This window comes from Labrus mixtus, chromosome 24, assembly GCF_963584025.1.
Source record: "Labrus mixtus chromosome 24, fLabMix1.1, whole genome shotgun sequence".
Classification (NCBI taxonomy): Eukaryota; Metazoa; Chordata; class Actinopteri; order Labriformes; family Labridae; genus Labrus; species Labrus mixtus.
Window position 1 is genome coordinate 9,226,551 of NC_083635.1, and position 142,724 is coordinate 9,369,274.

Here is a 142,724-nt window from a genome sequence, read left to right on the forward strand (position 1 = left end):
ATTAAAGTTTTACGTAGAGTAGGTAGGGTAATATATCTCTGACTTTAGCATTATCTAAAGGTTAAAATATGAAGCCTATGGGATGGTCTGACAGTACTCTCTTATCAAGACACTTAACCACATTTGTACTGTTAATGTAATTTCTCCCTGTGAGTTTTATATAAATGTCTTGAACTTAAGCCATCTGAGTCTCCTGAATCTTTCTTGTGAAGTCATTTCTACACAATTCCTCAACAAATGACATTTTGGAAATCACAGTGGGGTTACCAGTTTACATTTTTTGTCATGCCACCCAACAGTCAGCAGGGGTTGCCATTCTCCGTAATAAGTTTAAAGGAAACATTGTTGAGTCATGTACTTCAGATAAAGGCAGATGGATAACACTGTTTTTTTAATTGGATAACACCTTTCTTATAATTTGTAATTTATACAGCTATAATAACCCAGCCCAGGCAAGAAATGTGTTTACCCAACTTTGTTCAAAGCTAAAGACACCTATAAACTAATTTAAGGAAGCACATTTAATGATTAGGGGAAATTTAATGATGCTCCAGATGACTGTGTTGACAGGTTTCCTGCAAGAACAGTACAATACTCAAGATTTAAAAGCACTGCATATATTCTTATTTATATGTATTTATCCTGCCTGAAACCCAGAATGTGGTAGGCTGCAACCAGGTTTTGATCACCTAACCTCTTGGGTGGGAGTAACCTGTCTTAACCACTGCACCACCATGACATCTGTCTTTGATAGCTTTTCTAGGTGCTTTATCCTTTTTATTTCAGGACAGCAGGATAGACCAAAATAATTTCCTTTGGGAGAATCCCAGAATGAGGTACGGCACAACCAGGTTTCGATCACTTGACCACTTGGATGGGAGTCACCTGTCTTCACCTCTGCGCCACCATCACATCTGTCTGGCTGTTTGCTTTTTTAGGAGGTTTGTCCTTTCCATTGAAGTACAAGAGCCCAGTTTAAAATCATCTCAAAGGGGGAACACAAAGATTTGAACAATCAACCTATTGGCTGTGAGACAGCTGTCTTATCCACTACGCCACTGATGCTAAATGTCTATTACGGGGGTTTTATTGCTAAATACATTTGCCCATCCTGGAAATTGACTTGGTGTTTTGTGCAAAAGAGTTAACAAAGAGAAAATTCCCGACTGTCTCCTTGCTTTTATAGGGGGTTTGTCCTTTCCATTCCCTGGAATGAGGGTAGTTTAAAATATTTTCCAATGTGAGAAACTGAGATCAATCTGACTCTGACATCTGACTCTGCTTGTTTTTTTAGGGGCTTTGTCCTTTTTATTTCAGGACAGAAGGGTAGATAAAAATCCTCTACAATGGGAAAATCCAAGATCAAGTCTGAATTGGGACACGTGGGATTTGATGACTCAATCTCTTGGATAGGAATCACCTCTCTTACCCACTACGCCACCATGAAGTGTGTCTCTGCTTCCTTTTTTATGGGCTTTATCCTTTTTATTTCAGGACAGCAGGATAGACCAAAATCATCTCCTTTGGGAGAAACCCAGAACCAGGTTTCAATCACTTGACCTCTTGGATGGCAGTCACCTGTCTTAACCTCTACGCCACCATCACATCCACCTGTCTGTTTGCTTTTTTAGGGGGTTTGTCCTTTCCATTGCAATACATTAGACTTGTTTAAAATCACCTTAAACGGGAGACACAAAGATTTGAACAATCTACCTCCTGGCTGTGTGGCATACTTCTTAACCACTACCCCACCGTGCGTCCTGGTGCTGTTTGTCTTTTTAGGGTATTTGAACGTTTCATTTCAGTACATTAGGATAGTTTAAAATCAGAATCCGTGATAAGAATAGTTTTTTATTGCCAAGTACATTTGCACATACTGAAAATTTACTTGGAGTTTTGTGGGAAGCAGTATCAAAAAAAAACTCCTTGGAAAGAAACCAAGGTTACTTGAGTTCTGTCTCAACCACGGTTCAATTACACAACATCCTGGCTCTGAAAAAGCAGTCTTATCCACTTCGCCACCGTGCAGCCTGGCAGTGTATGCCCCTTTCGCAGGTTTGTACTTTTCATTTCAGGACATTAGGGAAATTGAACATCAACCCCAAAGGAAAAACTAAGGTTCCATTTCTTGCTTACCCAAGATACAAACACTCAACCTGTTGGATGGGAGTCACTGCTCTCAACCACTACCCTTCTGTCCTGAAATAAAAAGGACAAAGCCCCTAAAAAAGCAAGCAGAGTCAGATGTCAGAGTCAGATTGATCTCAGTTTCTCACATTGGAAAATATTTTCAACTACCCTCATTCCAGGGAATGGAAAGGACAAACCCCGTATAAAAGCAAACAGCCAGACAGATGTGATGGTGGCGCAGAGGTGAAGACAGGTGACTCCCATCCAAGTGGTCAAGTGATCGAAACCTGGTTGTCGCGTGCCACATTCTGGGATTCTCCCGAAGGAGATTATTATGGTCTGTCATGCTGTCCTGAAACAAAAAGGGTAAAGCCCCTAAAAAAGCAATCAAGGACAGACTTCATGGTGGAAGAGTGGATAAGGGAGGAGATTCACATGCAAGAGGTTGAATGATCAAATCCAAGATGTCCCAATCCAGACTTGATCTGGGACTCTCCCATTGTAGAGGATTTTGATCTACCCTTCTTTCCTGAAATAAAAAGGATAAAGCCCCTAGAAAAGCAAACAAGACAGACTTCATGGTGGCGTAGTGGTTAAGAGCAGTTACTCCCATCCAAGAGGTTGAATGAGCCAAACCTGGTTGTGACCTACCACATTCTGGGTTTCTCCCAAAGGAGGTGATTTTTGGCTATCATGCTGTCCTGAAATAAAAAGGATAAAGCCCCTAAAAAAGCAAGCAGAGACAGATGTCATGGTGGTGCAGTGGTTAAAAGCAGTGACTCCCATCCAAGAGGTTGCCTGATTGAATCCCAGTCCTCCCATCAAGACTTGATCTGGATTTCTCTCATTGGAAAATATTTTAAATTATCCTACTGTCCTGAATCTAAAAGAGGAAGCATCTGAAAGAGGGCATGGTGGAGAAGTGGATAAGGGAGGAGATTCACATGCAAGAGGTTTAATGATCAAATCCTTATTGTGCCTGTCCATTGATCTCAGTGTCTCACATTGGAAAACATTTTAAACTACCCTCATGTCCTGGAATGGAAAGGACAAACCCCCTATAAAAGCAAGCAGACAGTCGGGAATTTTCTTTCTGTTAACTTTTTTGCACAAAACACCAAGTCAATTTCCAGTATGGGCAAATGTGTATGGCAATAAAAGCCCTTAAATAGACAATAAGCATCAGTGGCGTAGTGGATAAGACAGCCGCCTCACAGCAAAGAGGTTGATTGTTCAAATATTTGTGTCTTCCCTTTGAGATGATTTTAAACTGGGCTCATGTTCTTCAATGGAAAGGACAAACCCTCTAAAAAAGCAAATGGACAGCCAGATGTGATGGTGGCATACAGGTTAAGACAGGTGACTGCCATCCAAGAGGTCAAGTGATCAGAACCTGGTTCTGGGTTTCTCCCAAAGGAATTTTTTTTGGTCTAGCCTGCTGTCCTGAAATAAAAAGGATAAAGCCCATAAAAAAGGAAGCAGAGACTCACTTCATGGTGGCGTAGTGGGTAAGAGAGGTGATTCCTATCCAAGAGATTGAGTCATCAAATCCCACGTGTCCCAATTCAGACTTGATCTGGGGTTTTCCCATTGTAGAGGATTTTTAGCTACCCTTCTGTCCTGAAATAAAAAGGACAAAGAACCTAAGAAAGCAAGCAGACACAGATGTAGTGGTGGTGCAGTGGTTTGCAGCAGTGACTCCCATCCAAGAGGTTGATTGATTGAATCCCATTCCACCCATAAAGATTTGATCTTGATGTCTCCCATTAGAAACTATTTTAAACTATCCTCATGTCCTGGAATGGAAAGGTCAAACCCTCTATAAAAGCAAGCAGACCGTAAGGAATTGTGTTTTTGTTAACTGTTTTGCACAAAATACCAAGTCAATTTCCAGTATGGGCAAATGTATTTGGCAATAAAAAAATCCAGACCGGACATTTAGCATCAGTGGCGTAGTGGATAAGACCGCTGCCTCACAGCCAGGAGGTTCTTTGTTCAAATCTTCATGTTTCCACTTGGAGATCATTTTAAACTGGCCAAATGTACTGCAATGGAAAGGACAAACCACCTAAAAAGCAAATAGACAGCCAGATGTCATGGTGGCATGGAGGTTAAGACAGGTGACTCCCATCCAAGAGGTTAAGTGATCAAAACCGGCTTGTGGCCTACCTCCTTCTGGGATTCTCCAATTGGTGAGCATTTTGGTCTATTCTGCTGTCCTGAAATAAAAAGGATAAAGTACCTAGAAAAGCTATCAAAGGCTGATGTCATGGTGGTGCAGTGGTTAAGACAGGTTACTCCCACCCAAGTGGTTAGGTGATCAAAACCTGGTTGCAGCCTACCACATTCAGCATTTCTCACAAAGGAGATGATTTTGGGCTATCATGCTGTCCTGAAATAAAAAGGATAAAGCCCCTAAAAAAGCAATCAAAGCCAGACTTCATGGTGGCGTAGTGGTAAAGACAGGTGATTCCCATCCAAGAGATTGAGTCATCAAATCCCAGTTGTCCCAATCCATTCTTGATCTGGGAGTCTCCCATTGGAGAACATTTTGATCTACCCTTCTGTCCTGAAATAAAAAGGACAAAGTCCCTAAAAAAGCACACAAAGACAGAATTCATTGTGGTACAGTGGTTAATAGACGTGACTCCCATCCAAGAGTTTGAATTATCTCGTCCCGTTTGTCCCCATCCATACTTGATATGGGATTCTCCCATTGGAGAGGATTTTGATCTACCCTTCTGTCCTGAAATAAAAAGGACAAAGCCCCTAAAAAAGCAAGCAGACACAGATGTAGTGGTGGTGCAGTGGTGAAGAGCAGTGACTCCCATCGAAGAGGTTGACTGATTGAATCCCATTCCACCCATCAAGATTTGATCTGAATTTCTCCCATTACAAAATATTTAAAACTATCCTCAAGGAATGGAATGGAAAGGATCAGAAAGCACAAACCCCCTATAAAAGCAAGGAGACAGTCGGGAATTTTCTTTTTGTTAACTCTTTTGCACAAAACACAAAGTCAATTTCCAGGATGGGCAAATGTATTTGGCAATAAAAGGCCTTACATAGACAATAAGCATCAGTGGCGTAGTGGATAAGACAGCTTCCTCACACCCAGGAGGTTGAGTGTTCAAATCTTTGTGTCTCCCCTTCGAGATGATTTTAAACTGGCCTAATGTACTCTAATGGAAAGGACAAACCCCCTAAAAAAGCAAACAGGCAGGCAGATGTGATGGTGGAATAGAGGTTAAGACAGGTGACTCCCATCCAAGGGCTTAAGTGATTGAAACCTGGTTGTGGCCAACCAAGTTCTAGGTTTCTCCCATTGGAGAGTATTTTGATGTATCCTACTGTCCTGGAATAAAAAGTATAAAGCCCCTAAAAAAATAAGCAAAAACAGAATTCATGGTGGACTAGTGGTTAAGATAGGTGACTCCCATCCATGTGTTTTAATGATCAAGTCCCAGTTGTCCCCATCCAGACTTGATTTTCGAATTCTCCTGTTGGAGAGGATTTTGAGCTACCCTTCTGTCCTAAAATGAAAAGGACAAAGCCCCTAAAAATGCCAGCAGCATCAGATGTAGTGGTGGTGCAGTGGTTAAGAGCAGTGACTCCCAACCAAGAGGTTCACTGATTGAATCCCATTCCACCCATCAAGATATTTTAAACTATCCTCAAGTCCTGGAATGGAAAAGACAAACCCCCTATAAAAGCAAGCAGACCGTGAGGAATTCTTTTTTTGTTAACTCTTTTGCACAAAACACCAAGTCAATTTCCAGTATGAGCAAATGTATTTGGCAATAAAACCCCCTAAATATACATTTAGCATCAGTGGCCTAGTGGATAAGACTGCTGCTTCACAGCCGGGAGGTTGATTGTTCAAATCTTCATGTCTCCCATTGGAAATCATTTTAAACTGGCCATTGTACTGCAATGGAAAGGACAAACCCCCTAAAAAAGCAAGAAAACAAACCGATGTGATGGTTGCATGGAGGTTAAGACAGGTGACTCCCATCCGAGAAGTTCAGTGATCAAAACCTGGTTGTGGCCTACAGCATTCTGGGATTCTCCCGTTGGAGAGGATTTTGATCTACCCTTCTGTCCTGAAATAAAAAGGACAAAGCCCCTGAAAAAGCAAGCAGAGACAGATGTCATGCTGGTGCAGTGGTTAAGACAGGTTACTCCCATGCAAGCAGTTAATTGATCAAGACCTGTTTGCAGCCTAAGGCATTCTAGGATTCTCCCATTGGATATGATTTTGGTCTATCCTACTGTCCTGAAATCAAAAGGACAAAGCCCCTAAAAAAGCACACAACAACAGAATTCATAGTGGTGCAGTGGTTAATAGAGGTGACTCCCATCCAAGAGTTTGAATGATCAAGTCCCAGTTGTCCCCATCCAGACTTGATATGGGACTCTCCTGTTGGAGATAATTTTGATCTACCCTTCTGTCCTGAAATAAAAAGGACAAAGCCCATAAAAAAGCAAGCAAAAACAGATGTCATGGTGGCGTAGTGGTTAACACAGGTAAATCCCATCCAATAGGTTTAATGATCAAATCTCATTCCACCCATTCAGACTTGATCTGAATGGTATGGAAAACATTTTAAACTGTCCTAATGCTGAAATGGAAAGGACAAACCTATAAAAGAGCAATCACAAAAAGACAGCATGGTGGTGTAATGGTTAGTAGAGGTGACTCCTAACCAAGAGGTTGAGTGTTCATGTCTTGGTTGAGGCAGACCTAGGTTATTTACATAAAAGATTATTTTCAACAATCCTAATGTCTTGAAATAATAATGATAAAGCCCCTAAGCTAAGAAGACTGTGAACATAGCCTTGGTGAGGCTCATGCTGGCCCTCTACTGGCATACTCAGACACCCATACAAAAAAGACCACTCGTTAACCATCATTGATTACAGCTGTGTTGTTCCTCTCCACAAGTCAGTTGTCTGCAGGGAAGCAGTTGAGAACAGTCACACATTGAGTCTCAAGGCAATTAAGGGAAATACAGTAAAATAAAGTGATATTTTCAAGCTAAAGACGACAATGAACCGAATTATGAAGCTTGTCAAACTTCTTCATCACTACAAACAACAATAAGTGAGCAAATCAACAAAATATGCTAGATACTTCAGCTAGCTTCCTGCTGTTGCTAGTAGCAGCTAAGAGTTGAATATGGAAGGAAAAGCTGAGTTTTAAGACACGGACACGTCAACACCGTTATAGAAAAGAAAGTGAAACTTGATCTGCGATTCTTCAATTGTAGTGGATTTTGATCTACCCTTCTGTCCTGAAATAAAAAGGACAAAGCCCCTAAAAAAGCAAGCAGAGTCAGATGTCATGGTGGTGCAGTGGTTAAGAGCAGTGACTTCCATCCAAGAGGTTGCCTGATTGAATCCCAGTCCTCCCATCAAGACTTTTGCACAAAACTCCAAGTCAATTTCCAGTATGGGCAAATGTATATGGCAATAAAAGCCCTTAAATAGACATTTAGCATCAAGGCACACAGTGGCATACTGGATAAGACAGCTGCCTCACAGCAAGGATGTTGATTGTTCAAATCTTTGTGTCTCCCCTTTGAGATGATTTTAAACTGGGCTCATGTTCTTCAATGGAAAGGACAAATCCTCTAAAAAAGCAAAGAGACAGCCAGATGTGATGGTGGCATAGAGGTTAAGACAGGTGACTGCCATCCAAGAGGTCAAGTGATCAAAACCTGTTTCTGGTTTTCTCCCAAAGGAAATTATTTTGGTCTATCCTGCTGTCCTGAAATAAAAAGGATAAAGCACCTTGAAAAGCTATCAAAGACAGATGTCATGGTGGTGCAGTGGTTAAGACAGGTTACTCCCACCCAAGAGGTTAGGTGATCAAAACCTGGTTGCAGCATACCACATTCTGGGTTTCTCCCAAAGGAGATGATTTTGGTCTATCATGCTGTCCTGAAATAAAAAGGATAAAGCCCCTAAAAAAGCAGTCAAGACCAGACTTCATGGTGGTGTAGTGGTTAAGACAGGTGATTCCCATCTGAGAAATTCAGTCATCAAATCCCAGTTGTCCCAATCGAGACTTAATCTGGGATTCTCCCATTGTAGAGGATTTTGATCTACCCTTCTGTCCTGAAATAAAAAGGACAACACCCTTAAAAAAGCAAGCAGAGACAGATGTCATGGTGGTGCAGTGACTCCCATCAAAGAGGCTGACTGATTGAATCCCATTGTAAAATATTTTAAACTATGCTACTGTCCTGAATCGAAAATGACAAACATCTAAAAGAGGATGCAAAGAAAAGAGGGCATGGTGGGGAAGTAGATAAGGCAGGAGACTCACACAAAAGAGGTTGAATGATCAAATCCCTGTTGTCCCTGTCCATTGATCTGTTTCTCACATTGGAAAATGTTTTAAACTACCCTCATTCCAGGGAATGGAAAGGACAAACCCCCTATAAAAGCAAGGAGACAGTCAGGAATTTTCTTTTTGTTAACTCTTTTGCACAAAACACAAAGTCAATTTCCAGGATGGGCAAATGTATTTGGCAATAAAAGCCCTTAGATAGGCAATAAGCATCAGTGGCGTAGTGGATAAGACAGCTGCCTCACAGCCAGAAGGCTTTGTGTTCAAATCTTTGTGTCTCCCCTTTGAGATGATTTTAAACTGGCCTAATGTACTCTAATGGAAAGGACAAACCCCCTAAAAAAGCAAACAGACAAGCAGATGTGATGGTGGCATGGAGGTTAAGACAGGTGACTCCCATCCTCGAGCTTAAGTGATCAAAACCTTGTTGTGGCCAACCAAGTTCTGTGTTTCTCCCAGAGGCGGAGATTTTGTTCTGTCCTACTGTCCTGAAATAAAAAGTATAAAGCCCCTAAAAAAGTAAGCAAAAACAGAATTCATGGTGGACTAGTGGTTAAGTGAAATGATTCACATCCAAAGGTTTGTAAGATCAAGTCCCGGTTGTACCCATCCAGAATTGATCTGGGATTCTCCCATTGGAGAGTATTTTGATGTATCCTACTGTCCTGGAATAAAAAGTATAAAGCCCCTAAAAAAATAAGCAAAAACAGAATTCATGGTGGACTAGTGGTTAAGATAGGTGACTCCCATCCAAGTGTTTGAATGATCAAGACCCGGTTGTCCCCATCCAGACTTGATTTGGAATTCTCCTGTTGGAGAGGATTTTGAGCTACCCTTCTGTCCTAAAATAAAAAGGACAAAGCCCCTAAAAATGCCAGCACAGTCAGATGTAGTGGTGGTGCAGTGGTTAAGAGCAGTGACTCCCAACCAAGAGGTTCACTGATTGAATCCCATTCCTCCCATCAAGATATTTTAAACTATCCTCTAGTCCTGGAATGGAAAGGACAACCCCCCTATAAAAGCAAGCAGACCGTGAGGAATTGTTTTTTTGTTAACTCTTTTGCACAAAACACCAAGTCAATTTCCAGTATGGGCAAATGTATTTGGCAATAAAACCCCCTCAATATGCATTTAGCATCAGTGGCCTAGTGGATAAGCCTGCTGCTTCACAGCCGTGAGGTTGATTGTTCAAATCTTCATGTCTCCCATTGGAAATCATTTTAAACTGGCCAAATGTACTGCAATGGAAAGGACAAACCTCCTAAAAAAGCAAGAGAACAAACCGATGTGATGGTTGCATGGAGGTTAAGACCGGTGACTCCCATCCGAGACGTTCAGTGATCAAAACCTGGTTGTGGCCTACAGCATTCTGGGATTCTCCCGTTGGAGAGGATTTTGATCTACCCTTCTGTCCTGAAATAAAAAGGACAAAGCCCCTGAAAAAGCAAGCAGAGACAGATGTCATGGTGGTGCAGTGGTTAAGACAGGTTACTCCCATGCAAGCGGTTAATTGATCAAGACCTGTTTGCAGCCTAAGGCATTCTAGGATTCTCCCATTGGATATGATTTTGGTCTATCCTACTGTCCTGAAATCAAAAGGACAAAGCCCCTAAAAAAGCACAGAACAACAGAATTCATAGTGGTGCAGTGGTTAATAGAGGTGACTCCCATCCAAGAGTTTGAATGATCAAGTCCCAGTTGTCCCCATCCAGACTTGATATGGGATTCTCCTGTTGGAGATAATTTTGATCTACCCTTCTGTCCTGAAATAAAAAGGACAAAGCCCATAAAAAAGCAAGCAAAGACAGATGTCATGGTGGTGTAGTGGTTAACACAGGTAAATCCCATCCAAGAGGTTTAATGATCAAATCTCATTCCACTCATTCAGACTTGATCTGAATGGTATGGAAAACATTTTAAACTGTCCTAATGCTGAAATGGAAAGGACAAACCTCTAAAAGAGCAGTCACAGAAAGACAGCATGGTGGTGTAATGGTTAGGAGAGGTGACTCCTAACCAAGAGGTTGAGTGTTCATGTCTTGGTTGAGGCAGACCTAGGTTATTTACATAAAAGATTATTTTCAACAATCCTAATGTCTTGAAATAATAATGATAAAGCCCCTAAGCTAAGAAGACTGTGAACATAGCCTTGGTGAGGCTCATGCTGGCCCTCTACTGGCATACTCAGACACCCATACAAAAAAGACCACTCGTTAACCATCATTGATTACAGCTGTGTTGTTCCTCTCCACAAGTCAGTTGTCTGCAGGGAAGCAGTTGAGAACAGTCACACATTGAGTCTCAAGGCAATTAAGGGAAATACAGTAAAATAAAGTGATATTTTCAAGCTAAAGACGACAATGAACCGAATTATGAAGCTTGTCAAACTTCATCATCACTACAAACAACAATAAGTGAGCAAATCAACAAAATATGCTAGATACTTCAGCTAGCTTCCTGCTGTTGCTAGTAGCAGCTAAGAGTTGAGTATGGAAGGAAAAGCTGAGTTTTAAGACACGGACACGTCGACACGTGAATAGAAAAGAGAAAACTTTCGATAAGTAAGTCAGATACTTTTTCCTTTTTACATTTTATGTCTCTCTAGGTAGCCTATCTGTCTGTCTACTTGCTAGCTTGTTTGCTTCCTGATGGCTAACTTTCTGAAAACTGTTTTCAAAGGCACGATTGAAGCGGCTACAGGACATGATATGAAAACTTTGTTGCAATGGAAGGAAATCACTTTAAAATGTGAGTCAAATCATTCAAGTGTTGCACTTTCTGTCTCAGTACTAGCTTTCTTCTTGATGACTAACATTCTTAAACTGGTCTTAACAGGAACAGACACCATTTTGCCATGAAAAAAACTTCCAAATGTGAGTCAATTTTCTATTATTTATTTTTCTGTCTCTATCTTCTCTGTCCAATTTTCTTTGCTAAACCTGATTGCTGCTGTGTTTGTTTGTGTATGTAACTGCTGGCTGTGTTCTGTTGATGATTTGGAGGTTTTGCTATGTGATGTGTCTTGTTCTTTATTTCTGTCTGCTGTGTTTTTTTCTGCTGCCTGGGTAGACACTATGAGTAAGAAAGTCCGCCGAGGCTTTTCAAGTTTTAGAAACTTATTGAACTTTGCATTCAATGATTGTTTAGAAACCTGTTTGCTGTTTGTGTGGAGGTCTGCTTGCTGTTGGTATGCAACTTCTTCTTGACTTGTTGGTTTAAATGCAACTCTTTATAAACAAAGCTTCTGAATTAAAGTTTACTATTCATGCTTTTGATATGGTGGTCTATATTGATAATTTTTGCTTTTGTTTTTACATTGCATGAGTTGCTTGTGAGCTTTTGAACAGCTTGTTCACCACCTTTTGAATGTTTGTGTGGTTGTTTGTAGCCTGGGCACAAAGCCTGCTAGCTGCTGTAAAATCTCCTCTTGCTTGGTTTGCTAAACTTGGCAGGCCCTGGGTGCTTTTATTCTGAATACTACGCTATTAAATAACAGTTTTGAAGTCGTGTTCTTGATACCTTGATACTTATTTTGTTGTTTTCTTTAAGACTTGATATGTGTATGTTTGCTTGAAATTCCACTTTGAAATTCTCCTAAAAAGTCTAGATGCAATTCATGCTGTAATTGATGTAACAATACCTCGCTATAGTGTTTTTTTATTTTTTAAACTCTTGGCTGCTTTTAGCTTCTGTTATGGTCAGTGTCACCATTTATAAAGAAGTCTTACATAAAAAACAGGACATTTTCTATTTTCACAACACAACTGAAATAGAAAGAAATATATATTTAACAATTTGTATTTATTAATTTACTTCAATTTTAATTTTAGTAAAAAAGATTTTTTGAAAATAACAATCAATTATAAATGGAGGTAATCTTTACATCCCTCCTACCTACTTTGTATTATTTTTTTCCCATCTTTTGCTACCTTTTTCTCTTTCTGCTTTGAATCTCTCTTTATGCTTGATTGCTGATTTGCTTCCTCATTACTACCTGCTGTTTTAAATAGGGGATAATAGTAGTTAAGAGGAATGTGGAAAATATGCGACTGTTGCCTCCACTTGTCTATATGGAGTTACATTAGTATGCAAATATTAATAACAAATGTACATATTTCACAATATCAGTAACAGGCTCAATTTCAGGACCACGGGTACAGTTACAACTATCTTCTTTGGTGAGCAGTGTTTCTACTTTGCACTTCTACTCTAGTACCAAAAGTGCTGGAAGTGGTATAGCTGCACAGTATATCCATGGCACCCTATAGTTTGTATGTTGTTGCAGTGTTTTCAGATTGTAACAGGTAGGTATACCAAGTCTATCATATGTGAAAACCTTAGGTAGTCTGTGTTGTCATCTCAGCCACATTACCTCATCATTGCTGGAAACACTTGGAAAAGGTGAGGGGACAGCATCCTCCACAGGTGGATCATCAATGTAGTTGTCTTGTTGATTTGTAGGGTATTGTGCTTCCTCCAACTCAGGTATGTTTTCCCCAGACTGAATACATTCAAGCCCTGGCTGTGTGGTAGTGGACACAGGATCCACTGTCTTAAGTGAGCATGTTTCGTACTGCTGAAGTGGCACAGGATAATAATCATCCTCACCGTCCTCTACTTCTCATTGTTCTGCTTCCTGAACTGTTGCTGTCTTGAACTGCTGTAGTTTTTCTTCTGAAATCAGTGTTCTGTTAGGAGGTTAACTTGTAGTTCCTCTTCCAGTACTTCTTCATTCTGTCCATACCAGAATGTCGTCCATAACATTCACAACTCCTTCCAGGTCCTCCAGTCTCTGAGCAATGCATTTCTGGAAAACCTCCGGAGCAGATGACACACCAAAGGGAAGCCGCTTGAAACGGTACCTACAAAAAGGCATGTTAAAGGTGCACAACTTTGAACTGTCTTTATCAAGTTGTATTTGCCAAAACCCATGGTTTGTGTCCAACACTGAGAAGACTCTAGCATTTGGCATCTCTGCCACAACCTCCTCTACTGTCCTCAGGGGGTAATGTTCTCTTTTTATGGCCTTGATTAGGTCATGGGGATCGATGCAAATTCTTATTTTCTTGTTAGGCTTTTGGACAGTGACCATACTATTTATCCAATCAGTGGGTTCTGTCTGCTTATCAACTACACCAAGTTCCTCCATCCTTTCCAGTTCAGTTTTGATTGTGTCTTTTAGTGCGAACGACACTTTTCTTGGAGGGTGAATAACTGGAGTTACTGTTGGATCAATCTGAATGTGATGATGTCCAGGTACACATCCCAAACCTGTGAACACATCTTTATAGTCGTTCAGGATGTCTGCTTCAACTTGTTTTTCCACTTTATAGATTATTTTCATCAGCCCCATTTCTGCACAAGAATCTCCTCCTAAGATAGCTGGTAAGTTGGCTTTAATTATCTGAAATTCCAACTCATGCACTGCAGTTTTGTACTGACACATCAACTTTGCCATACCTAACGGCACCACCCTGTGGCGGGAATATGTCACCAAGTTGAAGCTGGACTCCAACAACGTTGCATCCTTCCCAGCCACTTGTTTAAAAATGGTTAGGGGTAAGACATTGCAATCTACACCAGTATCTAACCTGAATTTGAGTTTTTGGCTATTTACTTTGAGTACTTCAGTCCATTTTTTCTGTTTTTCTGTTTTATTTCCTTTTTTAAAACGTGTTGTTTCTTTCTTTGCACTCCTTTTTGTCTCAAGTGCTCCAATAAACATTTCACTTTCTTCTCGTTGAACTTCATTCACGCTTCTCTCCATTTTCCGGAAGCCTTCTCTTGGTTTCTTATTATCATGTTTATATCCACATTTTCTGCATTGGCTTTTATCATTCATACTGCTGTCTTTGGGCTTTTTTGTAAACGTCATTTTACTTAGCTTGGTCACCGCCACTTCAGTTTCGTAATGCAATGCTTTTCAGGTGGCTTTGTGTAGTTCATTACCGTCAGACTTTTACAACATAATATAATCAGGCATAAAAAGAGTTTTGGTTTAGTGCCAATTCCTAAGAATGGGTGATAAATACAAATTAATGATAATAATAAAATTTATTTTAATTACATACACTGTGTAACATAAGTGTAAAGCAGAGCGGCACCTCAAGCGAAACTGTCAGCGACAGTACAGTTTTGACACCGCTGTTTTAGGTGAGCACTCCCGCCCATACCCGAAAGGTAAACCGGATGCTCATGAGTTTGTGTCGCTGCTGGACTTTTCTTCGCTTTTCTTGAATTTTGCAGTTTAGTTTCCTATTAGTAAAAAAAAAACTACACAAACTACGTGTCTTTGAGATACTTAGTATTGTGTACTGACTTTCTGTGAAGTTTTTGTAGTTTTGAACACGTACGTCGCAAGTGTTCCGCCGCTAGAGGTCGCGCTTTGTGTACCCGAGTGTTGTCTTGCAGGCAGGACGTTATTATTATAGTTACCATAAACACCTGTGCATCGGTGAATGTGGACTTTTTAGTCAAACTTAACCAAGAGCACTTAATTTTGAGATGTTAACTGAATGGATTTATATTTTCCTGTAAAAACTGGGGAAGAAAAGATGAATAATATTGCACTTTCTTGTATTTTTGGAGGAGTCACGTTTGTTGCTGCGGTTCCAGTCCTGCCAGGGATCCCGTGAGATGTTCAATAAGAGTCGACAGCAGAGTAAACCTATGTCGAAGGACACACATGAATGTTTGCTTCAAAGCCAGTTTGACTCAGCTGTATCAGTGACCATTTCTTCAGTCCGTTCTTCTCTCTTTCAAACTTCAATGCTGCAGTATTCAGCAGAGAAATATTGTATTCTTCCTTTTAACTGGTGAACATATAACTCTCTGCAGAACTTTGCAGTGATGTAAGCTAAGGGTCTTCTGTGTTAAACTGTTGTGGGGGATAGCCATGACAAAATAGGAATCTGCTGGATTTTTCTGAGTTAACCAGTTCCTCAAAATCCAAACAGAGGCTCTCATTTAGACTGTTTATTGTAAAACCGTTTTATTTGCTGCTGTTTTTATAACCGTGTTTTAGCAAATCTTACAGGACTCATGTCCAACTCCAGACTGCCTGCTCTTTGTGAAAATACAAAATGTTTCTTTGGTCTTCGTTTTCAGTTTTGCTCACGGTGTTTCTTAACCATGCTTCTTTGTTTTGCTATGCAATGTGCTTTGCATAATGTCGTTTTGCTTCTACTACCCCCTATTGGCTTTTTTGGGAACTGCATCCTGGGCCAAGTGTCCTTCTGAACTGCCATGACAGCTTGTTGGGTCTTTTTTTCACACGTGCACACATCAGGAAAGAGTCAAGAGGCAGGTTACTTTAAACACGTAAAAGGAAATATATTTTTTTGAAAAATGAAATAACAAAAAAAGAACAACATTTCATACAGAAGAGCTGCTTGAGTCATTTGCAGAGGTAATTTACACAGGACTTGAAATGAAAAAACACTTCACCTGAAGTGGAACAGCAGCAGCAGCAGCCGCACCGTACAGCTTATTATTCACGTCGACGTCATTTTTTTAACACCTCTGAACCGGCGTACCTTTTTTCTACTGAGGTTATGCAGGTGTGGCGGCTTCGGTGCCACTTCAGCTGAAGCGTGAAGAGAGGTTATGTCACATAGCGAGCTTCTTTTGAAGGATTAATATACACTGGCTCGTGGTAATTCACTCGTATGACGTACGCACCATTGAAACATTTACACACAAAATTTAGAGTTATTTTTCTCCTCCCTCAAAAACAAGAATACTCCTTTTTAATATTTTTAAAGACAACAGTTAACAGTTCCAAAACGGTGGCTCTAAGATTGGATGTATCCCACCTACATGAGGCCCTCCCCTCCCACACACACATTCCTATGAACACGGCTCACTTTAGTTTTTTTTTCTAGGAAAGAAGAAAGTGGTTGTCGTGGCGACCCGCCTGGCCAGAGACCAGGGGTCGTGCATAGGTGTTACTGACTTCATCCCCCGAGGCTCTGATGGGGCGTGTCTCTCTTCTTTCTGTTGAGTTTTTTTTCCCCCCAGCTCAGGAGCCATGTTTAGTGGTCAATGCAGGTGCTTTTTCATATCTCATCATGCCCACAAGAACGATAGTCCAGGTCCACTCATTAGCATGTCGTGTACGGAGGGACAGGGGGGTGAACATAGCAAGAGAAAGTAAAAAAAAAAAAAACGGTGAGGTGAGGTGACGAGATGCCGTACACGTCTTCTTCATTGTCCATTTTGTGCAAACAGAGATGTAAACATCCGAGGTCGGGGAAGGGAAGCATGGTACAACGGGCTACAGCAACACATGGAAGGACAGCGCAGAGGGATGCAGTGTGCTCCTTCAACAGACTGACAGGCACAGAGGGCCAGAGAAATAAATAGAGGGGGGGGGGGGGGGGGGGGCGGGAGAAACTGCCAAGTTTCCTGTGCTTTTTTTGCTTCTCTCAAACTTGCATTTGTCGCTGAGGGAGTCACTTGTCGCCACTGTAGCAGCTTCTTATGTGCTTCAAAGCTCGGCCTGTTTGTCACAGAGGCCCGAGGAGATTAGAGGGGGATGTCGGAGAGGAGGACACAGTACCACAAGAAGTGCCTTTTAAAGGTCGACACACACACACACACACACACAGGCACCCACATAAGACTGCTTTATGGTCATGCTCGCTATTGCCTTTCCAGTATTACCACCCATCCATCGATTAGAAAAGAAAAGTACAAAATATCTACCACACTGCCCCTCCACTCCCCAGCTGTCGACTATGTAAGGACAGAACCATATTCACGTAGTTTGTAATCATTTATATATATATGTATATATGTACACATCAATATGCCTTTGAGAGTGTTGAGAAAAAGGGGGCGGGGCAGGAAGAAGTCTCTGTAGTGAGGCGTCAGAGTCTTTAGCTTCTTCTCTTCCCTTCTTTTTCAGCAACAGATTATCTACACAGATGATTCTGATGACAGAGACGTGACTCGTGTGGGGGAGGGGGGAGGGGGGGGGGGTGACCAAAGTTTAGCCTCCGTGTCAGATCAGAGATGGCGATGGCTGTTCAGGGTGACGAGCTCGTTGTCGTTGAGCGCGTGTCAGTAGACCCAGGAGACGGGCACCCACTGGGAGGTGGTGGACACCAGGTCGACGGCCTCCTCCAGCATGCGGATGGTGTCGTCGATCTCGTTGTTGATGACCGTCTGGTCGAAGTAGTGGGCGTAGGTCCGCTGCAGCATCTCGGATTCCTTCTGCAGCCGCTGGAGAGAGTCGTCCTGAGGGGAGCGACAAGAGGGAAGACAGTTCAGTGATGTTTTCTGTTTGTTTTAGTGATGTGCTTCAAGGCTCCGTTTGTGGTCTGGCGTAGGATCCTCAAGATCTCAGAACTTTTGTTTTTAAAGCCCGACCGATAATCCCAGCATATCACCTGACTATCGGGATTGGCCAATTATATCTGATATACCCCGATTCTAGTACATTTATTCACCGGTCACATTTTAATTTCCAATGAGTTTCATTGTATTACACTAGCAGTTCTCTTTCACCAGCAGAGGGCGCTGATGATCACTCTGCAGAGAGTCAAGCTGTGATGCACGTTCATGCTCAGTTACTTTCCAGTTGTCATCCTTATAAATCTTTTCTACAAGTGTTTAACTGAGGGATCATGTGTGTATCGCTGTCGATCTACAGATCACAGAGATATATCGGTTATCAGTTATCAAATGTACATCACCAACAGCTGGTAGATAGTTTATAATACTGGTTTCTTCCCGGGTTTATCTTTGAGTCATGGTACTGATAATGATTGTGACGAGTTCTCTTGACATGACCATCTCTCTATTTTTCCTTGGCATGTAATGAGTACATTGTAACTGCAAAAGTGATTTAAACTGTTTGATTGGGGCCTTTAATAAGTGAATGACTTGTTGCACAGACCACCAACGCAGGCTTAAAACAAAAGTTCTAATCTATTTGGTAAAAATCGACCTAAATAATTTCCCTTCTCCAAATTCACTCCGGGGGAAAAACAGAAGTAGAGATGAAGTTACACCAAAAAATGAAGATGCACCAAAGAGCCAGCACACAATTAAGAGGATTATTTGGAGGGATTAGAGGATTTAGAGGAAATCACGGGGAATGAGAGTGGACAAAGCTAGACAAACCACTAGAGCTACACACGCACGACGAGGCCACACACGCCTCCTCCTACAATACTTCACACTGAACATTGAACCGAGTACTCACAGGCAGTTTTCTGCACCACTTTGGAACCTTTGGGTGAAAATGAAAAAAAAAAAAAAACAGGCATGCCAAAGAAAAGACAGACACACTTGAAACGTGCAGTTAGAGAAACTTTGAGCGAAGCAAAAAACAAAAAAAAAAAGGTGACGGGAAGAGATAAGATGTTCACACTGTTGTTTGAATTCATCTGAATTCAGACTTAAATGCCAGCATGGCGGCATTTGAAATGAGTTAGTATGTGCAAATAGATAGATAAAAAATATCTAGCATGAGAGAGAGAGAGTCTGTGATGGTACCTCGGTCATTCCTGGGGTGATGGTGGGCGCTGCGATGAAGACGACGTAGGGAGCAAACTCGGCCGTCCTGAGGATCTTTAGTGCCTGATGAGAGAGAGAGAGGTGTAACATATCCATAACTAGTGTGAGGGTTGTTCTGAGATGCATCGACAGAAGTTAGCGTTTAGGATTCTAGCAGCTGTAAATAATCCTTGTTGTTGGGCCTCAACTGAAGACCCTTCTGGGGGTTCATACTCCTGCCTTCCTTTCCTCACTATACCCGGTGGTGTTGTTATAGTTGAATCTAGCCTTTTCTCACCTGTGGTTCCACATCCAGGATGGAGATCATGCCCTGCGTATGGATCTGCCTGATGGTTTCCAGCCTGGTGCCGTACATGGCGTCCTCGTGGCTGCCGTACTCCAGGTAGTCGTTGTTGCTGATGTCCTGCATCATCTGGTCGTGGGAGACAAAGTAGTAGTTCTTCCCGTTCTCCTCGTCCTTCTTGGGAGGCCGTGTTGTGTCTGAGTGGAGACATGGGTTCACGGACAAGTCAGCTGAAAGAACAGATGAAGTGATTGTGGTGTTTGAAGGAGTGTGTGTCTTCTTACGAGGGATGGGGTAGGCGAAGCGGTCGGGATGTTTGGTGATGAGTGTGTTCTTGATGTGCCTCCTGCCAACTCCATGAGCACCTGAATGAAAGGAGACAGTTGAATTGAACTCATTATACGTTCACATATTGCCGCTCAGTTTATAGAGTACGGCTCTTTTTTGTGACGTGTCAGACTATGAAGCGCTCAGACAAAACTAAGAGATGTACTTTTGTCATTTCCCACATTGTAGGTGACATGCTCGACAGGACATCCAACAGAGAAGAACATCATCACGTCAGAAAAGGAGGAAGGTGCTGACAATGCGAGTATCCCACAGGGTTAAAGTGTCCACACTCAGATCCTCATTAAAACAGTCCAATGACCTCCACCAGTCTGATGTCCCTGTTTCACCATCAGTACAGTAATGTTAGACTGATCTGGTCTATAATCACTCTTACCTGTTACTGCTAATACTACACACACATTGAACATTATTACTGACTGTAGCAGGGTTGGACATCAACTGTTTTGGCCTACCTGCCTCTGTGACCGGTAATTTGAGTCACCCACCAGTATTTGGTGGACAACAGGAGCTAATTTCCAACCCTGCAATTTAGCCATAAATCTATCTTATTCATTGTTGTTGTTGCTCTGTTTGTCTTTATTCCAGGTTCAGCGGATGGCTGTTCTACACGAGTCGGGTTTTGCTCGAGGTTTCTGCCTCAAGAAATGAAAACACAGGGATTTCTTGGCTTTGCAGTTTGCCCCAAGTGGACACTTGAGGAACTTCATGGTAGGCATTTCTTTTTTTGAAGACTTGAATTATTTAATATTTGACCTCAAAGATGCCCTGCATGAACAAACACAACTTTTTCTGTCTCCTCACCAAGCAGCACCAGCGTTTTCCTCTTGAACGACGGCAGTTTGACCACTTCCTCGTACGTCACCAGATCTAGTTGGTCAAACACTGCGGGAGAGAGAGAGAGACGTTAGGTAAGCACGCAGGGACTGGATTGTACTCCATGTGAAAGAATGTGTGATACATTTAAATGTTGTTGCACACTTGATAAAGACCAGGACTTTGTATGTGTATGTCTTGTTAAATAACTCACACCTGGTGGACTTCAGCCGTGTCAGTGCAAATGAGATTTATTATTTCCAATGTTTTATAACAGCCTGATGAGAGAGCTTTAAAACGTGCTCATCTGCACTGACCTTTGTAAGCTGAGTGATTTAAAGCTGACTAGCATCCCGTCAAATTAGTATTATCTAACTGATCAGAAACCAAACAAACGGCTATCGCTCAGAAGTCAAGGAGACATAAGGAGGAGGGAGAAAAAAAACACAGAGGCTTGACGCCAGCTGTCTGCAGTTACTTACATGCAGCCATGTCATTGGGTAAGAGACAGCATGAAATATGGACAAAGGACGGAGGAGCGGAGGGTTAATAAACAGACACCAGAGAAGACAAAAAAAATCAACACAAACTCAAATTGTCAAAAGCTGTTAATTACAACGCTGTTAGTGACTGAAACCAAAAAGCAAACTGAGACAGCAGTAGGAAAGGTCTGTCGGAGGGAGACAGGCGTGCAGCAGTTACACAAACCTGACATTCAAAGGGGATTTGTTAAAAAAGATTCTCACATTGTATGTATAGTTAGCTTAGCTGTGTTACTCTGTTGTTAGGCTGTTTTTTCAGTTGGCTTACCTGCGTTGTGCTTGGCCAGGTACTTGTCTTTGTACTGTTTCTTCTTCTTGCCAAACCAGGTGCAGCTGGCCTGTTGTTCCTGTTTGGTCTTCTCCATCGCTATGCACGCCACACGCCTGTTAAATCCAGACAGGAGTTGTTTTGCTTTAGTGCCTGGGTGAATGCATGCAGGAATCCTGCACAGGTTAAAAGTTCTTTGGTTTTGTCTTTTGTTCTTCTCACCACTCTTGCAGCTCAGGCGAGGGGATGAGGCCCGCCGTGCCGTTCTTTGTGTTCTCCAGCTTCCCCTGCCACCAGTTGTGATCGTCCTTGGAGATGATCTGGATGATGTCGCCCACCCGGAAACGGATCCCGGCCTCCTTACACGGGATGAGGTCGTCTTTGGATGGGTCATACTCGAACTGAGCACGTACGTAAATCTGCAGGAGCGGGACAGGGAGACAAAAAAAAAAAGAAAACGCTTGACAACAGAAGGAAAGAGTAGCTCAACAGGACAGAAATGTGATGGGCCAGGCTGCCCATAAGACTGCAACATCCGCATCAAATGCAGTGCTGATGCTTCTAATTGTGCGCTAAAAGACAGCAGAGGGAGCATTAAAGCTGAAGCAGGAAAGGGCACGGACACAGCACGACAACAATGATCAGAAAAGCACTGCACCACAACTCTGCCTGTGGCCATATCCACTTTTATATCCACTACCAAAGTCAGCCTTGAGAGCTAGCATGGGATCTATACACGACTACGATGGGGAACCACACTTTGCGATGGGGGCGGGACGAGCTGGGATCTACGTCTACTGAGGGTCCACTTAGAGACATCTTACCTTGATGGACAATTTGTCCTTGATAGCCGGTCTGGAGATCTATGGGGTTGAGAGCATCACACACACACACACTTACACGTATATATCATGCAGTAGAAAAATGTTGGGGGTATAAACAAAGAGGATGTCATGAGGGATCCACAAGGGGGTGCTGACGATTAAATATTTCACTGCAGTGTGTGCGTCTGTGTGATCTCGGGGCGTGATTGAGACGACATGAGAGGGACACAAATGATCCAAATCAATAAATGAGAAGAGGGAGCTGAGACTAATAATGTGAACTTCCTATTTTTTTTTTTTTACAGCAGTGCAGGAATCCTCTCACATTGGTGAGTATTATGATAAAAATAGAAAGAGGAGTAATGGAAGTAAAAGAGTATACGAGTGTACATGCAGTGTGAGTGTGTCGTTAAGTATTGGAGCAGAAATCTAGTTTGGGAGTGTCTTTGTGAAGTGCAGGAGAAGGAAATCTTACCACACGCCCTTTAGGCTGGATCGTCGATGGCAGGTCCTAGAGGGGGGCGAGAGATAAATGACAGGGGTTCATACCATCCCATAACTACCATGTGAACTGTTTTCTTTGTGTTTGTGTTATAGGCTGACACACACCAGGATGGAGCTTGTAACGCTGGCGTGACCGTTTGCCGGCGACTGTCGGGACACATCTGGTGATTCTTTCTGCAACAGAAAATGCAAAAATCACTTTATCCCTCGTGGTCTGTGCAGGAATGTGTTCAAATGTGCGTTTTTGATTCCTTACCTCACAGGACATGGACTGGGATCGGTAACTGGGAACGATCTTGAAGGTGATGCTCCCCCTCATCTCCCTCTGTGAAAATGCATGTTAGACCTTTGACTCCTCCCACTTTGTAAGAACCAGTACATTCATACTGATTATGAATACTGGATGTGCAAAGTCTAAATGTCTGATCTGTGTCTTACCAGCATCTTCTGGAGCTGTTCCACCGTCTGATTGGCGACGCTGATGCCGTTAATCTCCCGGATCTCGTCTCCTACATGCAGAGTCCCTGAAGTGAGGAAAGAATGAAGGAATAAATGCTACAAATGAGGCTGTTGACACGGCAACGCCAGGAGGGCTTATTTCAGATGGCTCCAGGGTGAGTTACACTACAATGTTCAATGAGCATACCTTGTCGATGAATCATTCCGCCGTGCATGATGCGAGCCACAATGCAGTGGTTAAGTTCATTCATTTTCAGAGTAATGCCCTGGAAAGATCAGACACACACAGGGTCAGAGGGTTTTCATGAAGAGAGCATTTCAATCCACACACATCTAAAAGCTTGTTTCTGCGTACACACCATCGGCTCATCAGTGTTCTTCTGGAACTGGACGAGGCGGACCCTGGTGACGTTCTCCAGGTCCATGTCTCCGTTGGTGCTGTCTGGAGAGTCTCCGTTCAGGTAGGGGGAAGTGGGCGGGGGCGTCACCCTCAGTGCCTCGTCGCTGTACACCTCATGGGCGACGACATCGTGGGTCTGCAGCAACGCCTGGACAGTGAACACATGGTAGCGAACCGTGAATACTCATGGATCCAAGTCATTCCTTTTTTAATGTCAAGACAGTCTTAAGTACCGAAGAAAAAAACACTAATGACTCATAAATCAAACAACACAAGTGCTAGTACACAGTATCAGTGAGTGTGTGTGTTGGGCTCCAACATCAGAGAGTGTGGCTTACACTAATCCTCTTTGGCTACTAATCATGTTAGTGGCACACAGTATTTTTTTTTTTTTTCAAACACAGTTTGCAGAATAATCGCATGTGCCGCAGGGCAACCGTAAAGAGATGTACCCTCTGAGTGGAAATACAGCCATGAAGCTTTGCAGCCTTTCTACCAGTTCTGGGGTAAAATATCTACCTCTATAAAAAGGTCCAGGTTCTTTGGAGAACAGGGCATGCATCCCTGAATGTATCTGATTGGTCAGGCACTGCAAGGTTTAAGATCACCCACTGTGTTAAGACTGCAGCTGAAAGCCCCCCAACCTTTATCTATAATCAAAGTCTGGCTATTATAATAATGTACAAAACATTTTTTTAGACTAGGCATGACTTAGCAACTCCAGAGCAACATAGACAGGTGCTTGACTATGTTACTAAAACCTCTTGAGTCTTTCCTTTGGACAGAGACCTTTAAAATTCAATGTGTCCTAATAAGGTTCAAACCCACGATCTGTGGACTCCAAGTCCTCCCTCTATCTCCTGAGCCACAGAGACAGGTGCCTGACTATGACAAAACTATACCTATGTCGAAGAAATTAACGAAAATGACACATGAAAGTACATACATGTTATGTTTGTGTGTGTGTGTGTGAGATTCTCCTCTGTTGCCCCCTGGTGGAGGAACGAACTACCAAACTCAATATTATTGATGATGATGATGGTTGTGACGATGGTTTTTGTTTGATAATGACGACTTATAAGATGGTTTCTATACTGATTAGAGCTCTCAAGAACTGCAGTCAATGTTGTGCTTTGCCTCTGGTCACTTCCTGTCAGCACCTGCGTGTCCAATCAGACTCAAAGCTGATCGTTTGCTCTTACTGACATTGTTCCCTTTTTTTCTAGATCCTTGTTTGTGTTGTACTTACTCTCTGATGTACGTCGCTTTGGATAAAAGCATCTGCTAAGTGAATTGTAGAAGTGGTGGATTGAAGTTTTTTGATATTCAAATGTATTAGACTGTTTCAATTTGGAGAGTGAAAAGAAAAAAGTGCCCCCTCACTCTACATGTGGAGTGTCTGAGGCAGCCAGTCAGGTCAGAAAGTGAGATGGGCTAATTGGATTTGAACCAAACTTGAGGCATGACAGCCCCATTAAGCGACACTGACTGAATCATGAGCACAGAAAAAAACTAAAGAAACACCTCCGCCTGCTGTGCTCTAACCCTAACCCATCACGGTGCATTGAACAATGAGTATACAAAACCACTTACCTTGAGTGAAAGGCTCAAATGAGACTTTCTTTCTATTCTACTGTTCTCATAAAGGCCCCCAGAAAAGAAGCTACACACGTGTTTTACCTTGACATGATGATCTGATGACACCTCAAAACACTAATCCTGATTTTCCTTCGGGTCTCCGGTCAATGTGAGCAAAACAACAACAACAAAAAAAACAGCTGATAGACACAGTGGTGCTGTAAGTAGTGCATCTTCTCTTCCTGCAGTTCTAATGCTTTGTGCCCCTCTTCTCTGCATGCCCGAGTGCTCGCCAAGCTCAGGTGCTAAGCAGCTTTGTAGCCGAGGGACTTATGCGGTTTGTCAAAGAGGAAGCATGCTCCGTGTGTGTGTGTGTGTGTTTAAGTTATGATATCCTACCATGAAATGTGGCTGTGTGAGAATCCTCCTGAGCTCCTTGGCCTCCATGTTCTCTGGATAACATGAGATGGTCTCCAGTACCTGGTGGGGAAAAGAAGTGGTGAATCCACTGAATAATATAATTTGTTTTCCAGGTGGTATAACGTCAGGGTTTAAACTGTTCCATAGCTTAACCAGTAACCCAGACTTTACACCAGATATGTGTGCCCTGCTACCTGTCTGAGCTCTAAACCGGCACATTCGCTCCTGCCCCCTCAACCATTGGTCCTGAGGGGGACAGGACCGCTCCCAGAGCCGCTTCCACCCTCTGGACCTCACTCCCCCTCAGTCACTACCTTCAAGAAATCCCTAAAAACTCTTTGTAAACAATTATAAAACATCAAATAAACGGTGCCAAAGTCACATGAAGGAGGGCGAAAAATTAGTTTGTGTGCGTGTGTGTGTGTGTACCTCTTTGGCTCTCTGCACTCCATCACTTGGAGGGTTCCGGATCTGAGGGGAAGACCTGGTGTTGATTTTATCATAAAGCTGAAAGGAAAAAAACTTAGAAGGTAAGAGACAAATTTAAAAAACAGTTCACAACAGGCTGTACAAGGTCCGATTATTGACCTGCAGTGCCACCTACTGGTCACTTAGTGGTATTACAGTGTACTCACATCCAACAGGGTGTGGAGGTGCTGATCCTGGAAGACGCTGTGCAGGAAGTCCATGTCTTTCTCGCTGCAGTCCGTCAAGGCGTGAATCTCCTCTAGACTGTCCAAAACCTGTGACACTGCCCCTGTACACACACACACACACACACACACACACACACACACACACACACACACACAGAAGAAGAGGTTATACTTTAAATACTGGCTTCTTCAAACACAGACAAACTGACAACACCAAGCAGTCCCTGCAGACATCCAATGACACGACACTGAATGCAAACACTGACCACGAGAGACATGAACACACCACCTGATACACAAACAGGCAACAGACAAACAACAACAAGTCAACAACAACACACACAAACACTCAGAACTATTTAGACCCCTCCCCCCCAAGTACCTGCTGCATCGCCCACACATGCAGCAAAAACCAGAGAAACAGCGGTGACATGGCGTCAATAGAACATCAGGAAAAAGTCAGTTCAGAAAGTTACAGTGAGGGTCAAAGGTCAAGAAGCAGTAAAAGCAGAGAGAGAGAAATCAAATGTGCTGTGAAGGAAAGGGAGCAAAGTGAGAATAGATATGCAGATCAAAATACGTAGAAAGAATTGGAGATGTGATGAATGATGTCAGACGTGTCGATTCAAGAGTTGTCGAGACACAACGTGTTTACTGTTGCCGTGGAAACACCAGATTTTACGTCAAAGACCGCTACATAAGGAAGCGTGAGCTGCTTCTGAAAGCTGCTGTACTGTTACTGTAAATTACACTCGGATACATTAGCTCGTCTGTAAAGATATTCTCTTCCTTAGGTCGGTTTCGCCCGGTCGTCTTGACTACGGTCAACTTGGGGTTCCTTTTTCATTGGGGTGGTGGCGGTGGAGTACGGGAGAGAATCACTCCCATGATTACCCCGTCAGCCTCTAAGTCATCGATTGTTATTGTTTTGATTAAGAGCTCCCTGGTGGCCGAATCTACTTAACGTGCCTTTAAACTTGAATGATGTTTTGTGTTTTATTAAAAATGAAAGCGTTTTTGTGCAGAATCCTGATATAATTCGGCTGTAGCTCATTTCCTTCTGAACCTTTTGTTTCACAAGGTCGGCGTCTGAACATGATGAGAGTGTGTTTACGGCAGCTCATGATGCAGACGCATGAACAGAGCGTCATCTTTAGGCGCTCTGGATTAGAATCACATGCAGACAGGATTAGGACCTAACATCATCCAGCACTAAGAGAAAGATGCTCATGATGGTGATGATGATGATGGGGGTCATGATGGGTGGGGAGGGGAGGGGGATACGTACTTTCGGCGGCTAGCAGTCCTAGAGACAGCACGCGGGCGTAAAGAAACAACACCAAAGAAAGAGAGAAATTAGAGGAGGGTCACAGCAGCTACGGGTGCACAGTTTAACAGCTCACAACAAGAGAGAGAGGCAGACAGAGTCAGAGAGGTAGCAGGAGCGCAGGGAGGGAGTAACAGGAGGTTTAAGGAGCAGCAGAGAGAAAATCAACAAAAGCAGCCAAGTCTGAATAATCTGCCAAAACTGCTGCAAGCAATCCACTCCACTGCATACATCTAGAAGCAGGCGCACGTCTGGGTGGTGAGGAGAGGGGGCGAGGGGGGACGAGAAAGTCTATAAAAATAAACCAGTCACCGGGAAGCATGACTGTGCCAGACTGCCAGCCTCAGCAGAAAGAACATACGTGTTTGTATAAGTGCGTCTGGGTGCAGCGGCTCCTTCTTAAACCGAGCAGAAAAATATGCAGAGCTTAGCTCATTGCACTGATTCATGAGGTGGGTGATGTAACTCTCTGCTCATTTTTAGGCTCTGTTTTTTTTTTTTTTTTGTCATTGCAGAGATGTAAAAAAAAAAGAAAAGGGGTTCCAATGTGCTGATAACTACTGGCAGCTTTTTGTTTTTTCCTATCGAGGGAAGTGAAAGCCGGGCGCTGAGACAGGGAAGTGAGGCTTCTTTGGCAACATCTGTCGTCGTTCCCAAAACGGACGTTTGACACAAAAAAGACTCGAGTTGCCTTTTAGAATAGAAACCACAGAAAGTGAATGTACGGAGGTCTGCGCTGCACATGTATGTTTCAGTTTTGACCTTAGACAAGGTTACCGCAGCTTTTTATGAGAGTTCAATTTAAACATTTTCCATGCACATACTGGGCGACTGAAACAGACTCTACTTGATGAACGCAGCTGATGACGAAGTAAAATAATCCGCTAGAAACACCGACTGTGACAGTTCTGCACAACCATTTTTTAGGACGTCAGGTTACAATCGTGGTGCGTGTTCGATCTTAGCTAGGAGTCCTTCCTAGATGAGAACTGTGTTCCTTTCGAGTGAGTTACCTGAGGAGGTGGGGTCGTCCGAGAAGTCGTGCATCTCCTCCGGGGGGTCGCCGTAGTACGAATTGAACTTGTGGCTGGAGACAGCAGCCAACACTGCACCCTGGGATATGGAGACGGGAGAACATGTTTGTTATATAAAAGCCTCAACGGAGGAATGGATATTTGATTTCAAACCACGCGGAATTCATTCATTCAGACACATCGACTGAAAATAGAGCCCAACCGATTTATCAGCCGGCCGATATTAGCATATCAAGTCATCAGTATCGGCTAATTTTTATAGCAGATTTGCAACGATATTACTAGATTTATTTACCAGTAAAACAGCATTTAATTTGAGTTTCATTGTATTACACTAGCAGTCCTCTTTCACCAGCAGAGGGCGCTATTTGGATTTCAACACTCTTCAAGCAGTGATGCACGGACATGTGCAGTTACTTTCCAGTTGAGTGACCATCTAGTCTTATATATCTTTTCCACAAGTGTTTCACAACTGCATTTGAGGGATCAAACATGTGTGTATATCAATATCTCGGGCTTCAGTTAGTCGGGCCTCGATCAGATCATATTTGAACATAGACGTGGTGAGGAAACAGGCACTCCAAGCATGCAAAAACAAAATGAGGAAGGAAATAGTTTATTGGACCTTTTTGGCCTTTTGAGAGGATTTCACCATCATAATGAAAGCCTTGTGAGTTTTCTCTTCCTCATTCTGGGGTGCTTTGTGGTGTGTAGAATGTTTTCCCCTGTTTGCATTTTTTCATATTTTCACATAATTTGTGGTTTGCACTAATGACACAAATCGCTCTTTAAACAACCAGTGTCCTCTGAAACTGATTTGACGTGACTGTGCCCTGATCAGTTAGCTTGTTTGTGTTGTTGTGTGACCTCGCTGTTTTAAGGTTCAGCTCATACGCGACTAAATGACACTAACTAACTAACAAGTCCAGGCCGACTAGGTAGGCGAGCACAGTCTGTACTCTTGAGTGTTTCTGTCAGTGGAGTTTGGTGGCTTTTGTGCTTTTTAGCGTGCAGAACATCAAATAAAGAACACACAAATAGGTGGGCTAAGGTGCAGGAAATCCTCTTTAAAAGGATCTTAGAAAACATATTCAAAGAATATAACTAGGTCATCCAAAGCAGCTGCACGTTGCGGTGGGAGGTGGGAGATGGGGTGGGGTGGGTGATGGGGGGCGCGGCGCTTTCTCTCATCGGTAAAATCTTGTAACTCCATCACAGTGCTAACCTTCAGCTTCCTCCTGGCGTTGAACTTCCTCAGCTGCTCCACTGTCTCGGGCAGGTGGATCTTGTAGGCGTACCTGTCCCTCTCCTGCACGCACACAAAATTCCACGTTAGTAAGAGAAGAGATGACACACGTGGTGGACGTGAGACACGTACTTTCACAGAAACGGATGTAGATAGCTGAGCTGTGGTTTAAAAAAAGAGGAAGCTCTGCAAGTCAGAATTCAAAGGGCCGAAAATGACTTTTAAGGTGCAAAAAGTGTTTCCAGCAGCTGTGTGCATTTGTGTGCTCTTGCCTTCAGCCAGGGGTGGTTGAGGGCCTCGTAGACGGTGATCCTCTCAGCGGGGTCCAGCATCAGCATGCGTCTCACCAGGTCCTTGGCGCTCTCCGAAATGTGGGCCCACTGGCGAGGGTTCATCTGCACGAACAAAAGAACACAAACACAGGGACACGGGGGGGAAAAGGGGCCATTTTATTCTAAATATTTCACCAGGCAGGAAATGCAGAGTGAGCAGAAATGTATTAGTGTGTGTTTGTGGTTCAAATGGATGAGCGTTAGCAGCAGCTTGACGCACGACACCACAGCGTCGTCCATCAAGCTGCCTGCAGCGGCTGCATCTGCTACATGTTAGTGCAGCGAGCAGGAAGCTCAGCGCTCTGTCTGTCTCAGCCCTTTTTTTTTCTGCTCACTGACACGTTTAATCTTCACCTTTCACACTCTTTCTAAAGGCGAGACATGAGCGGCATTTACCGTGACGATGCACTGCCTCGCCTTCGGATGGCGTGGGTTGTGGTAGAAGAAGAAATGGCTTAGAACAGGTATTGATAGGTATTCTAGTTTTGGTGGCATATATCCATTACTGATGTGAAACATAGAGGTGATGAGGGATGACCGACTGGAACACTCTGGTGATTCAGCTCCTACCTTGTATTTCCCTTTAATGATGGCCTCAAACAGACGCTCCTTGGTGCCGTAGAAAGGAAGGCAGCCAGACAGGAGGATGAAGAGGATGACTCCGCACCCCCACACGTCCACCGGTTTGCCATACGGCTCCCGTTTGACCACCTCCGGCGCCATGAAGTGTGGGGTACCCACCCGGCCTGATGAGAGAACGCAGAGGGGCGCGAGTTAAAGAGCGATTGGCTGCATATTTTGAATGATCCTCCCTGCACAGATTCACCTTTTATGATTTCTTTTTGAATTAAAAATAACCATGACGACGCTCCATCAGAAAGCCCAACTCATCGAGTTGAGCTAATCTACGTGTCATTGGAGCGTGGGAACATCTGGAGCTGCTGTGGGGGAACACGCATGATTCAGGTCTGAAATATTGCTGATCTTGCAACCACAGTCACATTTTCTCTGACCGTTGCTTACGAACTCTGATCCACAGCCAGAGTCCGCTCTTTGGACATTTAAATGAGCAACTGATCTTCACCAGAGACAAGATTCTTTTTCCATCCTCTGATTAACGGTCTAACAATTCTGTCTATTAGAGGAAAAATCTGACTTTACCTCCAGCTACTAATCCGGACTCTCCCAGCTGTATAGCCACTCCGAAGCCTCCCAGCTTGACGGGGGCAGAGTTCTCCTTGGAGGCCAGCAGCACACAGTGAGGCTGCAGAGAGGATACAAGAGGCGGGTTAGATTGATGGAAACAAGTCAAACTGTAACAGTTAACGCTCCATTAAGAGTGCAAGCAACTCAAACTATTCAATCTGTATCACACCCACAGCATGTCTGACCCCAAAGTCCAGTTTGTTTTTTCTAGTGTGAGTGAGCACGGTGCACTTCCTTAGCAAAGAGGTGGGCATCGGCATTGGTACTGTTACTAATGCATGAGCAGAGAGCATGGGCATGCAACGTTGACATGAGTATAATCCATCCACGCTCAGGCCCGGTTAGTCCTGGAGCAGTGTGAGTGCAGACCATCAATGGGGAGGGGGGGACAATAACTAGAACAGAGAGTGAGAGCGCCTTCCAACAGGTGTCATGTGTGCATCAAAAAGACAAAGTGGGATGATGTGCACTCATCAAAGTGCAACTTCTATCAACCGATAACGTGATTATGAATTATTCTTTGAACCCACAGACAGAGGAAACATTTCACAGCAGAGCTTTGCTTTCCCTCTGTGCAGAAGTGCAAGATCCCTTGTTTTGATTAGCTGGTGAAGCTTTAGTTTCACATAACGAGAATACATGCTCATCGGTAAACCACGGCTTTCATCGTGGTGCTGCTGAAGACAGGAAACAGAAGTAGAAGTGCCGATGTGAAGAGTTAAGTGTTGAGTTGCATCCTACTTTATTTAAAGACATTCAGTGTAGTTACAGAGTCAGCGGGTTAGCCGTCATTGACACCTCAACCTTGGGTTAGCTGGTGCTTCTGATCTCAGTTGAGCTAGCAAACGCACCCCGCCCACTCAGCTGAGCAACAAAAATGAAAAGTCCTAAGCACCCAATATAGGGGAAATGTCTTGTTTTGTATTCTCAAAAAATTGGACAGAAACTTCTGGACAATGTGTAAATTGCACATTGGCGCACATTGTAACATTGGCGACATCTCAACACCAAAACCTTGACAATGTTTCCCTGAGATTAATTGGCCGATATTATGATATCCAGTGGTAATCGGTATCGGCTACTTTTGTTGTAGATATGTACGGATATCAGTAGATTGATTCACCAGTCAAAAAGCATTTCATTTGAGTTTCATTTTATTAAATTAGCAGTTCTCTTTCACCAGCAGAGGACGCTCTATGGATTGCAACAAGCAGTATAACTTTCCAGTTGAGTGGCCAAGTCTTGTCTTCATTATAAATCTTTTTCACAAGTGTTTGATAACTGCATTTAACTAAATCTACAGATCCAACACAGAACGATATCGGCTGGTATATCGATATCAAAAAATGTTGCTTCCTAAAATCAGTATCGGGATCAGCACCATATCGGTCTGGCCCTATTAAGTAGCCACAACTGATGGGCTAAAATAATGATCAGTCAGGTAAACCCTAGCTTGGTTTCACACCAGAGTTATTTTGTCAAAGGGACGGATTCCAACGTGTTTGGTTTCAGATTCTTTCCCTCCCCAATATTGATATCTGTATCGGCGGCCAAATATCCAAATCGGTCTAATTTTTCCTTTTCCAATATGTATTTAAACTTCATTGAGACGTCTGCAGCACAGATTTCCCACTCGAGCCCTATTTGTACAGGATTAATATTGCAGGGGAGGGTTAGGCTATAAAATATCTGCTGCGCCCCACAGTCAGTAAACCCACAGGGCGGCATTAGCCGACGCTAATTTACAACAGGTGGTTCATAAAACACAATCAATTCACAGGGAAATCTTTGTGAGCTTCATTGTCCGGTAGGCTTGTGAAATAACTCGCTTGATATTGTAGTTAATTTAACGCTCAAGGCTTTAGCCTCCTATGACTCACTAGAGAGCTGCTGTGACCTGACGTTACTTCAAAGCATTTCAGTACTTTATTTCAGAGGGACAGTGCAGGATTGTGCAGTGTGTGACAGATGCGGGGAAACGGGGAGTGTGTGAGTGTGAAGTGAGCAGCGGTGGTGGTTGTGGGCTTGCTTCCTGTCCACATTTTTGTACTTCTTGGAGGGGTGGAGCACGAAAGATCACAGCAGAGTGCAGACTGAGACAAAAAAAACAAGAGGCAGAGGCGAGAAGACGGGCAGACTGGTGAGTAAGCAGCAGTGAGAGAGTGGAGAGAGCTTTTTTCGATACAGACGTTGAAGAATAGTGGAGAACAGAGAGCTGAGAGGAGGAGGAGGAGGAGGAGCAGAGCACTGTGGAGAGGTGTCAGCGGGATTTATGACTCATTCAGACACAGAAGAGAAAGGTGAAGACGGCGATAGAAGAAGAAGTGTAAAGATAACATCTTATAACCACAGTTTTTTAATCCTTAAATGGTATTTCTTTGCTGTAAATTGCAGTTTAATGGAGGACAATAACACACTGGGCTGCTCTGCTGTCATACCCTCCTGCTCATTTAAACTGCAGCCGTGCTGAAGGGAAGACGAGACATTGATGGTGAGTGTTTTCTGCCTGAATTCCAAACATCTGTGTGTAGCCCTCGCTTTGATGTGAGAGGGATGAAGGGGTGAAAATCCAGCTCGCACACTTTAAACAAAAACGACATCTTTCAGAATCTTCCCGTGTTTTTTCACATGGCATCAACAAAACTTGCAATATTTTCCATTTCACACTGAGCTCCACACCTGTGACCTTTACTTCACTACAACCCACAGATTACCCACAGCTCTGTGCATTGCTGAATGCATGAAAAAAAGTTTACTCTAGTTTCCCAGAGTGGGCACTCAACCTTTTCTTGACTTTAACCCTTTAAAGAACTCTGTCAAAGAAATGGTCCGTCACTGCCTACATGTGAACTTCTGCATCAGGATGACATTTCTTGGGCCGTACAACCTAAAGCTTTGTTGTTGTTTTCAGTGAACATTCATTTTTTAACAACACACGGCAGTATTAAAGCATTCTTAACATTTCTGTAATTGCTTGTTTTTGTCTTTTTTTTTTTGTGTGACAATTAACCTACAATTGTGTTTTTTTTTTTTAATCTTCTTTTCACAGACACAATGACAACATCCTCTGCCTCTTCAACCCCCTTCGCTTTATCAGCCAACTCCTCTCTTCCTGTCCCCATGTCATCCTTCTCCTCTGCCCTTCCCTCCATCTTCACCTCCTCGACGGTCACCCCAAACCAGGGGTGCTCATTTAATGACTCGGTCCTCCGCCTCCCGCTGGCGGTCTTGTACTCGCTCTTCTTCATTTTTGGGCTGGTTGGGAACCTCTTCGCCCTGTGGGTCTTCCTCTTCCTACACTCAAGCCGCAACTCAGTGCGAGTGTTTCTCATCAACTGTGCTGTGGCTGATCTGGTACTGCTGACGTGTCTGCCCTTCAGGGTCTTCTACCACCTAAATGGCAACAAGTGGGTGCTGGGCCCGGTTGCCTGTAAGGTGGTGGGGAACCTGTTTTACATGAACATGTACATCAGCATCACGTTACTGGGGCTCATCAGCCTGGACAGATTCTTGAGGTTGAAGGGGAAAAGCAGAACGCGCAGAGGTTTGAGGGTGACACTGTGGGGGTACAGCTGGCCCTGGAGCTGGGTAGCTTGTGGGGCTCTTTGGGGTTTTTCCCTGATGGCACTGGTGCCCATGGTCGCCACAGCAGAGGACAAAAACGACGATGACAAACAATGCTTCCAGTACAGACAGCGCAAGGACGAAGCCAAAGGGAAGGCCTACTTCAACGCAGTGCTGGTGGTGCTGTTCTGGCTCGTCTTCGTCATGCTGGTGGTCTCCTACGCAAAGATCGCCTCCCAGTTGCTGAGAGTGTCACGGGACAAGCCGGACCTCCCCAACGCTCAGAGATATGAACGAACAGCCAAGAAGTCCTTCTTCGTCCTCTTCCTGTTCACAGTCTGCTTCGGACCGTATCACGCCTTCCGCCCTTTCTACATCTTCTCACAGCTCAGTGGATCAGAATCCTGCGACTACTTGCAGCTGGTGGACCGCACCAATGAGGTGATGCTGTTACTGTCAGCATTCAACAGCTGTCTGGATCCCGTCATGTACTTCCTGTTGTCTGGCTCAGTGCGCAAAACCGCCATGCAAGCACTCGGAAAACGGCTGACCTTCCTAACCGACGCAACATCAAACAGCTCAACGACAGAGTTCAGACGATCATCCGTGCCCATCGCTTTACCAAACACTGGACTAAATAACCCCTTACTCACCCCAAGAACAAGTATCTGTGTCATCAACTCCAACCTCCACCGCATAGCACTGCCACCTACTGGCCAAAAGTGATCACAAGTTTGTCTAAAGTAAGCCTGAAAACTGCAGAAATATATCTCTGACTTTCCTTCTTCTACATATATGTACTTCAATTCTTAGTGAAAGTGTTGAATAAATGATATTTTAATACTGAGCTGTTCTTGTGTGTTAGCCTTTGAACATCTGTAGAAGTCTCTGTAGACCCTGAGGAGATGCACTTCAGTGAACCGTGTCAGAGAAAGAGTTTTCCATCAGGGAGAGTTCTTGAACATATCAAGGGGCATATATAAACGTGCAGTGAGAATGCAAGAGAATTTAGTGGGTCCTATTTTTTACACTTTGTAGTGGTAAATTACTCTCCAAGTGTTGTGGAGTTGGTCAGAAAAGCAGCTCAATCAGAAGCCTAAAAATGTTTGTTTTTGTGACTGGCAGGTTCAGATTGTCGGTCTGTTAATAATACTGAAAGGATAAACAGATCAACTTTTGACTTGTAGCGTAAAAATTCCTTTTTCAAAACAGAAACAGCCGACTCTAAGGTCTCTTCAAAGCTACCCCCCTCACCCTTAAACCGTACCCCCTCGCAAAACCCCATACATGCATGTGTACCTCTGCATTGATTGCTTGGGTTTTTTCATCTTTGTTTCATTGTGATTTGATTTGAACAAATATCGAGCTGGGTCTGAACTCACCTTTTTAAACAGCAGCAGACAAATATTAAACAGCGTGTAGTCTAGACCTGTACCTGTTATGAGATAGATTTTTTTTTGGCTACAGAACCAAAAACATATTGATAGCCACGTTAAGACGCTCGTTGTTGTCAGTGGAATTCGGGTGTTTTGAACTGAGTGATGCAAAGGATCATTTCCTCCATTATATTTTTACACACTGAAAATAACAATCTAGAAATAAAAAAGCACTTTTTTTTTTTTTTTTTTTTTTAACTTTCTTTGAATGCGGCACATTCGCCCCCAAGCGTAATGTTGCAATCATTACACTGTGAAGCAGCTGACGGCGATCTCTTACAGCAATTCTTAGCCTCTGGTTAGGAGAAACGGGATGAAGATGCCTTCTATGTTTATAAGTAGAGTAATTCAAATCTCTGAAACCAGGGCCCATATTGAAGCAGACATAGCCCTGTCTGTTTAAACACCCGTCATGTTGGACACAACAGTGGCAGATGTAGTAAACTACAGATTAACCGTCAATTTGACATAGACCTAAAACCTTCCAGACTCTTTCTAAATTAGCTTGATTGTGTTGGACGTCACCCGTCTTGCACATTCAAAACAAACGAGTGTGTCCCACCAGCACACAGAGCCATTCGTTTACACTGAAAACAAGGCTGTGTTTATCCCTTTTGGGGGTGGGAGGTGGGAAGTGTTGGTAAATGGCTGGTGTGTGGATCAAGGGCCTGCTTCAGGACTGCTCCATCTGGTGCGGTGGTGTTTGTCGCCTGCGTTAGATTGCTAATCCCGCTGAATCACCGGTTGATGCTAATCTACGGCGACCAGACTGTCACTGTTTGTCCAGGATTGTCCCGGTTACACGCTGGGAGTCCTGACAAATACCACACTTAAACACTTAAATATCCCTGTTTGACACACTCAGGGCCAAACTGACCTACTTTTCAATACATCAACATCTCTTAGATATGTGTGTGTCTTCGTAAAAGGCTGTTGGATGACTCACAGGTGAGCAACATAGCCTACAGTGTTTGAGGCTATTCATGCTAACAGTTAGCCGTGATTGGAAGGAGAAGGATGGTTTTACTAAAGAGCTCCAGGAGGCTTTATTACTTTGTTTAGATGTGTACACCTCCAGGGCATTTAAATGAAACATGCTCCTCTACACAGATGATTAATAACCTCATGTTAAAAATGTATGAGTCATGTTTTAATCTTCTACGCTCTTAAAAAGAATTGTTGTGCTTTAACTAACAATCTTTTGACATCTTTTATCCCTCGTGAGTTCATAATCATGCATTTTTAAGAAAACAGTTGTTTAGTAAATAAACTCTGTGGAGTGCTCTTTGATAAAGAATCATATATTAACATTGACTCGTGGACTGTCGGTCTGTACTTTACAACTTTCACTGCAGGCTGAGAGCTTAACTATTTGTACATTTGGTGGTTCCAGAGGGAGAGAGCTTACCTTCACATCCCGATGGATCACATTGTTGTCATGGCAGTACCGAAGCGCCTCCAGAATCTGCCGCATGTAGTGGCTGGAGGATCAAAGAGAGTCGGGGAGATTGTTACGGGCATCGACAGATCTTTTTCAAGCGTTGTTAATATTGAGAAATGTTCAACAAGCTGTTTAGCAGACTGTTAAGGCCTTACCTTGCTACTGCTTCGCTGTACACAAACCCAGCATCAGCTCTCTTCACGATCTCGAAACACAGGTCGGCGCCATCCATACTGAGAAGAGAGAGAAGATCAGGGTAAGGGGTTTCTAATGACTTATAGAAAACAGTTTTACACAAAAGCAGACGGACAACTTTCAGAATAGTGTACCGAACAGAGTGCGTCAATCTACATACGCCTGAGGAGCGTTTTTTCTACGACCTGCAGTCCCTGGCATAAACACAGAGACGCTATATTTTCCTCATAGCACCTTTGAGCTGCGACGCTTCCCAGGGAGGCTTTGAGGGAAGATATGGGATACAGATTTACACCATAAAATCCACACAGAGGAAACTAATGAGGTGGGCGAGTTGATTAAAAAATGATGTTTACTGCACTATCTTAGGAGGGGGGGCAGAGAGCGTGTTTTCATCATTCTCTGCCATCTCCTGTGGATTTTTATATTGAACAGCTTTAGATCACGACATGTTATAATCCTCATTACCGGGCAATTAGGCAAGGCTGCAACACAACACAATCTCTTATCTCTCTTATATATATCTCTCTTAAATGTAGAGTGAAAAGTATTTGTGATAAATACATATTTTGTTTCAGTCGAGGCCCTTAATATGTCTGTAAACACTTATACAGGAGGGGGCTGGTCATGTTGGTGACAAGAGTGTGAAGGAAGCGGTAGAGCAGCCTTCTGCTATGTGCTGTTAAATTTAATCTGTGGCTGTGAAGTTGGTCTACGTTTCAAGACACTGAGGCAACTCACCACAAAGCATCTATATACTCTTTCACATCCTTTGAACTAAATAGTGATCAGGCCTAGGTAAGACGGCAACATAAGATCCTAATTCAAACCCAGACATGTAAAAGACACATCCATATATATATATACATTATAGCTGAAAGAGTGCACAGCTTGGACTCACAATTCAAAGACCATGTAAAGCATGCCATCAGAGCTGTATGTCTCCAGCAGCTCCACGATGTGGGGGTGTTTCAGCATGTGGCAGATGCTGGCCTCTCGCTTCAGATCTGCAGGAAGGAAATTAGACAGGGCATGGTGAGACATTGTTCACATCCCACAAAAAAAAAAAAAAGGAATTCACTCCACAGTGAAGTTCAGGGACGGTGTTTCTAGAGAGAGGTGTTAATAGTTGTTTCTGTCAATGAGAAAGCACCAAGAAAATCAATGTAATGTGTTTTCTACAGCATTCAGCTTTGAACGCTCCCATATGTTGATCTGAGAAAAGGAAGGCTGCTCTGCTGAGTTGCTCACTTGTTGCTTTGTGAAATCATTTTGTGCCCCTCGGTGATGTAAAGCAGAGAGGACACATCCAACATGCCCCCATCCTCCCTTCACACCTCAACATGCCACTTCACAACTCCACCACCAGAGGGAGTTACAGAGCATGAACGCACAAGAGAGTAGAGACACTGAGGCTTTGTTTCCCCAAGATGTAGCACCACGAGAATAGGATTTTAATTGCACACATAAATGCACATCTGGCTCCCACTCATCAACATAATCCCCTCTAATTATCACCGTATGCAGATGACACTGCGAATACAATTACGACATGACTCTGGCATTCCTTGTGCTTTGATTGCCTCATTAAAGGGAACGGCACCGAAGGGGGTGTACAGGAGTTTTTTCTTCTCTTTAAAAACACAATATTGAATATAATGACCGACAAGTGATAAGACAGGGAGCGCTGAGGAAGGCAGACAGACATAATGTGCAGTTGTTGAGCTCCTGACTCCATAAAAACCTCATTTACACACTCCACTCCCCATCTGCAAGTCTACTGATCTCTGTGTGTGTGTGTGTGTGTGTGTGTGTGTGTGTGTGTGTGTGTGTGCGCGCTCATCGTGTCGTGACAGACCACTATCATTATGCAACACAGAGAAACGACGCTGTGTCCCTACTACAGAGCCCCCATTCTACTGTTCCCTTGCTTTCATTATTTGCTCTGCTCTTTACGCTCGTCCTCGGCCCGTCTCGTCGAGTATCTATTCTCGAGTGTAACAATGCTGCCCTGTGTCGGCGCCGCAACGAAGACACCGCTCAGACAGAGGGAGCGAGAGAGAGGGAGGACGGCAACAGTCTGAATGAAACCAGTGCCACTCGCTGGGCCAATTTCAGATCAATTCTTACACTGGAGGTCAAGGCAAGACTCTGCTTTTGTGATGCAATGTTGAATCAATTCCCTGAATTTGTTGTATGATCATTTTGGGGAAAGGGTTTTTTGACATTCATATCGGACCTACTCCTCCAGACTTTGGGGTAAAAGCAGCTCATAGATTGACTGTTTGGCATTTATCACTGGGGTGCTACGGTTTTACAGAAGATATTTATATGATTTTCTGATGTGCTATTCTGAAGACTTCTCTTACAGAACACATGCTCGAGTTGATGAGGACTGCCGATGAATCGCCTTTTCATCATAATCGTGATAAGAGCGTTTGCTGCAACAGAGATATTGCCAAAACTCTCAATTTATCCCACTAAATAAGGGAAAAATATTTTATGTTCACAATCAGTGCTTTTTCACTCAGCATGAGTACTAGGGCCTGACTGATATGAGATTCTTAGCGCCGATACCGATATCAATAGTGGGGAGAGAAAAAAAAAATCTGATACTTTATATATATAATATATATAATATATTAGCCGATATCTTTCTACGCTCTGTAGAGATAGATAGACATAGATTTACACATGTATTGCATTAATTCCTCAAATGTAGTTATCTAAAAATTTAATGCTTTTTGACCGGTGAGTAAATCTACTGATATCGCTGCATATCTACAACAAAATTAGCCGATACCGACTGCCACTGGATATGCTAATATCGGCCATTATCGACTGGCCGATAAATCGGTCAGGCTCTAATGAGTTAATTTGAACTATTAGATGGAGGCCTGGGTAGAGTGGCCATGCTTCACAATAATTAATCTTTAATTCAGTCGTCACAAAGCTTGCATGTTGATTGAGAGCGCTCACTAGTTTATATAGTCTATATTTATGTGTCTACAAATCCAGACACTCAGTCAGTCTGCTTTTGTTCAATACTCGACCCTTAATTACACCATTAATCATTTGCACGTCCAACGACTCCCTCACCGAGTCAAACACACACACAAATATATTCATATTTAACTGCAGTGGTTTGTTACTCAGCTTGTAGCACTTCAGTCTCCTTTTCACTTACATTTGTGCTGATGTATGTTCTTTTTAATAAGGTATGTGGTCTCAGGAAACCACTCTCCACGTCTGGCTGCTCTCCAGTCCTCTACTCTGACGGATTTTCTGAAATGTCAGAAATGTGGGAGTTTTTTTTTTTTTTTTCTCCCTTTCGGTGTAACTGTAGGTTAGGTGAATCTTTAGGGTTCATTGAGATGCACATATTTTCATCTATAACAGACGAGCTCCAGTTGAAGGCAGGATGCATCTGAGTACCATTTCTATTTGTTTTACTCTACCTTATTCACCGGCCATGTTTGTTGTGTGATGTTTCACTTGACTTGTGCATCGAGAAATCAAGATGCTACCCTTTCTTTCAGCACTGAGCGACAATTTGTAGAATATTTATATCAGACAAATATTTGATGAGCCAGTTAGTCTGCAAACTGTGAATTAATCAGCAACATTTCAGTCTTTACAGAAGCTCTATGTAACATACTAAATCTATTTGCTTACAGTGATCACTCTGATTGCTTGGTGTACAAACAAGCAACCTCTGCCTTCCCCTTGGTGCTGGAGACATATGATGAGCCTTTTTCAAAGTTCTTGTATTTTTTTCATGGGTGTTCATGATGTCAAAGTTTGCTGCTGTGATTGGTGTCTCTCTGTGACTCTGTGGAGCTCGGTGGTTGTTCCATTTGATCAATTAGCTTACATATATTGTTGAGGACAAGGTGTAGGATATTAGTATCAGTAAATAAGTAAAGAGGAGGTTGTTCCCAAAAAAATTCTCAGTCATGTGGAAGCGTTCTGAATTTGCAGCATTTGACCTCAAGCAAACCCATGTGGTCTGGAGCTTGACCGATTAATTGGCCAGCTGATAATATCTGCCGATATTAGCATATGTAATGACTATCGGTATCTGCTAATTTTAGCGCAGATATGTGCCGGTATTACTCGATTTATTCACCCAGTCTAATATCATTTTGTTTGAGTTTCATTGTCTCACACTAGCAGTTCTCTTTCACCGGACATGTGCAGTTACAGATTTCTTTCTCTTCCCAATATCGGTATCAGCCCCAAAAGTCCCATATCGGTCGGGCCCTAATGTTGGCTGTAAAATGTATTTAACGTCTGTGGCACCAGTCAGTACCTCGTGTTTATTTCAGGATCTAAAACAGAGGCACACAGCTCAGCGGGAGAAGTGTGTGGAAGTTGAGAAGTTGCACACAGAGACCACGCAAAATGTTCAGCTTAGGTCCAAACAACATTAGTGGCATAAAATATATCGAAGTCATGAATCAGACGGGGTGTTAATGATGTAATTTACGTTTTTTTTCCATACGCCCCTGCTCTCTATAACAGCCCTTTTTCCATAACTAAAACACTTGCATGGATTACCTTTACATAAGAAAACGTGATAAAAACTCTTGTACATTTTGACAAAGCTCACAGTGAGTTCAGTAATATTTTCCATCTCTGATTATTTTTTCAATTTTAGGAATACTTCCATTATTTATTTTAAGACTTTCATGACCATCTGGTCGCCACATATTCTTCTGCAGGGTGAAGCAGAAAGGTAAACCAGGAAAGCAACTTCCTGTTTTAAATATACAATGTAAGAGAACGTATTCAGGGTTATTCAGCCCGTTTAGAAGAATACCTTAAGTATAAGAGGATCATGATTTTATGCTAACACTCCAAATTATTTAGGACATACATCGGGTAAATCTCTTCTTCACCTGTTTCTCCTCCATTGGGTCATTTCCTCCTCTTGCTGTTATTGGCTACCAGGCTAATCTCTGACTGGGGCATCACAGATGGCACAGAGTGCACGCCAACATTGGCACCAACACACTCAAACACACACCTATGAGCTGTCTCCGTTGCTCCATGGCACACACGGGTAGACCGCAGCATGACAAAGCACTAAACCACACGGTGAGACATGCTTTAAAACACGCGAGCTCACCACCACCATCACCGACACAAACGGGCAAGCAAAGGTAGTTTCAGTGTATTGCTCATCTCTCTGAGTTGTACGGCTTTAAGCCTCTTTAAATTGTGCATGAGTCTGACCTTTGTCGCTGGGCGGGCTTGTAGAATAATCTTTACTTTTTATGTATTAATCTGAGATTTGGGTGAGGCGAAAGATATTTGCTTTAAAGCACAGGAAGCAACTCCCGAGTAAGTCCAACTTTCCAGAGAAGTAATTAAGTCTGCAGGAGTAATTCTCTGTGATTGACAACATCCCTGACTGGTATCCTCTCTCTCCTCCTGACTCTGTTGACACCACCCATCTGGCGCTGCGAGTGCACAACAACAACAACAAACGCTGAAAAGATTCAATCGCGGGCAACCGTTCCAAGCGGGGGGTCCGTTTGGCGTCTCCCACCTTCTGTGCTGAGTCCGGGGCTGGAGGTGAAGCTGGCCACGTCCACGATCTTCACGGCAAACTGCTGGCCCGTGTCCCTGTTGATGCAGCGCCTCACCACACTGAAGGGACCCCTGAAACACACACACAGGCAGAGGAATCAGAAACATGACGCGTCAGGAGTCAAACACAGGAATGCCCTTACATTCAGTGAGTTAGTGATGTGTGCAAACATGATGCCGTTCTTGGGTATATTTTTCCCAACGTGCAGTGGTCGGGTTAGCTACGCGTCTTAGCCTCTTAACGTTTGTGCCAGTGAGAATTACAGAGCGGTGGTGTGCAGCACAGCTATAAAAGCTAAAAGGAAAGCTTTATTATAGAGACCTGAGCGAGGGAGACCTAAGCTTGGAGGTTTATTTTCGGGGAAATGAGGTGGCATGTTTATAACGAGGATGTAACCGCTGTTGGGCTGACATATGGAAGCTGTAACGCATGTTTCAGGTCCTGTGGTCAATAGGATGCAAGGACTTTGGATATAAGAGGTGAAAGAAGCATTTGCTCAAGTCTTTTGGAATTCACAGAGCGAGGGATAGAATAACACGTTTGATCCTACACATTCTTTGCCCATGTAGAAATGACGCCAAGAATAAGACGACGACTACAAAACAAAAATGTATCAGGAACAAAGTTGTGGGAGCAGACCCTGACCATTTTCTCTCCTCTGGCCCCATAAAGGATTATCACACACACACACACACCCACACACCCCGCCGTGTTCCAGCTGTCCCCACATCTCCAACGTCTTACAACCGTCAGTCGCAGAACCAATGCTACTGGAGAGCCACTCAATAACACCCACTTTGCTTAAGAATGGGAGGGGACTGTTAGCCGCTGTTGGTTTAGGTGTCTTAGCAAAATGAACCAGCTGACAATGTTGGTTTGAAACAAACACTTTAAGCTTGTGTGTGTGTGTGTGTGTGTGTGTGTGTGTGTGTGTGTGTGTGTGTGTGTGTGTGTGTGTGTGTGTGTGTGTGTGTGTGTGTGTGTGTGTGTGTGTGTGTGTGTGTGTGTGTGTGTGTGTGTGTGTGTGTGTTGCGAGTGCAGGCGTAGCAGCTGATTCGCTCTCACATTTGTCTCTCCACATCTGCTGTAATGGTTAACCCCGCTCAAACAAATGCAGCCAGCATGTGTGCGGACAGAGGCGTAAAACACAACACTCTTCCTCTTCAGGGTCCATGAGACTCCTGCTGATGATCTGACACCCCCCCCCCCCGACCTCTGACCCTCCCTGGTGATGAGCTGCAGCAGCTGTGTTTCTTATTAAAAACAATAAATAAAAATCCCCACATCCTAACCAAAAAAAAATCAGCGCCAGGTCCTTGCATTCTTCTGCTCTGAGCCAAACATTAACTTAGTTTGTTTAAAGGTTAAGATTCCTGCAGCGGTCCATCCATCCTGAGGCCCAGACTAATCCCAAACAAACGCCTCCAGAAATGAAACCACTAAATTACGGAGAACGAGAACGATAAATCGGTGTCACTCAGACATCCTGCAACAGACACAGGAAATCGAGAGAGGCTGAGGAGTGTGTTGCAGCCAACAATAGTTCAGCTTGTGTCTTAAAGGAATAATGCGCGACTTTCAGAGAAGATGTCCTGTAGATGTTGCACTTTAGCTCCCGCCACTAACCAAAACAAAGCTGTCCCTTCAGCGTCCCCTCCTCGCTGACCCCTCCCTCACTGTTCCGACTGAATGCAAGCCGTTTATGCGACTGATCTGCATTCAGATATTCAGCCCAAAGTTCATTCACTTCAAGTATTTTATACCCCCAAAAAAAGTCAGTTGGATCTCCTTGAATTGTACTCTGGCGACGAAGCTCCGACATTATGCCTCTACTAACATCGTCCCTGAGTTGGCGGGGCCGTCGCTCTAACCCCACGTGGTGGCGGGGGCCATCAGTTGGACAGCGAGGGGTTTACATGTTTGAGCTTCTGGGCGACACATAAACAAGCTGAAGGACAAAAACTGCCGACTAACTTCAGACGGTTAGATCCATCCCTGGCGAGCAAAAATGTCCAAACTGAACGTTTAGTATACAAAGGCAGCGACCCCCGGCTATACAAATGATGCAGTGAGTGTTCGGCCATCTTGGCACTGAGCTAATGTGTGTCAATAAAACTCATTACCGCCATTAAGCAATAAGGTGAGGTTGGGTGAACCTGCCAGATTTTATGCATCAGCCCCATTTGTAATCTTGGCTGTCAGTTCAAGGGAGCTGCAGAGAATCAATTCCCGAATAGGCGTCTCTCTAGAACAGTTGTGTGTTGGTAGTGAAAGTGGGGGGGGGGGAGTTTGGGCGGCTATTTAATATAATAAATTAGTATGCAATTCATCTCATCATCTGGAATATAAAAAACTAAACGACCATTCAGGCATGTACAGTAGCTATTATAGAGGCATTATGAGGGAGCAAGTAAGTGTTACACACAAAGACAGTGTGTGTGTGTGTGTGTGTGTGTGTGTGTGTGTGTGTGTGTGTGTGTGTGTGTGTGTGTGTGTGCAAGGAAGTGGAAAGGCCGCTCGCCGCTCTGACATCACCGCAGCTGTGCTGAGTGGGCTCCTACAAAACGCCCACACATGGCTCACATCCGACAGCGGCAGTCATCAAACATTAGCCCAAAGTGCCGATCTTTACAGACGGCTCCTTGGCTCATTTCAGCGCCCCGCTCTATGTAAATCAAAGGCTGGACGGATGGATGTTAGGAGCATTTTTTTTTTATTTTTTTTTAAAGATCCGTGCTGGACGGGCGCCATATTTCTGCTCAAATTGTCACAGGGACGGGACACATCTGTGGCTTCAGACTCAACATCACCAGGACGGTTCTCCTGAGAGAAACCATCCCTGCCTCGAGCAGCATTCTGCTCTTTAGCTATGGCAAGCATATTTCACTTGATTAGTCTGGGTAAAGTTTGGGGGGGGGGGAATGTTCAGTTTTAAATTATACACCAACAAAGACAGGAAGTACTTTCAGATAGGCAAACTTTGGCTAGCTTCCACACTGGACCTTCATCTAGACCTCATAACACATTTGGTTTTGCATCTTTACATTGCCAGTTCATCAAGAATGCTACTCCCACATGGCTGCATCGCTTGAGGAAACAGTAGCCACGCCCCTTTTGCTAGATCGTATAGTACCGAGACGAGATCGAATTAAAGTGCTTTCGATTCTGATGCCAGACCGCGACTTATTTCGAGAACTACAACACGATGTGCACTAATGTAGAAAGATAAGGACGCAATCCATCGTGATATCGAGTCTAATGGAATGAATCGTGGGACCAGTGAAGACGCACGTCCCTTCTAGACACCCAATTATTGTTTCATTCCTTATGACACATTCGTGGAGTTTGCTCGCGATTGTTGATGGAATCAGTCCTCTCCTAAACACCGGTGTTATGAAATAGACGTGATTTCTTCTGAATCCTTGGGTGCTTTAAAAAAAATAAAAAATAAAAAGTAATAGAGATTGTGTTGTTTAAAAGACATGTGGCAGGGCGCCAGTGGACTAGTGGTTAGTTCGCTCGCCCCATGCATCTGTTTGTCCAAATCCAGAAGAAACACTGAAATACTCACATGAAAAACAACACAGTTGAAATCAATATGTCTGGAAACATTTGGCTTCCACATATAGGTTTTGGGACGTATATCGTCTTTGGAATGAATGAGTTTTATGTGATGCTTGTGAATACAGAGAGCCAACTCGTCTCTCCATTCATTTGAAAAGAGGCCGCTGCTTTCACAGAGAAAGGGAAAAAAAACAAAAACGATTCCAACAGGAGGCGTTTCGGCTAAGTGCCGTCTGCCCTACTGCCCAAAACCGAGCTCAAGAGCAAAACTGTTAATTTAACAAGTTCAACAAAGTTCAGGGCTGTTCAACTGCAGTCTGTGAGAGTCTGAGCAACAATACACCAAAGTCTTCCTTTATGCAAACTAGAGACACACACAACCCTTTGATTATTAGGGAGGGAAAATTAGCATTCTGTCTGCAGCCTTAAATTTAGAGCAGAGATACCCCTCAGGAGGTTCAGAAGCTTTGAGAGAAAATCCTCTCCTCGGCATGAGCGGAGGGAGAGGAATCCAGGTTTGTTTAAACTCCACTCGGTGGAGTTGTGGCTTATATTCGACAAGAAAGCTTCAACTTTACACCATCCGTTCACGGCTATTGATCTGGTGTGTGTGGGCAACTCAAAGGGAGAATACAGTGTGAATGGATTTAGAGTTCACAGCACAGACGAGGTGTGCGCCCGTGAAAGAAAAAACGATCAAGTCTGCCATCCTAAAAATCTCTGACGGAGCTCAAAGAAAACAGAACTCCAACCTGCCACATAAAGACATATTTTACTGTTAAAGCAAAAACAACGACCTGAAAAGACACAGACGAACATCCCCGCCCCCTGATGGCTCCCTCTATGAAACAGATGGGAAGATGACACGTTCAATAATTTGACACGGTATTGATCCCAGCAGGGATTCAGTGTCTTGCTTCGGGACACTTTAGCTGAGCGGATGTGTGCAAATCAATGTACACCTTGATTTACTGCCCGTGCGTACTTAAACTGTACACGATAACTAGTTAAAACTGCAAAAAACAGGACTATTAAAAGTGCATCCTACACATCCAATTTGATGGTCATTATCTTTGATTTTAGACAATCTAAATTTCCCTCGGGATCAATAAAGTATCTATCTATCTATCTATCTGAAGCAAATGTTACGAGTGGCTTCCTGCAGCAAAAGCATTTTTTGTGTCACGTTTGTGCGCTAAAGATTGCATCTGTGAGGGGAGAAACTTGCATCATCAGTCCATTAACAGCGATAAAGCCATGAATGAAAATGTAAATGTCGTCCAAGCAATTTAATTATCCAACTCGGAATAAGCCAGAGGACTGATCACTTCATTGGGTTTTTTCGAGTGAGTCGCACATCCCAATATTCTTGGCTCTAATGAGCGCCGCGGGGCTGAAATAAAGAGCACTGTGACTCGGATAGAGCTCCTCAACAACCTAAGTCCTATTCAAACAGAATCATTACACACACAAATGGAGTAAATTGCCTCAGCGCTTTGCCAACACTTCAACTAGAGCTGAAATCCCAAAAACAGGCCTGTGGTCGGGGCGCTGTAATCACATCACATCATCGTCACATATTTACTGAGTAAACTTCAGACAATGGGCAAATAATGAGAAGGGCCTGCGCCGCCGACGGCTCCACGGAGGCTTGTGTAATCTTCCAGTGGAGCTAATCCAATGAGAAGTTGAATTGACACCTGACCTGCCTGATCTCCCTCTATTTAAACAAGACTACTAAAAACCACAGAGGAGTCGAGTGAACATTTACATGCACGCTCGACGTCCACGTGTCGCTTTGCTGCAAACCTACATGGACGTTTGCATTGCTCTGTTGCCATGCCAACCGTAAGCCCGGCTGAATCAGAGGCCCGACTTGCAGAGAAGTTCAAATATGTCTCACTTTTTCTTCTTTGGCTCTTGGCTCTGAAACCTTGCTAAAAATCTAAGTGCTGCCAGCAACACAAAAAGCACATCTTACTGCAGAAAATAATGAGGAGAAGAAGAAGACGGCAGCGCTGAAGGAGAGGATCCCAGCGGACAATGGGCCTTGTCTTAGTCCTTTTGTGTTCTTTCACACAATCAGAAACCAAAGTGCTATGCTATCAAAAAGACCAGGAAAAAGCGAATCCTTCAGGAAGGCATGACCAAAGAGGGAAATGTCCTGAAATCACACACAAAAAAGGTACTTACTGACCGTCTCTCAGTAGAAATCACCCTAAACATGGCTCCTGTCACAATCCTCACAGGCGATGATGTCCCCAGGGCTCCCAATCCCACCCAGCCAGAACGCTCCTCTTTGAGACAAGCCGATCAGGGGACAATAATAGAAGACTTCACTGAGCAACAATGGGAGCCTGAAGGTGGGACGGACCCGGATAATAGGGTTTATGTGCGAGTTTGAAAGGAGCCGGAGTCAAAGGTTACGACGAGACACGCGAGCGCACAATAACAACAACGTCGTCAAACGCTGTGACAGCTCGTACACTACACGGCCGGGGCTTAAGGAACAAACTAATTAAATCAAACTTAGTAGGGATTACGTCTTCTCACCCACTCTCCATTACTGTATTTTTCAATCGGATTGACCTGATTACATAATGCTGATGACACTTTTTGTCTCAGTGCCAGGTTTCTTTTTTAAACAACACCAAAAACATGTTATCTGGAGATTTCTGATGAAACATTTGGGCTGGGTAAAAAAACAAAATGTTGATGGGATTGCAAGGGGGACATGTTTGAGTGTGTATGGGTCGAAATAAACCTTTAGGTCTTCACTTTGAAGTGTGCATACGGTGTGTTAAAAACATCTCAACCAGATGAAGGATTTAGTCGTTGGATATCTGGAAGTTTAATGATTAACAATTAGAGATCATGATGGCTGCAGCTCAGCAGTCCAAGAAGTGCACCAAAGAGTGTGTGTGTGTGTGGGGGGGGTGATTGGCTCCTGGTAGAAAACCTAATTTCTAACCGCCCAAAAAATGGGTCGATGGTGCGTTCCATTTATCTTGGAATTCAGATGTCAAGGCAGGGAATGGCATTCCAGTAACAAGTTGCGCAACATGGACGCCTCCAGGATAACTTTTGGTTTGTTAGCTAATTCCAGGTGATAACAACACACTAGGCGTGCAAAGGCAACAACACGACCAGTCCACAGACAGGACAGTGGATAGAGTAGGAAGTCAGAGAGAGGGAGAGCGGGAAAGGAGCCACAGGTTGGACTTGAATCTGGTCCTCCCGTTTGGAGGACTATAGCCTCTGTACATTGGACGCAAACCCAATGGCTTGACCATCTGCGCATATGCATTACATGTTGTTTGTGTTTTTTTGTAGACCATTTTAAAGAAAACACAGTCCTAGATTTAGCAAATGTCAAATTCACCATAGTCTCAGCATCGACTTGTTTCTCTAGGCTTTGATCATTATCAGAATACTCTTCAAGCTGGCAGCGTTTTTTTTAAATAATATATTGCGATAAATATTTATTGCTATCGAGTTAGAAAGTCATGATGATCATAACTTCTTCTTCTTTTTGCCATATCATCCAGTGTTCAATGAACAGATCCAGTCAGGAAGTCTAACAAAAGACAGAGTAATGAAAGCCTGGAGGAGGTCTTCATGATCAGAACACTATTGTCAGCCAGTTTAACCCGATGGAAAGGACAATTATCATCTTGCCTTTGATCCACTTTGTGAGATAAATCTGCCTCTCCCCTTCGGTGACAACATGGTGCCAGGAAAGACACCATGGAAGGTTTGAGGATGCTTTCCTGTAGCTGTATTTCAAATTTGACTGAGTAAACACCATGATGTTTCAGCTGTTGGCCATGTTGTCCACTTCCTACAGGAACACACGAGGGTGAAGACAAAGTGGGAGATGGCAGAGTGCTGCAGTCAACGTCTGCTGGCATTATTTATACCCTCAGCCACAGGGCCATCCCATTCCCAACTCCACTTGTCTCCATTGATCTGCCTCAGCATCAACCCCCCCCCCCCCCCCCCCCCCCCCCCCCCCCCCCCCCCACACACACACACACACACAGACACCCACCCTGGGGCCTGAGGAAAAATGATCCCCCCCCCACTACACTACCCTACCCCCCTTCTTCCTGTTACACATCCCAAGACACCAGGACTCAACACACTTGATCCACCAAATGCAGTTTCACAAAGGAAGTGGCAGGATGAGAGGGATTTTCTGGTCTTTTCTGTGACATAAATGTGACATCTTCGCTTCTTTGCTAAAGCCTAAGATATGCTCCAGACTGTCGTTTGCTCGTGGATTACTCTATCTATACTGACCCAACTGGACTTCATGAACAAACCCTGCCCAGTGTAATAGAGTGGCTCTGCTCATCCTGTGTATGTCAGTGTTTGCTTATGGCTGCAGTGGGTCAAAAACGTGCACTATGAAGGCCATAGATGTCTAAAACCAAACTATTCTTCACACTAGTAGAGGCCGATATTGCAAAAAAAAAACATGATCTTGGCTGTTTTTTAACACATATATTTGGATTCCACTCTCAGTTTGAAGAGTGTCCTGACAATGTCAGAGACTTGAAGAAACCAGACAGTTCAGAGTTTATTAGCATGCACTAGAGTTGCACATTCTTTTATTCTCAAATGGATAGTGAATCAAACAATTTCAGGTTTTAAAAAAATCATTCGTTCGTCCACACTCTTCAGAGGAAACAGGGTGTCCAGGCGGCTCCAAGAGAAGCTTCAGTTACTGATGGGTGTTCCTCATTCACATGACTGTAATGTAAACGAGTTAAACCGCAAAATTAAGGAGTTCGGTATTGAATCAGAGTCTCTCTGAGGCTCTTCAACAGACACACGTCATCAGCATCCACCTCTAAAATTAACTGTTTCCAAGAGCTCAGTCAGCTTGACTTTTGGGGGGAAAAAAGTGTTAAGTGTTGTTTTTTCATTATTCGCAGAGGTCTCCTCTTCTTTAGAACAAACAGAGCACCTGCAAAAATAAAACTTTAGAGTTGCTTTGGGTTAAAAGTTAGCTTAAGTTCAAGGGGCAGGACAACGCTTCAATCACCTGACAAGCCTACTTATACCGAGCCATTCCACTCCACCACGTTTGTCTCACTTCTTCAACCCTCCCTCCCTTCCTCTCATCAATTCACCCTCCTTCCTCATCCCTTCATCTGGACTCATCCTGAGTCTCCCTCTGCCCTGCAGTCAGTCCATCCTCCCAGACCAGCAGACACACAGCATCCTCTTCCATCATAATCATTATCTTAACATGCATTCATCTGTCTCATCATTCATACGATCATTAAATATCTAAAAAGCATATTGTTGTGGTGCGGTCCTCGCTAGTGAAGTGTTTCTTGGTGGACACAGGCTGTCTTCTTGGGGGGGCGGCTAGCCTTGCTGCCACAAGCATCCACATAATTCATGTCATTTTACTATTTTGGTCAAAAATGTCCTTCATTTGTGGAGGAAAATGGGAGCTCACTCTCACTGATGCTTTCATGGCTCTTGTTTCCCCCTCTCTAGAACACACCCACTTTCCTCATCAGCTGCTCAAACAATGCTTTCTAGTGAGGAGTGGGTGTGTGTGCTTCAACTGGAAGCAAAACATCTGCTTGTGACCGTCTCTGCCGTGTGATCCACATTCAACACAAAATGTCAGCGTTAATCTTTTCCATCAACTTAAATGTAATCAGAACCCAAACCCTAACCCCACTTTATCAAATTGTTTTATCACCTAGGACCTTGTTCAAACCGTTTCCACGTCAACTCCTAAAGTGGTTCATTGTGTCAGTTACTGGAACTCTTAGGTAGCCGTCCCGGTCAAACCATCAATTAGTAACCAAGCAACAGGAAGATTGTGAAGAAAAGGACAGAGCCTGAGGGTCTGCAGAGAGTGTGCCTCTTTCCCCTAGCTCAAACTTAATGGACCCTCAGACCTCCAGTGAGTTAGGCTTACAGGGCAGAAGGGGGGGGGGGAGGGGACTGACTGGAAACCGAGGACTGTTATGGGCCTATCAGTCTTCCAGTAGGAGTGGAGCAGCCATGTCTAACCTCTGTCATAAACTAGTATAAATAAGAGACATAAAAACATGAAATGAGGCTTACAGGAAGTTAATAAGAAAGTGAAAACTTTATTATTATGATGCACAAAACCAACCCAGCTGGTGGAGGCCTGGGAGGAAGAGAGGAGAGAGTGATGCTTGAGTGGAGGCTTCTTAAATGAGCTGAGGCCTGCTGGTTGACTACAGCCCCGTTTCCACCAAGAGGTCAGCTATGGTTCAGTACATTTTGGTACGGATCTTGCTTGTGTTCCACAGGAAACCGTACCCTTTACACATCCCTAAATCACAGCAGCGTGACATTAGACAGCAAATAAATGAAGAAGAAGAAGAAGAAGAAGAAGAAGAAGAACGTGACACAGTAAAGAAAGATAAATGATTCCTTGGAACGTCTGCATGCCGGAGGTTCTCCATGGGGCGGTGCTATGCGCTGACAATAGCAAAAAAAAAAAAACAGACTTGAAATTACTCTCCAAATCCACAGGGTATTGAAACATAAAGCTTTTTATGTTTGTCTTTTATTGCCCGGGAAGTGAAGACTTCTTTCGACCAATCAATGGACTGCAGTGTGTCTAGCAGCGACCTTTAGGGTCATATCGGTACACTTGGCACCCCAACAAGTAGGACGGGTCAGTTAATTTTGGTACCCTTCCTAACTTTTGACAGTGAAAACGCCAACAAATGTGTAACGAACCAAACAGAACCGGACCGCTTGGTGAAAACGGGACTTAATGGTTACACCTATTACTGATGTTCTTCTTGACTCTGTTTATTGGCTGCTGATTACCTAATTATAATTATATTATAATTATGTTATAATTAACATAGAAAGTAACATGCATACGAATGCATGACAGCATCTTATATTGGTCTATCTCCAGGGTTTACACAAAGACAAAGTCAACTCCTTAATCTGCTGCAACACAAAAAAGCTGTGACACCTTGAAGAGTGCTTGACCAGCTTGCTCCTGTGAGCAGGGAGAGCTTCTGTCAAACAGGGGGATTAGGAGAGGGAAAATCCGGTTTTCCGACACTCTAGATGTGCAGCCAGATGATTCTCGCACATGTCCTGTGTTGCAAGCAGATTGCCAGTCTGTCGGCTATCAAAACAGCGCTAATTCATTCACCCGCTGCAATTAAAAAGGCATTAGACCAGAGGTACAGTCAAATCCTGAAGCCTTTCAACAATACAGTACATTTTAAAGATAACAACAAGACTCCACTCCAACTTCTCAGCCTGTATGAGAAAGGTTTGTGTCTGATTCACTAAGGCTGCCAACATTTTGGACACCAAGTTCTTCAAAACAATACAACATGTGTTATTGTAATGCAAGATCAAAAAGACCCCAGTGTATTTCCATTGACAGGTGTGCAGAAGAGGAGTGAATCCATCAAAAAAAAAAAACTCACACCGGCAGCATTTCAGTACTGAAACATTGCCAATAGTTGTGTGCAATTTAGTCAGTGTGAAGGAGTTTGTCTGCAATTCTTCTAACACTAAAAACAAAACAAAAAAATACCCAATATCGGGTCTCCAGGAGTTCTGTTTTTGTTGCCTTGGTAACGAAGCAGTTGTAGACATCATGTCATTTCGACTAGAAGCATATCAAAGTTTAAAATTCTGCTTTCGTGACGACCTTTAGTGTGGACAATTCTAGTCAATCGTGCAAATAGAGTGGAAGGGATGTGTGTGTGTTGTTGTTGATGAGGACCAGTGAACTTTCCCCCTTTTTGGAAGAAAAAAAACTGCAGGCCTTTAACATCAAAGCGACACCCAGTCACCAAAATTAAGCATGGCGCTTGCAGCTGTGTGGCAAAAAAAATGAGTGAGGGGAGGGAGTGAGGGGAGGGAGGAACACCCAAAATAGTCAAAAGACAGCCAAACAAGGAAAATGGTTCATTACTTACTTGCCAATAACCTCACACAGCTCGTACACATCCTCGAACAGCACGTCGTCGTCCGCCATGGTCATTCGGGTAAGCGAGGATGCTCTCCTCGAGGTGTCCCACCCACACTTGCTTATGAAGAAATCAATAAAACCGTATTTTCTTACTACAGTGCCAGCAAGCACACTCTAGGAAACAGAAACCCCACAATGTCAGTGGCAGGGAAAAACCAGTGGCCCACTCAAGTAGTCCCCAAGTTAGCCACGTTAGCTGGCGTCCGAGGCTGTCACTCCGCGGCCCCACCTTCACTTTGAGCGGCTCTCTCTCCCGGTAGGCAAAGGCTAGCCCAGCGAGCTAGCAGCTACACAGTGACCACAGAGCAGCGGACCCCGGGGCGTGGAGATTTCCTGCAGAAAAACACCCCCCCACCCCCCTTTTTTTGCATGCCCCGGGTTTGAATCTCACTGCAGGGTACAGCCGGATGCAAGTCTCCCTCGGCAGCATCCACAAACTCGCCCCGCATCAACCGAGATGCTCGCTGCACCGCAAGCTATAAGAGCTAGCTGACGATGGAATAACCGGTTTGCTTGCGCCGTTATTGCGCCGTGCACACCCAGCAGTGTATCACAGATGGCTTATCCCACTGGAAAACGTAATGACACCGGGGCTGCGGTATGCTTCAGCTTCCCGAGCCCAAATGGAAGACCGTTACGTGCATACCGACGTCTATATGTTGCATACACCGTGTGCGCTTGCGATTATTGAAATTATATCCAACACAGCCGAACCCCCCCCCTCTCTCTCTCTCTCGACCACCGTTGCTCCAGTTCCTCCGCTGGCTCAGATGCTGCCTGGCTGGCTTTGACTGGCTGTTCCTCCGACTTCCAGAAACGCCAGGCTCCTCCCTTTTAACGTCCAGGAAACTGGGCCGGACGGACCCGAAATGGCCCGCGAGAATGGGCCCGGGTTCTTGTTTCAGGCTTGTTTCTCGAGCCAAGATGGCGGACGATGAGGGTCCGATTTAAGGCGCAGTTTCCTAATCTCCTCCAACGGTTGAATCCAGTGTTCGTCTGCGCAGGCGTCGAGCATCCCAAACCCCCATCACCTTACGTCAGTCTTTCCCCTTCTTATCTCCATCCTTTTAACATCCAGTTTATGGCTTTGTAAATGATGTCATGTGATAGGAATCCCGTATTTCCCAGATATGTACTATCAGCTGTATTAACATTATAATACCCACGGAGGACATAAAAAAAGGTGACACTACAATTTCCAGTGATTCTCACAGATTCCCAGGGGTCCTCAGAAAGATATAGGATGTTATAACATCTCTTATTTTATTCAATTCTCCATGATTTTATAATCTGCAGCTCTTATCCCCTAGGTATTACTAAGATTATCTAGGAAATCTCAAGCTTTTTTCTCTTATCTAAAAGGCAACTTTTTTTTTTGGCCAATGGCCCGAGAGAGAGCCGATTAGTGTGTAATAATGCGAGGATTAAGTCGATTTGCTTTCATGTAATCTTTGTGCAGGTGCAGGAGTTCCTCGGGAGCAGGTGGCAGGTGCAGGGAGGGCCGCAGGTGCAATTTTCTCAGGTGTGGGGAGGACAGGCCCTGAGATGTGTCAGTGGCGCCCCCTGGAGGTGATGGAGAGAATCAAATGAAACCCAAATGCATGATTTAGAAGATCAATTCTGTCATTTAGACAAATTATGAGGGAATTAAATATGTGCAGTTTTTATTCAGAATTCGACCAAATAATAATAGATTTTAAAAATTAATAAAATTAGTTAGGATGTACTTCATTGTCCCTGAGTGTATGTTTGTCTCGAGACTCTGTCCTGCAGTGACAAAAAAAGTAAAAATCAGACAACTTACCAAACAACCTGTGGTGTAGTGTTGCCTGAAGAAGTGTGGGTATGGCCTGTCCAAAAGGGTAAACGGCCCATGTTATAAACCATGACTTGTAAGACTGCTCTCGCATATTAAGTCAGTGCATACTCAAAGACAGAGCAGGGTTATGGGAGGGCCATCCCTTCACCGTCCTAGGACATAAAAATGACTACACCACAGCACCAAGTCCACAATTGTACACAAACACTGTCTGACAGTATAGCGTCATAAATGAATACATACTGTACAAAATATTGCTTTATTTTCATTTCCTCTAAGCCTTATTCCACATGAGTCAGCAGGACGCCTCGTGTCTTTTCATATCATTTCTTTAAATGGGAAAGAACGGCCTGTTTTTGAGAAGTTGAGGAGAATTCTCCTCCTGTAAACAAAAAATATCTCACAAAAGTGCAAAAAATATATATATTTTTTACCTGGCAAAATGTTCTTTAAATTAAAACTTTATACTTTTAGTATCCCAGGTTTAAACAGACAACAGATTTGTTTTTTTAAAGAGTCAATTTTGGACTAATTTCTCTCTCTCTCTCTCTCTCTCTCTCTCTCTCTCTCTCTCTCTCTCTCTCTCTCTCTCTCGCCCATAAGAGAGCTAACCAAAACTGAGCTGGAAGAACTGTAGATGAAGTGCCTCAAGGCAATGAAAGTACCCCAGATCCGAAAGGTGAACTCCTCCATGCAGACAGGAATAAACAGAGACATCTGGTGCCACTAGAGTGCGCTGTGCTCGTATGGCTCACCTCCGCAGTTTCCATGGTGCAGCATCCCTTCTGCTCACACATCATCTGCAAGCTTCACCCATTGGTTGAAGCCCCACCAGCAGCTACCCACAAGCTGATTGGCTGTCGATGTGGTCATCATACTGTATATGCATGGCAGTGTATGTGCCATTGAGCAGCCCCTCCATTCAATTCACAGGTGTGTGCGAAACACACACTCGTATGCACAAATGTGTACCTCAGGGTTTAGAACAATGACAAGTAAGAGGGGGAAAAGGAAGATTAGAGATGAGAAATAAGGGATGATTTACTCTTTAAAAAGGACAGAAAGAATAGAGGGGAAAAAAACGGGGAAGCACCATACGTGGGGGACAAAAAGAAAAGAGCACAGTTTCCATGGTAACAGGGAGGGGATGGTGTTGGTGAATCTAGCAGCTCATGAAACATGCGCATGCCTCGACACAAATACACAAGTTTTTTTTGGCCACTTGACAAACCCATACTTTAGCCTTCACACCAAAACACTGCACAATGCCTCTGATGTGGGCAGCAGTATCTGCTCATTTAATCAAGTACATTCAATTTTAGCATTGTTATTGAACCTCATGGTTGGTTTAAGGGGTGTGTATAAATGAACAATTCATGCAGCTTGAATTATCCTCTTTTCAATAAATGATTGAATAGTGGTAGGAAATATAGTAGATAGGCAATACGTGCAGTCTATTTAATAGTGATTTAATGTTTTTTTTTTCAGCATATAATTTACATTACTTTCTCTCCGTGTTTAGTTTATTTCATTATGTACAGGTTAAAGATTCGTAGTAATTGTTTTTCGGTGAACAAAAAAAAAATCGTTAAAAACATCTCAGAGTCCACTTCCTGTTTGGGTCGCTCTGATTGGCTGTTTCTAAGCGCGCAGACCGCTGGGAAAGCGCGATGTTCAAATTTGTTTCCGGTTTTGTGCTGCTCCGGCCGACACGCCAAACATGGAGCGACATTGTACCAGGTAAAGCTTAAAACCCTCGGCTATTTCGATTTCGTAACTGTATTTTCTTGAGTTAATGGTTTCATTCACGACAGCAACAACGGGACAATTTAGCAAAAAGTATGTTATGGCTGCACTGCCTCCAAAAGTACGCTTTCAAGCCAGTACGAAGAGGCTATCGGACGAAATGTCGTTTGAAAATCGTGAAATTTAAAGTTGTTCTTCTTCTCTTCTAATAACCGTACTTTGAGAAATGTTTGTAAAGACATTTTAGGTATCTTTGGCTTTCGATGTTTAATTCGGCAATCATCCATTAACAAAAAAAATACCATGTACCATACGAAATGTCCCAGTTTATGCATTTAAATGTCTTAACCTTTCACAATAAAACAGCTGAAGGGAAGACACATCTTTGTTATTGGTTTTGTAATTACAGGCTATATTTATAACTATATTTCATGTCATATCATAAGAGTAAACATGCAGAATTATGAAGGTTTTATGCGGTGTATGCTCACTTTAACATTTTCCTTATTGACTCTGTTACAAGGTTGTGAAAGTTTGGGAATTTCCATTAGATTTAATTTATAATCTGTTGTTTTTATTTAGTAAAATGCTTAGTTTTAGTTAGTTTTGTAATCTGAGATATGTTATTTATTATTTAAAATAGTGACAGTGCACATTAATGCTCATAAAACATGTAAATATGCCAGATTGTGGCTCATTTCCCTCTGTAGTCCCTTCACATGTATACAAAATGACATAAAACCACAACAGCACAGCAAGGTAATGTGATGGATTCTGTTTGTTTGTCAGTGTCACGAGGACTCCCCTCAATAGCGTTCGAGTTCAGAGGAGGAGCAAAAGCAAGAGCTACAGGCAGTCAATCCGCAGCTGCTTAGGTGCGGCGTCACGGCTCGTTTTGACTCCAGCTTTGACAGCGCGGAGACTCAACACCAGCAGAAAGGCTCCGAAGTCACATAATATCACTGTGAGTCGAAATCGGGAACGTCATTTTCTCTTCTGCTAAGCAGATCGCAAATAGCTCATGTTCTGTCTCATCTTCTTTCCCCTGTCCTAGGAGAAGGTGAACCCGGAGCAGCTGAACTTACTGATGAAGAAAGAGTGGCAGCTGTCCTACGTCACCCCGCTCTATCAGTTCAGACACACGCAGCTCAAGAGCTACTCCCGGCAGCTCTCGGCGTTTATCGCCGCGGAGAAGCAGCAAGGTCTGGCGGTGGAGGTGGAGGGAACACATGGAGGTTTCAGAGTCTCCTTCAGTGTGGTGCAGGGGATGTCAGAGGCGGACGATGACGCTGAGACTGTGCTCGTACAGGTAAACACAGCATCTTCCTGGTGTCAGTATCGGCACCAACAGTCCCATATCGGTAGGTGTTCATGAAAGAGCTGGGTCTTTAGCTTTTTCTTAAAGGTGCAAAGGGACCGGGGGGGGGGGGGGGGGGAGGAGAGGAGAAGAGTCTAGTTAGAGACTTAGGGTCCTTAATCTTAAGTCTGCCTTGTTTCCTCTCCCTCCTCAGATCTACTCGAAGCCTCCGTTCGCCGTAAAGGACGAGCCCCCGAGGGCCGTATGGAGCGGCTGGCTGACCTGCATCAACGGCAGCCCCGACTACCTGCGCTCGCTTCCTAAAGACTTCACATGCATGCCGCTCTTCTGCAGCAGCGGGGCCGACGGCCTCACCTCTTTGGTTAAATCTTGGTTCCAGCTGACCTTCGACTGCTGTTTCGGCCCATTGGAAATCAGCCACACGAGCCTCCAGTGGCTGGTAGCTTTGTGGACTAACTGCCACACAGAGTCCGCCATCAAGCACCTGAAAATGATGTGGACTGTCCCCACCGCTTTTCCGCTGAAGGTCATGTACACGGTAAACGGGCCGGACGCCTGGCAGCTGTGGCGCAGCGTGAGGAAGGAGCGACACGACGAGAGCAACAAAGAAGAGGAAGAAGAAGAGGAGGACAGTATCGATATAGAGGAGGTGATGAGGTTCATGCAGGACCTGAAGAGCCACTTTTACAGACACTTCAGGATGGATCTGTCGGCGGGGAGCCTGGATCAGGTCTCCACCGCTCTGGGATCGGCGAAATCCAGCGGCAGGATCAAGGTGCGACGTCTGACACAAACAGCTCTTTCTTAGGCGAAAGTAAGGAAAAGTATAAAAGTTTGACTAACGCTTGTTTCCTTTTGTTTCAGATCTCCGACAGCAAGTACATGATCACCACGCTGACGCTGCTGACGGAGTGCGCCCTCCTTAAAATGCCCATTTAAAGGCACGGAAAGACAATTTTTAGGCAGATTAATTTTTTTTTCAACGTTTCTTTTTTCATGACATGGCTTGGAAGTTATATTTCCTTTGATCAAGTGTAGTAGAGTCACATCTTCCAGCATTTCTACTTTAGTAATCCTGCAACCATGATGCTCATTATTCTGCCGCACATGCTCAGGATTCCCCCTCTTTGTAAATATTCTTCTCCAGCTGTTCTATTCTATTTTATTCTCATTTATAGTTGTAAATAAAAGCACAATTTCACAAAGAATTCAGGGTTGTGATTGGTGCATATCTTGTGATTCGTTGGGTTACCTACTTACTAATCCAACGATCAACGAGAGAGAGAAACTAAATGAAGGTATTCAGGAGCTGTGAATATTTGAATGTTTTAAATCTGGCATGATGGAGAAATAAGTGAGTGGATCAGTTTGTAGAGTCGGGTGAACAACTTGTTTGGCCTTTAGCTTCCTCGTGTTAACCTGAATGTATTTTGGTGCTGGGCGAACCTGAGGCAGCTTCATGCCAAACATGTTGTCCATTCACGATAATATACAGGAGAAGTTATTTTCAGTGTGCCACAGAGTTTTTATTTATTATATAGTTAAAGGCTTTAACAATGAGTATGAATCTTTTTCCAGGTGTAATTATTGGCTGTCAAACGATTATCATTTTTAATCGCGGTTAATTGCAAAATTTCAAAAGTTAATTGTGATCAATCGCATGTTTGAAATTCCATTATTTTGCATTTAAAAATACAACTGTTTGGTTTTTATTCTGACTACGGAAGAGGATGAGGGCCATTGAGAAACATTTTTTTTGGATTCTGACTTTAATCTCAGAAAAAAAAGTCGGAAAAACACAACCTTTCATTTTTCCAGTTGCCCTCGTCCTCTTCCGTACTGACTTTTGCTCCGTCTTAAACAGATTTTTGTACTTGCTGTTTGAATTCAACCATGCTTTTATTTTGAAATGAAGTAAGGACCTTCTGGTAGTTTGAAGTAACCACAGGAAAAGGAACTCAAACAGCTCAAAGTGAACGGTAACAAAGGTCAGTGTGTGATGTCATGAGGTGGGTATTACTTTGTACTCGTCAGCTGAGCGGTCTGAGAGTTTGTTTAAGAGAAATGAGATGTTCAAAGACGCAGCAGTGTCGGTTTTTTTTAATCATTGTGACACTGAGGAGGGCTATCTACGGCGTGTCTAAAGGGACAAAATAGATTTGTTTCACATTAGTAACCAGTAGCCCCAGAAAAAGAAAAACATGACAAAATAACTCAAAACATATCACGCAGCTTTATTTTGAAAGAGACGCTGAACTGCTTCATACAGCTCTAATAACAACATTACAATGAGGGAATATGAGCACACAATCTGCCAGTTAAAGACATAACAAGCACTTTAAACCCTGAATAAAAACGTACACCTGTAACATATTGCATCGGTAACAAAAGGCAACAAAAAAAAAAAAAAGCAACTTGTGATCAACTCCAGTGGACACTACATGGTTAATATGAGGACATAACTCGGCAGCGTCGCCCTTTTATGGCGTCTCTTGGTGTCCAGCTCTCGATGGGGGTAATTAAGGTGCAGCAGATGCTCCCCGGAGCAAGGGATTATGGGAATAAAGGATCTGCGTTTAATATTTTGTCAGTGTAAAATAGAGGTTATTCACAGATGGAACATTTAGATTAAAGCTCATGATATGTATTTTATAAACGAGGGCCCGACCAATTCGGGGTCCCACTCTGGTGCCCTCCCTCTTCTTTATGTTAGATTGTTTTTTTTAATGTGTGGGTATTTACAGCTATATTTACAACAGCAGCGCCCACACATGCCAACATCCAGAAAGTCTTCACAGTTTAATCCAAGCACCCAAAACATATCTCACCTCGGGAACCCTTTAGCATGTATTGATTGACACCAGGGAGTAGATGGAACACAGTAAATGCCACTGTCACAACAGATCATGCGATAATGTTCAAAGTAACCCCCCCCACACTCCCTGGTAATGTGCAGAAAAAAAGTGGAGCTGAGAGGTCCCATGTAGAGGGAAGTGACCCATGTAGTTCACAGTAAGTGAGTGGAGTGTGTGCCGCGGCTTTAGGAGGCCAAACCCAGGAAGAAGCCGCCGACGAAGCCGCTGGAGAGGACGATGTTTCTTTTAATGAAGTCTGTAGCCTGCACGGGAGGGAAGAGAAAGTGGATGAGATCTTCAAAACACAACTCTCTGTTTACTAGTTTGAAGAGTAGCAAGAAAAACTGTGACAAGGCGCTCTTAAAGCAGAATTCTTGAATTTGACGCCTGGACTTAATTTCACATATTTTGAAGTTTAAATGATGAATATTAACCAGCTGTTCTCTCTACCCCGCCTGAAACAGGACCTCCGGGTGACGCAAAACAAACACAGCATCTTCTGCCGTCCTCAAGGTAACACAAAGGATTTTGTCAGAGGGGTTTGGGTGAGTGTGAATTTATTTATTTACTGCCCCTAGGGGGAATTCATTTTGCACCGAGCGCATGAAAACACATTTTTGTATTTTTTTGTATTTATTTGTTTATTTGACAGGGACAGTGTACAGCCAATTAGCTGTACCAGAGTTAGCTATAAGCTAATTTACATCTGTAGTCCCTGGGCAGGAGACAGAGACAATGTCTCTCTGAAGAAACAAAACATACACTGAAAAAACATCTTGTTCTTCCTCCATCTGTACGCGGTGATATAAACTCTTTTAGTGGGAAGGAGCCAAACCATTAATAACTTTATACACTAGACAAGCATCAGCAAGACCCACAACATTGTCAAAGGTTAGGAGGTTATACCTCTGAATGATGTTACAGTAGTGGTAACTTGTTGGCTTTTTGTCCAGTGCCTTGAGTATTTGCTTGTACAGGGTTTGGAGAGGGTCGAGTGTTGTTTTACCTGCTAGCAACCAGCTTGTGATACAATATGACATGTGAGAAAATCATTGGGTGCACATGTAGCTTTGCTGCATGAATGGGTAACTGGTTTCGGATAAACCTGAAGTTTCTTAGGTTAAATTTTATAGTGTTACATAGTTGTTTCACGTGTTTCTTAAAAGACAGTTGCGAGTCTATTAGGATTCCTCGGTGAGACTGTCTGTATCCTTTCACCGTTTACACTGATATCTGGTTGAAATCCATTTTTCCTTATATAAAAATACATGCAAGCTGTTTTGCTCACATTAAGTATGAGTCAAGATTCTGTGAGCCAATCTGTACCTTCGCCCTGAAGTTAAGAGCTCATACTCAGACTGAAGGGGGTCCAGAGGGTCTGCTGTAATCTTGTTGGCAAAGTGATCTATGAGAGCATTCTTCATCTTGTAGTACCAATCAGTGGTGTAGTACTCAAAAATCAGTCTTGGTCTCTCAAGACCGATCTCATTACTGAGTTTAGAAGGAACACGCCCCTTTCTAAAAGAACAAATCACTTCAATTCTGGATCCTGGAGAAAGTGGTAGCTAATCAGCTGTGTGACTTTCTCCATGACAACAATTTATTTGAAGAGTTTCATGTTATGCAGATGATACTCAGCTTTATGTATCAATGAAGCCTGATGGCACCAGTCAGTTATGTAAGCTAGAAACTTACAAAGCTCTAAATGGCCAGGCACCATCTTATCTTAAGGTGCTACTAGTGCCGTACTGTCCCTCGAGAGCGTTGCGGTCCCGGAGTGCAGGCCTGCTGGTGGTACCTACAGTCTCTAAGTGTACTATGGGAGGTAAAGCCTTCAGTTATCGGGCTCCTCTCCTCTGGAATCGTCTTCCAGCCGGGGTCCGGGAGGCAGACACAGTCTGTATTTTTAAGAATAGACTTAAAACTTTCCTTTTTGATAAATCTTATAGTTAGGGCTGGTGCTGGTGTAGACCAGCTCCTAGTTATGTTGCTATAGGCTTAGACTACCGGGGGAACTGGCACCTTGAGCTCCCCTCTCTCTCTCTCTGCATATACAGTACATCATATTACTGCATGTATCTATCTGTAAATCTCAGTCACTAACCACCTACTTTCCTGGGAGCTCTCTTAGGCTCCTCGAGATCGTTGTTTGACGGCCTGCCAGAACAACAACAACAACCCCCCCCCCCCACCCCCCCCCCCCCCCCCCCCCACCCCCCACCGGATTGTTGATGGACGGCACTCTGGTCTTGGGTATGTCTTGGTCTCGGTTAGTTTGAGTAGTATCAACGAACAAATCCAGAATTCTCCTTTAAACTTGCTGTGTCACAGTGAGCAGCTGTAGTATTGCTTACAGAACACTAGAGGGCGTTGCAGGTTCGCAGATGACAGACTAAAACCTCAACCAAAACAAGCAAGTTGATGAAAAGTCTGTCGAGTGCAAGGTGCTTATTAACTAGAGTGCATTGAAGGAAGGCAAAAAAAGCAAAGAGCAAGCTTTGTTACAGGTACCTTTACCTCCTCAATGAATGTGTTTATTTCAGGGGCTGCTTTGTTTGCTTTCTTCTTCAGGTGCTTCTTGGCTTTGTTCACATCTTTCTCCACCTTCTTCCAATCCACCTGCACGTAGCCGCTGTGATTGGCGATCTGAGGGAGAAGAAAAAAATGCACGATGATTAGAAGGTAGCTGCTCTCTGACATAATATGTTCACAACCTCATTGCTCTCCTCCTGTGCTCATGACCTCTCGTTTGGTCTTATCAGCCGAGTTGCTCTGTGCTATATCGCACCGTCTGGCGGTTTACGACACGTCCGACTGACACACAATCTGTGCTTTATTGACATCATATAGAGCGGTGTGCAAAACAAAAAACAAACTTCTGCACATAAAATCAAAACGCTATGTCTGTCTTCTGTTGGCAAGGAGGGCTTCTCAAAAAATGAAGATGTCGTTCAAGTGTGAGTACAGAGGGTTTATGAAGCTCAAAAGGTGCACTTGCCTGTAAAAGAAGAAAACCTCCTCCAACAGCGGTAGCAGCTATCTTCCCAACTCGCTGGAAAAGGTAACCAGCACACCTAGAGAGAACACAGGGAGATTATAAAGCATGTTGGAGACAAAAAAGACGAAATAGTACAATCACATGTGTTTGTGGTTTCCACAGTGCTTGTCCGGATCCTTTTTTATGATCCATGAGCAGTGGTGATACTAGAGTCTAATGGGGCCCTCGGGAAAACTTAATTGTGATTCAGAGGGTCACCTATAAGATCTGTCTTTGAAGTCTCTTCAAACATTACTGTTGTCTTGATTCAGATGTCAGTGCCTTACCATCCAGTCACCCCTCCCATCATGATCTGCGTGGCCACGGAATACTTCTCAGCAATCGGCCCGGAGTTGTTCCCAAACACCCGGCACCACCACTGGTGTCTCCGGGCATATTCTGTCAGGTCCACGACCTCATACACCTCCTCTTCACTCTCGGGGTCATCCTGACCCGCTGTTCACATCAAAGATGGAGAAAAAATCAAAAGGCTTTCAATTCAGTAACAAAAAAGGTATATGTATACACCGGCCTTATGCTGAGAACTGCATCCCTGAAGTGTTAGAAAACGGGGTTTTTATATATAAAACCGTTATATTCTGGGGTATTTGTGAAGAAGCATTTATCATAAGCTTGCGTAAATGTCACCTGTAAACAGTGTTTGACTCTGACGTGCATACGGCAGTGTAGAAATTGTGTCTGCCGTATACATTGTTTTCGGCAGGTATGCATAACTCGACATAACACCGGTATACATTGTCTCCCCCCAAATATCGATGTGCATGTAGGCCTACTACAACTTAAATTTAAATAACTTAAATAAACCAAACCAGAAGGTGACCTGTCAAAGCTATTAAGCCTATTTTAAAGTCGGCAACTAGAAGCTGCTTTATCCCATATAAATTAATTGAGACGCTAACATTAGCTGCCTAGCATCTAATGGCTACCAATCCATAATAATAGAATTCATTCAAGATTTTAATAAGCGTAGAGGTAAAAACGCTTCACAAACACTAAGCCGGTGTGAAAAAAATGTCAAAAAGTCGATATTCTTTATGGTTATTACGGCGTTGTTGTTGTGCCTAACATAATAACGAACCTTCTCTGTTATCCACCGTCGCCATTTTGGAGAGACTGATTATGTCACCGGGATGTTGACAATGTGAAGTCACGCCCACTTTGTGACGTCAGTTCAAACCATAGACTTAAAATAAGATTTGTATTATAAAGATATATATAAAATATTATTATTATTATTAATATTAGTATTATAAAGATATATATAAAATATTATTATTATTAATATTAGTATTATAAAGATATATATAAAATATATTTTTCTTTATATTCATCTGAGTATTACCGTTGTTATAATATCATTATAGATTATTATGATTGATTATTACTTATACTAAGTTTTACTATTTAATTCTTTATCACTCTCTCTTTATATATATGCTTTTGCAATGTTGTAACAAACAAGTAAGGTCAATACAAATAACCGAATGTGAGATTGTATTTCATGTGGGAATTTTCCAGAGAACGAACTTCATTTACTAATGTTTGTATTTTATAAAATGCTACAAATGGAGTGAAGTTATTTGTTGTTGTTGTTTTTTTTTTTTTTTACAAACACCCACGTAGGTGATGTAGGTTTGTTTGTCTTTTAATCTGAAACATTTTCTCTAAACTCGGTGTCAGTCTTTTTCTATCTGTGAATCTGTAGCTCTGGATTTATCAACAGGAAGTTGAGGATGTTTCCAACAGGAAGTTGAGGGCCTTGTTATATTTTGTTACGTATTGCATCTGACGTAGCGTAGCATGTGGCTTAGCATTAGCATGTAGCCGTCGTATCTGTCGTCTATCTGCAGCTGTACTGAATGAGGTATTTTAATCGTCTGCAAAAGGTAAATAAAATAACAGCTAACAAGTCAAGCATAAAAGCTAACAGGTAAACTAAGACAACAAGCTCTTAATCCAGCCTTCTGTGTTTAATTTACTCAAAGAAACAGAAACAGCAGTCTGATTCATTTCTTATTTAAGTGCAGTAACCAACAACTAACCACCAGAGGGCGCCCTTTCTATATAAAGTGATTTATAAACGATAAAATGCATTGATTTTCAACCTATAACTTTTAATTAATTAGAGTCTTACATCATTGTTTGCTAAATTATTTATATTAAAGCTGCATTTTTACCTTAGACCTTTTACTAGTAGCAGAAATTAAAAGGAAACATTTACAAGTTAAAAGGGTTCTTTTAAAATTCTTCTTCCTTGCCTTGATTTTATTAACTTTCATATGCTCATAACTCTGATAATGTGTGCATCTATGGGCCATTTACTGCACTAACTTTGTCTGTTTGGTGAGTGTGAATCATGAGCTGCAGGAGCTGCACCAAAGAGATGGTCCGCTCGAAGATTAAAGAACCCTCAACCTAACTTAATTTCCACATAAATTCTTTCTTGGTGTTAACATATCATGTATACAGTGTCTCTAGTTCATTTAAGTAAGTCATTAGAATGGTTATAAGTAGTAAGGCAGTAAGCCAACACACTCAACTAACTTCCATCCAACACTCTTAAACATCCACTGAGTCTTGAGTCTTTCCTTTGGACCAACACCTTTAAGATAATGGGGTGTGTGTGTGGTCGTCTGAGAAACACTGTCTTTGAGTCTTTCCTGTGGATCCATACTGGCAGGTGCTTCACTATGTTTCTCCTCTTGAGTCTTTCATTTAGGACCGACACCTTTAAAATTCACTGAGTCCTGATAAGATTCGAACCCACGACCTCCAGACTCCAAGTCCTCCATCTATCTCCTGAGCCACAGAGACAGATGCAGACCATGTTTCTCATGCTGGATCTGAGTGGTGTTTTGTCTAACATTTCAATTCAAGTCTAACATTTATTTTATTTTTTTTAAATAAATGATTTATATTTATGGCCTGCAGTGTCCAGACAAGAATAAACAGCAGCAGCTCACGGCTTGCTTATGCAGCGGTCTTGGACGTAACATCCCGTGTTACAAAGATAAACATAGTAGTGTCTGTCATGGCGCTGTGACGCCCTCTGTCTGCATTTGTTTGTCTTCCTGGCTTGGCAGACAGCAGGCAGAGTCAGGAAGGCCGTTAGTCCAACTGGGTACACCTGAGTCCATCAGGACTCTGCTTATAAGTGGCTTCCAGTCTAATGTGTCTCCCCTCCCTTTCTCCCAGGCCTCCACCAACTGGTTTGCTTTTGTTCCCACTTTACAACACTACACTCATCCACACATTGCATTCATGACTGACTTACATAATTATGATGATTTGATAATAAATTGACTTCCTTTTAAACCTTGTTTCACGTGTGATACTCTGCCTTTGTCACTTACTTTGAGCCAGTTTGACACGTCCTGCAACAACTCTAAAATAAAGGATGTTATGATGTTACAATTCTCTTAGCAGAATATACATATATTATTTAAATTATCATATACACTCACTTTTTAATGTAAAAACTACCTCATGTTTACTTCAGCATCTTTGCACCATTATCCTATTTAGCCTTGTACATATTAGTCTTTGCTTATATTTAATATTATACCTTTGTACAAAGAGAGCACAGTTTACAAAAGTCTTTACGTGGGCTCATACTAATGTAGTCGCTACAAATGTATGTTAAGCAGATATGTCACCGGGATGTTGACAATGTGAAGCCACGCCCACTTAGTGACGCTTGCCACGTCAGTTCAAACCAAACGCTGTGATCGCACTTGATTGGGCAGCAGTTTGGCGACGTTATTGCCAAAACGCAGCAACTTATTCTCAGTAAAATATCTATTATTTAGATGAAAAAATATTTGAATAGATTTGTGTTATATACGAGTTATTTTTCTTTATATTCATCTGAGTATTACCGTTGTTATAATATTATTATTGTTGTGACAATGGAATAATTGATTATTACTTATACTAAGTTTTACTATTTAATTCTTTGTCACTCTCTCTATATATATTTGCTTTTGCAATGTTGTAACAAACAGTTTAGAAATAGAAAAGGAAGTAACTTCATGAGTAATAGCAGATTAACATGATGTTATAGGCTCCATGATACCCATGTGTCAAATACAAATACAAATACAAATAACCGAATATGAGATTGTATTTTATGTGGGAATTTTCCAGAGAACGAACTTCCTTTACTTTAATTCAAATTGGACTGAGATACCAGATACATTTAAATTGATATCCCATGGGCTTTTCTTTATTCTTTATTGTTTTGGGACAGGCATCACTACGAGACAGGCCTTACATTTTAAACAAAACTCGTTTACAGCATAAGCATAGATGGGAAAGACTATGCAACTGTTAATTTATGTGTGCAAAATAAGGAAATGTGTGTTACTTTTTAACACAGTTTGCCAACCTATCTTGGATGATCTATGTTTGAGTCCTGCTGCTTTTTCTCACATATTCGGAGGCATCTAAAAGCAGGATAGTAAATATTTACAAAATTGGATAGGCTTTCAAAATAAGTTTAAAGGTGTTTTTTTTTTTCAATTTGCTTTCAGAATAATCATGGGATAATTAAGAAAGTAAAGTACAAAAAAATAAAGTACAAGTGGTTTGCAAGGGAGAAAATGAATATTTGAGATAAAGAATGATATAGCAGGGAAGTCATACGGTGAGTTTAGGGGACTCCTATTGGCTGCAGAGAGGGGGAGAGGGCGTGGCTAGAGCGGCGCGTGGGTTCGCTTGGGTGACACAATTATAACAACTTTTATCTCCGCGGCCGAAACGCGTTTTATTGTGAAATACTCACATCTCGGGATTAATGTACTCAGTTACGCGCATTCAAAACAGCGGCACGGTTTCACTTTTATGAAGAAAAATGTGACGCTTTAGGAGCTACCCGGAGAGCGCTTCTGTAACCCCCCCCCTCTCCCCCCTCCCCCCCCTCCCGAAAGGATTTACTACATCGAATCGCATCTTTTCATCCTGGAAAAAAAGTTTTTGATCATTTTATTTACTTCGGTTTTTCCTTTTTTTGATTCGGCGGAGAACCCCGCTTGGTCCCCCGCGTCGCGATTTTTCCATGCAATCGTGCGGCGTGTCTGTCGCCGCTGCTGCCTGCGCTGCTGCTCGGAGTCTCGGCTCGGCTTCTTCTGGTGGTGATGAGGGAAAGAAAATGGCGGCGGGAAAAGCGAGTGAAACAGAGGAGGACTTTCCGACACTGACAGCCCAGGAGAGGGACAGTTTGGTCGGGATCGACAGGTCGGAACGGCAACCCCCGTGCACTCACACTCACGCACGGATTGAAAATGAATTGTTTTCTTCCCTTACACGTCGAAAATGTCGCAAAAAAATTCAACCCTGCGAGTGATTCTGAGCCGCCTGTGTTGTCTTCTTGCTTGCAGCTCACTGTTTGGATTTCAGAAGCTTCATGAAGATGGCGCCAGAACGAAGGCCCTGTTAATGAAGGTATCGCATCTAAACTGGGTGTATTTTTTAACTCTCTTTACACTCTGCTCCACAGGACTCAACAACAACCTCTCACTTATTATGCACGTCTGTGAATTCGCTCTCAAAAGCGAGTCAGAAAGCCAGTGGCCCACTCGCCAAGAAGGCCAGCTAGCCCCCTCTTTTAGCCACTCAGCTAGCCTCCTATTTAAGCAACTCTCATCCGATGAACAGCGACCCTGCACCTGCGACTATTCCCCCTCACTAATCGTTACAAACTAGTCGTCTATCTGCTCATTTAACCAGCTTGTTAACATCCACTTTTGTTGGCTTGGCAACCGCCCTTCCCCGTGCTAGCTCAAAACGCTAACCAATGCAAGTGTACCACCAACAACATTACGTCGTCACCGTTTTGTGCGAGACATTAATGGGAATATCAACTTTTTATGGGAGTTAATGTGGCACATTATGTGTTTTATTACCACCCTCACCCTCTCTTATAACCGTACAACCACATAAAGAGCATTATGAGGCCACGACTTGTTTAATAATCGTGAGTGGAAGTAACGTTGCAGCCTTCGGGGTGCACCAAAATATTCGGCGTACCCGGTTATCTTGTGCCAGTAGCCGCTGGGTAATGTAGGGGCCCTTTGCAGTGCTATGTTAAGGTTTCTTTGCATTTTTTTTTTGTGTTGGTGTTGAGATGAATGAAAACACACTCCCGGACGTGCTCTGGTCGTGCATCGTTGAGGAGTGAACGACTTGACAAAACGTTACAAGTAACGTTAATGGCTGGCTTGCTCGTCCAAGATGGCGGGACATGGCGGAGTGACATCGAATAGCCGTGAAAGCAGCTTGATTAGGAATACATCGCCACTTTGCTGAAGTGTGTGTGAAGTTTTCTACGTGCTCCGGGCTCGTTGTGAAGATGTGTTCCTCGTGGTGTTGTCAGCGTCCTTTTTGTTTACAGTTTCACCCCCCCCCCCCTGCATGTGCATGTGCAAGAAACCCCATGTTCACCTGTGACAAAAGAGCAAAGCCTTTTATTGTGTGTTTATCTTGAACTGGGCACGAGAGAGAGAGAGAGAATATGAGGGTGACAGCTCGTGGTGTCAGGGCCCATCCACGATTCTGCTCGCTAGGTGGTGTGGGATACCTAGGAAGGAAGTGTGGCTGCACATCTAGCACTAGCTGCAGACTTTCACTGATGCACTATTTTTTCTTCTTCTTCTTCTTCTGGAGAATATGCACTGTGTGTGTGCAATGCAGTGGACGTACTGGGGCTTGAATGGGACTGTGCAGGTCTCATCTTAAAGCCGGACTCGCTCATTAACATGTGTTACCTGGTCTCATTACATTTTTTTTTATAAATGATGCATTTGAAAGTCTTTTGTATTCTATTTTTGCCCTGCAAATGCTTAATTGCTCTCTTGTTGTAAAAAAAAAGTTCAGTTTTGACACATAATCTGTGAAAATGGTTTACTATCAGACTAGTCAGAAACACAGTTTTGCATGAGACATTTTCTGTGCCGTACGTCTTGTCAGTTTGTCCATATGGTGGCATAGCCAGCTCTTGCGTCATCGTTTGTGTCTGTTGGTAGACTGTCCTGTTATAGTCCTACTCTTGTGTACTCTCCTGTAAAAAAAAAAAAAAAAAAACCTACAGATGGTTGTCCAGTCCAGCCAATTCATGGCCTCAGCTGGCTTCATGTGTAGTGTGTTTTTGCGGTCAGACAGGGGCCAAAAGTCGGTTACATCAGGAAGCTAGCCCGGCTTATATCATGCCAGGTGAATACAATTGAGAAGTAGTTTCTTGATGATGCAGAACTGGGCCTCACTAACTATTTAACTCGCATCTCAGATGGTCTTTATTGAAAAGAATCCATTAAAAACCACCCGGTCCCCGGAAAGAGTCTTATTTTTTTGTTACCACATTCTTAATGTCTTCTTAATATCTCACATTGTTTTCTATGTCTCGATTCATCCTGTCCTCTATCTTCATGCCGATAACCGTTGGTTCAACATCTCTGACACATCTAGGTCACTGTATCACCACCAGTAACGAGGTAGAAGTGACGTCAAACTTGGAATAACTAGACGGAAGATCACACTTTGGAGTTGAATTCCCTCCTGTTGTTCCTGGCGATTATTTTCATTTCGTCCCGTTTGCATTATACGCTGGCTTGTTTTGAATGCAGGAAGGGGGTCTCTGGGTTTAATCCTGGGGGCTGTTTTGGGTGAAGTTTGCATATTCTTCTCGTGTATGCGTGGACTTCCTTCAGTTCAGGGGGGCCTGCATGTGACGTATTAAGACTGCTCTACAGTGCCCTTGATTAAGTAATTAGCCGGACCTCGAGCTGTGGTTGACTTGTGCTCTGGAAAAGTTCAGCAAGGTCATACGCAGAGGACAGTTATTCCCACAGGGATTAAGAATTTGAATAATAATAGAGGCATACAACCATTACGCATGCTGTTTTTACCGGGATTCACACGGGATAGAAATCTATTCATCGTGGACAGTAGGATGCTTTTGGTGACGGTGATGCGTGGAAGTAAATCATTTCATTCAGACCTGTCCGGGCTCAGGGTTACCAAACATGTAGGAAGTACAGCGATGACATCACACAGGGCAGAAATGATGCAAAGACTTCCTTGAAAGCTAACCGCACAAACAGTCCAGTTACATAGCTACCGTTAGAGCTGTCTTGTTTTACACAGCTGCATTCGTTTGGACCCTTTTAAAGTTCCCGTGAGGAATAATATCCCAACATGCATTGCAATAGTCCTGACCTTATCACATTAGATTGGAAAAATGATTGCATGAAAACAAGCCATACCATTTAACCCATTAGGATGGAGGCCCGGGTGTAATGGTCATGCTATCACACCATTATGATCTCGTATCAGAAGAAGCTCAAGCGCTATCAGCTCCCCTCAGAGTAATCAGTGCAGGTTTAGAATTAATTTAGGCTTCAGGAGTGACATGCACGTATTGATGTTTGAAGTCTAGGTGGTGAGGTTTTATCTCGCGATGTCTGCAGAAGGTCAAAAGTTGAACCACACCAAACACACTTTCAGCAGAGATAATGTGAAAGAAGAGACAATGTAGTCTGTGTGTAGCGATGGGCAATAAAGATAACCCCTGTTATCTCAAACATTGTCGTAAAAAATGTTGCTTCCACCTCGAAGGGGTCCCTTTCTTCTACTGCTTATTGTTCGTCAGGTGGTATCTTCAGCGTTTGGCCCCAAACACGTGAAAGGTTATGGTCTCCGTTGATATATTTTAAAGCCATACTTTTGCAGCGGTGGAATCGGCCTCAATGGAAACCAAAACATTTTCAGAATCTTGCGTAATGACACCTGCCGAGCCAATAAATTCAACCCAGTTTTCAACTCATGCATAGACATGTAATGCCTGATAACGCCATTTGTCTTTGTGGGTAATAGGGTGTCACATTTTTCCAAGTAAATCCGGATATTCTTGCCTAACAGTGAGGAGAACGATTGGGAAAGCTACTGTATTGTTCGTGCATTTACCTGGAATCTATTTTTCAACCAGTCATCCATGGAGAATGAGTTTTCATACATTAGTCTTGAATTCATCATTGTGTTGGTGACTGGACCAAATTATTGGTGGGGACATTTCAGCACTTGTGGGGGAGGCAGAAAGAGGCGAGTGCCGGGTAACGGTCCTCGTTTATCCAGCAGTGTGTCGATGCTTCTTCACCTCTGCTGCTGGTCGCATCACGTCAACACTGCTGACTTGTTTAGCTTGTGTGTGTTTTGTTTTTTTTCGCGTTAGTGTTTGCGTCGCTGTGCGTGTCGGCATGAACTCAGAGGCTCTTGTGTGTAAATCAGAGAAGGCAAGGTATCGGCATATATATATATCGGATGTACCTGAGATGACCGGCTGAACACGCTGAAAATCAACCAGCGAGTCGACTCTTTGGCGAGGTCGAGCTAACTTTGCTTCAGTTATAACTGTTTCTAGTATTAGGTGTGACATTGACAAAGCTTGTAAGCTACATTTGTGCAGAATCACTGCAGTCATGGAGCAGCTGAGGACACTTGTATTTGCACATGTTGCAAAAGAGTTTCCATTGTCAGACTACAGATTACAATCTAAAATGAATGTGTCATGTTTGTTTTGTTTGTGGGCTATTGGGTAACAACAACCCTTCCCACCAAAGGCCAGGGCTATTTTATGTATTTAGGGTTAAAGGTGACTAATAGGACCTCTATAAAAGCTGACATGAGAGATGGAATATTCCTTGGTTCCTCAGTTTCTCGTTCCCACATGCAGCTTGCCTGTCTTTGGCTGTGAATGGCAGAGCAGCACTCGGCTCTGCAGACCAGCCGAGCTATCTTAGATGTGACGTCAGTGTGGCACCGGAGGGGGGGGGGGGGGGGGGGGAGCACCAGCACCAGCACCAGCGTAGGTCACTCTCGGGTTTATTTGCCTTCCTGTGGAAAGTGGCATGGACGATATGTGCTCGGTTTCTTTTTACAAGTTGGACGACGTTAGCGGGCTCGGCGTGTTGACGGCTCCTGACTTAAGCTGGTAAAGAGAGACCAGCATTTGCACCATGCTTTCTGACGTCGGTGCTGAATATATCTGTGCTTTTTTGGATTTATTTGATCTTTAAGATGTGGATCTAACAAGTGTGTGGTTCAGTGTTCCCCCCCCGCCTGAGACTTTGGGGTTTAAATTTACAACTGATATCATTTCAGCATCATCCATACACTGATCAAACACCGCTGAACTCACCGTGGTAGTTAAAGTCCCTGGCGCTACTTAATCTGCACACAAAGTCTTCACCAGTATCCAGCTGAGGTTGCACCTCCCGCTCCTTCAGGCAGAGTGCATTAAATTAGGGATGTCCTCAAGTGACCCTTCAGTGAACTCTGCTGTGTTTTTGTTCCCCTCAGCATGCGAGTGTCTCTGCTCTTCATGAGGATAAACTATCTTTACCTGCCATTGCAAGCGTCTGTCTGCAGTGTGGATGAAAGTGCAGTTTCAGGTTGTGATACCAGATTTGATAAAAATCCAACGATATGCATTAGGGCCCGACCGATATTGGGATTTTTGTTCAAAAGTAGCGCAGCTAGCCTGGTCTGTGTCGCTATGTATCCCAGCACAGCGTGTAATACACAATAACTGGGAAGTAATTTACAATCGCGCCAGGTCGCGTGCAGTGGGTGATGGTGTGCGGCTGCACTCATGGTAATGACGGCACGTGTGTCAGAATTGTATTCTGGTAAATTGGTCGCACCGGTGTATAAGACGCAGCCGACTTTTTGTAGATGAAAAATATGTATTATATGTCTTATTCACCAGATTTCACGGTGACCACCACCGCTCCGCTTCAAATGCCCCCAGAAACCCAAGTGGTGACATCACTGGCACTTCATCGGTGTTGTCTCTGATTTGACCTCAGATATGCTCGACCAGAGGTCACAAACTTCTTTTTCAATTATGACCCTGAAATTTCTGAATCCAGTTCTGTCGAGGTTAAAGCTTTACTAAACCAGTGAAACACTTTCATTGCCCCTTTAACTTACCTACATCCTGTAGTGTGAATCCAGCAGCCGTGTTTGTATCAATCAGAGAAATCTATATTGAAAGCCCAAAGCTAACGTCCTTATCTGCAAACTTCATTCTAGCAAGTAAGACGAGCGCTGATGTTTATCTGCTGAGAGAACGGGAGTCAACTTGGCCCGAATTTTTGGCGCTGACGTCAACTGCGCTGTGACTTTCAAAAGTTAAAGTGACTTTCTCTCACTTTTTCCCCCCTCCCTCGCTCGATTCCCCTCCTCTGCATAATACAGATAGGGACATTTTTTTTCTTTTCTTTCTCAAACACAAAGCCTGATTGCAGATTTAACACACACACACACACACACACACACACACACACACACACAGCTGAGCCAATTTGTTTTTGTCTTCTCCCCCAGGCTGTCCGCTGCTACGACTCGCTCATCCTTAAGGCCGAGGGCAAAGTGGAGCCTGAGGTATTCTGCCAGCTCGGCCACTTCAACCTCCTCTTGGAGGATTACCCAAAAGGTGAGTGACCTCTCCTCTTCACCTACACTCAAGAAGTGCTTTGTAGAGTCATTGTGGGTTTCTGTTGTCGTCACATGTTCAGGGTTAGGGTTGGCAGCCAAAAGACGGGCTGTGGTGTTTTATATGTAACTTTTCAGTGTGTGCGCCTGATCAGAGATTGACTAAAAGTGTCTGTTCTTATCAACAACAGGCTCTGAAATGTGCTTAAAGTACCAGACACTATCACTTAAAGCACTGCAGTAAAAAAGACAGCCCTAATTTATCCAGATAAGGTCCTTATCTGTTGGTTAAGCCGCCAGACTCCATTGACAAAAACGCTGAATGTGCCTTGCAGAAGTTGCCGGTTTATCAATCAATCAATCAATCAACTTTTATTTGTATAGCGTCAACTCATAACAAGTGTTATCTCGAGACACTTTACAAGAAGCAGGTAAAAAGACCTTACTCATTGTTTATCTTTGGTTTATCTTTGCTTTGACTGCTTGGTTTGTATGCGTTGCTGTGTCACGTGGTCTGGAAGCTAACTTTTTAATCACCATAGCAACACAAGAAAACAAAGCAGGGTCACAGGCGGATGCCGCGGTAGAGAGGCAACTCCCGCGTTCTGCAAGGTAAAATCGATCTTTTCGTGAATGCAGTTCTGTGGCTTTGAGGAGCGTTACGAGGCGGCCCCAAGTTTGATCTAGATGTTCACTTGCCGTCTATCCAGCGTAGACAAGCTAACGGCTAACGAACTGTTTCTCACCGCTACCGTCGTATTGACAAAAATAAACTCAGCTTCCCTCTCCTTTCATTGACAGCATTATCGGCATACCAGAGGTACTACAGTTTACAGTCAGACTACTGGAAGGTAAGACAAACACTCTCACACACACACACACACGTGATGCTCTTTCACACACATTCACCCGCTCATACAGGAAGTCTGTATGACTTCATTGGGGTCAGATTCTGTAGTGAAATGTGGTTTCCCTTTTGTTGTTGGAGTCATTTCTAGTGTCTCACATGATCAGCTGGTAACATGCAATGTTTTTTTTAAAGGTTTTTCTGATGCCCAAACTGCACCGATGTAGAGTACACAGTTTAATGATACATGTAACAGGAGTCGTTAACAACGTGTCATAACGCCCTTTCTCCCCCCCCTTCAGAATGCTGCCTTTCTGTACGGCCTGGGAATGGTCTACTTCCACTATAATGCCTTTCAGTGGTGAGTACAAACTGTCATCTGTCAGCTTCTCCTCTCTTGAACGACAAGTCTTTAACCTTCTTTGAACACATAGTCAAAAAGGGGGCGTTCTTGTTTTGAAGGTTTTTGGACGTTTTGGATGAATATGTTGTCCTGACATCATCTGTGTACGGGAGTCACCAGCTGACCTAGCAAGCATGACTTCAGAGTGTGAGACTGGCAAGCTGTGATTCAAACCACGAACCTTCTTGCTGTGCGGCTACAACAATGCAGCCATGTTTTCCCAAAATGTCCTGCTGTTTAGCAAGTCTTTAAAATATGAGTTATGAAAATCTATTTACTAGACTTTAACCACACTGTCCTAGCTAAGGGGTTTGTAGGCTGGACTATTTCTTGGCTGAGGGCGGCTGCCTTTCAAACAGACAGAGACTTGACGAGTCAGAGTTGTTTGCAAACACTTCAAAAGATGGAGAAGTTGTAGCTGAACAAGAACAGAAGTACGCACTCTCAGAATCCACGTTTTATTTATGTCAGGGAGAACCTGCATACTTAAGAAATAGCTGAACTAATTGCTCCAGTGTTTTCAGTTTGATTGCGATCAAAGCGAACGCAGATCACAGAAAGAATCAAAAGATTGCTCAACCGTTCTCAGACCTTCTGTGGCTGTCGAGTCAGACCGGCATCACACGGCTCATCTGTAGTCTGTGTATGTTTTTCTGTTTGTTGATAACAGCTGGAGAGAGGGGGAAAAAAAGTGCTCGTGAGTGATGCTGTCTCATGACGTTTCCATGGTAACAACACAGCCGAAGAGTACTTAGTTCTGACTGAATTACCAAGAGGAGTGGGCTAGCTGAAACCTCCTGAAGGCAAAAAATAAATAAAAGCATCAGCAAAAAAAAAAAAAAACACGGCTTTTTGTTCTCCGGAGCTGCAGGAAAACTCGAGTCAGGAGGAAAGTCGATCAGCTCGCTTGACTGCTGTTAAACACAAGACAACAAAGGAGCTATAAGTAAATAGAAATAGCGTCTGCTGCAGACTTGAGGGCCGTTCAGATAGGACGCGGCGTGTGCTGCGCTCGCTGCGGAGTAGGGCGCAGAGCGGCAACCGAGCAAAATGCAACAGCGCACGTTACTAGGTTACCGAAGCGATAGTTGGCTATCAAATAGCTACTTTTTTGGATTCACGGTATGTTTTAATACCGAAAGAAAGGTCAGATTCTTCTTCTGCTGAGGAGGCGAGCAGCACAGAGGGAGAGGGTGTGTGGTCATGACATCCTCAGGGATGTAAGGGAGTTTAGGCTCGTCCAGTAAGTGCAGCTCGATACCGAGAACTTCACAAGCGCCACACATCTCTGCTGCCGTTTTAAACACACCTGGTACCCCCAAACTGTTGGACCTTTTATTACAAACCAGAGATTTCTCTCCGATGTCCCGCTCGGGCGGTAAACTCGAGCTCAGGCTTTGTTGTGATCCCTCCTATCACAGAGCCCAGCGCCCTGAGTGTGAAGTGTTTAAACTGACACGAAGCGCAAGAACAACAAGCGAGACCCTGAGATGCGCTCTGCTCATTAACGTATACGTCCTATCTGATAGGCCGTTGCGTTTAGCTGCAGCTTGACAACAAGGAGTCGATGACAAACGAGGTGCTTCCTCAGCTGCTGTGGAGGGAGCGTCTTTTAGTATTCAGTGCAAGACGGCACCGAGCGGCAATGTCTCACCAACAGAGTGTACAGCACCTGAGATGATGCTTCTGCTAAATCAGTGTTTTTTAAAATTCCGCCTCGTGCCTCCGTGCTTTATCTTAATCTACTTTTGTCTCCGCAGGGCGATCAAAGCATTCCAGGAGGTGCTGTACATTGACCCGGGCTTCTCCCGCGCCAAGGAGATCCACTTACGTCTGGGTCTCATGTTCAAAGTCAACACAGACTACGAGTCAAGCCTAAAGGTAGGTCCAACTCGAGACTGAACACACAGTAACAGCCATGAAGTCTGAGGGGTTTTTAAGGGGTCAGTTATTGAAGCCCCGACGATGGTGATGTGTTGTTTTTAATCTTGGGCTTCAACTACAAAAAACATGCACCAAGGAGGTCGTCAGCCATCAGTCCGCCCTGGTTTTTGAGGTGTGTCCAGCTCCGTCGCTGCCCTTTTTTTCATCCGACTCGACATGTTTAATCGGTGTCGGTCAGCGCCGGGGCGGTTGGTGAGAGGAATCACTCTGATTGGCTGTTTAGCTTAGTGAATCGGAAGAAGAAAAAACGGAAGTGACAAAAGCAATGAAACGACTTTTTACAAGATTATTCTCGATGAGAAGTACAAGTGGTGAGAGGCAGCTTCTCGTATCATAGCAACGGTTTATACATCAGCGTTCTTCTCCGTCCTCTTCCTCTTCACCCTTTTTTATGTCGATTACAGACTACCGCTGCCTGCTGGCATGGAGAGTTATTTCCTCTCAATTATGCGCAGAATGTGCGTGGTGGTTGGCCGTCGGCTGTAGTCTTTGCGGTGTGTTCAAGTGTAACTTTTTGCCTTGGTGTGTTGGGGCAGACCCCCCCCCCCCCCCCCCCCCCCCCCCCGTGTCTTACATACCAGATTTAACGTTAGGGAGAAGACTAGAGAAGTGCTGTACAAACATTAAAAAAATGTATTCATGTTTGTGCCATTTACTGATTTTCACTTTTTTTTTTTTCTTGCAGCATTTTCAGCTGGCTTTGATTGACTCCAACCCCTGCACTTTGTCCAAAGCTGAAAGTAAGCCCCCCCCCTCATTGTGTATATCACTCACTCATTCACCTGTAATCCTGTTACCTTGATTTATTGACTGATTAGAAACCTGAGTGGTTTTCTTAATTTCTTTTTATCCTGCACTGTCACAACATTTGATCCCCGAGACGTAAAAGTCTCCTGCATCTCCTCAGCCTGTAAAAAAAAAAAAAGAATCAGGGGAGTAGTGTTCTCTCTCTCCTGTGCAGCGTGTTAGATTATGTTCTTCTGCCTGGGTTCAGCTTGGATAGAGCACCAGCATTATTTGATATGCCGCTGCCATCTCATCTCTCCCGCCCCGGCACCTGTTACCTTGACGACAGTAATATCCATTTTTTAAGCTCGGGCGCCTCGCTGTTTGCCTTTTCCTCATTGTGTCCCCCCATCCACCCCCCCTTTCGTTCCTGCTCTCACTCTCTCACACACACATAGCAAGGGCAGCCCCCGTCTTTCTTCCCCTCCTCTCCTCTCTCTCTCTCCCTCCATCTGCTGAGAGTCACTCAGGCAGCTTAGATCAGACACTGCAGCGCTCCAGACAAAGGAAGGTGCCGCCAGGAGCACAGCTACCTATCTGTTCTGTTCCACTCAGTGTGGACGGGCAACCTTGGGCTCTCTGACGCCCATTTATTGACACGGCAGCACTACTTTTGGAAAGACTTATGAGGACGACTAACTCTCAGGAAGGGTAGGAAACCTTTCTGAAACACTCCTAATTATGCATCTCTTTTTTTGTTTCTCTCCACAGTTCAGTTCCACATTGCTCATTTGTATGAGATTCAGGTAAGTGCTGGCTCTTTGATTTAACTAGTTTTCAAGGACACATTGGTTAGCTTTTTGTCATTCGTCTGCGTGATGAAGAAGTGTTTCATGTGGATTCGATGTGGAAAATCGAGGGCTGTCATTGTCAAAATCAGTGCGTCTAAATATGGGGGACAGCCGGATTTATTTGTATTTCCAACCAGGTGCTGACAAATTGAGGAGGGAGCCCGAGTGGGTGGCACGCAGGGAGGGGTAGGAGATTACTCTGAGTCGATGGACGGGGTTGCCACGGAAACAAGAAAAGTCTTGCCTCTGTCTCCCCCGCCTTCCTCTTTTGTATGCTGGTGGTTTCTCTCTCTTTATGCCGGCTTCAGTGGGGAAGTACAGTAGCTCCGGGAGCGCTTCACGACTGATGTGTTTTTGTGCCTCGTCAGAGCACGACGCACACAGCGGCAGTCGAGCTTAGGAGGCCATTAAGCAGCAAATCTTTGGAAGTGTGACTAAATATGGAGGAGGGAGGGAGGGAGGGAGGGAGGGAGGGAGGGAGGGATAGGAAACGTACGTCTCTGGAATTCCTGTTTGGGTTTTTGAAAACACCAGACATGCTGCTTTAACATCTGAACATGTTCACCCCCCCTCCTATCTACTTTCATTTCGCTTCCTTTGTACACTCCTTCTCCCTCTCTCTGACCTTCTTACGCCCCTTCCTCTTTTCATATCCAGAAGAGATACCGGGCTGCCAAGGAGGCATACGAGACCCTCCTGCAGACGGAGGATCTTCCTGCACAGGTGAAGGCCACTACCCTGCAGCAGCTAGGTAAGAGTGTGCACGTTTGATGGGCTTTGCTGTAGATTTCAGATACAGTTGTATTCAGCTGACATTTATGTGAAGATGATGTAACACCTATTTGTTCCCAATGCATTTTGCACCATTTCTTATGCAATCATAGGAACACTAGTCTTTGTAGAACTGTGGAGATGGAAGTTCATTTTATGCAAAAGCAATGCCTAATGGATGTGTCTGATGTTTTTTTTTTCCCCCTCCCAGGCTGGATGCATCACACAGTGGAGCAGCTCGGGGACAGAGCCAGCAGGGACAGCTATGCCATCCAGTGTCTGCAGAAATCTCTGGAGGCCGACCCAAACTCTGGACAGTCCTGGTACTTCCTTGGCAGGTACGTCCCACAGCGTCAGTTGAAGGCGTTCTTCAGGCGTTCTGTCATCGTACACCACGTGGAATATGATCGGATTACTGTCTGAATTTCCAGAATGATGCAACTACATCATCTTGAAAACTAAAAAAAAAAAAAGAGTGGACGACATGCTCACAAGAAATGTGTGATGTGTTAACTCAGAAGTAATTTGTGTAGAGAATGAAGTCAATACTGGAGTTCCCTCTGTGCGATGAAGTAATTGGGGGAAGTTTACAGAATTTGTTCAACAAGTTTGGAAAGCCTTCAGGAGCGCCCTCTGTGGGCAAGGCCTAATGAAAGTGAAGAGTGTTTTCTGTGTCTGTCTCCCACCTTCAGGTGCTACTCTAGTATTGGGAAGGTCCAGGACGCCTTCATCTCCTATCGGCAATCCATAGACAAATCAGAGGCCAGTGCAGATACCTGGTGCTCTATAGGGTAAGGCGGTTGTATTCCCTTTTTAATAGTGTGAGTAAGATGGACATTTCACTTAATCCCACCCCTCTTTTTTTCAGGGTGCTGTACCAGCAGCAGAACCAGCCCATGGACGCCCTGCAGGCCTACATCTGCGCCGTGCAGCTGGACCACAGCCACGCCGCCGCCTGGATGGACCTGGGCACGCTGTACGAGTCGTGCAACCAGCCGCACGACGCCATCAAGTGCTACATAAACGCCACACGCAGCAAGGGCTGCACCAACACGCCGGCGCTGACCCACCGCATCAAATGCCTGCAGGTGGGTGCAGCGAGGAACTTACCGAGTCTAATGTTTGGATGCATTCATCCTTTTTTTTTTTTTCTTATGGAGAGCAGTGCACAGAACTTTAAATACAGTTCTTCAACAACAGCAGTGTTTCACAGGTGTGGTGCACCTGCAGAGTTGGGCTCAAATAGAAGAAGAGTGAAGCTTAAAGATTGATGAGAAGTGGGGCTGTTTAGTAGATAAGTGTTTAGAGATGATGGGTGAAACAAGTCGTCATTTCTTGAATCTGCTGGCGGCCGTTTATTCATTTTACGGGCTCCACAGGTCACTATTTGGCTAATCTGTTGACTTGTACTATTTTAACAGAGCTCAGTGTGACGCCTGGGAAACCCAGACGAACAAACAAACAAACAGGCTCAGAAATGTAACAGGATTTAAAAAGCACATCGGGATCAGTTTGGGACATCCCTAATTGAAGCTCCTGGCTGCCTTTTTTTTTTTTGGGGGGGTATTGTTTATGCTGCTCTGCGGTTCACTCCAAAGCCGTTTGGTGCAGCTGGTGTACGCTGAGGACAAAGAGGAGGAAATAGTAACAGCGCTACCGCTATCTCAGGACACTCCCACTCTGTCGGGACCTTAACTGGGAATTTCATTATTTTCAAACCTGGGACCTTTTGAATACATTTAGCCACTAATATGCACACCAAAAAAAAAACCACAAGACATGCACCGTGTGAAAGTTAGGGCCATTTCACGCTTCGTTGCAAAAGGCACACCACACACACCACTGTTACACCTCGTCAGCTCTCACGTTACACGTTCCCCACATCACGCCTCTGTTCCTACCTCTGATGTGGGATGCCAACATTTCCTGTCACGTTTGAGGGTTTTTCAGAGAGATGAATGGAGCTCAGCTGTTAAGTAAAGCATTAGATTGATGCGACAAGAGACAAACATCGGCTTCTCCTATTGGTTCGTACCACATGATTTGCAGCGGGGCCGATATTGGCCAACAGAGACGATAACGCCAGATGCCGACGTTGACCAATACATCACAACAACAGTACAGCTTTTGCAGCCAGAAAACATAAGGGCCCAGGTTGAAATTAATCCGAGTTTCCTCTTTAACAATACGGAACAGGAAAGGATAAATATGGAAGATCAGAGAGAGAGATCAGGCTCAGTATTGCCCTTTATCTCGCATGTTATTTTAATTCATCTCAAGCAAATGTTGTTGTTTTTTCCCCCTTTACATATGCATGAAGGAACGTCACCTGTCCACTGGTTCTGTTAGCGTCAAGTCCTGGCATTAAGACAAGCTCAGCTGCTTGTTTTAATGGAACTGTGTTTTACTGTTGCTGCTGAATGTCAATCAGAAAAAGTGATATCCTCCTTGTGTGTGTGGTTGGTTCTGCACATGACGATAGCCAGCCCAAAGACACAAGTGGTGTTATATGCTCTTTACCATTGCTGATCATTTCCTTGTTTTGAGATCATCGTTTTTTTTTTTTACCTTCCAAAAAAGAAAAAAAAACCTTGTCTTTATTATTTTTGTTTTTTTGTTTTTTCACGTCGTTTTCCATTCCCCTATAGGCTCAGTTGAGTAATCCCCAGCTCAGTAGCCTTCAGGGTAAAAGTAAAATGCTCCCTCTTATTGAGGAGGCATGGAGTCTGCCAATCCCAGCTGAGCTAACCTCCAGGCAGGGAGGCCTGAGCAGTGCACCACAGCAGGTGAGACACCAGATAGATACACCTCCCGCCTCCCTCCCCTCCCCCTCCCCCCCCCCCCCCCCCCCCCCCCCCCGAGTGCTCACTCAGACACACAAACACTGTAATCGTAACACGCAGACACACCTGCAGACCGACGCATACGCATGCACTGTTGTACGTACTGACTGATGGGTAACACTTGAGCTTAACTCCGCCCCCCACGCCATGTGCAGAGTTCACAAAAAGTAGTCCCTGTGAAAAGTTGAACACGGTCGCACTCCCATTGGAGGCCCTTTTTTTTATTTATTTTTTTTATATTAAAACATGAATCAGTTATTCTCCATTTGCCTCATGTCATGGCCGCTTTCTCTATTCCTGCTCTTTCGGATGAGGAGGGGTCCAGCCAAGTGTTACCCACTCCTTCACTCCCTTTTCTTTCTCCACAGCACAGTCGTCACTCGGCTTCACCCATCATGCTCCCTTCACCAAAACAAAACAACAACAAAGCACTTGTGCTGGCTTTTTTGGTTAATTCCCATTCAATTTCTCCTACTTTTAATCCTCATTTTAATCTAATGTGGTATTCAGGATTACCCCCCCCTCCCACACACACACATGCTTGACAGGCCTGGATTGTTATTAAAACTGTCTGACAACATTATGTAAAGGATCCCTGCAGTGACTGTGACCTTTTTTGTTAAGGTAGCACTTCTATTGATCCTTCCATGAAGGTGATATCCTCCAACCACAAACAGCTGTCACATCTGGTATAACTACTACCAGACCACCATTGATAAAAAAAAACTGTATTTTTATCTCAGAACATGTCAGCTGCTTTTGAAAATTGAGGCAGCAGATGAGGAGCAACGTGGATGTTCTAAAAAGGTTAAATCACAGTTTTTGTCATTGGAGTCTGGGGGAGGATTGGAGCTGAATTTTCTGTTTAAAAATGCATCTTACTCTTTTAGAAAATGCCACATGTCTGCAGGGATGCTTTGAGTTCTGGTGTTTGGAATGGTAGAAATACAAATCTGAGCCTGTCCAGAGCAGCACTAAACAGTGAATTAAAAAAAAACAGTTTCAGGTGGCAAACTTGTTGAACCTGCACCCCGCCTCTGTTTGCTCTTAATCTGCTTTGACTGGGAGAGCTCGCCCTCTCCGATAGAGATTAAAGTGCTTTAATTCTTAAAAAATCAAGCGGCTGTGTTTTATAATCCTCACGCTTATTCAGTCTCTTTTGGGGGGGGGCTCCTGACCCCCCTTCAACCCCCCTCCCTCAGTGTGATCGGTGAGGCCGTGCTGCCGTAGAGAGTGAACACCCAGGTTTCCCATTGGCTCTGTCCATCATCCTCCACCCACCCCTTCCTCTCCTCTCCCCCCTCTTCCTCCCCCCTTCAGTAGTTGACCTTAGATGTCCTGCAGCTGTTTTCAGAGCCTCAGCAACGCCCCCTAGTGTTCCATCACCACCACCACCACCACCACCTCTCTCACTCATGCCCTCATCAGTCAGTAGATGCAGGTAGCTCCGCCATGTCCATGTGTGTGTGGGAACTTTGTCGTGTTGCTTCTGATGATTAATTGGCTTCATGGAACGTCGATATCAATCAGTCAGACGTGTCTCCATACCTCTCCATGATGGGGAAATTAAACGAAATGCAATGAAAGAGAATAATCAAGAGTAGAGTTGATATCCTGTGCAGCTTCAGGCAGATAGTACAAACAGAACGAAGCTTCAAGGGGGGTCACTTCCAAGGCAGAGAACGCCCGTCCCCCCGGGGTCCACACATAGAAACATGAGTTCTTGTGCTAATGTCCCCCCCACCCCCGTCGTAAGTGCTTATTCAAGCCTGTAGTCCAGAGCAGAGCGCCCCCTACTGGGCTGTTGGTAAAGTGACCCCCTCGTATACACCGGGGTCTATTGCTCTGTATGTCCTTCTTGTTTGTTCCAACATCCAATCACAATATCCGCTCTCCATGTTTCTCTTCTCCTTGTTCTCCATCCCTCGCTTTGCTTTTACATTTGACCTCTTTCCCTTTTTGACTTATTTTAATTTTCCTGCTTTAAAAAAATATATAATCGTGCTTGATTGCTTCTGTTTGATTATTTTTTTCTTCCCTTCCTTATTTTTATGTCCTCTCATTTACGTCTCTGTTCTTTTTTTTCCCCTCCTTACGTTTCTTTTGCTGCCCCCCCCTCCCTTTTTCATTTTATTTTTCTCTCGCCTGCACCCCGCAAACCTCCCCGCTCCCCTCCCTGCCCCTCCTTCTCCAGGCTTGCAAGCCCAATCACAGTGCAGAGGGCGGGGGCTCGGGTCCGTCTCTGCCCCCTCACGTTGGGTCCCTAGGCTCGCCGGAGGACCAGTCCTGCCCGGCCAAGAGGAGGAGAGCCTCCAGCCCCGGAAAGGTAAAAGTGTGGCGCTGTTTAAAAACCATGCATTGGGATTTGTTCTGCGTTCTTATTGGATGTAACACCTTCTTATATTACACCTGTGTGTGTTTTTTCTTCAGGCTGATTCTTGGGCCAGTAACTCAGCACAGCAGCCAGTCCCCAGCTGGTACCTCTCCCCACAGAAGCTACAGGTTCATAACATGTCTCATGTTTTTTTTCCCTCTGTATTTATTGTTTCTGTGTGGATTCAGCTCTGATTTATTTTGCTGCATTTCTGTGCTCAGGTGCTGGAACAGTTGCGGAGTAACCGGGCCAGCCTGAAGCCCCCACAGCTGCAGATGTTGGGGCAGCTGGAGGCTCAGCTCACCATGATGCAGCAGCACCAGCACCAGGTAAAAAAAAAAAAAAACCCTAATCCCTTTTTGCTCTGGTCAGGCGTGCTCCTACAGCTCCTGTTAATCCTTCTATACTACTGAATTTGAGTGAGTTGTGCTCCTAGCAGCTAATGTGGCTAAAGTAGAGACTAATGCACACCTATAGCATTAAATATATAGGCAAGCGGTTATGTCGCACACCCATTCAAGGAGGCTATAGTTAGAATCCGACCTCGGCCCTCTGCTGCATGTCATCCCCTGCTCTCTCTCCTCCCAACACTTCCTGTTTCTCTTCAGCTGTCCCCTCTAATAAAGGTGAAAATGCAAAAAAAACAATAAAAGGTAAAGAGTTAAAAAACAAAATTAGTTAAACAATTAACTAAACAGGAACTGTGCAGAATGAAATACAGGAGAATATTTGAAAGAAGATGATGACATTGAAGGGTTAACGCCTAACCCACTCTGTAAACACTTTGAGACTCATCATCCGCCCGTAGTATTCAAATCTGACCCGTGCGAGTCCCTTCATGCTGCGTTTAGGTGTGTGTGTGGAGGCGTCAACCCGCTGTGGTTTGGCACGTTTTCTTTTTTCAACAATATAAGCGAGTACAGGAAAGTGTAAACAGAGCGAGTTAAGAGTGTGAATGTGTTAGCGACCTTTGTAGCGCTCTCTCCAACCCTTCAAAACTCTCACCTTTAAATGCTCTTTATCCTCCAAACACAAAGCGATATGATGACCTCTGTCAGAGAGAGAGTGGAGTGACATGCGGCAAAGGAGCTACAGGTCGGATTAGAACCCAGTGCGGCCTCCATACATGGGGTGCACGCACTAACCACTAGGCTACCACTTTGAGCTAATCTAACACTCCTTTGCTTTTCAGTCTGTTTCCAAACCAGAAAAAAACTCCTTTCTCCTTCCTCTCTGATTGACGGCTTCTTCCTCTCCTTTCACAGATGAGACAGAACGCCTCAGGAGGTCAGGTGCGCCCCTCCCTCCCCAACGGCCCCACCACCAACTCCCTCCCTTCCCCCAACCCCAGCCTCCACGCCATCCGCCCCCACCTGGGACCCCACCGGCCCCTGTGCCCGCCGCAGCCGCTGGCCAACGGTCCGGTGGGCCCCGGGCCACACGGACACTCAGACTCCCTCCCCGGGAGCAGTAACAGTAGTAATAATCAGTCAGGACCCACGGCCACAGGACCCAACGGAGACGTGCCTTACCTGCAAGCTGCCGGCGGCGGCGGCGACGCAGCACTGCTACCTCACACCTGCACAAGCACGCAAACACAGGACGCCGCGCCGCGCCAGGCCCTGCACCTAAACTCCTCTCAGGTCAGGACGCCACACACACTGATACGATGTGCGCCAACACTCGAGCTGAAATGAGATTTTAAATAAAAGTCCCTCGGGCTGTGTTCGGCTACTCAGCTCAGAAATGAGGATATAATTCGGTTTTATCCCACTGACCTACTTGGCTGTGTAGTAAAAACTGTCAGAAAGCGTTGAGAAAAGCCGTCAAGTGGTTTCGGGAAATCAAGCTGTGAAATCCCTCCCATGAGACTCCGGAGAATTAAAGCAATTCTTGAGCATGTCATAAATATATCTGGTAGTGAGCTACAAGATGGACGTAGAGATTCACCTTGCAGGCCAGGTCCCCCCCCCCCCCCATGTGGAATCATCCAAACATGTTTACTGTAAAGAACATAGTAGAGGAGAAATACATGTTAGCATACCTCACTGTTTCAAAGACATCGGCTGTATAACGTTTTTTTCCTTTTCTTCCCTCAGGGGCTTCAGAAGGGGTCTGCTCCACATGCGGCGAGCTCCAGTACCGAGGGGACCCCCTCTCACCCCCAGATCCCCAACTCCACCACCTCCCTGCTCCCCAACAATCAGGTTGGACATTCCATTAACGCCCCGTCGCCACGGCAGCAGCAGCAGCAGCAGCAGCAGCAGGCCCACAACCACCTCCCCTCCCCTCCCTCCCTGCCCCCCTCCTCTACCTCAGGTGGAGCAGCACCCGGTGCGCCCGCTACCAAAGATAGCAACACAGCCCTCGCCGCGTCGCTCGGAAACGGCGGCTCCGAGGGCAAGACGCCGTCGCCGCCACCTTCGGCTGACGGCAAGGCAGAGCAGGCGGACGGCTTAGCCAATCACGTGCACTCGGAGGAGGACGGCGGCGGCAAGGCGGCCGAGGGCGGCGAGAAGCTGAGCCTTAGCGCAGACAATCCTAGACTATCCGCCCTGCTGGGGGGGAAGAACCCCGAGGAGGGCGAGAGGCCGTCAGAAGGGACCGCGTCCGCGGCGTCAAGCACGCACGAGTCCCACAAGAAAATCAACAACATCCACCCGGCAGTCCTGCCCTCCACCCCCCACGCGCAGGGCAGCTCAGCCGCTTCCTCGCCCATCTCAGCCATGTCCACCGCCACGCCATCGCCCAAATCTACAGAACACACCCAAACAGGTGCCCAAAGCCCCGCCACCACCTCCACCTCCACATGCGCCGCCGCCGCCGCCACCGCCACCACCACCACCACCGCCACCACCACCACGTCCACTGTTCCTGCAGTGAACGGTAACGGCAAAGGAGGAATATCCGAGGACTCTCAAAGCCCGCTGAAGGCCGAGCCGCCCGCAGTCACCAGCCTCAAAGCCACGCCTCCACACGGACACAGCTCTTCCTCGTCATCGTCATCGTCGATATCCATCTACCCCAGCTCCACAGACGTGCTGAAGGCCTGCAGGTAAGACTTTTGAATCTGTGTGCGTTCTCTCCAGAGGGTTAGAACCATTTTAGCGCTCTCTCTTTTTTTTTTTCTGTGTGAATTTTGAGAGAACATCCAGATTGTTGGAGAGCTCGTTCTTGACACTGTCCGTATCTCATTGTCTTCTTGGTATTCCCGCCGTTCTGTTGTTCAAAACCTCCCTCCGCACTCGCATAGTTTGACTCCATTTAAGAAGAAATCTGATGTTTCTCTCGCCAAGCTTGTTACATTATTAAACATGAAAAGGTTGAAAGGCTTTTTGGCTGCATTCAAAAACTCTGCAGATGAAGAGAAGGCATGTTTTGTGTTTGATGATGTCTCCCCCTAGTGGATTTGCAGAGCACCTACAGAAGCAGAGGCATATAGTTATGTAACTGTAAACAACACCCGAGGCTACTGGGCAGCCTTGTTGCCATGCAGATATTATTCAGCACCGCTTCAGTTGGTTGGACTTTGACTTTTCATCGGACGGGTTTACATCGAGTACTTGTTAGATTTTAATTTTTTTGCATGACGCTTGTGCAGGAATCTCGGGAGGAACGGTCTCTCCAACAGCAGCATCCTCCTTGACAAGTGCCCCCCGCCCCGGCTGCCCCCTCCACCCTCACCAGTCCTGCCCAAAGACAAGCTCAACCCCCCGACACCCAGCATCTATGTGAGTATGAGCCTCTGAAACATCAGTATTTAACCAGATCAGCAGGTCCTTATATCCTTTAAACTTCCCGTTTCTTGTCTGCAAACCAGCTGGAGAACAAGAGGGACGCTTTCTTCCCCCCTCTGCACCAGTTCTGCACAAACCCCTCCAACCCTGTCACAGTCATCAGAGGACTGGCTGGAGCTTTAAAACTGGGTAAGTGTTTTTGCTTACACTACCTGTTGTACGTGATTTTTTTTTTTTTTTTAGTGTTTCAGTCACTCAAGTATTCCTTTGGCGTCCGTTTCTCCGCAGACTTGGGTCTGTTCTCCACAAAAACGTTGGTGGAGGCCAACCCGGAGCACCTTGTCGAGGTCTGGACTCAGCTCTCTCAGCCCGCAGACGAGAACTGGGACCCGAGTGGGGTCAAGAAAATGTGGCGCTGCGAGAGCGCCCGCGCCCACACCACCATCGCCAAATACGCCCAGTACCAGGCTGCGTCCTTCCAGGAGTCCCTACGGGTCAGTCCTGTGTCCTTTCGCTTCAGGCATGAGTTTTGACATGGAAAAAAAAACAAAACAAAGAAGACGAGTTGGTTGCAAACTTTCCTGTTTCTTTTCAGGAGGAAAATGAGAAGAAGGCGCTGAAGGAGCCGTCGGACGCGGAGCCAGCATCTGCAGAGAGGTAGCGCTTTGTTTTTAACTTCTTTAGCTTGATTGTTTTGGGCTCATTAGAAGGCTCCAGACTCTGAGATTTCATTCGGCCCAGCAGAGAATTTGGTTTAGCTGAATTGTTTTACGGCTTGAGTAATGGTTTCAGAAGCCAGACGATATCCAGTCTCAGTTTGGGGGTTTTGGGAGTCACTGCCCACATAATTAGCTTTGAGACACTATGTCATAATCTTTGGCAGACGTTCCCATCATTTCTGCTAACCCCCCGCCTCCCATTTCTTAACTCGACTTGAATTCACTTTGTGCGACTGATGATTCTGTTTTTGTTTCTTTTCAGTGTTGCACGCAAAAGAAGGGGACCGTTAAAGCACATCAAGTTTGGAACAAACGTTGATGTGTCAGATGAAAGAAAGTGAGAGCACTTCTCATCTCTGCATTTTGTCTGATCGTTATTTGCTGTTGTTTTTTTTTAAAGCTTCAAATCGCTCGATTAGGATGTTGTAAAGGCCGCTTGTCTCGTCTGATCTCCACCAGGTGGAAGCAGCAGCTGCAGGAGCTCAGTAAACTCCCGGCTTTCGCTCGAGTCGTATCCGCCGGCAACCTGCTCAGCCACGTAGGCCACACAATCCTGGGCATGAACACGGTTCAGCTCTACATGAAGGTGCCCGGCAGCAGGATAGCAGGTACACACACACACACACACACACACACACACACACACACACACACACTGTATTTCTGGATTAGTCAGGGATGTGATTTTCCAAATTGATCCTCAAAAGCACAGATACTACAGCGGCAGGCTCAAGGCGGTCATGTGGAAAAAATGGCCGACGGGTAGCGATGGTGTGTGGGTAACAACATGCAGCAAAGGGGCCACAGGTCGGACCCCTCCCCGGGCCGCCTGCCCTGAGGACTGTAGCCGTTGTAGGACTCCTGAGCTGCCCTTCATATATTTCCCTGTCTTTCATTTTGTCGCTCGTCAACAACTAAACGCCTTTGCGTGCCGTCTTTTCCAGGTCACCAGGAACACAACAACTTCTGTGCGGTCAACATCAACATCGGCCCGGGGGACTGTGAGTGGTTCGCGGTTCCCGAGCCGTACTGGGGAGTGATGAGCAACTTCTGTGAAAAGTAAGACCGGAGGAGAGTGTAAGCGCAGAACGTGGAGGAAAACCGAAAAAAAAGGGGGGCAAATCAACAACTTCTGTTCCCTCCCTCACATTCAGGAACAACATCAACTTCCTGATGGGTTCGTGGTGGCCCAACCTGGAGGACCTGTACGAGGCCGACGTGCCCGTCTATCGGTTCATCCAGCGTCCTGGAGACCTGGTCTGGCTCAACACGGGCACCGTGCACTGGGTGCAGGCCATCGGCTGGTGCAACAACATCGCTTGGAACGTGGGACCTCTCACCGGTACGTGCTGGAATGTTTGGACATGTGGTTTAATGTGAATGGCGGTCGAGCAGCTCGCTGTCTTCTCATGTTGAAGTGTTGAGATGCGGCATGGTGCAGAGCAATGTGCTCCTGATACAGGAGGGAAAAATAGTCCTGGACTGAAGGGGACCACGAGTTGTGTTACCTAGAGATAGGACAGAGACAGAGAGAGTGGGGAACGACGCGCAGGAAAAGGGGTCACAGGTCAGACTCAAACCCGGGTCACCCAGCCTCTCGCGCACCCAACCACCAGGCGACCGGAGCCCCCACAGTCGTGTGAATCAAAAAAAAAAAATCCACACGACGTATTAAAAGCATTTTTAGAAGATTGCTTGTTGTCATGGTAACGGGCATGAACGGAGACTTTGAACAAATCAGTTCACGATGCAGACGCTTCTGAATGCTCTCAATCTGTGCATTCAAATGAAAATCACTGCGGATCTGTCGTCAGCCGGCTGTGTGCGGCGTCGTGTTTCGTCACAAACACAGACATGGCGGCGTGTAGCTTCGCGACCTATCCGGAGGGGCTGATAACTTTACGTTTTTTTACAAACAATAATGAGTAAAAAAAAAGTTCCCCTGCTAGATCGTGCCCGACAGGAATGATGATATCTGATAGGCTGACCTTTCCCTGTGTTTGTGTGAAACGCTCTTTTAGCTGATTGGTGACCTTTTTAAGCTGAAAACGGAGCTGATTACAGCAGGTCTCATTTCCTGTCTGCAGCAGGTGCACACCTTTCAGTCGTCTGTATGCTGATGGCATCAACACACTTTCACATTAACAAAGCGTTTTCCAAATACCTCGCCCTCCACCCCTCAAAAACATCCTCACAGAACGCCCCAAAGACAACTTTCTGGTGCGTCTTGTCAAGTCAAATGTGTCGTTTGTGTTCTCAGCCTACCAGTACAAGCTAGCCGTGGAGCGCTACGAGTGGAACAAGCTCCAGAGCGTCAAGTCAGTGGTTCCCATGGTGCACCTCTCCTGGAACATGGCTCGCAACATCAAAGTGTCCGACCACAAGCTGTTCGAGATGATCAAGTGAGTCGCGCGGCCCTTCACTGTCGACACTTCGTCCGCACCACCTGTGAAGGTGTTCTTTTGATCTGACCCGCCCGCCGTTCTTTTTGGTGTCGCAGGTATTGCTTGCTGCGGACGTTGAAGCAGTGCCAGTGGGTGAAGGAGGCTTTGACGTCCGCCGGGAAGGAGACGCTGCTGAGGCCGAGGACGAGGGACGAGCCGGCCCACTACTGCACCATCTGTGAGGTCAGTAACACACACACACACACACACACACACACACACTCACTCTCGGGGAACATTTCAGCGTCAGGAGTGTGAAATTTAACACGATTTCAGTGTAAGCAGCTCACACTTTTTTTCTTCTTAGTATATTTAAAAAAAACGGCTTAACGTGTGATTAACCGCTCACATGCTGAGCGACACTTCCACTCTCAGAGCGATGCGTCTCCTCGTTGTGGACGCCGTCAACACTTGTGATCAGTCGGTCGATAGAGAATGGATTAAAAGCCGTCTCCGTCTTTGTCCAGAGTAATTAGCGGCTATGCTAATTGGTTTATGTGAATGCAGGGCTTTTATTCAATGTGTCCATATCCCATTAAATGTCTGCTCAGTAATGGTTCTGTTATTCTCCGTCTGTGCAGCAGCTGCAGGAAGCGTCTCCCTCCATGACGTCATCACTCTTCTGCAGCTTTGATGAAAAGCTCAGGGTTCAAACTGTCCTCTCACATGTGCCGTGTTTTGTGTGTGCGCAGGTGGAGGTGTTCAACCTGCTCTTTGTGCGCCGCGAGCTCCTGTCCAAGAAGCAGCACGTGGTCCACTGTCAGGACTGCGCCCGGAAAGGCAGCGCCACGCTGGACGACTTCGTGGTGCTGGAGCAGCACAGGATGGACGACCTGATGCAGGTCTACGACCAGTTCACATTAGTAAGTCGACACGCGGAGGGGGACGAACACTCGTGAGCATTTCTGAGAGTTCACTAAAGGAACAACCTGAACATGTCACATCAACGTCTGTGTTAAAGATGCTGCACGTTCTAATTAAACGTTTCCAACCAATCAGAAACAAGGGACTGACTTTGTGATGAAACGCGTCTTTATTGTCAGTGCACGAGAAGTGAACGATGACGTGCTTCTAGCCAGATGTGCAGACAGGCTGTAAGGTGCAGAGTGATGATGAAATAGATTTCTTTAAGGCACGGGTCAACGCAGTAAAGACAGATCATTCCTCTGCCTGGAGCGCTTCAAATGAGCTGCTGGGATGTCAGATATTGGAGGGGCTGTGATACATGCAGCCGCTTTAATATCAAGTACCGGGTGTGTCCACATGGTGGTGTCTTCCTGCTAAACGGGGCTGTTTGTGGACGGACTAGGGACACATTAGTGAAACACGGTAAGGTGTGTTTTGCAGGATATGTGACCTCTTTAAGGGCGCATTCACACGAGTCAAACCAACGGGACTTTAGGGGGGAAGCGTGCGTAGACGAGGCCTTTTTGTGAATGCATTTTAACCCCAAGATGAAGCCCCTAATTTCCCGTGTCCTGGATGATTGCGGACCTTCATCGAGTAATTCTACGTCAAAGGGAGGTGTTTGAATCAAAGAACCCTTCTGTCATGGCACATGGACCTCAAAGTGATGACTTACTGGGTGTGTTTTCTTCTCTCCCCAGGCCCCTCCTCTTCACTCATCTTCATCTTGACATTAGGCGTCACCTCCTCCTCCTCCTCCTCCTCCTCCTCCTTCTTCTTCTTCTTCTTCTTCTCCTCCGGCTGTGGAGCCATGACGCCCATGTTACAGGAACTTGTATTAAGATTTTCAAACAAAGAACAAAACAAACATCCACATACGCGGACCATTTCTGATATTCAGGAAAGCCGAGGCCGTCTCTCTAACCCCTCCACTCCCCCCCCCCCCCCCATCCCCCGCGTCCCACCCCCATCTTCTCACCGACGGCCGGAGGCTGAGGCGGCCGAGTGTGTCTGTCTATGCAACCTGTTGTGGAGCGAAGCATCCGGAGCCTCACCCCCTTTTGTCCAGAGGGGGGCGCCGGGCGAGCTCGCTAACAGGACTTATTTTTCTCTCTTCTCCCTTCCCTTACCCGGCCCCCCCTCTAGTGACAATGGTTCCGCCCTGTTTTAATGGAGGACTTAATCAAAAACCGGTTGGGAACAGAGGGGGGAGGAGCTTCTTAATGCGTGATAAAGAATTGTTTTGTAGATACTTGTTAACTGTCACAACTGGCAACACCACCCCGTAAAAGACTACTGACTTGACCACCTTTTTCTCCCTCTCTTCTTCTTCTTCTTTTCTTTCGATTCTGGTAACAGGATGAAAAGTCGACTTTGTTTTCTAGAAATGTCACCTACATGTTTTTTTTCCCCCCCTTCCAAGGAGCACTAGCCGGAACTTTTTCTACGGTAGATCGTCGTTTTCAGACCGCAAAATTCTCCCCCCCCGAAAAAATTTGTAATGTGAAGAGTTTAGGTGATTTTCTTCTTATTATTTTTTCTTTCTTTTTTTTTTTTCTTTTTTTTTTTTTACAGCTTTTATGTTTTATCTTTGTCTCGTTCTTTTCAAAACTATGTTTGTTTCTTAGGTAAAAAAAATAAAAAATAAAAAAAAGAGGAAAACCTTAGGAAAAAAAGCGTACTAGCCAAGTCACAAAGAGAATGGGTTGCACATAGACTTATGGAATAAAAGTTTAATTTGTGATTTTTTTTTTTTGTTTCTGTTGTTTCTAATCTTGATGTAAATTTACACTATTTATAAATACATATTTATTGCTTGAAAATATTTGTTGATGGAATGCTGTTATTTTTTCCAGAGTACCTGCCATTCAAAATTTGAAGGAGTTTTGTCATTTTAACACGACTCCTCTTACATTTTCTATATATAAATACAAATTGCTTAGCAAGCATTGTACAGAAACGGACATTTAAAATTGTTTTATTGTTTGAAGAATGTTTTATGAGTCAATAAACACAAAGTTGTCAAATTAAACACGCGTCGATTGCTTCCTCAGATACAGCATAAAACACTTCAAAAAAAAAAGAAAAAAAGATGTGTTTGAGTACAGGCCTGAAACCCAGCAGACAATGTAGCTGTAGACTGACACACACAGAATCCTACACTGTATGCCAGGTCCAGGACTTCCCCAGCATCTCCAAATGTCATCATTTCAACTTACAATTCCTGCGGTCACCCAGACTACCCACAAAGCCTCGCATTGACCCTCCTCCTGACGGCGTTTCAACTTTACAAATCAGAAAACATCACAAGAAAAGCGCTCCAGCTTAAAGGAAGTATGTGATGTCATCATGGCCGCCAGCGGAGACCCAGTAGCCAGATGTAGCTGCTGCCAGCCCCACAGGATCTACACTGACTACTGAGCAACTGCTACGCAACCCTGTGGCTCTTCGAAGCTCCATTCTGAGCCAAAATGGCCGCCTCAGGAGCTACGTTTCAGCCAAGGCGGGAAAATGAGGAGGAGAATTGGATTGACACAGAGGGAGAAGCTCCAACAAGCTGGGTCCCTGGTGTAATAATGCAGGTGTAAATAATAAAACCCATAATATAGTTACAGTTAAAGAAAACAATAATACAATTTAAAATACAAAGAACGTAATGCTAAGAAAAAACACTCAAGTCATCGTAGTTTTATACAGACAGAAAAGAGAAATGTTGCAAACAATACAGCAATTTTCCCATTTCACCTTCACCTTTTAAATGCTCCGTCAATATCCTCTACATTGTGGTTTTTAATTAACAGGGAGATGATTCATTGAAAGCATCTCGTATTTAAAATTAGAAACAGATTCGATGTTTTTTGTCTCTATGAATTGTATGTTACGCCTGAGAGGTGGCACAGAAGTTAACATGATGCATTTCTGCTACGTTTTCCGAGCTTCACTCTGATATTACTTTGTCACAGAGGGGCCAGGCATGAGAAACAAATAACGAGGAGAGGAAGATGTTTCGGCTGTGTGCACTTCGAGAATAAAGTCAAAGAGTGGATATACAATTTCTAAAATAAAGTCGACATGTCAGGAATAATATTCTACGGTGCCCCTGAAGTCCTAAAAAGTAAAAAAAAAAACTTTTGTTTTTTTACTTTTTGGGGCTAAAGTGGCTTTGCAGTATTTCAACCTTATTCTACTTTTTTCTTAAAAAACATTTTGACTTTCTTCACAACATTTTGAATTCTTCTTGACATTTAGACTTTTTTTTAACTCAAAATTGTATTTTTTTATCTCAAATGCATACCCTACTGGAAACAAATCTTCCTCCTATCATTATTTACTTCTCATGTCTGGTCTTAAATCCTGGGATGGATTAAAGTAACCTGAACTCTCTCTAAAACTCTACAGCTGAACCTCTATGGAGGTAAAAGTTAGCTGACATAAAAAATAAACATTTAAAAAAATAAAGGTCATTTTGAGCCCAAAAAAAAGAGGCAAGTGTATTTTAAGTCACCATTACTTTTTTTGGCTTCATTTGGACTGTTAGCTCTCCATGTTTTGCATGTTACCTAAGATAACTACATTTCCCATGAGCCTCTGCTGGGGTTTTTTTAGAGGTTCAGGACATGTTAGCATGATGGTCCACAGAGAGGTATGTTTCCAGACTGTCCTCTAATTGTTACCTCTTGAGTCAAATGTTTCAGGGCATTTTGGGCTAAAACACGTTTTAAAAGACTGATATTCATAAAACATGAAATGTTTTCTGCATTAAAATGATTCCTAATGACTTCAGCTGGTCTGCTAACACACCAAACCTCTGTAAAAAGGTATTTCAGCCATGCTAGCAGTGTTCTTATGTAGTGCTAGCATTACTTTATTTGTGTTTATTAGCTTGATAGTAACCAACATTTACTAAAAAAACACCACAAAACTGTTAGCACTCATCTGTAGTTTATGGCTAACTGTCAAAATGTTAGTATGCTAACACCTCAAACTAAGCTGGTGAACAGGTGAGTGTCTGCTAAACAGGAGCTGGATGGCACTTTCACAGGTATCAGGTTAGCATGCTTATGTTAGCAATTAGCTCAAAGCAGCCTCACAGAGGTGCTAGCAGAGTTTTTGACATTAACACTTTAGCTTTAAAGGCTTTATATGCAATTTTTTTGATGAATGCTATTGATGAATGCTCTTTATTATGCTTGTGTCTTCACACTGCATGTAAATTTACCTGAAATGAGCGTGATCTAGAAACACAGTTAAGCAGTGAGTACAGTATGTTATTCTTCTTTTCTCTAGTCCCTCAATTAAACAACTTTTATACACGAGGGGAGGAGTCAGCCGGCCGTCCAGGCGACGTAAACAAACTGAAGATAGGACTCTAAAAACTCTGAAAACATCACAGACAGTGGGACTCGGGTGTTACACCCATTGTAGACAGTCATGACTCACAGAGTTATTTTCAGAGGATATACTTGATTTATATTTAAGTGTGAAAAATCACATATAAAGACTTTAACCCTAAAATGGTTTCTGTATCCGGGGGGGGGGGGGTTAAAGACATTTGACATGGGTGGAGTTGAGGGGCGTTAAGGGGGCTGCACTTCATATCCTGAGGTACACTAAAGGGAGGGTTGGAAGTACTCAGGTCATGTGACTTTAAGCCAACATTTAGATAGATACAAATCATCTGCATCATAATCCAGACTGAGTGAACTTAGTGCTGTTAGTTTTTCATGTTTGTTAGCGTTTGGTGGGTGAGAAATATCAATTATTCTTAATTTGACTCATGTCTGCCCATTTTGGCTTTAAGGTTTTTTTCTTCCATCTTCTGTTTCCTAGCAGAGCAGCATGGGGAAGATTACCTGAGATCTTAAGGGGGGTGGGGGGGGGTTTAAGCAGATGTAAACAGTACGGAGCATTTAAAGGTTAAGGTGCATGTGAAAAAGAAGATAAGCTGTCATTTCCCCCCACCCCATCATCTTCTTCTTCTTCTGCTCCTCTCAGTCTTTCTGCTCCCACGCCGAAACCAAGATGGCCGTCAGAGCCAGATTGACGCCCAACGCACACACGCACGTACGTCCATATTGACGGTCACAGATGGACGCAGGAGGACTTTCCATCGCCTTTCCTGGAGGGTCCATCTGCTGTTTCGACGTCTGACAGGAGCCCTGGAACGACAAAGATGTCACAGTACGTTTATTATTTCAATATATTTCAAGACTTTCACTGTGGGAAAAAAAAGACAACAAGATGGCCCATGGGAAATCAAGAGTCAAACATTTAATATGCAGTGTTTGAAAGCAGCGATTAGAGCTTCATTCTCTGCTGTGCTGCGGCGTCTTTCTAACATTTTGACTCTCCGCCTACTCCTCTTTGACAATTTGTTTGTGTGGGCAGAAAAACTTGCGATTCTAGGAAACAAAATGTTCCTGTTTCAACACAGGAAGTCTTCATCAGTTAAGACGACGAAGACTTCCTGTGACGACAAAAGGCAGGAAACTTAAGTTTGGTGATACATTGACAATAATGTGTTTTAAAAAAAAAACAAAGAGGGTGCACAGGGGGATGCAGGTGGGAGCGATGTTACACAATAAGCCCTGAGGGCCCTGAGGGCTGACAAACTTAAACCAAAGCAGTGCCTCAAAATGTGCAAATTTTTGCAACGGCAGTAGGAAACCTCCCTAAGAGGGCCCCATCTGACAGCACTCATTCTCGTCGCCCCGTGGCTGCTGTGAAAACCAAAGTTTGTCAATGAAAGTCAACAAATGAAGATAAAGAGGAATCATCCAAGAGAAAATTGAAACGTGAGGAGTAATCGTCGGGACACTGGCAGATATGATGGTGATGGACGCTGGTTGGAGGGCGCCCCAATTGAGGGCCCCACCAGACTCTAGAATCGCCCCTGCCAATAAGTAGATCTGTTATACTGAATATCAGCACGGCTGGGATTCCTAATGAACATGATACGAAGCAGGAAAGTAGTGTCCTTCCAGTTGTGTTTTTACAATCGTGATTAAGTTTGGAGGGTTTATTTGCCCTCTTTTGTCCATTATTTGTCACTATCACTCCTGGGTGGTGGGGGGGGGGGGGGGGGGGGGGGGGACTGTTATTCTGAACATTGCCACTGCGTTTGTACAAAAACAGGGTGAAAATCTACGGCTATTTCTCGCTCGCACATTAAACATGCTAACAGAGAAAAAAAAAAGTTGAAACACTCCTCTAGCTTTTCTGCTCCACCTTATATATCCTCTGTGCAATCTGGCAATGATCCAGCAGAGAGGTATGTGAACTCTGCCTGCACCGCGCCACAACCGCCCCCCCCCCCCCCCCCTCGACTCCCTCCATCCCACCTCCCCTCTCCCCTCCCTCGACAAATCCACAGCGCCTAACAATGTCTCCCTGTGTCGCGGTGAGGGGGGGGGGGGGGGGAATGAGAGAAGGAGCAAGCGAGAAGGAGTTAAACCAGCAGTGTGATCGTTGCCCTCCTCCTCCACGCCGCTCCCCCCTCCTCCTTCCTTCCTGTCCCCCTGTCCCCCCCCCCCCCCCGCCCCCGCCCGCCGTCTCAGCCCGGTCTGCGTTTTGCATTTCCGCTTTTTTGTGAGAGACAGGCAGGTGCCCCTGACTGCTAATTTTACTCGTTCCAACTGTCTGCCTGCGTTTCCCACAGCTATCTATAGACGATAGACGCCTGCAATAAACCAAGTAGGTCAGTGTGTGAGATGCAAACACACACACACACACACACATCAGGCCCTGACCTCTAAAAATGTCTGACTCGTCCATTCATCCCACCCCTGTTGCAAAATGATCCTCCCTGATTTGCTGTTGGTCTCAGCCAATGGGAGAGCTTCCTGCTGCCCATTCATAAAACCAGGGTCATTGATAATAATGTAGCAGGGCTATACCGTCTTTACATTTCATTATAGTGAACTGCACTTCTTAAGAAGTTGTAATATCCTGAATGAAGAATGTATTTTCTCTCTCTTTGTACCGTGTGAGAAAGTTCTCTTTAGAAGAATATCTGACTTTTATCAAGATTTTTGCCTGGAGCTTCTTTCCGTTTTGGGCATTTTGATAGTTTGCTAAATTAATCTCGGAGTCGAGTCCATTACATTTAAATAAATTATTTTCTTCATTTCTCCTCACACACAGACGCGCGACATTCCTGTGCGTTTAATGAGTAATGAAGAGAGGGCCACTCAGGACTCTGATAATCTCCTTTTTTTTTGTCGGCCTATCGCTCGGTTTCTCCATCTCTCTCAGGTTTGACGACACGCTCGCTCCCTGAATCCACCGCTGTGTTTTTTCTGCCCCCCACCCCATCCCCTTAATTACAGCCCCTTCTGACCTGTTTCAGTGTTGAGTTTCACGTTTAAATATAGGAACATGTGACCGTGTCAGAGTGGCTCACTCATATGGAGCCTAATGTGTGACATCCAGAGCGCAGACCTTTAACATTCATTCATACGAGCTGAATGGATCCTTTTAATAGAAACTGGGTGAAATGTCTCCACTGAATGCATCCCTGATCAACGTATTTTCACTTTTTGTAGTCTTCCTTGTCCATCTGTTCTTACAGAAGACGGTCATGTAAATCCAGCAAAACACATGCAGCTCGACCTGAAAACCCCCGGAGTTTTGTGCAAGTGTGAACAAGTCTTATACCTCCGGATTATGAGAAACAGAAATGTTTTTGAACACAATTTGATGTTGAAGTTGAATTCCTCCCTATTCATCATTCACTGTGATTTTGTGCAAGCTGCAGGATCAGTGTGTTACCGACTGAGTGCAATGCTCAGTCTCAAATTACAGCTCTTGACATTTAAAGCCATTGGTGTCTTTAATGTCATACATAATAACACAGAAGCACCTATTTGATGTTTTTAATCATATTGTTGATAATTCACAACCGCATGAGGACAGTCTTCTTGAAATTACTCATTTAATCGACCCCTATGTGTCATTGTCTAAGTATAAAAAGACTCAAAAACGTCTTTGAAAACATATATTTGGAACTGTACTGATACAATGCCATACGATATGATTTGATACAACACCCTAAATTTTCCTACAATGAAAGAACTGGAACATATTTTGCTTCATTTCGACCATGTTGTTTCTGTAGTACTAATTCCTGCACTTACCAATTTGTAAACACTGATATTTAAGTAGATTTGTTTTCCCTGAACGTCGTCTTTTGGATGTGAATTTTCATAAAAGCCATTTACTTGTTTTTTATAATCAAACCCATGTATTTGTGCATTTATATTTCTTTATAAAAAATATTGAAAACATGACACATAAATGGACAAATTCATGAGAATATAAACTTCTATACCAGGACTTCTTTGTGAAACAGGAGGATGGACGGAGAAGTTGTAGCGTTGGGAAGAATTCAGCTCGAACGTTGTCAAGTTGTTTAACCCAAAAGATCCTCTTAAGACGGATCCCATTTGGGTGGAAACCTATTTCACTGAATCAGTGACTGACGTTAAAATCACAGATTTATTGTAAATGATATAAATAATACGACATGAGGGTGTTCTGCTCCTTTAAGGATTACAAAAGAAAAATAGTTGCTCTTCAAAATGTGGTGGTGAATGAATGCTGCTTTGTAAAAAAAAATCCATCCTCAGTCCAATGATTTGATATGTTTGCGAATGAGCCGTCCAAGATAAAGAAAAAAAAGAAACCGAGGTGCTACCCATTGCTATGGAAACGGGGGGTAATTAGCACAGAGTGGTGTTCAGAGAAAAGGAGAGAGTGAGAGGCAGCGTGATTTTTTTTGTATGTGTGGGATGTTGGCCTGCTTTCAAGAGATGAGCAGAATGAGAGGAGGAAGAGGAGGAGGAGATGAAGGAACGGTGGACTCAGTGCAGGTTTCAGGTGTCGTTTCAGGCAGAATAAGACAATTACTTCTTCTTCTTCGTCTTCTTTGCTGGCTCAATTTGCACAACTGAATATGATTAGGAAATTAGCAGTGTTTTAGGAGGACAGATTTCCTCAGATTGTCTTTACTCAGCCTCCCCCCCCGAAGCCTCGCTGCATGTTTAAACAGCGACCGAAACTGAAAATCTGGGTTCAGCTGTTGATCTGGCTCACGCTGTTTCAGTCCCCCGTGTCCTACGGATGTCTGTCCATCTGTTGGTCATGTGACGCGAGTTTCACTGATTTGATTTCTGATGACGGCTGGCTGCAGCACACAAACTCACATTGTGTTCCAGCTTTTCAACAAAGACCTTTTTTTAAAAATCAGAGTCTCATAAGGTCATCGTGCTTTGTTAATTCAGTGCATGAGGGCAGGAATTTAGGATGGGCCATAGTGACATTTTAAGATGTCAACCAATTGATTACCATGGAGGGGAACGTTTCAGTTTTGGATGACAATTTTCTAAATTGTCAACCTTTTAATTCACAAGTTAAGAAGGTGAATATGTCTGTCTTTCTGAATAACAAAGAGAAGTAAATATAGACCAAACTCTGATCTCATTTTTAAACTTACAACTTCAACTGTTCAGACTGTATCTTGAACCTTACCCGTAAACATTTCCCAAAACTAAGACTGGTGTAAGTCATTCATCTATGCTTGAATTCTGAAATAGATGGAAGTTTTTTTCAGTCATAAAACTATTAAAGACTTGAGGAAAAGTGGTTTAAAGTCTGTGTTGGTGGCGGTGGTTGGCTATATGTTGCACCCTATATACATCACAGCGGCCGTGAGTTCGAATCTGACCTTTACCCTTTGCTGCATGTCGTTTCCTGTCTCTCTTCAGCTGTCCTATATAAAGGCAAACAAGCAAAAAACATGTTGTGAAAAATCACTAGAGTATTTTTTGGTGTGTGTACAAGTTGAGCAATTTGTCATCATTTTCGCTGATACTAAATTGTACCAGTGCCTGGCTCCATGCATTATACACTTGCTTGTTTCCAATTGTGTCCAGTGGCCACTTGTGGTATTGCAGCTTAAAATCCTCATGATTCCTCATCCATTAAAACCTTTTATTCATTGATGTTTTACATTTGTAAACTTAACCAGGAGTTGAAAAGTAGTTTCATTCTTAGACAATGAGAACTAGTTTGAAATGGGTGACATCATCACAACTTTAAGTCTTACTTGATGTACAGTATGTGCAAGGAAAGTAAAGCACCAAATTCATGCCCGATATCCTTGTCTTGATACATCCATGGCTGTTATAAATACCCCTTTCTGCACCTTTTTCCCCTCTTCATTTCCACTTATATGTACAGCTGCAGCAGCAGCGTGCTACTGGTTGCTCAGAGCTAAAGGTTATCCGTCGAGTACCTTGCTCAAGGGCCCTTAAAATGACCCCTGAAAGTCCTCCATGATCCGCCCCCTCATACAGCTGCTCTGTCCCCTGCATCAGTCAACAACAAAAAATCTAATCCAAAAACAATCCTGACAATGCTTAGTGCATTTTCACACTGCACACACTCACACACACTCCAAACACCCACACAGTTGGCACACAATTTGCTGCTGTTCTTCAAATGTCGAGCGGCCCCTCAATCACTCTCTCCTCCACAACAGCTAATGGCAGCCAGGAGCCCACGGGCGCGTATATGCTAAGAACAATTATGCAGATGTGCGCTAAAACCACTTTGGTGGTATAATCCAACAATCAGTCCATTACAGTAATTGTCATTAGCGAGTGGGCGATTACGGCTCCGACAGAGATGCTGAAGAACAGGCAGAGCTCCGCTTGTTTTATGCAAATGTGGCAAGCCCCATTTAATGTGTCAAATGTAATGTGGCTGTATTTCTAAAGTTAACGGCAAACAAGGGAGTGTGTGGGACCACCTGAGGCTGAACAGACAGGTGCTGCTAACAGTAAAAAAAAAGAGTTTGATGGAAATTAGAAAGGTTTCTGAGGGACTGTAGAGAGAAGTGGGGCCAGAACAGGGGGAGCGTTTTGTTCTTTTTTTTTTAATAAAGGGTTGAGGTCTGTAATGTTCAGGAGACAAGGTAATGGCTTAAATGATCCCATGCTGTAGATTTACATGGTCTTTCATTATTTTCTTGCACAAGAAAGAATGAATAGTGAGGTTAAAAACAGGATCTTTGTGTGTGTGTCATGAATAACGATAGGAATGTTTCTCTATATGCAGACGATCACAGTTATTCCTGTGTAAGGAAGCTTTATGTCCATGTGTTAAAGAACCACTAAAATCTTTAAAGTTAATAAAACTGTTGGCTATTGGTAACTATTATTCCTGTATGATTTGGGCTATCTAAAAAGTATTGATCAAGGCAACTGTAGAGAGGCATTTACATGTACTGCAATGTAAATTCACTGTTTTTGTGTGGATGCTTTTAAGGGGGTGAAAAAACAGCCATTTATAATTCAAATACAGTATCCTACCTTGACAAATAGTCTGTAAGGAACCATTCTCTTAAAGGCAGGGTTGGTCGTTTTAAAAAACAATTTTCAAAGTCGCATTCGCTCTGTGCTCCCTCAAAAGCCACGCCCCTCACTTACATGCACGAGCGTCGTTGCTCCAGAAGTGGACCTCAGCTCATCGCTCTATTGTGTAGAAACTACGTCTTCTCATGTCTCATTCAGCGGTTAATAAACTCACAATAGAAACTCTGTCATCGGTGACGGGGTAGAGAACGAGCAGGGAGGCGTGATTGGTTCATCAGATTGGTGCCTCGTGGCAGACATTGGTCGAAGTTTTTACAGGCTTACAACTGCTACAGATGACGGATTTTCTTCGTTTCTTTTTCAGAGAACATGAGTTATTAATTTCTGTCAGGATCTAAAGACAATTTCAGCCAAAATCTTAAAAAGTGGATCTGGAGAAAATTACCAACCCTGCCTTTAAGTTACCAAACACTGTGTTGGATTTGGGTTATGTAAAATGGATTGCTTGAGGCAGCTGTAGAACAAGGTAGAGTTACCTTTTATCAATGGCGTTTGGTTGCTTTGAAGAAAGCGATAAAACGGCCATTACAGGTTTAATTAAAAGTATTCTTCCCTGACTAACAGATGTATCTCTGTAGGGATTCTTTCTGTAATGCTGTTTGGCCATTTGAACAACAATCTGAGCCTGACATTAGTAGAAACATGCGCTTTGATTTGCCGTCCACATAATGGCTCGCGATTAACTACTGCTAGTCATTTTTCAAGCACAGCTGAGTTTGTCAAAATAGTGTCTAGTTTAGAAAAACACATTCTGCCTCTTCAACATTTGAAGCTTGAAATCAAAGTTTTTGTTTAGAAATTAGGGGGGGAAAGTTTTTTTCCAACGTGATCGTCGGTTTGTGAAACCGCATTTCAATACATAAACATGGCAAGAATATAACTTTTAAAGTCCAACCTCATTTTCAGTTCCCCATGCCCACCATAATAACTTGAATACAGTCTTGAATAAATTTGCAAAAAACATTAAGAAAGGAGAACTTTTTGGGACAAACAGCTGGTAGACAGATACATGATGTAGTGTTTTGAATGGCTGTTAAATGTAGTTCCTTCCTCTATGGTATCACAACAGTGTCCTTTTATTGGGACTTGTAGTTTCCCTGTTGTATCCGTGTGTCATATTTGGAGGCACCGAGGTCAACTGACCACTTTGTCCGGTTGTAATGCATCAGCCGGCTGCTTATGGGTGTCATGTGAGGAGGCAACATGTCAGCAGCTCCAATAATGTGGTTAACTTAAAGAGGAAGGCGAGGAATGTATCCTAAACTCAACCCCAGTCCCCCCCCCCCCATCGCCTCCTTCTCCCCCCTTCAGTCATGGGTTCTCCGCTGGGTAATCGCATACCAAAAACACAAGAATTTCCCCCTCGCTCCTCTCCAGGCAGGGGCTACCTCCCCCCCTCCCTCCCCCCCTTCCTCTACAAGCGTCAAGCTGGATGCATTTAAACAGGCGCAAACCGGAAGAATGTTAGTTCTTTACATTTGAAATAAAACCCTCAGGAATGTTAAATAAATCCAGGTTTAGCTGAATATTTAAGGATTTAAAACGTGTGTGACTGGTGAATTAAAAACCCATTTCCAAACCACCTCTGGTAGATATTGTAGAAAAATGACGTGATAAATGGTTGGCCAAGTTGGCGACATCTGTGTCCAATCAATAATATTCATTGCAGGAATTGTAGAGTTGATTGACAGTTAACTGACAAAAGACATTACTATCAAATACTGACCTGTATTGTACTGACATCTGTTATTCCAGCTGTTTCATTTGCACAATTACTTTAAGTTGCTTAGTTTTTCTGAAAAGAATTGTGGGAATTGCCGTTTTTTAAGCTGATCGAGGAATATCAGTATTTAACAGTCAGGCTTTTTCTTTTAATTTTCTTCAAATTAAAGCTCCTGTGAGGATTTTTTTGTGTCCATTTTTTGCAACTCCTATATCGACTTGCTTTTTTTTCCAAACAGTCAAATATATCATCCATGAAGAATCTTGGCCACGGAAAAGGTTTTAAAAACCGGCCTGGTGCAGTGAATTACTTAGTTGACCACCTACCCGGTGCCAGGTGATATGCGGGCGCGTTCCGATTTTAAGGAAAAAGGCTAACCTTACAGAAATAGTTGGTCTTTTTGTGATTTTGTTTCCTTTCATTGCTTGTAAAGAGGAAGCAATGTTATTTTCTGTTTATTTCATAACCACTTAAATCTTAAGAGGAGCTTTAAGTCAAAATTGTACATTTAAATAAATATTTTTTTATTTACTGGATTTAGTTGGAAGTGACCTGCTGCTGACAGCATTAATGGTCTAATGTATGGGACAATGTGGGAAAGTATTTCCTTTGTTTGCGTCGGTCTTGCGAGTCTGTCCACTTTTATTGTGAAGCACGTAACCGGAAGTGTACGCTTACGTGCTGCTGACTTGCCGCTCGTGGCAGCGGTTCAGACAGCGGCATTGAGAGCGGTTCCCAAACTGCTCCTAATGTGAAAAATACAGAGAAAACGCCGGGCGCATTCCTGAGACCCAGAGACATCCATGCCCGAGCCTGACACACGGAGCTGTGTGTGTGTGTGTGTGTGTGTGTGCGCGCAAGCCGTGCGTCTCTGCGGGGGTGGAGTGCTTGGAGACCACACACTTTGCGCATTGCCCCCCCTCACACACACACACACACACACACACACACGGGACCAAGCAGCACACTTTGCCCCCAAAGTAGCGAAAACATTCAGAAAAAGGAGAAACACAAGCTGGCTGTTCGATAACTCTGTAGATGTAGATTCAGGTGAAAAGAAAGGAGAGTTCGGTTTCAACCCAGTGAGGACTGAAATGTGCTCCTGGATGAGTCCCGCATGGCCAAAGGAAAGCCTAACTGAGATGATGAGGTGGTTTTTGGCAACAACAAAAAAAAGTGAGCGATTAGTCCTGACACTAGTCTTCCGTTAAGATACAAATACCGGGTTGTTTTGACGGTTTCCAGCGCGATCACACGCCGCGTTGCGCAATCGGCACGCAGAGGCTTGCGATCGGCGGACGGACGAACGAACGAGCAAAAAAAAAAAGTCTATCAAACTTCCCTTTTTCTAACACCGCCAACGACTCGCCGAGCCCGGGGAAAGTTGTTACTCCCCTCTCAAGGGAGATTAAAGCGTCGTATGAGGAAAGTGTCTCCACTTACCGTGGCTGCGTCTGCTGGCCGCATGTCCCCATGAGAGCGCGGCGCTGCTGTGCGTGTGTGTGCGCGCACAGGACGCATACCGATACTAGAGGTCGGAAGCGCAGCGCGACACGTCAACGCGTGTTTGCTTCCATATCATAAGGGGGGGGTGGGGGGGTGGGGAGGGGGATACTTCAGCTGCTGCCTGGCTGAAGGGAGGGGGGGGGGTGCAGAAAACTGTGGTCCGGGGACCTCCAAAGGAGCCACAAGTGAATGTTGTTTAAAGTGATGAAGAGGAGGCAATGCTGCGTGAAATCAATGTCGGTTCATTAGAGATCCAATCCCTGCGTCTGATAGGCTGTTACTGAAACTTCTAATGGAAGTCCCGGCCTGAAATGGGAGAATTGATTGGAAAGATATGGGATCAATTAGGACGTGTGTGTGTGTGTGTGTGTGTGTGTGCGCAGCTTCTTTACATTTAAAGTGTGTTTGTGTCTCTGAAATGACATAAAAATACAGTTTTCATACATTTTCTTCCTTCATCACATTATTACATATTAGCCACTGAATTGAACACTTAAGTTTCAGCTTGTTGCTGCTTTTCTTAATGTTGCAAACTTGACTTTTTCTTCCTACCCGTGCGTGGAATAGAAGGATGTCAAATTGAAAATGTCTCCGTCACACACTTTTTTGTAATTCAGAGAAACCCGAGCCAACATTTCGAGGATGTTCTGAACGGTGGCCTGCGGGGGTCACTTTGTGGTTTCAGTGCTTCACCCTATGCGAGGCAGAATGCATCGTCAGCAAATGCAGCTGCAGCTTCATAACGCTCAACGTTGAAGGTTGAATCACCTAATGTCAAAAAGGTAGATTATTTAATCCTGCCATAGAGGCGTTTTTTTTTTTTTTTTTGTGAATGAATTTTTCTTTTTTCTTTCTTGAATTTTCAGAACTGCAAGCTATTTGAAGGCTATAACATCCCATATGGGATTTATTCAGCATGTGATAGAACAATGCAAAAGCACCACTCAGTGTGTGTGTGTGTGTCAATCCCTCCTACAACATCACACCGACATCACATTCATAGAAATGAAAAAAGAAAAAAAAAAAAAACGCCAAATCACGCTTAAACACGCACGTTAATATGCAGGCGTCCTCCTCTGGTTTCATCTCTTCTTTTTCCTCCCCGTGCGACAACTTGAAAAACGCAAACCAAAAGTCTGTGTGAGGTTTTCCCCACCCTGACACCTTCCCAAACACACACACACACACACGCTAACAGTCTGAATGAATCCTGCAGCAGCAGCAGCAGCAGCCTCGGAGCGTGCTGCTGTTTTTAATTGAACAGATAACAGACTGAATGGTTTTGTCTGCAGTGGACAGAAAGCCTAGAAGGAGATTTGTGCCGCCGCCGCCGCTGCTGCTGCTGCTGCTGCTGCACCGTGGAGACAAAACATCCCTCGCTCTGCAGTGGCTCAGAAAACACCGAAGCATGGGCAGCACGAGACCATGGGACAGGCATACAAATGGGCACCGTTGCACATACACACAGCACGTAGTAAAGAAGACAGAAAACATGAAGCGCTTACCAGCAGGCTTCCTCCAGACTGTTAAAACCCAGGGCAACCCCAGACGCCGGCGTGATCTGCCTCTTTTATTTTCTCTCACTTTCTGCCTCTCTCTCTCTCTCTCTCTCTCTATCTATCTATCCTACAGGTATCCTCCTCTCCATCCTTCTCTCTCTCTCTCTCTGCTCTCCACCAGTCCCCACACTGATCTTTTAAGTCGACCAACCTCTCCTCTGATCAATGGGCAGCCGGCGAAAAGCGAGCGCTGCTGCCTCCACCTCCCCCAGCTTTCTCTGCGTGTGTGTGTGTGTGTGTGTGTGTGTGTGTGTGTGTGTGTGTGTGTGTGTGTGTGTGTTTAACTGCGAGGAGAAAGAAGAGGCTCCCAACCCACACAGCACTCTCCAGAGCTCTCAGCCTCCACAGTGCCTCATCAGTTGACCACTCCACACCCCTACGCATCAATTGTGTGCATGTGTGCGCACGCCTACACAGTACAAACACAGCAGGGGAACATCAAGAGCACACACACACACACACACACACACACACACACACACACACACAAATAAAAACCACATCTCTCATGTCACCTGAAGTTAATTTTTCGGTGGGGGTGCATTTCTTGAGAAGAGGGCAGAGCATCCTCAGCAAACATCTCTGAACACCTGTGACTCATCTTGACTCTGGCAGAGGAGCATGTAATGACTGTAGTTACAGCCATTACATGCATTAGCAGGTTGAATAGGCAGCTACAGGCCATGCGGCAACTTTGGTGCACAGCTTATCTTTTATGCAGTGAAATAAAACCTTAAAAAAATAGATTTTTGGGGGCTTTTTGTTGTTGCATAAAACAACACAAAAGTGTATTTCTCACCTTTTTTTAAAAAAAGCACTTTTGCCGGTTACAGCGACTAATTTGAATCGAATCTGTGCAACCTGCACTGCAACGCGGTTTATAAATAGGGCTCCGGATTCATCTTGTGCTGCATGCTGTGTGAGGGGGAAGAAGCTATCGGATGAGAATAAATGCAGGGCCGTCCAACGGGAGGCATCACAAGGGGGTTAAATCTAATAACGGCAGAGAAATTACCGGTTTGAGGGCCCCCCCCCCACCCCCCCCCCACGAGTGCCACGCGTCGAAAGAACACTGGCACCTGAGAAAAACAGAACTTCAGAGCTTTGAGTAATACGACTTTTAAACAGCATTTTTAAAGGATTCCATGCGGCAGCGAGCGGTGATTGGCAGCACGACTGAACGAGAAGGAGGGGATGATTGACAGCTGACAGATGCCGGCTGGAGACACAGTAATGACGGGCGCTTTGCTGGGAGAGAGCTGCGATCGACTTTTAATATAATAACAGTGATATCAGAATCCATCTGTGCAAAACGGTCGCAGGAAAAAAAAAGTAGTTCCCAACCCACCGAGTGATTCCAACATGGCAGCGGGGAAATGAGATCAGAAACCGGGTCCATTGCCAGATACAGTTACACATACGAGGAATTAAAGGTTGAGTGCAAATATCTTTCCACCGACCGTGCACAACAGTTAATACGTCCAGCGTGCACAATTGTAACGCATGGAACTGATTTTGTCAGATGGTTCTAACGCCGTGGGGGCTAATGGTTGCACACAGCATCCTCTTGTTCATAACGTGGGAGTGGGATGGAAATCAAGTCTCAACAAGGTGTCTAGATATTCCAGTCTTGATTCACAGCTCTGCGCTCGACAAATTGCCCCTCGTGTGTCGGAGGAAACAGTATTTGTCTCTGTATTATGTTCTCTGGCAACGTTTTCTCTCTTTTTTTTTTTCACAACCAGGAAGTGTGACATCCTTCCTGGGAGGATGTCCTGGCGGGTGTCACAGTCGTCAGGGCCTGGCAATACAAAATTTGATTTGGTCCTGAAACTGTAGCGGGTAGGGGGTGGAGTTGCCAACACCTACACATGTGAATAGCATTTATTTACCCTTTCTAAATCCACTTGTCATGCATGCTTTGATTATGACATCAGAGCATCATGCAGATGGGGATTTCAAAATGATACTTTTAATTCAAATGGGGTGTCCATTTCAAGGTGGGCCCGGGCCCCCCCCTAGCTAGGCCCTAGGTCTGCCCCTGCAGCCATACTTTTTTTTTTTAAGCAAGATTCTGCAGCTTTGTAGTTTTTAATTGAATCTAGTTTTAATTAGCATACATCTTTTCTGTCACGCTGATGAGACTATTTGACCATGAAACAGACAAAGACGAGAGGTTGACTGACGGAGTGTTTTGCTGTTTTTCTCTCTGCGTCTGAGGCGGGTGAAAACATGTGAGAATACAAAAAAAAAAAAGGCAAGGACGTTGTGAAAAGTCAGCGGCACACAGGTAGTCGGTGCTGCGTGGGCGGCTTTTTTTTTTTTTTTTTCCTGAGCTGAAAACAATTTCAAACTGCAGGAGATCACAGATGAAAAAAACAACCCTCCTGTGGTCTGTGTGCTAGTTTGTCCACAGGTGTTGGTCTGATGAACGGGTCAAATTAGACCGTTCACTTTACAGTGCACAGAGGAGAGAGAGCGTGTTTGGCATCACTCGCTTTATGAATGGCATACATGAGCATTTATCTGAATACATGTAGTGACAGTGGACAACACAACAAAGAGCTGGTTCAATTGGAAGATGTCAAAAAAAGCATCTTTCTCCAATCCATGAAAGATGGTTTGACAAATGGACAAACCGTTGGCCAAACCTTCAGATAATGTAATTACCATTGGGATTATCATTCTTGCCATGTTGTGGACGCTGAAGCTTCAGTGTTCAGCCAGCTCTGCATCGGTACTACGACATCGGACACTTGTCCGAAGTTTTCCAAACTCCTGTAGCTCGTCTTGAACGCTGTGCCTGTGAGGTTCAGGGTTGTGTTTCATAAGGCAGGCTGAGAAGAATGCATAATGAAAATGTGGCACGGCCGACCGGTGGACAGGTTGGATGAGCAATAAAAGGAGCAGTTGCCTCCACCAACACACAGGCTTGATCTTTCCCAGATCCCCAATCTGTAATCTTAATGAACCGGCAGTTACATAAGAAGACGAATGCAAAGTATTAGAAGTTTTCAACAGTTTTAATATCATTTTTATCCTCATTTTCAGCTTTCATGTGAAACCTATAGAGACTCTTCACATGATTTTGCAGCTCAAAAATCTCATTTACCTCACACTGGTGTCTGTAAAATCCCTCTTTTAGCTACTGTCTCTTTAAGGTGGGGGGGGGGGTTTCACATCCGATCCGAGTACGCTTAGCCCCAAAGTCTGGTTAATTTGATCAGTATGAAGAACAAACGTACTGTACTGGGGTACTGTGCCCGAGTCTTCTGTGCGTACATAGAGAGGCTCGGTTTGATATCGAGGAGTTATCGCGCAAATCGCAGAAAAATCTGTTTAGCGCCCTCTGCAGACAGACGAACATATGTCCATGCATATAGGTGTAAGAAGACGTTTGATATTTGAATTTATGAGCCTTACGGCACACACTGATGCACCTCAACACCATTTCCCAGTCCTTAAATCTCAATCATGTTAAGGCGTCACATACGACATGCACATTCGTGCATTTGCAGATATGAAGATGCACAATGCAACACATGTCCCTGAACGCAACCCGTGCTGTGTGCATGTGAAAGCTCCTGTTTAGTCCTGACGTAGGAGAGGTGGCTCTGTAAAGCGCTTCTCTGAGCCCCGAGTCATTAACATAGGTAATGGTAGGGGATAGTGCTCAAAAAAATGTGCGGGGGTGGAAAATATACAATCCTCCAGCAGCATACAAAAACAGCCAGAGAGAGAGCGAGAGATGTAGGTGTCAGGCTCCTGAAGCGTTCTAAAATGACGGGTAATTACATTTCAAATTACCGATGGGAAGAGAGCGAACTCCCTGACTTTGGTGCGCCGGGGAAATGCATTAAGAGCGCTGAAATCAGCGAGCAATCGGTAATTTTCGAGAATTCCTGTGTTTAGGCAGCGCTGATTTGCATAGCTGAAAATACCAGCGTAAAGGGCCACTCCACCAAAACAGAAAAGCAGAGTTTAAAGCTGCACTACCAAAGAGTTTTCCATCAGAAAATAACACGTGTCATGTTTGGTGGTAGTGGTAGTAGTGGATACAATTTGATTAAATCATTTGAAGGGAAAACAGCAACAGCGTTAAATTAAAGCTACTCTGTTGATTTTTCCCCCCCAAACATATTCATGTTTACATCTTTTATTCTCAAGCTTAACGATTCATGTTATTCCTGAAAAAAACATTTGAAATCATTTTGGTTTTCAGAAAAGTCGATTTTTCACATCAGCGTTTTAAAGCTGCTGTAGCGGTCCGCGTGCAGGCACTCTTTGCACCGTGCGCAATAACAGTATTTGAACGTCACCCCCCCCCCCACCCCCACCCCCCCCATTGGCTCGCGGTGAATTCTCCGTAGAATATCCTGCTGCGTTCTCACATAAAGCTCCTCAAATCAGGAATTTCCAGGAGTTTTTCTGCAAGTGTGAAAGCCCTAAAAGAGCCTGCCTCAGCTTTAATGAGCAACAAATGTTTTCACATTTTGTTGCTTTTAAGCTTTAGTTGTCTTTAATATGGGCTTTTAAAAAAATCACAATACTTAGGCACGAGTGGCGTCAGGTCGTATAAGGTGAGAAGGGTTGAAAGGGTTTGTGGCTTTACACTTAAACCGAGTATTTGCTGCAGAAATCTCCTCTGCGAGCGTCTCTATACCACCCAGAGGTGGGCTGTGAAGTTTTTTTTTTTTGTTTTTTGCACCTCACTATATTTCTTTTCATTTTTTGCGGCTCCCTGGCCGAGCGGTCAGATTGTTGCTATGGAATGTGCTGTGGGACAAAAGGAGCGGAGATGCAGAAAAACTCAGTGACCTCCTGGAGAGGCGTCCCTCCCTCTCTTTCTCCCCCTCACCCTCCCCTCTGCTCTCTCTCTCTCTCTTTTTTTTTGTCCACTTTTTCTGTTTTTATCCTCTCTCCTCTTTCTCTTGTCTTTTGTTGTCCTCCGTCAGGCTGCTGCACTTTGATGTGTTCTGGCCCAGGTACTCTTTCTTCCTCCCTTTCTCTCGCCTTCTTTTACTCCAAAATAAAACACACAAAGCGTGGTTACATCTTTCACCCTGCAACAACACAAGCTTGTGCATGCACACCGCCAGCCACACAAACACACACACACACACACACACACACACACACACTCAAAAGCAGGAATGTGTGGGAATCTCCCTCTGGCTACCTCTGTAACCTGCATCTGAAGCTGGTGAGGGGCCAAGAAGCCAGCAGACCCAGGAGACGAAATGCAAATAGCGGAGAAGCTGGTTGGCTGCCTGGCTGAGATCAAAGATCCTCTCCACATAGCTCCCCTCTACTAGACATGCATGAACAACATTTTGCTTCCACACACGGGCCGCATGTGTGTGTGTGTGTGTGTGTTTGTGTAGGTGTGTGAGCGTGCAAAAAAAACCGGCAGCAGGATTGCGGGGGCAACAGCATTCATTTTGACATGAGTTCATACTTTCAAGGAATTTGTGCTTTAGGCAAATGAGTCACGCTGAATAAATGATCAGTGACCTTGGAGGGAGTCGGCATGCGCCCTCAGGTAAATACATGAGATCAGGACCAATCTTTTCAGTTCTCTGCAGACAAATATGCCTTTAATTACGCCCCAAAAGCTCGCCAATCGGTTCATCTGGCGCGGAAAAATTCCACATCACCTGCGTTTTTTAGTTTTAGTTTTTCCAGATAAACCTGTTAAAAATCAATGACGGATCACAGAATTTACACGTTTACGACTCGAGATGAAGCAGGAGAAGTTGTTCTTATTCACACTGAGGGAATGGATTGGGGCGGCTGTGGCTACGTCCATTTACCATTGGGTGGAAATGCTATCATTTAAATGTTTTTTTTTATCCCGCTCCGAACGATCTGAATCTAGATTCACTTCTTTTCTATCCGGGATCTGGTCCCCGTCTCTCTTCGGTCGCAGTTTTTCAAAATAAAACCAGATAGATCAATCTTCTTCAGATACCGACTTTCAAGGACTGACAAATGCTGCATTAGCAGAGCTCCCAGTGGGACTTTCATGTCTCGACATCAGTGCTAAAATAAGAAAAAAAGTGTCCCAGAAAGGCGGCTGAGTGAGCGGTGGATTGAAATAATCGAAGCGTCTAATAAACCTAGATTAAGAACGCGACATGATCAGACTGTGCTCAGATATATTGGGAGTTTCCCCGTCGAAACGGTGGCCTCGGTGACTGAGCATGTGAGTGTGAGACACAGGAAGAGGAGTCCGGCTTTAATTGGATTTAAGAGCGTTAATTGAAAAACAGCAAACAGTTTAGATGTGCAGTGATGCACTTACTGTGAACTGCTCTGAAAACACTCCGGAGTAACACAGATAAATGAAAAAGCAGCTTTAAGGCACAAATGAAAACCTCACTTTTGTGAAGGCTAGATTTCTTTTCACCTTGTACACTAATGATCGCACTAACAGAACTCCCAGGTCTTTTCCTCTTTGCATTTTCTGATCACTGCCATTCCCAGCCTGTTGTACGAGGACATGGACCCCTCAGCGTATTTCACTGAGGTGCAGACTTTTGCTCAGTGGTGTGATGATGATGATGTGTGTAAATGTAGTTAAAACAGAGGAGGTGGTGCTGGATCCTCGATCAGTGGGCGACCATACCCCTGTTTTTATCCAAAGAATCAACCAGGTCAGCTCCTACAGAGGGGCTGGAAAACTCATGTGGATCATTTGTGTTCTTGTTTACAACAAAGGCTGTCCTTCTTACACAGACTCAGGGTGTTAATTGTTGACCATAAGATCATGTTTTTGTTTTATCAAGGCCGGGTTGGAGAGTATCCTTGGATACGGTATGTCAGCGTGGTACGGTAATCTCCCCGTTCAGTTCAAATCTAAGCTTGCTCGTCTGTTGCGGGACTGAAAACTTCTCCCCACAGATAGTATTCGAGCAGCCTGTTCTCAGACTGGACCCGGCAGTGTTGTCTGACCCGTCTCACATCCTCCACTCTGAGTCCGAGCTTCGACCTTCCGGCAGACGATACAGAGTCCCCCGATGTAAACTGAACCGCTTTAAAAACTATTTTTTGTTCCCACGGCGATCACATTTCTGAATAATGTTTCCTAAGGCTGGGTGGATGGTGCAATAGTGTCCCTGTATGCTTTTTAAAAATATTTTCTTATCTTTGCTATTTTATCTCTCATGCTTACTCATAATAATGGGTAATGTGCAATATATGTTGTGTTGTTCTCCATTGGCATGAACCTTTTTGTTTTATGTGTGGATCTGGTTTTTCTATTGTTTTTATTTATTGATTGGAGTGGAAGCAGCTGAATGTTTGGCAGCACTTTGAGTCCAAGACAAATCTCCCCAAGTGTATCGTATCGTTAAAACTGACGATTCAACATTAGGTTTATATTTTGTAAAAGGGCTCTAGCATCCCACCTGCAGTACCGTCATGGCCCAGTGGGGTACCACAGCCAAAAGTTTGAGAATAACTAAGGATTGTCATTTGTAAACCACAAAAATGATCCCTTTTTGGCTTTCCATTGTGCCAACATGTACATTTAACACAAACAGAATATTAAAATACAGAGTTGATATATCTCTGTGAGACCGATAGAACTCTGATTACCCAGAGTACATTGGGACCCACCACCAACACCTCCATAACACCAAGTTACCCCCAAAGATATGATTAAAATTAACTATTTGTAGTGTAGGACATGAGGCCCAACACATTTACGGTATCATATCGTATTTAAAAGTAAACACGTCTTTAGCTGTTCAAAATGCTCCTATTTGATGTCTTGGTAGCACCTTTCCCATCAGTTAGAAAGTCCAGAATTGATCATTTTATCAAAAGTGTAAATTTCTCAAACTGTCCATGAATGCTTCTTAAATGGTCTGATAGTTGGTTGTTGGCATGAGGAACGAAGAAGCTGGAGCTGGAGAGAAAAGATTAAGTGCCGGAAAGTAACAAAAAATGTAAAGGTCACAACTCTCTGAAAAGAAAAGCCCACTTCTTCCTGTATTGGGAATGAACATCGGCTTTGGCTTTTGTTGGTGAGATTTGGCATTGTGAGGTATCCTCGAGATACAGGGCTATATTTTAACACCTGATGAATGCCATTGGCAATCTCGTTTTTACATAGACTTTATTATAATATAATACAATAATTTGCAGGAATAAGAGTATAAAGCTGTTTTTTTATGGATCAAGTTTTGGCGATGGCAGATGGGCCAGATTGTAGCAATTCAAAGCAGTTGGTAACGACGTTGGCTCTGTCTTTCCACCATAAACCAATTAAGGTTTTCACAATTAGACACATTTATCAACATATCTCAACGACAGTTCTTACCATTTATGGATGAAATATAGTCTTTGAAAGGGAAGTGGTGGAAGAAGCATGTCCAGACTCTTTGGACTGCTTTACGTAGGGATGGTGTGAAGTTTGTGAGCACTTCACTGGCTGTATATAAAGATGGACGATGCTGCTCCACCCGCTACCGTTGTACAAAAGTGAAAGAAAGATGACATATTGTGCACTTGGAGCAAGAGACTGCAAGGTCGGGATTGACTGGCGGAGCCATTGGTGTTGATATCCCGCCCCTACTTTTAACCTAGAAATAAATAAGCAAAGATCTCTCGGGCGGGAACAGTCCACAGAAGTGTAGATTCTTCTTCTGTCTGTGTTGTTGTCTGAGCTGTGTTTACATGATGTTTACATGGACGGGCGGCGTTGTGTATAAAAGCTGTTTTAGTGCAGGACTAGAGAAAAGAAGATTATTTAGATTTCATGTAAGGGTGTGTAGATCTCGGTCATTCTGAGTCAACTTATGTGCATTATGAAGCTACGAGCGAACTAAAGCATGCTAACATCAGCTTGCTAACACAACAATGCAGACCACAGGTGATTGCGCTTAATGGTGCTTAATTAAGGTGCGTTCTAATTGGTAACTCCTTCATTTGAACTGGAGTGGAGGAGGGGTTGGAGGTGTGGCCAAACAGCAGTTTGTTTTTGGTTTTCATGCTGGAACTCAAGGGCGACATCTCTACTGGATTGAAAAAGTCGCAATTCACTGTAAAAGCAGCAACGGAACAATGATGATGGAGTAAAAGCTAACAGCGGCGTGTTACAACACAGAGTCACAAGTTGGGTTGAACTAAATTTCTGCCGCTGACCAGGCAGATAGCCCATCAGAGATTAGCGTACATAGGTGGTCAACTAAGCCCATTTCTACCAAGTGGTCAAGTTCGATTGATACAGTACGATATGCATTTCAAGGAGACCCCTTTGACATGCCCCTCCTTGGGGACCTGAAGGTGGCCGCCCTCAACTTTCTGCCCCAGGCCCCTGTAATGGGTTAGTCCAGCCCTGTGTGATATGCTTTAACAGTGGATAGAGTCAGAAATCAGAGAGAGAGAGAGAGAGTGGGGAATGACATACGGGAAAGGAACCACTAGTCAGATTTGAACCTGGGCCATGTTTTTTATATATTCTTTAACCGTTATGAACATTTAGTTTAAAGGAAGAGTTGTTAGTATTAGTTCTAAAGGAAGGAATACAAGCAAGCATTCTGTGAGAAAACTAGATAGCTCGAAAGATTCTCTGATACACTATTACTGATTTTTACAACATCATCTCCTCCCACTACGAGGAGCGATTAATCACTGAGCAGAGTATGAATTTCATGTATATTGAAGCGTTTCTCTCTGAGTGCGTGCGTGTGTGTGTGTGTGTGTGTGTGTGTGTGTGTGTGTGTGTGTGTGTGTGCGCGCAGCTAAGCGAAGAAGAACACATGGGCCGCGTGGGTGTCTGCTGGCAAAGAACAGCCACATTACCTCTTTTTTTTTTTTTTTTTTTCTTTACAACAAAGACAAGAAAACGCTACATTTCATATCTGCCAGGAAGATTCTCGACACGAGGACGAGAATCCGTCACAAAGTGGATCTGGTTTCTGATGGATTTGACTCTCGTGTAAATGTCGAGCAGCGTCTGTTGGATTGTGAAAACTTTAAAGACTTGATAGAAAAGAGGCAGATTGAATGTGTATATATATATATATATATATATATATAGAGAGAGAGAGAGAGAGAGAGAGAGAGAGAAATACATGTTGCTCACTTTTCCAACAGTGTGAATCTCACAACTTTTCAAGGCCAAATCCTTGGTTAATCCTCTTTTATTGGACCTCCTGCTCGTCCAGAAAGACATTGTGTTGAACTTTCATATGCTTGTTTCCCTCGAGAGGGTGGACAAACACAAATTTCGAACACTCAGTCTGCAACCTGACACACACACACACACACACACACACACTTACTTCCCGGCTATTGCGTGCAAAGTGAATCATCGTTCCAGACAATATCTTTGTCAAACACGGCGGCCTTGACGGATAGACATCGGCAGATTCATAAGAGCCATGGCAACAGTCAAGTGTGAGTCCCTGCTGATGAGAAAAGAGTGTGTTTTGTGCTCTGCAGAAAATTGGTTGGTTAATTCCTGCACAGAGTGTGCTGTGATTGCCGAGGAAAAGCTGCCAACGCAAATAACATAGAGAAATTAAAATCTAATAAATAGGGAAAAAAAAAGAAGAAGAAGCGGTGCATTGTTGGCGCACAAGGAGAATTCACAATGTGGGGGAAATCAGTTCATTAAGGGGAATTACGATTCTGCTCAACCGTGCAGACAGTTTGAATTTCTTTGAATTTTTTTAATTTTGATGAAAAACTCAAAAACCAACATGGACTTGGTCTAACTTTCTCAGCCATGCCAGCCTCTCTTTTGGTTCCTCAGAGTAGAGAGGTACGCCCTCTCTCTGGAGGTTAATCACATATTTAAACAGCTATTTATGGATTCTTTAAGGATGACTATTTACGTATGTGTCTGTTTCTGTTCTGCCAGTGAACTAAAGGTAGACTTAAAGAAGACGCCTATTAGGAGCAAACACTGCAGAGCTTTTAAATCAAAATATCAAAGACTATGTAAAACAGGGTGAAATGTAATAAAGTAGCACACAAACACGCTCACAAGTACACACTCACTCACTCACTCACTCACTCAGGACAAGAGTCAACAAAAGCTGAGCGTGGGAGGAAGTGGTGAAGAGGAGGAAAAAGCAAGAGGAGGAGGATGAGGGGGAGGGGGAGGAGGAGGAGGAGGAGGAGGAGGGGGAGGCAGGTGATGAAGAAGAAGAAGAAAGGCAGCTCCAGTGTTTTCAGATCAGGTTTGATGCCGGGGCGTTGAAGGCTGAGAGCCGCGTTATCTAACAAACGGGGGGGGGAAAAGACTTTTGGCACCAACGTTGGAACGTTTCCGTCGCAAATGATCGAAGACGAGAAACGTCGGAGCGTTTTGAAGAACGTAGAAAAGACGAGCGCCTCTGAAGGCCCCGACACGCTCAACGTGTTGAATCGGCTGAAACGAAAGGCAGACGGCGGTCTGATTGGTAGGGACGGAGAGCCGGACACACCGCAAAAACCAGGGCGACGATCGCTCCCCGATCTCCTTGGTGTGTCAGGGCCTTGAAGGGTCGACACCCAAAATGTGCTTTGGTTCTAAGAGGTGCGAGACCTTCAAAAAGTGGTCTCCAGACCAAGACCACTTTCGGGTACTTTCAAGATCTAACATCGGGATTCATCATTACCGTGTTTAATCTGTCATGGTCTGAAGGGAAACTGCAGATAACTTTAAAAATGAGCTAGTTTTGGTTTCAGAGCTTCAAAATTAGAGCGACATCTCATGTACGCAGTTTTTGCAGTTATTCAATTCTCATCTCGAATTAACAGAAATCTAAAACTCATCCTACCCCGGCTGCAGAACACCAATTTTTTCAGGAGTCCATTTAGTGCTCTTACAAAAGTCATTTCTGCAACCAGTCACGACTCAAATCTACATGTGTGTGCGTGTGGGCGCACACTTTTAAACTCTCGCCCCTATTGAGCTACCCACACCTGCGTGTGAGTGTGTGTGTGTGTGTGTGTGTTGCGTGTGTGTGTGTTTGTAACAGAGTGGAAACAGCAGAGTCACTGAGTATTTAAAAAAAAACAGAGGAAACTGAGGATAATTTGCTGTCGCTTTGACTTAGACGTGCGAGAGGGAGAAATAAGAGGATGTGATGATGATCAAAAAAGACAGAGAGAGGAAGGGAAAGATGAGAGAAAAGAGCAAATGAAAGCCGAACCTGTGTAGAGATCAACAGTGCTATGAATAAACATGTCCGCCCACACTTATCGTTCCTCTTTACCTCTGTTAAACACACAGAAACATATCAGGACATACACTCCGTCGTTTTTTCCTCAGTCACATTTGTCTCAAATTCCGCTTTAATAAAGTCGATTTTTCTTTTCTGTTTTTGCAGATATTAAGTTTTTACCCCCAGGTGCACTTATAAACGCCTGATTCTGGCGAAGGCTGAAGTCTCGATTCCATGAATTTTCTCTGCCGTTTCCAAGATTATTTTAAAAATCCAAGCCATAGAAAAAAAGAAATCAATGGAGTGCTCAGGACTGTATTGATTTTTCTCGGGTCATGACATGTGCTTCTTTCTCTTTGTTAAGTATCAATGTCAGACAGTGAAGAGTTTGGCTTTCAAGATTTAAATAAACACACAAAAAACGTCTTTTTTTTTTTTTTTTTTTCCTCCCAAAAAAATAGATTGTGCTCCCATCAAGCACTGCTGTTGCCACGGCAACGGCTGAAGAGCAGTCATAGGTGGGTGGCGATGCCCGGCAGCGATCCTTCTGGAGGGCTCTCATTGGCCTCTCGACGCGTTCCCACAATGCTTCGCGGCAAAGCTGCTCCAACTCTCCCCATTTTCACTTCTACCAGCTCCCCCCCCCCCCCCCCCCCCACTCCCTGAAATGTGACCTTATGAGGAGGTCAGAGAGGAGATGAGTGTGGAGAATATTTTGCATATTTTTTTGGCTGAGGTAACGTGATAATCTTGTTTCGCACGGAGTCGTAATTGATGTGTGCGACAGGATGGATGAGACGGCTGCAGAGTGAGTTTGGAAAGGAAAAATACCGAAGCAGGAAGCGATAATTATGGAGAAAAGTGTTCGACAGAAGGAAAGATGTTAAAGGACGTCAGTTGAGGTAGACTCAAAGTGATATCGGTGTTTAAAAGTGTAAGCTTAGATCCAATAAAACTCCCTTCCATATACAAACTAACCTGTCTGAGGCCGTGGTGGACGAGCTACGTCCATGTTCTGGGAGTTAAATCGCTGCTTTTCTGAATGGAGTTTGGTGGCTTTGAAAAGAGAGATGTGGATAACAGCTGTTTCCAGTTACACATGAATCCTTACACTCCAAAAAAAGGTCTATTTAGGAATGATGTCAGACTGTTTTAACAACAATATGAGCCTTTCAGTGGCAATAATAATCACTTCTAGTGGATTTACTTGGATTTGCAGTCTATTGGGGCCCTAGGCAAAAATTCATTGGGGGGGCCGTCCAACCAGCGTTCATCACCACCAGTGTTCCGACGCTTACTCCTCTTCCTTTTTGTTATTCTTTCTTTTGGTGTTTGGTTTTCAAAACAGCAACGCCTGCTATGTCTTAGCGAGGCAATGAGTGAGTGCGTGCTTGTCAGATGGGGCCCCCTTAGGGAGGCTCCTACTGTCATTGGAGATTTTGCACATTTTGAGCCACTGCTGTGTTGTAAAGTGTGTCAGCCCTCAAGGCCCCCCCTGTACATGGCCTGGGGCCCCCAAGCAGTTGCCCGTTGACAATCCGCGCCTCTGTCCATCCATCTGTACATCAAACCATTTATCGATCTATGTTTCGATACATGATCAACCCCTCCATCCATCCAGTGATCAAACAACCCATGAACTCTTATTAGAAGCAGCTTTTACCTCTGTGCTGTACAGTGGTTGCTGACGCATCTTTGAACCACTTTCAGAGGTTTTTTATGCAGACTAATCAAGGAAAATTCATCTCTTCTAACCACTGAGGTTTCCTATTATGTTCAGTCTTTTCTGTGTTTTTATTTCATTCAGTATTGCAAGGCTGTCCACATTCCCCAAAGTAATTTTGTTCATGGCTTGTTTTTTTGGTCTGCAGAAGGATATTTTCCCCTTTTGTTATACAACTGAGGAACACACATGCTTTAGCTTATTGTGCTGTGCTTTTAGAGCCGGCATATTGTGTTTCTCAGTTGAAGACGCCAGGAAACAAATACCAAGTTCTACTTTATTCAATATATTGTCTCAGGTGAATTCCAAGGTGAGCCGGGTGATATTTGCGCTGCTGAGTCGCTGCAAATTCTCTGTGATCTCAAGGACTCCACATGAAGGCGTTTTTCTTCGATGTATTTTTGTTCTGCCCGGTTTCCCACGGCGGGGTGGTCGCCCGGTGTCCAGTTTCAGGTAGCTCGGCTGTTCCCAGAACGTGAGCGGGGCAGGAGCGCCGGGAGCCATACCGGGACACTCGGGGATCAGTTAAATTCCCGGCATTCCTCGCATAGTCCCTTTGAGGGGGAAAGCAAATACAGAGGGGGTTCAACAGCCCCCCCCCCCCTTCTCACACGGCCAAGCAGGCCGAGGACGGGGAAACAAAGTGTTGGTATCCGAGCTTATCACAAGATAACAGCAGTACCATGCAGGGCCGGGGTCAGTTCCCCTTTAAATCACTTACTGTGTAGTTCAAGAGGAGGATTTGCTTTAAGAATGTTCACACTTAACACAATGAGGTTTCTATGTTCACGTGAGCTGCATTAACATAGAGTTGACTGAACTGAAAGGAGTTTGCAAGGCAGACACGTAGGAAAAAAAAAGTTGATTTCTGGGAATTCTTCGGCGTTCTGGAGAAAGTGTCGATTTGTCTGCAGTTCAAGCGACTTCCAACTTGGCGCTGGTTGTACAGTCAAGTGACGGGATGGCAGGGCAACAACGTCTGGTTGCCTGTTTTCAGCACTATGTAACTTTAGCAGCGGGCCGCGGTTCTCTTGTGAGAAGTGCGGAGCACGCATGGCCTTGCAGTACCACCCATTGCCTGCAGGTGTCCCAAATATCTAAATCCCAGAAGTCTTGTCTTGCCTGTATATTCGCATATTTGCATTTTTGGTTTTTAACTGGTTCTTTAAATCAATGGTACTTCACCAGCTGCCCCAAGTCATTCAAACATTGTAACAGCATGGAAAGGGAAACAAACAGGAAGTACATAACCGGCTCAAAGCGTTGAACACAGTGTAGCTGTTGGTGGCTTCATACAGTCGATGCAATCAGAGGCGATTGTGCTGCCCACGAGCAGTCAGAAGGCGAGGACTCATCAGCTGAGTCACAAATGTGGGCTTTCTCAGAGTGGAATTTAAAGAGGCTTTGTTTGGACAATACGTAAACGATTGCCAAATTACAACGCCGTCACACACTGTTTGAATGGCGATAATCTAAGGTATAGGCGAACACGAGGAAACATAATCATGACAGGATTGTGTCAAGCTGTTGCGTGATAAAAATAAAGAAGTCCTGAGATCTGAGCTACAAAAGATAAGACAAAACTTTTACCGCCCGAAATAGCAGGGAGAGAACACGGTTTTAGTCCCGCCCACACTCTTATGATTGACAGGCGATCTCTTGTAAGCGCAATGCAAACACCCGGAGACGGATGAGCTCCGAGTGCCAGACAAAACAAACACAGCAAATAAACACAAATAAGGAACGGAGGGATTACGGCTTTAAAGGAGGGTTACACCAACAGGACTTTTAACCTCGATAGTCGATAAGTTAAACTGCTTGATCTGAAAAAGTTAAAGGACCATTTGACTTTTTTTTTCCTGGATTTCTTTAGGGTCGAGGCTTTGAGTTGAAATCTATCCACAATGACGTCCAAAGAAGTCACAGTTACAGAGTGTTTTCAGGAGGCCAATTTATTCATCCTTTCTCCCTGCACAGTTTTCTCCAGCTGTTTTTTCTGTCACATGTTGCATGTGACGGCACACAGGATGGCTAGTGCAGCATGCAGAGAATCCAGAGTCTGTGTTTGTGTGTGCATACCACACACTGCATACCAATTATAAAATGTGCAGCACAAAAAAAAAAAAAAAAACTGCTCAGCACATTAATCTGAACGCACGGTGTAACTTTTACATCTGTCGCCCAGTCTGCTGTCTTCTGCGAGTATGTTAATGCTGTTTGTGTTTCAAAGTTTCTGAAGCGAGCGCGATGGAAAGTTAGAAGAAAGTTTAACAAAAAAGAAAGGGAAAAAAAAAAAAAACTACAGGACAAAATGATCACCAAATACATCTTCAAAGAAAATGCTCTGTTCTCTTCTGCCCCCTAGTGGAGATGAAAATAGATTACAGTGCATCTGCCAAGGTTGTTACTGTGCAGTTTAAAGCCTGCAGCACTCAGACTCTGAGCAAACACTGCGCGCAAATACTGAAGTGTTTGCTCTTCTCTGCTTTCAGAGACACTTGAGGAGTTTGCCAAGAAAGGGAAATATAGTGTTTGCATAAGAATTCAGGCAATCTAAGACATGCTATAATAAGACACAACCACATCTTTCTTTTGGAAGTTTCAACTGTGCATTGAAGCCACCCATCTTATGGTAGATACGGTAGGTCAGAAGGGCCAAAAGTAAGACATATGGCCAGTTGATTTTGCAAACAGACGAACACAAATGATTTAACACTGAAGCTTTGGAGCACAAAAACTCTCCTGCAGGTTTAAAAATGCTCTGCCTCCCTCTAGTTGTCAAAAAGAGACTTGCACAGAGCTTGCACTTTTTTTTTTTTTTTGTAAAGGCTTACTGTGCAAGTTTCAGAGGAGATTTTCACAAATGGCCAAGACCGAGTAAAAAATGTTTTTGATTCTGAGAAGAGACCGAGACCTTCAAAATGTGGCTTTGGGACAGATGATTTCGAGTACTACAACACCAAAGAGCATCATGGATGAGACTCCAAAGCCCACAGCATTAACAAACCAATGATGCCAATAGATATAGAGGATGATTGCCTGAAGGGTCACCAGATTGTAGAGGAAATTAAAATGCACTCAATTATTGTCGTCTTCAGGCTGTCTGGATTCTTCACAACTGGTGCCTGAGTGATGATGTCATTTCTTTTCACTTCCATTGTTTAACAGTGAAAAGCAGATTCCACATAGACAGACATCTGGATCTTTTGGTGAATAAATAAATCCCTGCACATTCTGTATTCTCCACTTTAAATGGCCATATCTGAATCATAGTGTGGAAGAAGGACGGACGGATTATTGTAATTATAAATGTGAAGTCGAGCAGCTCTAAGATTCACTTTAAATATCTATAATAAGGCTAATATTAATAGTTGTAGCTCTTCAAAAACAGCAGTATCTTGTGTTGAAGCAAGTTCCATCCGCGACCACTGGAGGGCAGCGTCCATCTTTACAACCTCATCCTTTCCCCTCCAACTCACCCTGTAGCCGTCTTGCATCAATATCTGAATATTCTGATCATAACAAGCACAAAGTCTTCACAAACATCGATTACGACTCAATTTGGCTACTTTCTGGAAACCTTCTCCCTGCAGAAACCCTCCCTGAAATTACCAAGAAGACACAAAAAGTAACCAATATTACCAGGGCCCTACTTTGTATACAGAGTGTGTCTGCCTCCCGGACCCTGACTGTAAATGATTCCAAAGGAGAGGGGGCTAACAAGCCTGAAGGATCTACCTCCCATAGTACATTTAGGCCCCGTTTCTACCAAGCGGTCCTGTTTGGTACGGTACCCATTTATTGTTTTTTCCACTGTCAACAGTTGGGAAGGGTACCAAAATAACCGATCCGTACCGTCCCACTTTTTTGGTACCCTTCTGTTGGGGTGCTAAGCGTACCGATCTGACCCGAACGGGTGGAGCTAGACACATTGCACTCCGTTGATTGGTCGAAAGAATCGTCACTTCCTGTGCAACAGCGGTAATAAAGGACAAACACCAAAAAGCACCATGTTTAAACGTCTGTTGGGTTGTTTCTTTGCGACTAATGTCGGCGCGTAGCAACACCCCATGGACAGTCTCGGCGGTGCAGACCCTCCTAGGAATCATTGGTCTTTGTTGACTGTGTCAGGTTCTTCCTCTTTTGCTGTCTTTTAGTGATGTGTAAGGGTACGGTTGGCTGTGGAAATGCAAGCAAGACCCAAAACCGGACCGCTTGGTGGAAACAGGGCTTTAGAGACTGTAGGTACCACGAGCAGGCCTGCTTTCTGGGAGCGTAATACGGCACTATTAGCTCTTTAAGATCAGATGGTGCCTGGCCATGAGAGCTTTGTAAGTGAGAAGAAGGGGTAATGTGGTCCCTTTTCTAGTTCTATTCAGTACGCGAGCTGCAGAATTTTGGACTAGTCATTAGCCAGGCGTCTTCGTCCAGCGGTGATGCTAATACAGTCTGATGCTACTGAGATGTTTCACTTCTCCGTCTCCTCTTCACTCGCCTTTCTCCAAAGTCACTGTGGCACCTCTATGAGCACTCGCTGGCAAAGGCAGCATCTGATCCGATCTCTGCAGAGCGTTGCACATACAGTAATCCTTGTTTTGGTACAGAACATTTAATTTCTCTGCGATTCGTTCCTGGATGAGACTGGATGTTCTGCACTGGAGGATTACGCCTGATTGTTTGGTGGTTTTCACGCGTCAAAAGTCTGCAGACGTCTGCAGGATGCTGATGCGTCCATGCAAGGGGCTGAAAATGTGATATATATATATATTCTGTTTTTTAAATCTATCGTGGACTGGTAATCTGGGATTTGCAGGAATGGCATCGCGAAGTGAAGGTTGCAAAAACAAAACATTCTTCCACACCAAGATGCTGCCCATACAATGCATAAAGACACTCAGACTATGAGCAGCTCCACTTCCTTGCCATGGACTTCATGCAAAGAATGCAGAGTAGGGTACAGCGTGTCACCTAGGTCACACCTCCATTGTCGATTTGTCCCTCCCTCCTTCTTTCTGCCTTCAGTTGTGTATGCATCACTTCCTCACTCTCAACCAATAGGCGTTCACATTCAAGTACAAACATCCACCTCGTTAGAGCAACACAGCACAGGTGTGCAAGCTGCTGCCGACGACAACAACACTCCAGCAGACGGTTGAATTGTTTGATTAAATGAGGCTCGAATTTGACATTTTGAAGCCAGATCGTATTCTACTCGTGCCATGTAAGATAAATAAACAGTTTTATGGTTTGTACAGATACTAAGTTGTTCTAAACGAGCCTGTCTGACGTCTTTCTGTTTTCTCTGCTTCGTTTCTTCAGAAGGTGAAAAGGGACGAAGATCTGGTCACTGCCTGTGTGAAGCCACGTTCAAACCAAGAGGTGATGTAAAATCATTCCCAACACTCTCTCTCTCTCTTCTGCCTTCTCTGTCAGTTTCTCTCTGCATGTGTCAGAGTGTTTGTCTTTAAATAGGTTGTTTAACCTCTGAATTTGAGGTACACGCATATAACTAGACCGATAAATCGCCCTGCCGATAATATCAGCCGATATTAGCATATCCGGGGACTATCGTTTAATTTTATCGCCGATAAAGCGGCGATATTACAAGATTTATTCACCAGTCAAATAGCATTTCATTTGAGTTACACTGTATTACACTAGCAGTCCTCTTTTGCCAGCAGAGGGCGCTATATGGATTACAACAATCATTATCACCCCCAAAGGTGTCAAGCTTCATTATACTGTAAATTTATCTCATCTCTACATCGATTGAACATAGATCTAAGACAGATATCGGCTGATATATTGGTATCAGATTTTTTCCCCTCACTAATATCGATATTGGTATCGGCCCCAAAAATCCCCCTCCATATAACGGGCCGTCTCTGAAGACATACAGACAAACATTTTCAACATTGGCTTTTTTCATCATTTTTCATATCTTCTGTGAGGCTTGTCATTGGCTCTGGCTGTCTGACATTTGTCAAAGCTGGCTCGCTTGTTGCTGCAGACCGCCGTGTCTGATTTCTCGCGGCGCCAACAAGGCCATACATCGCTGCGTTGTCATGTGTGGATTGAGCGCAAGGCTGATGCGTATGGTTTTGTATCTCTTTGCTGTCTGTTCTTAGTTGCTCACTCTGCTTTTTTTTTCTCCCCCACCTTCTTTCATCTCGAACCTTTATCTGAATGAAGTCCGAGCACATTGATTGGTCCATGCATGGCGCCGACCATCAGCCTTCCAGTCATTCTGCTGTTTAGTATCAGAAAGTCGCAGTTTGAGGATAAATCAAGGCCACTGATTGTTGTGGAGTTGCAGGATATCTGAGCTTTCTCTATTCCATCTCCGTGTTTGTTACCTTTCTGTACTTTGGGGTATTCCATTTAGTACGATTTCAGCCCGACTTTACTCGGACTAACACCATAAATGGAGTTCTTCTTACTGCATGTAAACAGATGATTAGTTTGGAGGGTTGTAAGGATTCCGACTGTTTGTGTGTATTAGTAGCAGAGAGCCAATAAAAAATGGCTTCTTAATCATCCCATAGTGGTGCTTCACAGACACACACACGCCTTACCTTATCGGCCCATTATCACCTCAATCCTGTCAGGCCCGGGGAATGACTTCAGCGTGTTTCGGCCGTGTCTAATTACTGGAATATTCCTAATCTTGTGCGGATAAACAGCCCAGACACCATTTCTCATTCACGATGACTTTTTAATCTTTTACAGGAACAGATATAGCTCCACCAGACATGGGTGGGGATCAACTTTGAAGTTTTGCGGGCTTTTGTCAAAACAGAAATAAATCTCTCGTACCTTAAGTCGGATTTGTTTGGCGCGTCCGAGTGTTTTTGTGGTCAGAGGCTGAAGTGTTTGAGTGCGTCTGCAACCGTTTGTTTGCACATTATTTCTCCTCCAGATCTCAAGGGGAGTCGACTTGACAACATTAACATCTTGAAATCAATATAGAGGCGGCTTTTCTTCTCCTGCTGACGGATAAAGAGCAGAAGACGTTTGCTCTGAGGTCACAAACAGTCAGGATGTGATGTTCTGTTCTGAAAGTGGGGAACTGGGTCAGGGCGACTCGTCCTCGTTCCTCTTCTGCTCCCCTCGAAGGGAAAACTTGATGCAGAGAGAGATAACGCTGGAGCAAACAGTCTACGGTTACACGTCAGCTCTGGCACTTTAATTGCCTCCCCTCTCCTCTCTGTCTGGCAGTTCATCATTCTTTTCAGGCCCTTTGCGGACTACACACCGGTATAATCCTGTAACAAAAACTGAGACATGTCAGGCACAAAGCCTCATGCTCTTCTTTTATTTTTTTTACTTTACTTTGTCATTGTTGTATATCAGGGAATTTACTTTCTCTGTCCATCAGATCCATGCAATATCAAAAATGTCCTCACTTTCTTCCTGTGGGACTGCTGCCTTAAAATGGCTGTGGTCCTATATACGTGCTGTGGGTTGATGCCCAACTCGGCCTACCTCGCATCTGATTGGCTAGCTACCAAACAGACAGAGGTGGGCACAGTTAATCAAAAATGTGTGACTGGCGACTTTAAGATAAAAGGGTCTGTGGTTGTCGTAGTTCCAGACTTATATGATTGATATTTTTGACATAACGATAAAAACTAGACAAGGCGGCATTCATCAAGACTCTTTCCATCTTCAATATCTCTTGTAACTATGACTGTCGACATGTTCACCTTTGTCGCATAGAGAACTCCCATGATTCTTTTCACATATTTTCAAAAACAATTTTTATCAACTGGCCTCCCACACAATGTCATTACTCCCCCTTTTCATCCATCCACCTCATCGTGGGCCAACGCTTTGAGTCACTGAGGGTTCTGGTTTGTTATGATGAGTCAGCACTTCTCTGCACGGGGTTTGGTTTCATTTAGAGAGGGATCAAACTTTATGGTCAAACCGACGGAACACAGCAAATGAAATAACGGTGAGATACTGTAAGTTGAGCTCTGAAGAGAGAGAAAGGGTTAGCATTTAGCATGATAGCAAATGATCCAGGGCTGCTGCTTCAACCACACATTTGTACTGTACAAAGACTTTCTGTTGTTTTTTTGCGTAAAACAAAAGCAGGTGGACATCCTGTTAAAACCAAGAAAGTTGCAGTGTCAACAGATTTGAGGGTTTATGGGAAATTTGGTCTTACTTTCAAGAAACTCTGTAGCACCACGAGTCGAGGAAATTTCCTCCACCGATGGAAATTTAACCAAAGTATTTCATTTAATTTGACAATGATACACTGCCGTTTTGAAAACGCTACATATTGCACATTTCGCCGAGCTTGTGGCCAATATTGTCAGCAACCGTGACCCATTTGAGGTAAGGCCTGACTCACAGTTGTAGTAGCAGCACTAACGCCTCACTGTTCAGCCTCCATGGAAAGTTCATGTTGGGAATTTCCACTCAGGACCGAACGGCCTGAGTACAAGTTTGGCTCTTGGCCGCCTCGTGTGGGTTTTTTTTTTTTTTTTTTTTGCAGTCGTGCCCGCATAACTGACCTACAAATGTGTGTGAAATTGACACTTGCTGTGAATGTGACCCACTGTAGGAGATGGAAATGTGGGCTTTGCCACACTTAGAGCCATCATAAAGGATATACTATCCCAGTGAGGGTAGGGTAATGATCTATGACAAGTAGTGTATTGCCTTTGGACTTGGTTGAGTGGATAAATTAATACTTCCATTTAGGGAATGACCAATATTAATGTATAATTGGTTGAGTTTTTGTTTCACTGTCCCAACACGGACAGAAAGGACCTTTATCCAGAATGGTTAACATGGAGTACATGTTTATAGATCTGTTATACAACTGTTGGATACTGGAAGATTGGATTGGTCACAGATGATCATGATATTGTCCATATATGATGTCTTGCATATATACTTTATGAAAACTGGATCATATATCACAACAATGCTGTTCTGTCAATGTCACTCTCAAATACAGTAAGACACAATTGTGATGGTATCATAATCTGCGATATTGGCTCGGTAGGTAGTTCGGCTCTTATTTGAAAAGATCTGAGGCAGGCACCACATTCAGTTTCCCCTCAGGGTTAAATTATGTACAACTATGGTGATTCGCCATAAATAAAGTTGACCATCTTCGTGCCCACAGGATACAACCTGGCTAAAGATTTTCTTGAGTTGAGAGTCTGGAGATTGGTGTAGTGTCCCCCGGTTGGAAGTGTAAACTCCAAGGAACTAATATGAACATGCTGCAGCACACAAACGTAGTGTAAGAGGAACTCTGCCTCTCCTCCAGTGTATGCGGCCATCTAGCTTCTTTGCGTCATCGTTTTCTTAAAAATGGCGGTCGTGGTTCAGTTGGTAGAGTCGGTCGTCTCTCAACGGGGAGGTTGGGGGTTCAATCCCCAGCTACCTGCAGCCACATGTCGGATGTGTTCTTGGGCAAGACGCTGAACCTCAAGTTGCTCCAGCTTGCTGTGAATGTGATTAATTACTTCCGGTGGACTCTTCACACAGCAGCCTCTATACCATCAGTGTGTGAATGTGTAGGTGTGACCTGCGGTGTAAAAGCACTTTGAGTAGCCAGAAGAAAAGCGCTTTACAAGTCTATTTAACGTTTACCATTTAAAGGGGGTGGATTTGGTAGTAGTTTCACGGCCGAGCACAAGCCTTGAAAACGAATCAGACTATTTTGTTATCTAGCAGATATTGTCTTTTTCATTGAAGGTACAAATGTAAAAACCCCTGTAAAGAGATTTCTTACAGTGCCATGTCCAATCGTTAAGCCCTAGAATGATTCTGAGGTTTGCAGTTTCCTGTTTCAGGGACAAACTAACCATAAATCAAATGCACCTACTGGCTTACAGAGGAACAGTGTTGTCCTCAGTGTAGGGTTGGTTTAAAGGAAACCTAGGTCTTGGTCTCTGGCAACAGGGATCACCTATTTCTGTTTTGGCTTCCCTCTGGAGAGGAAGGCCGCGGTGACTTTCCAGCCCGAAATGAGCGCTAGCGAGGCGTTGAGCTCCCGCTGTGCGACAACGTCAGTCCGACCAAAGTCAACAAGGCCCGCTGTGTGAGTGTAACCAAAGACCGCGACTCCTGTGCGACCACACAATGCCCAGAATAGAGCATCATACCCATAATGGCTTCATTCATTCATTCGAACACACACTTCCACATGCTTTCACTTTGTCTTGACCTGATTCGAGCGCCAGATTCGCGGCGTTTCCTGCATCGGGGGGGAAAATGTAGAAAAACTTTCCTGCGAATACTTTTCTGATTGTTGAAACTTCGCTGGCGCTTGTTGTGTTATTCTGCGAGGAGAAGTTCACCCATGTGGCAGCTAACCAGCTAAAACAAAACCTAAAAAAGGCCACACACACACACACACACACACACACACACTGGAGGATTTCCTAGGAGGCCTGATACACACAGAGCAGTTCAGATTCGATGTGACAGGCAAGATAACTTTCTCCTGCAGCACACCTCACAGAACAGAAATAGATTTATTACCACTTTGGCTAAGCTAACGCAGTATGCATGCTTGCACGTGCATGTGTTTGTATGCATATGTCCAATGATGATGTATCGCCCTCCTCTCTCCAAGCATATGGCAAGCCGCTGCAATTAGGCCAACGCACTCGCTGCATCGCCAGAGGGGGAAGCTATGAGTCAGCTCACAAACCTGCAAGAAGACGAGTTCACCCAAAAAGCGTCCATACTCATCTTTCTCTGACGTTTTTTTTTTTTTTTTTGCGTCTGTGGCGGGACGGTGTGGTCGGGGCCACTTTGCGGAAGATGTCGATGAATTCCTCCCAAACTTCCTCACCGCTCTTCTCCACCTCGTCGCACACGCTGACAGACTCCCCTGTGCTCAAGACGAGAGGGGGCGAGCGAGTGCGGCTGGACGGTGGTTGAGCGTTAAGTGTTTGTTGGCGCGCGCGCGTGAGATAACGCACGTGCAGTTGTGCGTCCACTTAGCAGCGCTTTGTCAGTGTCTTGTCCATGCAACAAAGCTCCTCTGCACGTGTGTGTGTGTCTAGACAATGGAACCCTATGAGTGCGTGTTGGCCTGTCTGCCCTGTGTTGTTTCTTGTTTTACAGCATCACACACTCGATTAAAAACCTCCAGACATGAGTCCTGACTCGAACTCCCTGATAGGCTGGAATTGTCCGTTCCTAAGTTTCAACCATTTCGGTTGAAGTCAGTCCTGATTTTGTAGGGCCGGTCACAATGATGCACTACAGTGTCATCCCGCAGAATGACGCCATACCTGAGCTTTGTCTTTCAGAGGTTGATTTTCTGTCGCATCGAAATTGACCGGACGCTCTGTGCGACTTCCTGTTCGGGTCGATCTGTTCTGCTCGGCGTTGAAAAGGTGCTGCTTGTCAACAAGGCAAGCTCGGCAACTGCCCAAAGCAGCCGCAGAAAATGCGTTAGTTGGAGGCCCCCCCCTTTGCCCAGGGCCCCAACAGACTCTAGAATCGCCACTGGCGCTGATGGACCGTGGCGAGCATAGAGCACGTGGACATTGGCAGTAACACGAGGCGTCCTATCTCAGTCAAATAATCCTGGTAGGCCGTATGCCCAACACAGCACGACAATGAATTTCTCCTACACTCCTCATCGGCCTTTAAGCTAAAGAAACACGTCTCCTTTTAAGATGTAAGGAGTAACAAACAACTGATTGGGTATAAAAACACAAACACACTTGTCAGATATTGTTGACGGATCAAACAAAAACCACAAATTTCCTCTGCATCAGCAGAACTTTAACACACACAAGCCTCGTTCAATTATCAGCGAGGTGAATCAGCGGGTAGTTTGACGTTTGGTTCCGATGTTATCGATGACACGTCTGACACAGTCGGCTGTCGGGCGCTGTGACTGCAGTTAGATCTTGTATTGCTAACAGATGCTAATTAGCCTCAATGAAAACACTCCTGATGTTTATCTCGGTCCAATCAAAACCAAAATCAAACATTGCTTGATTTTTTTTATTCAATTCAGCCTCTTTAATTTCCCATCCAATGCAACTGGACCTTAAAAAACGAGGCCATGTTCTTTTATTTTGGAAGATTCATTAACGTCCCGTTTCAAAAAAACCTGGATGTGTTTTAAACTCCGATCCGGCTGCAGGACTGTCGCGTCATTAGAGCCGTTTCAGAGGCGCGTTCGCTCATAAGTCAGCCACACTCGACGTTTTTAAAACCCCCCGAAACAAAGAGAGCGCTCGCTGTGTGGCCTCGTGCACGTGCGTCTCGTGCCCCCGTTCTCCGCTCACGTGCCTTTTTTTTCGAGCGCCCGAGAATCCCCGAGCACTGTAAGCTTTTTGTTTGTGCAGACGTGGCCCCCCCGACCACCTCCGAAAAACTGTCCAGCTGCTTCACACTGACTCACATCTGGGACGAGTCTGCCGGCGGTTAACATGTGAGCACGTGCACACAGAGGCTCCCACTGACACACATATACACACACGCGGCAAATCCTCCTACACATCCATACATCCAGAAGACGTTTCCACTTCCCCCCCCGAATATGTCTGCCTCAGCGGTGTACATTTGTTTTCGTTCCGCGGCCTTGTTGTGGCCCGTGACCTCCTTTTTTTTTTTTTTTTTTTTTTTTTTCTCCCCCTCCTCGATTCTGTAAAATATGAACAGACTTCGAGGAAAAGCAGGGGGGAACTTTCCCACCGGAATGGGGGTGAATAAACACACACACACACACACACACACTCTTTCCTCTCCTGTCTTCTTTTTCCCCTTCACCTCCTTCCCTACATTCTGCGTCTACCTATACTGCTCCATCGGTGTTTGTCTGCTCCACTGAGTCTGACCCATTTGGCAGAGGATCAGCCGAGCTGGATTAACACACACACACACATACAGACACACACACACACACACACACACACACACACACACACACACACACACACACACACATTTTCTCTACGGACTGCAATCAGGTATATTGAAAGCACGTCGACTTCCAACCTCACAGCAGTCCAATCAGACGGTAGTTTTCTCTGAGCGGGCCGGTTTCTGAAAGATTGACGATTCATGGTAAAGATATTTTTGATCAGATTTGTCTGTGATATTCTAAACCGTGTCCTATACTTCTACATTTGCCTCTCCGGGATGAGGAGAGCTAAAAAAAAAAAAAAAACAACAGTCGTAACTGCTGCAAAATGAAGTTTTGACTTCTGCGACAAGACAGTTTTGAAATATCACCGCTGCGCAAAACCGCTGATTCAAATCAATTATGTCATGTCATGATTCAGAGCAGGGCATGTGATCCCGGCCGCTTTCAAAACACTTGAGCGAGCGTTGTTGATGGTGAGCGGATCTGCAGCGTCAGCTCTGCTGTCTGCCTCTGGTTACCTGATACCGCACGGCTGTGCTGTTGATGTAGCTACATTCATCATGTGAATACCGGGGATTCACATACTGACTTCTCTTGATGTATTTGTCTGAATTCACGTTAATGTGGACGCTCGGAGGAGATGAGCTCAGCACAAAGCAGCAGCTCATAAACATGCCGTGAAACAAATCAGCCGACACGAGCTCTATTTTTCTCTCTTGATCTCAAACACACACACACACACAGCTGAGGCTGATTTACGTCCCGTCCGGCCCAGACGTCAACACTGGACAGCTCATTCTCCGCATCAAGATGGTGCGAGGTGTTGTTGAAGCTCCGGTCGTCTGTGTTTGACGTGTGCTGAGGAAACGTGATACCGATGCGCCGCTTCATGGAGCCACAAAATGATTCAATTTGTCCTTTTTTTTTTTTTTTTTTTTTTTTTACGATCAGGATAGCGCTGCTTCTATGATAGCAGGAACGCTGGACCTATCAGGGAGGAGGAGAACGGTTATTTAAAACATCTGCTGGTGGAATATACAGTTGAGATGTTTGGGGGGAAGTCAGGATTTTTTGTTTGAAAAAGGGACAACTCGCGCTAAACACACAACAAGGGAACGCTAAGTCCGCAAAGTCGCTAAGAATGGAAAACACATGCGTCTACAGTCTAAAAATATCTCGACACACTCAACATTACACTGGGCGAACTGAGATGTGTTGTGGATGTTGGAGTCGCTGCGGTTGGTTCAGACTTTGAGGAGAGGTTGTTTTGGGGGTTAGGGTGGTTGAGGGTTTGGGTTAGTCCGTGGGTTTGGGGTTCGGGAGGGAAGGTTGTTGAGGGAGAAGTGGCTTCATATAGGCTGCGTCACAAGTGTGTGTGTGCAGGTGTAAGTGGTGTGTTTCTCGGGATGGCAGCGTTTGTCTGCAAGTCAAGTCGAGCAAATCCACCACCCTCACAATTTCTGCAGGAATTGTCTAGTTGAGATTCGATTTAGACTCACAGTTTGCTCCATCTGCGGTCGCCCTGGAAACCCCACCTAGGCGTGCTGTGGTGGTGAAATCCAGGCACATCCTCCCATCCATCCATTGTCTATACCGCTTTTCCTGTTAGCGTCGCGGGGGGGCTGGAGGGGGTCATTGGACGAAGGGCCTCAGAAAGCTTTCCTCTTTTATGGCTAGCCTCGATTGTAGGTGACATTTTGGGGCGTCCTAATCTATGCTACCTTGCATGCACATTCTGCCGCTTGGTAGAAAAGCCCAGCCGTAAACCCATTTATCTTCCGTCTAATCAATGAAGGTTCATCTTTTTCCAACGTTTGCACATGCTGCCGATTCAAACTAAACGGATTCTCTGAACATTTAATACCAAGCTCATTGAAGAGAAATACAGGCGATTGGTGACATGCCGCTCTGTTAGTATCGTCTACCTTGCGTACGCCAATGGACGCATTCAAATGACACCAGCCATCGAGACCGAGTCGATCCGTTTGGTATTGGAAGCTGATGTCTCGCTTTGTGTGTTTAACGAAGCCCTACGTCATTGGCAAGGTGCACCTGTAGCCGTCCACATTATGCAGTGAGTCACGTCGTTTTGCCCTGAACGGTCCAACAGCCCTGCCATGTATCAAAAAGCAGTATTTAAAATCCAGACTCCGCTCTGAACTGTGTTTGAGTCTTTCCTCGCTGACTCTGCAGTAAATGTTTCCCTAACTACAATGCTGGGGAAACAAACAAAGGACAGTGTTTTTTTTTTTTTAAACTCTCGCTTGTGATTCCATGGTGTTTTATCGCAGCAGGGCACGGGCATCTTTTCTGCTGTGATTTTGCTCTCAACCCAAGTGTCTACAGACTGCCGGCCCCATAATATCTACTTCTTAAAGGGGACATATTATGAAAGATCCACTTTGACAGTGTTTTTGAACACATATTTGGGTAACCTGAGTGTCTACTGACGCACAAAATGTGAAATAAACACATCCAGTCCTTTGTTTGTGGTCTGCAGAAGTCTTACAACACAGAGAAAAATGCTCTGTTTCTAATTTTCTCAGTTTGTGATGTCACAGTGGGATTCTGGTAAAATAAAAATCCCCTCCCCTCCCCTGATATCTCCACCCATGAACCCCATCTGCCATTTTTATTCTCGTTAAGGAGGAGTCACGTCTACCGGGAAAACTCAGGGGGGAGGGGGGGGGGGGGGGGGGGGGTCATTGCATTTAAAGAGACACACACACCAAAACGGAGCGTTCTGAGAGAGCTGGTTTATACAGGGTCACAAATCTCCTCTTGTGCTTGATTCATGTTATATTTTGACCAAAGCACAGCACAGATGTTTAATTTAGACCACAGGGGGACTGTTTGAAAAGGTGGAGAAGGGGGATAATATGTCCTCTTTAAATTAAAGTATCTAAAATATGTAACAGTACAATTGAATAACTTTTTTTTTAAGTAAATGAACTGTTAAAAACAAACCAAAAAATGTCTCTGTAGCGTAGCGCGCAACAGTTGGGAGCCTTTCTTGCCCGCTCACACAATTGAGTGACATCGCGTGAAAACTCAAAAGCTTTAAAGCTCCCGTGTCCTGTACATGTTGATCATCGCAGCGTTTTCTGTTTGTCCTCGGAGCTACTGTCTGTGCCAATGTTCACTTGCATGTGCTTGTTTGTGTTCACTGCGCAGGCTTTGCTCAGGGGACTCCTCACCATCCGTCCCCAAGGCGCCCCCCCCCCCCCGTAATCAAAACCCTCTCCGGCCAAACATAATCAAACGCAATAAAAACGTGACCTACTTTTAGGCGATCGCTGCCGGAATCAGGCGCTGAGCACAGACTGAGTGTCTTTGAGGATTAACACGTATGAACACACACATACTGTATACACTTTCACTCTCTGTGTAAACCTGGTAGTCAGATGCACACACACACACACACACACACACTCACCTTCATCGTTTCAGATTCCCTCGCTCGGCCCACTTCCCAAACTCGCCTCACGGGACTCTCGGGCGGCCTCAGGTCACAGCTCATTTGCAGAGGCCATCTGTGTTTCCCCGATCTCCTCGCACTGTTATGTTGGGCCCGCTCACATGCCCCTACTCCCACACACACACACACACACACACACACACACACACACACACACACACACACACTGGTACTGGAGTGTGAAAGTTTAGAGGGTCAAGCGGTAGTTGTTTTTAAGAGCCTGATTGATATCAGATACCGATACAGATTTCTAAAAGGAGAAGTTCTTCCTGGTTACAGATATTGTAGTTGAAAAGCAACATGGACGCGTCCAGGAGTACCTTTGTTTTGTTAGCTAATACCAGACGATAACAACACACCACGT

At 44.3% G+C, this 142,724-nt stretch overlaps 5 protein-coding genes and 1 long non-coding RNA gene across 25 annotated transcripts; 4 read left to right on the forward strand and 2 right to left on the reverse strand.

Annotated features, from left to right (window-relative positions):
• The first annotated feature begins 11,166 nt into the window (after window positions 1–11,166).
• Window positions 11,167–20,429, forward strand: LOC132959503 (uncharacterized). The gene is made up of 3 exons (XR_009667025.1): window positions 11,167–11,233; window positions 11,321–11,358; window positions 19,809–20,429. It is a non-coding gene; the product is annotated as an uncharacterized LOC132959503 (long non-coding RNA).
• Window positions 15,793–55,167, reverse strand: LOC132959499 (peripheral plasma membrane protein CASK-like). Of its 17 annotated transcripts, none has more exons than XM_061032551.1 (30): window positions 55,007–55,167; window positions 43,443–43,555; window positions 38,790–38,895; window positions 37,849–37,926; window positions 37,661–37,733; window positions 31,208–31,310; window positions 30,617–30,792; window positions 30,443–30,463; window positions 29,987–30,109; window positions 29,694–29,777; window positions 28,448–28,547; window positions 27,396–27,413; window positions 26,087–26,208; window positions 25,881–25,958; window positions 25,431–25,511; window positions 23,413–23,601; window positions 23,241–23,319; window positions 23,033–23,118; window positions 22,851–22,919; window positions 22,700–22,768; window positions 22,566–22,601; window positions 22,091–22,129; window positions 21,489–21,685; window positions 21,267–21,382; window positions 20,445–20,525; window positions 19,577–19,657; window positions 19,287–19,489; window positions 18,989–19,072; window positions 18,696–18,722; window positions 15,793–17,725 (listed from the first exon to the last, which is right to left on the reverse strand). In XM_061032551.1, exons 1-30 carry the CDS (start codon window positions 55,069–55,071, stop codon window positions 17,549–17,551), a joined length of 2,874 nt encoding a protein of 957 aa, XP_060888534.1. In that variant the 5' UTR covers window positions 55,072–55,167; the 3' UTR covers window positions 15,793–17,548. The 17 variants fall into 17 exon arrangements, with proteins under 17 accessions (XP_060888534.1, XP_060888535.1, XP_060888533.1 ...); XM_061032552.1 differs by having other exon boundaries at window positions 20,445–20,510; window positions 26,087–26,211; XM_061032550.1 differs by having other exon boundaries at window positions 26,087–26,211.
• LOC132959502 (probable G-protein coupled receptor 34) lies at window positions 23,522–35,663 on the forward strand. 2 transcript variants are annotated; one of them, XM_061032575.1, is made up of 3 exons: window positions 23,522–23,619; window positions 33,647–33,743; window positions 34,302–35,663. In XM_061032575.1, exon 3 carries the CDS (start codon window positions 34,307–34,309, stop codon window positions 35,540–35,542), a length of 1,236 nt encoding a protein of 411 aa, XP_060888558.1. In that variant the 5' UTR covers window positions 23,522–23,619; window positions 33,647–33,743; window positions 34,302–34,306; the 3' UTR covers window positions 35,543–35,663. The 2 variants fall into 2 exon arrangements, with proteins under 2 accessions (XP_060888558.1, XP_060888557.1); XM_061032574.1 differs by lacking the exon at window positions 23,522–23,619 and adding an exon at window positions 33,396–33,552.
• A 3,348-nt stretch (window positions 55,168–58,515) lies between the features above and the next one.
• cenpl (centromere protein L) lies at window positions 58,516–61,150 on the forward strand. The gene is made up of 5 exons (XM_061032889.1): window positions 58,516–58,618; window positions 59,414–59,588; window positions 59,679–59,933; window positions 60,136–60,717; window positions 60,807–61,150. The coding sequence occupies exons 1-5, from the start codon at window positions 58,599–58,601 to the stop codon at window positions 60,879–60,881; spliced, it is 1,107 nt and encodes a 368-aa protein (XP_060888872.1). The 5' UTR covers window positions 58,516–58,598; the 3' UTR covers window positions 60,882–61,150.
• A 1,006-nt stretch (window positions 61,151–62,156) lies between these two features.
• Window positions 62,157–67,006, reverse strand: LOC132959568 (FUN14 domain-containing protein 1). 2 transcript variants are annotated; one of them, XM_061032685.1, is made up of 5 exons: window positions 66,934–67,006; window positions 66,122–66,290; window positions 65,796–65,871; window positions 65,315–65,443; window positions 62,157–63,060 (listed from the first exon to the last, which is right to left on the reverse strand). In XM_061032685.1, the coding sequence occupies exons 1-5, from the start codon at window positions 66,956–66,958 to the stop codon at window positions 62,983–62,985; spliced, it is 477 nt and encodes a 158-aa protein (XP_060888668.1). In that variant the 5' UTR covers window positions 66,959–67,006; the 3' UTR covers window positions 62,157–62,982. The 2 variants fall into 2 exon arrangements, with proteins under 2 accessions (XP_060888668.1, XP_060888667.1); XM_061032684.1 differs by having other exon boundaries at window positions 65,309–65,443.
• A 3,774-nt stretch (window positions 67,007–70,780) lies between these two features.
• LOC132959838 (histone demethylase UTY-like) lies at window positions 70,781–97,939 on the forward strand. Of its 2 annotated transcripts, XM_061033062.1 has the most exons (30): window positions 70,781–71,090; window positions 71,234–71,297; window positions 77,235–77,343; window positions 78,144–78,193; window positions 78,492–78,550; window positions 80,353–80,473; window positions 81,222–81,276; window positions 82,034–82,068; window positions 82,771–82,864; window positions 83,096–83,222; window positions 83,577–83,675; window positions 83,753–83,972; window positions 85,533–85,670; window positions 87,922–88,053; window positions 88,158–88,229; window positions 88,323–88,430; window positions 89,367–89,744; window positions 90,201–91,156; window positions 91,703–91,832; window positions 91,922–92,027; window positions 92,127–92,332; window positions 92,434–92,495; window positions 92,820–92,894; window positions 93,017–93,165; window positions 93,502–93,616; window positions 93,712–93,899; window positions 94,818–94,959; window positions 95,058–95,184; window positions 95,694–95,864; window positions 96,609–97,939. In XM_061033062.1, exons 1-30 carry the CDS (start codon window positions 70,912–70,914, stop codon window positions 96,636–96,638), a joined length of 4,497 nt encoding a protein of 1,498 aa, XP_060889045.1. In that variant the 5' UTR covers window positions 70,781–70,911; the 3' UTR covers window positions 96,639–97,939. The 2 variants fall into 2 exon arrangements, with proteins under 2 accessions (XP_060889045.1, XP_060889046.1); XM_061033063.1 differs by lacking the exon at window positions 85,533–85,670 and having other exon boundaries at window positions 70,784–71,090.
• Window positions 97,940–142,724: the final 44,785 nt, after the last annotated feature.

Coding starts and splice junctions, on each gene's coding strand:
- LOC132959502 (XM_061032575.1), top strand. CDS start 34,307: ATGACAACATCCTCTGCCTCTTCAACCCCCTTCGCTTTATCAGCCAAC.
- LOC132959499 (XM_061032550.1), bottom strand. CDS start 55,071: ATGACCATGGCGGACGACGACGTGCTGTTCGAGGATGTGTACGAGCTG. Junction 22,602..22,699: donor GCGTTACAAGCTCCATCCTG/GTGTGTGTCAGC, acceptor GCCCCCCTCTAG/GACCTGCCATCGACGATCCA. Junction 22,130..22,565: donor TCCAGCCTAAAGGGCGTGTG/GTAAGATTTCCT, acceptor TCAACCCCATAG/ATCTCCAGACCGGCTATCAA.
- cenpl (XM_061032889.1), top strand. CDS start 58,599: ATGGAGCGACATTGTACCAG. Junction 59,589..59,678: donor CGAAGTCACATAATATCACT/GTGAGTCGAAAT, acceptor CCCCTGTCCTAG/GAGAAGGTGAACCCGGAGCA. Junction 60,718..60,806: donor AATCCAGCGGCAGGATCAAG/GTGCGACGTCTG, acceptor CTTTTGTTTCAG/ATCTCCGACAGCAAGTACAT.
- LOC132959568 (XM_061032684.1), bottom strand. CDS start 66,958: ATGGCGACGGTGGATAACAGAGAAG. Junction 66,291..66,933: donor GACGGTGGATAACAGAGAAG/GTTCGTTATTAT, acceptor TGATGTGAACAG/CGGGTCAGGATGACCCCGAG. Junction 63,061..65,308: donor CATTCATTGAGGAGGTAAAG/GTACCTGTAACA, acceptor CCTCCCGTGCAG/GCTACAGACTTCATTAAAAG.
- LOC132959838 (XM_061033062.1), top strand. CDS start 70,912: ATGCAATCGTGCGGCGTGTCTGTCGCCGCTGCTGCCTGCGCTGCTGCT. Junction 71,298..77,234: donor CGAAGGCCCTGTTAATGAAG/GTATCGCATCTA, acceptor CTTCTCCCCCAG/GCTGTCCGCTGCTACGACTC. Junction 85,671..87,921: donor TGAGCAGTGCACCACAGCAG/GTGAGACACCAG, acceptor CTCCTTCTCCAG/GCTTGCAAGCCCAATCACAG.